This window comes from Eretmochelys imbricata, chromosome 11, assembly GCF_965152235.1.
Source record: "Eretmochelys imbricata isolate rEreImb1 chromosome 11, rEreImb1.hap1, whole genome shotgun sequence".
Lineage (NCBI taxonomy): Eukaryota > Metazoa > Chordata > Testudines > Cheloniidae > Eretmochelys > Eretmochelys imbricata.
In genome coordinates, this window is record NC_135582.1 from 58,702,615 (window position 1) to 58,824,510 (window position 121,896).

At 42.9% G+C, this 121,896-nt stretch overlaps 1 long non-coding RNA gene across 1 annotated transcript; it reads left to right on the top strand.

Annotated features, from left to right (window-relative positions):
- The first annotated feature begins 45,294 nt into the window (after positions 1-45,294).
- On the top strand, positions 45,295-119,026 carry LOC144272485 (uncharacterized). Its single transcript, XR_013347567.1, has 3 exons — positions 45,295-45,397; positions 73,969-74,038; positions 118,965-119,026. It is a non-coding gene; the product is annotated as an uncharacterized LOC144272485 (long non-coding RNA).
- The last annotated feature ends 2,870 nt before the right edge of the window (positions 119,027-121,896 follow it).

A 121,896-nucleotide genomic window follows, 5' to 3' on the forward strand; every position in this document is an offset into this window, starting at 1 on the left:
AGAGGTGTCTCCTTGTGCATCCGTTTTCCCACCACTCTCTAGTTCAGTGGTCCCCAAACTTTTTACCTCATGCCCCCCCTTACTCCTGTCTGCACTCCCACCCCGAGCCAGGGCTGGGAGTGGGGCCATGGCTCCGGGAGGCAGGAATGCGCACAGGGGAAAGGGGGCCAAGGCTGAGGCCACAGCTAGGGGTGGGCACGGAACCATGGGTGTGGAGCCAGCAGTTCAGGACCCTGGGCACAGGGCCAGGAGCAGAGCCGCAGGCACCGGGCTGGCAGTTGGGACCCCAGGAGCGGGGACAGGAGCTGGGGCTGGGAGCAGAACCCTGGGCACAAGGCCGGCAGCCAGGACCCTGGGCTTGGGGCTGGGAGCTGGGGCCAAGAGCAGAGCCCTGGGCACAGGGCCAGCAGCCGGGGCTGGGTGTCGCCATGCCACCAGCAAGGGCTGGACCAGGCCCCAGCCATGCCATCCGAAACATTCCTTGGCGCACCTCACAGATTGGGAACCTGTTCTAGTGTAACCAACCAACACAGAACAGGATTTGGCTCATGGTATATTATAGATCTACCATTATAAATTATAGTTGGATAGTAGATTTGTTTTAAGTGTCTATTTGGGCATGTAAGTGACATGAAATGTTGTTGACTTCAAGGAAAATCAGTAAAAAGTAAATAGGCTTTGCCAAGTAAAGAGGCTCCAAGTTTTCCCTTGACCAGTAGTGTGCCGCCATTACCCTGGAAGTGAAGAGCTACTATTAGTGGTGAGGCAATAATAAACTCATCACTTTTTTCAAAGCCATGAATCATTCAGTCATTGAGTATTATTGTAAAAACATGAATCACCATAAAGTCTGTTCGTATTCATATGGAAATAATATGCAATTCCACAGGAAATACCAAGTGTTCTAAACTATAGTACATAGCAGTTTGAGAAACTCATTTGGGTATCTGAAATCAGAGAAAGAAAATAATTCAAGAAACATGGAGCAATGAGTCATTAGCTCTGTACCCAAAGAATAAGGATTCTCCTTATTCCTCAGTCAAAGTGAATTTTCGCAGCATAAGCAGTGCTGAATCCCTTAGAGCCAGATTCTGCCACCCTTACTCATGATGGATAGTCATTTACTCTGGAAGCAACCCCACTGATTTCACTGAGGCTACTCAGTGAGTATGGCACTACTCAGTGGGAGTAAGGGTGACAGAACTGGGCCATGAGAGACCATATGTCCTATAAGAAAAGGAGTACTTGTGGCACCTTAGAGACTAACCAATTTATTTGAGCATAAGCTTTCGTGAGCTACAGCTCACTTCATCAGATGCTTATGCTCATGCTCAAATAAATTGGTTAGTCTCTAAGGTGCCACAAGTACTCCTTTTCTTTTTGCGAATACAGACTAACACGGCTGCTACTCTGAAACCTGTCATATGTCCTATGACTTCTTCCAAGGCTGATGACCACCTTGCAATTTTTCAATGGAAAAATTGAAAACCGTTTCTAAAGACCCATTACTCCAATCCACAACTACCCTTTAACCATTAATTTTTATTCAACTAACTTTTTAAAAATCTCCTGAGCTAGTCATGTTGATGGAATGATAAATGGCACATACTGTTTTTCATGCTATATTGAAGCAGCAACATGAATGAGACATTCCGAAATTGCAATTCAATAAAAGGCTTGTTTGAAGAAGGGGAGGCAGGTTTACCTGCCACGCCTTCTTGTAAAGATTGCATTAGGAATTTACACCGTTTACTGCCCTGTAAGATCTGCAAAAAGTCACTTCCAGCAGAGGTACATTTAGCCCACCTGGCTCTGCCTCAGCCAGCAAGAGGAAACCTTTTGTCTCAGCAGTTGAGTGGTCCCCTCTGGAATAGACAGGTCCCAGTTTGAGTTTGTGCTGCATTAGCATGCAGGACATGCACACAGTAAATTCAGCTACTGGATGAGGGCTTCTGCCAGATGGCCACAAATGCATTAGGGTGGGATCCACAAAGGTACTGTGACGAAGTTCCTCCTCTGACTTGGTGGGTCCTACGCTTATTGGCGGATTTGCTCACCTCAGAGGTTCACGGTAGCCCACAGTTTGGCCACTTTTGCTAGTGGTTCAAACCTGCCATTCACTCAGCTAACCTCATCACTGGCCAGCATAGGGAAACGGAAGAAGAACAATCCCCACAGTCTCTGCTGGTCCACCTAGTGGGTTGGGGGACACGCCAGGGACCTTCCCCTCTGGTGTGACCCACGGTCCAGGACAACTCCTCCTGTATCCAATAGGGAGTTGGGGGAATGGGGGAAACCCAGGCCCACCCTCTACTCCGGGTTCCAGCCCAGGGCCCTGTGGATCACAGCTGTCCACAGTGTTTCGTGTAACACCTGTGTGACAGCTACAACTCCCTGGGGTACTTCCCCATGGCCTCCTCCTCTTCTGTTTCCTCACCACAGGACCTTCCTCCTGATGCCAGATAGAGTTTGTACTCCTTAGTCCTCCAGCAGCACACCCTCTCACTCTCAGCTCCTTGCGCACCCCTCACTGACTGAAGTGAGGTCCTTTTTAAACCAGGTGCTCTGATTAGCCTGCCTCTCTTAATTGATTCTAGCAGCTTCTTAATTGGATCCAGGTGTTCTAATTAGCCTACCTGCCTTAATTGGTTCCAGCAAGTTCCTGATTGTTCTGGAACCACCCCTGTTACCTTACCCAGGGAAAAAGGACCTGCTTAATCTGGAGCTAATATATCTGCCTTCTATCACTCTCCTGTAGCCATCTGGCCTGACCCTGTCACAGTACGTAGGCACCTAAGTCCCATTTTTGGCCTCCACTGTGATCCACAAGACTCCAGCTCAGCTGCTGCGTAACCCTGGAGGCTCCTTAAATTGCTCAATGCCTAAGTTTTTGCAGGGGCCTGTTTCTGCCTCTGAGCCTGCACCGTGCTGCCTCACTTTAGATGTCCAAGCACCTATCTCCCGTTCAAGCCCCAGAGCAATTCACAAACTGGGGAAGAGAGGTATTCGACCGCCTCAGTCACATGCATGACCTGATCCACTAGGTATGCTCAGAGACCACCTATCAGATTGGGCTGTTCAAGAGAGTTCACCCCAAACAGCTGGAGGAGGAGTCCTCCTTTATAGCCTTTAGCCAAGTTGTTAGGGTACTCCCCCAGAATAATGGCATAGAGAGTACACTTATAAAGTTTGTGGATTATACCAAGTGGAAGGGGTTGCAAGTGCTTTGGAAGATAGGATTAAAATTCAAAATTATCTGGACAAACTGGAGAAATGGTCTGAAGTACATAGAATGAAATTCAATAAGGACAAATGCAAAGTATTCCACTTAGGAGGGAACAATCAGTTGCACACATACAAAATGGGAAATGACTGCCTAGGAAGGAGTACTGGGGGTTAAAGTGGATCACAAACGAAATACGAGGCAACAGTGTAACACTGTTGTAAGAAAAGCAAACCTCATTCTGGGATATGTCAGCAGGAATGTTGAAAGCAAGACACGAGAAGTAATTATTCTACTTTACTCAGCACTGATAAGGCCTCAGTTGGAGTACAGTGTTCAGTTCTGGGCACCACACTTCAGAAAAGATGTGGACAAAGTTGGAGAAAGTCTAGAGGAGAGCAACAAAAATGATACAGGTCTAGAAAATATGGCCTCTGAGGAGAGATTGAAAGAAATGGGTTTGTTTAGTCTGGAGAAGAGAAGACTGAGTGGGGACATGATAACAGTTTTCAAGTACGTAAAAGGTTGTCACAAGGAGGAGAGAGTAAAATTGTTCTCGCTAACCTCTGAGGATAAGACAAGAAGCAAGGGGCTTAAACTGCATCAAGGGAGGTTTAGATTGGACATTTGAAAAAACTTCCTAACTGTACAGGTAGTTAAGCACTGGAGCCAGTTGTGTAGGGAAGTTGTGGAATCTCCGTCATTGGAGGTTTTTAAGAACAGGTTAGACAAACACCTCTGAGGAACAGCCTAGTTTTTACTTAGTCCTGCCTTGAGTGCAGGGGACTGGACTAGGTGACCTACTGAGGTCATTTCGAGTCCTACACTTCTATAATGGGTGAGACACCTAGTTCAAGGCCCTGCTCTGCCTGATGAGGAGAAGGGATTTGAACAGGGCTCTGCCATTTCTCAGTTGAGTGCTCTAACCACTAGTCTATAGTCATTCTAACTTTAGCTCTCGCCCAATTAATATTTAATTAAAACAGAACTTCAATAGGAGAGATTGAGGGAGACCTACGTTTGAAAATTCACAATGCTTGTGCCCTTTTGAAGATTTGGGCCCTAGTATGTCACCACCAGATGGGAGATGCAACAGGCTTAGATCTGCAGGTTTGTCATCCTTTGCCAAAATGGTTCCTATGAAGCCCTGTCCATAACATGCAGCTGCTTCCCCACCTTTTTGTGGAAATCCGTAAGTGGAGGTTGTCAAATACCACTGCCTGCCTTCCCTCGGATGAATCCTTTAGAGGAAGGGGTACACACTGATACAGGGAGATGTAATCAGGTGCCATCAAGAGTTAATTTGACCCTTCATTAATGAACCCCAGTACTGACCCACTGGCACTGAGCATCCCACAAGTAAGTTTTCTGTACTGCCTCCATAATTTTGCCAGGCTCCTGCAATCTTTATTTAGGTAAAGCTCCCATTAAAGCCCATACACGTTCTGCCTCAGCAAGGAGTGCAGGATCAGGCCTGTTAATGTAGGTTCTGTGCCTACAATCCCAGGTGAAATATCATTTTTATTCTAATCACAATTTCCACAATGGAAAATAGAAAGTCATGATGGATGTAACATGATCATCTTAACCACTGAGGCCAGGACAAGAAATTGTGGCCTTAAACTGCAGCAAAAGTGGTTTAGTTAGACATTATAAACAATTTCCTTACTGTCAGGGTAGCTAAGCACCAGAAAAACTACCTAGGAAGGTTGTGGAATCTCCATCATTGGAGGTTTTTAAGAGCAGGTTAGACAAATGCCTGTCAGGGATGGTCTAGATAATTCTTAGTCCTGCCTCAGTGCAGGGGCCTGGACTGGTGCCATGTCTACACTACAAAGTTCAGCTGACTTTATGTAAGTTGGCATCGAGCCTCCGATTTAAGCAAGTCAATCTTGTGTGTCCACACTATGCTCATTGTGTTGGCAGAGTGCACCCTCACTAGCAGGACTTGCATTGACGCACGGAGCACTGCACTGTGGTTAGCTATCCCACAATGCACGTAACCGAGTGGAATTTTGGGTTGGGCTTGCAATGCCTTATGGGACCAAAACACTGGCATGGGTGGCTATTGGAACATGGCTTTAGCCTCCCATGATGCACTTACCTGCTTCCATCCCTGAAATCAACAGCAAACAAACCAAGCCTTTTTCGTGCCTCTTTTCGTAATCCTGGGTTACCCGCGCGGATGTCATAGCACGATAAGCATAGACCCCACTCAACTGTACACTGTGGTTGTGAGCACTATAAACACCTCGCGCCTTATCCTGCAGTACTTACACAGCTGATACAGGAGCCGCTGTGTGGAACAAAGTGATACAAGCACCCCTGCTGGAAGACATAGAGCGGAGCAATTCACAGTTGCTGGCGTCAGTCACACATCACCTTGACACAGTTGAGCGCCAATTCTGGGCCAGGGAAATGAGCACTGACTGGTGGGACTGCATCACTATGCAGCTATGGGATGATGAGCAGTGGCTGCAGAACATTCAGAAGTGTAAGGCCACTTTCCAGGAACTGTGTGAAGAGCTTTCCCTGGCCCTGAAGCTTAGCAATACTAAAAGGAGAGCTGCTCTGACAGTGGAGAAGTGAGCGGCCATAGCTGTGTGGAAGCTTGCAAAGCCAGACTGCTACCGATCAGTGGAGCATCAATTTGGAGAGGGTAAATTTGCCATGGGATCTGTTGTGATCCAAGTTTGCAGGGCCATTAACAGACTTCTGCTAAGAAGTGTAGAGACTCTGGGCAACGTGCAGGACATAGTGGATGGTTTTGCCGCAATGGGGTTCCCTAGCTGCGGTGAGGCGATAGACGGGATGCATATCCCTATCTTGTCACCAGACCACCTTGGCAAAGAGTACATAAACCAAAAGGGGTACTTCTCAATGGTGTTGCAAGCGCTGGTGGATCACAGGGGCTGTTTCACCGACATCAACGTGGGATGGTCAGGAAAGGTGCATGACGCACACATCTTTAGGAACACAGGTATGTTCAGAAAGTTGCAAGAAGGGACTTTCTTTCCAGACTGCAAAATAACCACTGATGATGTTGAAATGCCAATTGTGATCCTGGGAGACCCAGCCTACCCCTTGCTCCCGTGGCTCATGAAGCCATATACCAGCAGCCTGAACAGCAGTAAGAACTGGTTCGATCATAGGCTGAGCAAGTGCAGAATGATGGAGGAATGTGCCTTTGGACATTTAAAAGGTCACTGGTGTTGTTTGCTTATGAGCTTAGATCTCAGTGAAAGCAATATCCCCATTGTTATGGCTGTCTGCTGTGTGCTCCATAATATCTGTGAAACAAAGGGAGAAAAGTTTCACCAGTGTGGGGGATTGAGGCAGATTGCCTGGCAGTCAATTTTGAGCAGCCAGACACCAGGGCAATAAGAAGAGCACAACGAGGGGCTCTGCATCTCAGTGAGGCTTTGAAAACCAGTTTCAGCAATAAGCCAGGGTAATGTGACACTTATCTGTGTTGTTCCTTACCAAACTGTCCCCTCCATTTCATTTTCTCCCCTATAAACTCCACTCCCACCAACCACCATGTGCTGAATGAATAAAGAGCCTTTTCTCATCAATCGGTTAAGTTTGCACACAAACACACAGAGACAGCAAAGAAAAGTAAGATAACCTGGGGCAAAAGGCCTGATAACACTGTGTGTGTGGGGGGGGGGGGCGGGAGGAGAAACAAGGAAAGCTTGCTTACAGATGAACTGCAATAACAATCAAAGGTGTGGGAATGGGCAACTTCTGGTCCTTGTACCCTCCCCTGGTGTTGAGTGCAAGCGATACCGAACTTCCCACGCTTCCCCCCACATAGGACGTTTGGAGGGTGATGATGGCAGCACGTTCATTATAGGCTGAAGAGGTACTCTAGCATCCAGCTGCCTTTCTTGAACCTCAACCAGACGCCTCAACATGTCTGACTGCTCCTTCGTAATCCACAGCATTCCTTCCTGCATGCTTTCCCATCCTCCCTGCTCATGTCCATGTGCTCGGATAACGTAATCTTCTATGCTCTGAGCTCCATCTTATCATTCTTGGAGGTGCGCATTAATTCATTGAACATGTCCTTCCGAATCTTCTTTTCCGCCTTCTAATCTGTGAAAGTCTCTGTCCAAGTGTTGGGGATGCATCAACAGACAAGGTTTCAGCTGCAAGGAATGCAAAGCACAAGGGTAGCATTGACAGTGCATGCCTTGTTTCTGGTGCAAGATTTTTTTTTTTTTTTATAAAAAAACCCCACCCCTCAATACCCTTCCCTGCAAGCCACAACATAATTAAAATCACTGGCTATTGCAAGAGTCTGTTTGCTGCTCCAGCCATGGTGAGTAAGGCCACGAGGCATGAGCGAGAGGTCTTGTGCTGCTGCTTTTATGAAGACATCCTTGGGATCACAGGTTGCAACTTGAGAAAAGCCCCCTTAGCCCTAGCAACCTGGCTGGTGCTTGAGAACAGGCACCAGTGTAAAGACCCCCAATAGTTTGTTTTTTACAAAAGCGGCACCGGGTTGTGGGGGAAGAGAGACAAACAAGAAGCCACCACACACCCCGATTTTTTCAATGCTGGTTGCAATACACGCTGATCCCTTCCAATCACATCCACGGAACGTTTGGGAAAGCATGGTTGTGTGACCCAGCGTGGTTGAATTGTTTGCAGTTTAAGGGCTAGCATTGAAAACTTCCCCCATTTCCCCTACATGACCCTATGCAATATCACTCTCCTGAGGGTAACAGAGGCGGCAAAGGAGCAGATGCTGCAAGCGTCTGGGTACAGACCTGGTCCTTATGCTGCAATGATGCCAGCAGAGTTAATACTGGAGTGGCATGGGAAAGTGTCCTACCATGGTGGACAAAATAAGGCAGCTCTTCCCAGAAATCCTTCTGCAAAGATTTCCAAGAAAACTTCCTAGAGATCTCCATCGAGGATTCCTGGGCCATCCCCAGGTACATAAACAGTCTTTTTCTGAGAGCACCTTCTGCGTAGCTGGAGTGGCCATCAATACCCACTATGCCCACTTTTTTATTCAGATTAAACATAAAAAATAATAGCATGTAACTCCTACAGTTTGATTGGAAATGTGTACTCACCAGAGGTGCTTTCCCCTGCATCACGCTCTGCCACCAACTGGTCCTGTGAAGGGATGGGCTCCAGGGTTAAAAACAGTTCTTGGCTGTCAGGGAGAATGGATCCTCCGCTTGCCTGCCTCACATTCTCCTCCTCCTCCTTCTCTTCCTCGTCAACAATGTCCTCCTCATTGTTGCTCAAGGTTGCCCAGGGCTCCTGAGAGGTATCCATGGAGCAACTTGGGGTAGGGTGGGGTCTCCCGCCGAGAATTGCATGCAGCTCCTCATAAAAGCAGTATGTCTGTGGGGCAGAACCAGAATAACTGTTTGCCTCCCTGGTCTTCTGGTGCACTTGCCAAAGCTCCTTTATTTTCATGCGGCACTGCTGTGTGTCCCTGGTGTAGCCCTTCTACCCCATGTGATCTTGGCATAGATGTCAGAGTTTCTTCTGCAGGATCGGAACTCTGCCTGCACAGACTCTTCTCCCCATACAGAAATAAGATCCACCACTTCCTGTGTACTGCATGCTGGAGCATGTTTGCACTCTTGAATCTCCATGATCAGCTGGCCAGCTCTCCATGCTGATGAAACAGGAAATGAAAATTCAAAAGTTCCTGGGGCTTTAACAGGGGAGCGGTTGTTTCCTGTGTATCTGGCTGATGCGCAGTGGAGTTGAAAGTGCTCTCCAGAGTGGTCACAGCGGAGCACTGTGGGACACTTCCTGGAGGCCAATACATTTGAATTACACAACGCAGTGTCTACACTATCCCCATGTCGACCCGTGGATGTTGAATCAAGTGCTATGCCTCTTGCAGAGGTGGAGTACAGAAGTTGACTTGGTAGTGTAGACACATACATTATTAGATCGACTTAACACAGCTTATGCTGACCTAACTTTATAGTGTAGACCAAGCCTAGATGACTTCTCGAGGTCCCTTCTAGTCCTACGTTTCTATGATTTCTATTATGTGAGTTGTTTGGATGTGAGGAGAAATACTGCCATGTACCCAGTCTATTACAGGTTACAATTAAGAAAGTCTGTCATTTGAATTTTTAAAAAAAATGTTCATTTGATCCCATGCCATAAGATATCACTACAGGCTTATCTGCATATCCTATTATAATTCATAGTTTTCTACTAGGACTGCCTCAAACTAATCAGTACTCTACAAGCTAATCAGCTCACACACTGTCACAAGTGGCATAATGCAACTAATTTTCCTTTAATTCAACTTCTAAACAGGAAGGTGAAAGATCAGCTTGAACAAAAACAGGCTTATCCTGAACTCATGAATTGCTAATCTTGATTAATGGGGAATCACTGTGTAAAAACATGGCTAATTCACTTGCTCATGTCCCTTTCATCAAATGTCGTGGAAAAAACGAGCACACTTACACTTCACAAATAAGGAGTGTCTAGACTGTCTCTCCCCTGAATTTTAAATCTTGAATGAAGTTGTGTACACTAAAGTCTGGAAGTCCTGAAAGCTCTACAGGACAGTGAAAAGGCTTCCAGAAAATAAGTGGCATAAAGAGCTAAAAATAACAGAGAGAAATCAGAGGAACAGGAATTAAATATTAACTATTCAAGTACAAACAAACTATTCAAGTACAAAATGTTCAAGCCCAAGAGAGAGACCTGCAATACACATGAGAAACAATGGATTGCCATCCTGTTTGGGTTACCAACATATAAGGTGGGTAGGGAGCCCTTTGCTACACTGGTTGATCAAATCTTGCATATTTGAGAGCAGAACAGTTTCCTGGAGGAAAGGCTTTTGCTTTCACTGGTGTAGACTTTATTTCTGACTCAACTCTTTCCCAGGCACAACTGAGGACTGGCATGTCAGGAATACTGAAAAGCCTGTGTGCTGGAGAGTGTATCAGGCTGTTTATCATAATGCTAGACTGTCAGAGCGGAGGACTAGGGACTCTTTTTTTACTCTTTATTTTTTACAGCACTTAGTGCCATGGGTCTCTGATCCCTGATTAGGCCTCCGGCTGCTACTTCAGTGTGAATAACAAGTTCTGTGCATGCAGGGTTTGTCAGGTTGGGCCTTTGATTTACTAACAGAAAACAATGGAGAAATCTAAAGCAAGGTGAAATATCTACACGAGGATTGTGAAGGAGGGAGCCCTTTTGAGAGTCCTACAATGGTGGTACAGGATGCCACCCACTATGGCAATATTTGCTCCAACTTTTTCTCATTTTTTCTGCTAATAGGGTGACCTGTCAGCCTCCTTTAGGAGCAGTGGGGCCCAGGGCCAGCCATCCCAGTTCCAAGGCACAGCCCCGCTAAGGATAGGCAATCCAGGGAAGGACCAGCAGACACTTGGCCCCCATTCCCAGCCGGTCTCAGTCAGATGACTAAAGACGCTCATCAGGTAAAGAACAGTGCTGCAGTTAGGATCATTTATGAGGACTAGGAAAGGATGTGGGGGCAGGCGGGGTGGGAAGAACTTTCCTGAGAGGGCCAGGGGACAGGGTGGAATGGCAGAGCTGCCTGGCTAAGAGGGCATTGGGACCCAAAGCTCTTCAGCAAAGGAGAACTGGGACACAAACGTCTCTTTGCAGGAAAAGGTTGAGCCTGGGTTGGTCAAAGCAGCTGTCTGTTAAGAGGCCTGAATAAATTAGGCCCCCAAAAGGGGGAATGTTAATTTTAAACACTCGTGGCGGTGAGTTATTTTATTGGGGAATCTCAGCCAGGACGGAAAGTGAGGCAGGGGGATTGCAGTGCCATGCCACAAGGGGGAGTGTTCTAGGACTGCACCCTACAACTTCCCCTTTTTATAACAGTGACAAGTGGGGTGTGGCTCAACCACCTCTATTCCCACCTGGATTTAAAGCACTAAGTATAGTGTTGCATGTACAGTACAGATAGTGCTGAGGAACTGGAAGTCCCTGTCCTTGGAGGGATCACTTAGCAAATTACCCTGGGGTTTTCCATCCCAAACTAGTAGGAAGAAAGAATTCAACAGCTGGCCCAAGGCCTGGTATATTACTCAATGTTGACTTTGAAAGTAAACAGTGACAGCAGAACAAATCTCCCAGTTGTGTTTTTCAATCAAGTTTTGAAAACCTTTGAAAGTGGATTCAGCACTCATTAAAGGTACAAGGTTGAGAGTGCTGGAAAATGAAGCCCTCTAATTAGCCCCAAGATTGACATACTTTGGACAGAGGCTGTGCAAACTTCGCCACTCTGCCTGACTAATCTGTCTTCATCCTACTTGGGAAGGACCCCATCTCAAAAGGTGAGAGGAGCAAATCATTCAATTCTCAGTCTCTGTGGAGAATGCCAACAAAGGGACCAATTGTGTTGTGGAAGCACACCCCCTGGAATTGGACCAAGACCACCAACACACTTCTAATGAATAATCCCCTTTGGTAAATCCCTTTCCTTTCCATTGAAATCTATCTGGGCCCAAGTCCCTGGGTTCTTTCCTTCAAATCCCTCTTCAACACTCATTTCTTCTAAAATGCTTCTTTACCATTAATCTGCATGTTCTACCTTATATACAGTATTAAAATTCTAAAGAAATAATACACAGCCACATTTTCTGTGAAAAAGAGTAGTTTAGTGGTTAGAACATGGGACCAGGATTCCTGGGTTCTATTCCTGGCTGTACCACTGGCTCGCTATGTGAACTTGAGCAATTCACCTTACTATGCCTCAGTTTTCTCCATCAGTAAAACAGAGATAATGCCTATCTAATGGGCATCTTGCAAGGCCTAGTGAGATTCATAGTGAGATCTATAGAAGTGCAAAGTAGTTTTGCCAAGCAAGCTATTCTTCAGCGGGGTTTTATCACGGAAGAATCTTTTGATTAAGTATGTGTAGCTCTGAAGAATGATTGCACAAACTTTACTCAAATGAGAAGTGCTCTTCTTGTCTACCAATCTACTGTTCTGTGCAGCTGAGAGAGACACACTTGAAAGTAACCGAAACGTTGAAAATCCTCAACCACAAACGGGCACTGTAACACGTATTGTATGTTGGAAGTTACATTGCAAATAAACTTTGTTTTCCTGGAAATATTATCACACCAACCCAGTGTGACCACCTATCCAGAGCCACCTAGCACAGACATGAATCACTCCTACATTGTGTCTATTAGGCTACTTAAATGAAAGCCTGCCAATTAGTGTTCATGTAGAACCCACACTGCTCCAAAATTAGTGTCCAAGGAGTGCAAGAACTAGGGCTTCATCTATTTACTCTTATCCATCCTTAGTGGAAATAATGAAAACTTAACGAAGGCAAGTCAGGCGCTGCTCTTTACCTTACTCTAAATTCAAGAACAAGGAAACATCCAATGCAATAGAAATGCAACAAATTTAAATTGATAAAAGGAAATATGCTTTCACAAATATAACTTGTGGAATTCATTGTCACAAGGTATTAAGGCCAAGAGCAGAGTAGGATTTTAAAATGACTTGATATTTAGATGACTAATGAGGACATCAATGTACATAGTATTTTAAAAATCAGGACATGTATCCCACATTCTTCAGGATATGTGCCATCCACAAACTAAAAGGGTTAAGAAGAAACTTTACTTTTTATCAGCCAGCCAGGGAAAGCAACTGCTCAGATAAACAGCCTAGGAATGGGAGAGTCTGAATCATTCTTTAAAAGTTGGCAACGCATAGTTCTACTGTGAAATACACTCTCCAAAGTACTGTGCAATTGAACACATTCCACCATTTTCTGTATTCAGCTGACAGCTGGAAACCTGCACAGGATGCCAAATGTATGTGACCTACATTAGTAGCTCAAAGGCATTTGCTGGAATGAAATCTAAGATATTGAATCTTTTAGCCTGGATTTCTTTGAGAGTATTATGTACAGGATAATGGTGAAACAGATGCACTACTTTTCAGCTTCCTGGCATTTAAAAGCTTGTTAATCTGTTTCTCACTTCCCTCCCTTCCCCCCAAAAAACAGCACAGCTCTTTTTTGTGCCAAAATATTAACCTGTTAACAGTATAAATATATATTTCTACAATGCTAGCATTAAATAAAACACTCTCAGTCATGTCTGTGTCTTGGTGTAAACATATCCCAATTGGTTCATGTTAAATTACTTTACTTCTTGTACTGCAGTGATGTATACTTGCAGTCAATGAATCAATTTTTATTAGTCTTTCCATGTTTATGGAGTCTCTTAATTTTTTTTATATGGATGATTAATTTCTGCAGCATATATAGAACTGAATCGATCATTGTGGGACACATCTGTTTTGTTTAGTAGTATCAAATGGTTTTATTTTAAGGCTGGGGTGTCCCCCTAAAACTCTGAGGTAGCTACCACACTACGATAAGGGATACTCAGAATGAGTCAAATGAAAACCCTGCCTGGTCCGGGCTGTCCTGCCCTGTGGCGGTGTCCAGGGTCAGGGCTGCTGATCGGCCCTGTGCCAGGGGTCCATTCCTGGTCCCACTCTGGGGAAGGGTCTGTCGGCAGGGGCCGGGGCGTTGGGCATAGGGATCTGTGGGGGCACTGGGGTTCTCAACCTGTGACCTAGGTAAGACATTGTGGGCTCCATAGCGGCCAACAGTGATAAATAGGTTGAGAACCACTGTCCTAGAGAGCCTGTTATGATTTTGTTTAATACGTAACCATTTGTTTCTGATATTCTTACTATCATTTGAACCTCTGTTCTTTGATAATGAACTTATTCTTCTTTTCACTATAAATCTATCTAAGGGCTGTGTGTTATGCAGAGTGGTGATCCTGCATTAAAACTAGCAAGCTGGTGTGTCTTCTTCCTTTGGGAGTAATAAATCTGGCAGTTCTGGGGGGGATGCACAGAGGACTTGGGAGTTGGTGCATGCCTATACTAACCCATACAGACAGAGTGAGGCCTGCAAAGGCCTGAAAGGCAGCGCTTGTTTTGCCAAAGGCTGATGGTTTCAGGGAGTTGATCCACAGCTGGCACAGACGAGACTTCCTCACTTTAAAGGCAAGTGGCAGTCAGGTGATTCACCACCCTGGGTATCCCTGGGAAGCATCACAGTTTCCTATATCACTTATGGGGAAAGGAAGCTCACTGAAGACTTCAAAATATGAGGTTTACAATCTAGGCTAGGCCACTAAAGACATTTTCTAACATTCACAGCCCTTTCTCTTCACTGGAATTGCAACCAGTTCCAGTGGTAGAAGATATGCAGACGATTCATCCTTTGCATGTAGTTGGGGATTTGTCTCAAGCTTTTCTCTTGTGTCTCAGTACCCTCAGACTTTGCATCTGGTTGTGGATCTGAACTTTGCAGCTGGCCCCATAATGGAATGAGAAGATGAGCTAGCCAACTCCTCAAGTCCTCACTCAGATTTTCCTCAGTCCTCACCCTGGCCCCAATTCAGTGAATAACATAATCCCATGCCTAACTCGAAGCATTTATTTTATTTGAACTACTCACCTGCTTAAAGTTAGGCATGTGCTTACGTACTTCACTCTTACCAAAGATAGGAAACTACGTCTGGGCTGCAGGGATGCACATATCCCTGCTTTCGATCCCCAAATGGGAATTCCTCTCTTGGAGTCAGGCAGCTTAGGTGCCTACACTGTTTCCTGCAGGAATAAGTTAGGTGCCTGTCTCCAGCCACACAAAAATGGTTAGAGGAGGAGGAAGAGGTGCCCACCTTATTACGTTTAGCCCAGTGGTTACAGCATTTACCAAAGATGTGAGAGACCTAGTTTCAAAACCACCCTCTCTGCCAGAGAGGGAGAAAGGCATCCAGACGCCTAGAGGGAGGTAGCAATGCGTATCCTCAAGGGCAGAAATGTAGGAGCTGAAGGAACTTTTACCCTGAAAACTTAGGTGCTGAGTGAGTTTAGGCGCCTACAGGGTTCAGCGGGAGTTTGTGAATCACAGTGGAGCCAAAACTGGGACTTACGTACCTAAATTCAGGAGTTGGTTGCCTAAATCTGGGGTTTAGGCACCTAAGTACCTTTGTGGATCCTACCCTAAATACTTAACAGTTAAAAGTAGTTAATGGGGAGGAGTCAAAATTAGTTTTATCATGGAAGCTATTGAGTCACAACAGTGACTCTCTGAAATACAGCTATGTGTGAAAATACTTAGTAACTGCTTTGTTTCTCAAAACTCCATACATAAAGTTGTTTTCCAGCTGTCATAATCATCATCATCATATGATTGCTCTCTATAAATATATCAGAGGGATAAATACCAGAGAGGGAGAGGAATTATTTAAACTCAGTACCAATGTGGACACAAGAACAAATGGATATAAACTGGCCACTAGGAAATTTAGATTAGAAATTAGACGAAGGTTTCTAACCATCAGAGGAGTGAAGTTTTGGAATAGCCTTCCGAGGGAAGTAGTGGGGGCAAAAGATCTATCTTGCTTTAAGATTAAACTCGATAAGTTTATGGAGGAGATGGTATGATGGGATAACATGGTTTTGGTAATTAAATATTCATGGTAAATAGGCCCAATGGCCTGTGATGGGTTTTAGATGGGGTAAGATCCAAGTTACCTGGGAAAGAATTTTCTGTAGTATCTGGCTGATGAATCTTGCCCATATGCTCAGGGTTTAGCTGATCGCCATATTTGGGGTCGGGAAGGAATTTTCCTCCAGGGCAGATTGGAAGAGGCCCTGGAGGTTTTTCGCCTTCCTCTGTAGCATGGGGCACGGGTCACTTGCTGGAGGATTCTCTGCTCCTTGAGGTCTTTAAACTACAATTTGAGGACTTCAATAGCACAGATATAGGTGTGAGGTTTTTTTTTGTAGGAGTGGTGGGTGAAATTCTGTGGCCTGCGTTGTGCAGGAGGTCAGACTAGATGATCATAATGGTCCCTTCTGACCTAAATATCTATGAATCTATGAATCTATGAATCATGAAGAGACATGCACAGTTAAAACTGTTGTTTATTTCTACAGAGCTACAGAAGGTGAATTTGGCCCATTATATATACATTATATTTTACAGAGATAACATTTGCTGCTAGAAGAAAAAAATTATAATTAGAGCTGATAAAAAATGAGACCACATTTCACATAAATATTTGCAAAAATTTTCCTTTTTATTGTCAACATTTTGAGAAAATTTTTCATTGAAAGTTCAAAATTCAGAAAATTTTAATCGGTCCCATAGCTGGTTAAAAAACAAGATGACTCCTTCATAGCATATTTGTACAAAAATCATCCTGTTTTTCCAATCATCTCTCAAAATTTTGATGAAAAATTTCACTGAAAAATCGAAAATTTGGAGAAGTTTGACCAGCTCTAATAATAAAAATACATATTTGGATTTACAAAATGCGCTCCCACCCCATTACATAATTGTGTGAATGATCAAAAATGAATGATCAAAAGCAATCAGCTTCCATTGACTTGATGATGTTTGAGAATTTAGCCAGGGGATTGTTTTCCTTGAGAAGCTGCTACCAGAAAATGAAGCAAGTCAGTTGATTCCAAAATTACTCAAACCAAAACTATTCATGTCATGCCATAGATGTGCAAATCACATTACAGAAAAGATATAGACAGATTTCCTACCCCAAAATGCTTAAAGTCTAAGTGATACAAGTAGAACAGGAAACAGGATGACAGCATCTGGGAGGAGAGTTATGCTGGCAGTGTTGTCACTTCGAAGGCTAACCTTTGCATCTTGATATTACAGTGCAATATCTCCCTTTTCCATTGCCTTAGTTTTATGCCACTGATTAATTTGTGTTCTTTCTTTTTATTTACATGTAAAATAGAGTATAGGATTTTGTGAAAGTTTTGTATAAAACTTGAATTATGAAGTCATTGGAATTAGGGGGTTGTAATAGAAATACTGATAGAAACTGAACTGGAGCGATGTTGATGAACACAACTAACACAGCTCTCTTTTCTTATTAAGTACTAAGGTTATTCTTAATGACAAAGTATTAGCAGGACTATTCTGATTAGTATTCTGTGTAGACTGCCCTATCTCTGTAGTCAATTAAATCTGATTATTGCAATTGTTACAGGTGGAGTAGTAGCAACACTTTTATTAAGGTTGCATTATAATTTCGTTTTTCCTAACTTTTGAGAGCTTGACTTTGCAATGTGGTCGCAAAGTGATTTTAACACAATTGGGTTTTTTGAATGGAAGTTAATACTATTGTCCATTCTTACAATTTTATTGGGATCCTTGCAATATTTGGCATTTTCCTTGAAGTTCCAGCACCTAAACTAGATGAGAAACTCAGTTTTGAGCGATTAAAAAAAAAATCAACTTTCTATTTCTGATGGTTGCAGAGAAAAGCTTGAAAATGTTACCCAAATGTACCTTAAAGACTCACAAATGAGAAGGCAAATTAAAAAGAAACAAGATTGGCTTAAAAATTATGAGTTTTGGGGTTTTTTAATTTTGTGGTTTTGGTGGGCCTTTGGCATTGGCAGTACTGAATACATAGGTCTGAAATGAAGGCGGCATTAAAATATTTTGCTCTACTGTGCCTATGCTTCAGACATGAAAGCTGAGTGACACACAATTTCTCGTTTGCAGTTTTCAGCAGTTTGCAGCAAATGGGAAATATCTTTCGTTTCTGGCAGTTCGTGGTAAAGTAGAGGAAAAGACTGCCAGGGCTGAGATTTTGTAACTGGAAAGAACATTAAACTGATGTGAGTTGCTTTCATTAAAACCTGGGGATAAGGACAAGCTGCTGAAAGCAACTCTTCATTTGATTTAAATAACTTTGATAAATTGGTTAGTCTCTAAGGTGCCACAAGTACTCCTTTTCTTTTTGATTTTTAAAGATATGTTGTTTGTTTCCAGTAAATTCTCTCTTTAAAGGAACTCTTTTTTTCAATGAATACATTTCTAAATGGGCCCAAAAACATTCCTACTATATTGAAGTTGCACTTTATGGTTAGAAAAATGGGGAAATCATATTAGGAAAGTACTTTAAACTCATATTAAGTTATTTGGTTCCTGGGCTCCTAAGGAACAGCCAAACATGATATGTTAGTTTTCCTTCTTAGAACCTGGACTACCCTGCAGTTATAACTCTTTTTATTTGAATACTAGATGCACACAGAGATTAGCATTAGCTTGAAGAGTTGACTTCCTCTCCCCATTATTTATTCTTTTTCAACAGCCAGAATGATTCAGTAGGAAGCTCTGGTCCTCACACTTCTGTATGTCCCTCAACCTGTGTCCCAAGAAACTATGCAAAAGTGGTCACAACTTCTAAGCAGTCAGGAAGCTTTGGACTCTAGAAGTGAAATCCTGCCCTCTTGAAGTCAATGGGAGTTTCACCATTGGTTTCAGTGGGGCCAAGATTTCACCCTAGGAGTCAGGTTATTTCCTTTTTTACAAGCGTGGACACAGATACAATAAATTATCCTCATCTGTTTAATGTACAGTGGGCCAAACCCTGCAGTTCTTACTCAGGAGGTATGATTGCAGCACATGTAGACATGCCTTATTAATCTGAGATCTAGCTAGAGAAAAGCTATCTCAAGTAACAGTAGCAGTGAAGTCAAGGTACCACAGGCTGCAGCTGCTCAAGTATGTATCCATGGTCCTGGACAGGCTGGGGGACTAGAATTTAGCTAGGCCAAAACTAACTTGTGTATGTCTACATGTGCTGCAATCACACCTCCCAATTGCAGTATAAACATTCCCTAAAGTTCATGAGAACTCTGCCTAAATAGAATGAGTAAGATCTCCAGGATTTGGCCCAATATCCATACAGAATATAGCTTTGAACAGAGATGGTTCGTAAAAAGCAAAAACATAGCACAGTTTAGGCTTGTGCATACTCAAACTGTAGCCACCTCACAACAAATACAACACTGCAAAAATTATTCCTGCCTAGTTCCAGTCCCAGCTGTAATTTTTTCCTCACTATTCCAAAAGGTTCTGGCTTAAGAACTTGATCCTTCAAGGTGCTGAGCACTCTGGTCCAGAACCATCAAGGCAATTATCACACGCTTAAAGTTAAACACATACTGAAATGCTTTGCTGGATCAGGGTCAGAATGTCCAGCACTTTGCAGGGCTGATCCCTGTAACATTAAGCACTTGATCCAAGACATCTCCACCAAGCCAGGGACAAAGTTATTTTGGCCATTGATATCAATGGGGCTGGGATTTCACCTTCTTTGTCTTCCTCATGAAAAACTATTTTAGGTAACTTCAAAAAAGAAACCCTGCTGACCTCACAAGCCCTGAACTCAAACATATATACTGTGCTCAAATACACTAGTATGGGTAAAAATTAAAAAGATTCAGAATTCTATATGTGAATTAATATTGGCCTTATTACCATGAATACATTCCCCCACTGCTCAGAACTATTTGCCAGTGTATTTAATGCAGTACCATATGTCTGATGTGATGTGAAAACACATCTCAATAATGTCTCAAACAAAAATGAGCCATAATTTTAGGCATAATTGATATCCTCAGGATATGTGCTTTTCACAGTGGCAATGTCTGCAGCAGTGATCTTTCTAATTATTGTTAAATCCAAACAGTAAAGAACTGACAGGGAATATAGCTACCAGTGAAAGTTTAATGAACCACGTGTTTCTATAAGGAGGTTTTTACAAATAATCTGTCAGATACACAGGTTGGCAGACAAGAAATTGCCCATCTTTAACACAAAACATTATGTTAATTAGAATGATATTTAATTAGGTAAGAGCGTAGGCTATCAGAGAGTATTAAAGGTAATAGATACTTCAAATCATTATTAAGGATGGGCCAAATTCTGAGGTCCTTACTCTGTTTTTATTCAGTCCTCTGCGTCAGTGGGAGTTTGCCTGAATAAACAATGAGTAACAAGCGAGTAAGCACCTCAAGATTTGACCCAATAATACCTTAGTACTATTCAGAGCTCTTTATGTTAAGTGGGTGAAATCCTGAAAACAATGGGATGATGGAAGACAATTAGTTTGATCCATCAATTTCCTCACCCTGATAACACTCACTTTAAGGTTTAAATAACTATACCGGAACAAATCAGTGGAGAACCATGCCCACAGCACTGTTGGATAGAGATCTGACAGATCCAGGGATTTACAATTTGTGCAGAATACCGTTGAGAGTGGATCTAGTAGGGGGCTTATCAAATCCCTGCCCCTGATGGAAAAGTAACTTGTGATGTATTATTCCAATCATGGAAAAAAAACACACAAACATATTCACTAGTCCAGCTGAAGAGGATAAAAACATGATTTATGATAAACTGGGTAGATTTTTCATACCCAAACCATTTGGAAGACTTTTTTTTCTTTCAAGATGCAACCACAATGACACATGTGAAGGGTTCTTACAATGCATCACCATCACTGCAAATGAGAGTGGAGAAATATTAAAGAACTAATTAAAAGCATAATCTGCCAAAGTTGATTAGAATGCAAGCTAGGTATAACTGCATGCAGAATCAATTAATGACAGCCAAAGTTACAGTAGTGAGAGAGACAGTCTGAAGTGTTACTATATTTAGATGATAATAAAGATACAGAAGAGCCAAAAAATCCCACAGAATGAAGATAAAAGGTTAAAAGCATGTAGGAAAGACGAAGGAGACAACGAGATGAACAACATTACAAGATTTCAATAACACTGAAGACTTCAATGGGACAACTTGCCTGAATAAGGAGAACAAGGCTTGAAGCTAGGAAGGATACAGTTCTTTTTAGGTGACCGTAGGTTAGAACCTACTTCCACTGACACAAAAACACCAGGCTGCTTCCCCACTGAGAATCGATGCTGTTGTCCACCAGCATTAACTGTTTAACACCAGTGTAGCTCCATGGGGGCAAGCAATGATAGAATCACTAGTGTAGACGCGGGATAAGTGTTTTCACCTACCACCATGTCAACTTTTGTGGGCAGGGAGTTTCTATTTAACATGTGTTTGTACAGTGTCTAACACACTGATTCCTGGCTGCAGCCCTTCAGCATTACCAGCAAGCAAATAGTAATAATAAAGAACGCAGTGCTTCTGTTAGGTCTATGCTAGACCAACAATGGGAAAATTGTGAGTATCTCAGTGAGGACAAGGCTCCTTTGAATTCAATGGGAGCTGGACTGAGCTTCTATAATGAGATTAGATGAACAGATATCTAAACTACCCTGCATATGTTTTGAGAGTTTAAATCACAAGCAGTAGACCTAAATGTTACTTGAATGTCTCTTATTCAGAAATAAATATCTATCAATGGCCTGTTAATTTCACCTCCTAAACTTTTTATATTATTCCTGTGCTATTGTTGTTTGCACTTACCATGCTGCTACTCTCTTGTCCCAGGGCTTGTCACACACTGGCAGCAGCTTCACATATTCATTTCATAGCACAGTACCCACAGCAAGCTTTGTTGTCACAACTGCTCAGTTACTTGGCTAACTGCAGTTATTGGTTTGATAGATTCCAATCAGGGTTTTGATCTCGGCATAATTCTGGAATAGCATTGCTGAGTGTGACAAATGATATCTTACTAAACCCACACCCTCGGAAATTGTCAGCAGAGTGCAGCTTCTATTCCATTAATCACAACATTTTGATAAGGTGATTGTAGCTAATTGGTGGTATTCTTGGAATAAACCCTAGCATTAAGTTTTACTTGACCTTGAATTACCAACCTAGAATTTGATTTTTATTTTGAATCTAGAGTGTACTCCCTAACAGGGTTAGATAAGAAATCTTAACAGAACTTAAAAATATATGATTTTGGGCTTCTTTCCTTAAGATGCAGCTGATTATTTTACACAGTTTGCTTAAAATTCACAACTGGTTGCCGGCCATTTCATTATAATTCAGTATTCTAGGACTGAAAATCTGATAATTCAGACTGTTGCTTGCAGAAACGCAAGTACACACCAGCATGGCTGCAGAATGTGTACTTCATTCAGTTTACAAATGAAGGGTGTATACAAAGCGTACAGCATGCATACCGTGGCCTTGTAATTCTTATAGGCAAGATGAACACAGAGGAATTCTGATTCAGATTCAAGTACAACTGAACCCACAAAGAGTTCCGGAAATGTGACACTTCCCATTTAACATTTAAACTTCAAGACAGGGTCTTGAGAATACTAATAAAGTCCTCCAGCCTAGCTCTCTGAACTTTGACCCTCATTTCAAGAGCTCCATTAGAAGCAAATTCTTAAAAACAAACAAAAAGAGTAGATGTGGTTTGAGCTGCCAAGTTTAGATCCAGAGCCAAGCTTCCCCAGGCCTCACCTTTAGAGATTATTCTGTTTAAAAAAATAAAAGTTTATTTGCACTATTGCATGATAGTGAAAATAAACTGTAGATGGGTGCAGGGGCAGAAGAGGGAAGACTACTTTCCACCAATATTTAGCAACTATACATAGCATTTACTTGTCCACAACAGATTTTCCTTCCTTTGTTTGAAGATTTTGTTGACACACAAAAGTCAGAAAGAAGGTTCATTATGGCCCCTCCATTCCACGTTTTGACAATAAAGAAACTGATGTGACAATACTTTTTTTAGTCAGTTCAAGCTGGCATATGTGAGTCGCAGTAGTACAGTACACTACGTTACAGGCACAAGTTTGGTAACGATCAGCCGCCTCCCGCTGCCATGCTGTCAGCTGTGTAGCACTACAGCCAACTTGAATTAAACTCAAAATAGATGTTTAAAAAACAAACACACCTTAAGGATTAGTGTGGAGACAGGCTAAACTGTGCAGAACATAATATCACCCAAGTGGTAATAAATAGCAGGCCTGTGTAATTTGCTGGTGGATGTTAGTCACAGGGAACAACATTTCCTAAATGACTTGAGCAATATTTGTTTACTGTCATGACCAGTAAATGATCCCTAACCTAAAACTATCTGTAAGTTCAATGGTGCCACAATGTATGTTAGTGAGTTTACCATGTTTAATAATAAAATACTTAGCAGTTCTCCTCCCCAGCATGTTACAAACATTAAGTGAATCATGTTTTGTCTACTGCAAATCGATAGTAAAATTTGTTAATTTATTTTATTAGGTTGCATGCTAAAGAAGTTCTTTTTGTTTTTTTATTTCTAGATTTAATCATTAATGTTGAACTGGACAAGGTTTTTTTCACTGCAGTTGGCTGCTTTTCAGAGTGTATTGTTTATTGTTACCGAGAAGTGTCATCTTGAAATCTATGCTGTATTTTTTGGTGTTCAAAATAGCTGGTTTTGAGAGAATGGGGTTTCCAAACTTCACTGGGGCCACTGATGGCAATCACATGTACACAGTTTGCCCCGCTCAAGGAGCACATGAGTACATGAACCACAAAAGGTGCTACTCCATTATTATACAGGCCCTTGTGAACCACACAGCCTGATTTATGGACGCCAAAGTGGGCTGCACTGGACAAGTTCATGATGCCAGGGTTTTCCTGCAATTCACTCCCGGTGCTCTGTAGCCTGTCTGTGCCTTTCCATTTGCCATGAACCCTTTTCCCTTTGGTATTGTTTGTTGGCCTTGTCCTGGATGTCCACCATAAGTTCATCATGGAAGCACTTCCTCTTTGATTGCTCCATGACAGTTCGGAATCCCAGGTCCTGCTGGTGTGTGTCTGGGCTGCAGAGGGGGAAGGACCTGAAAGCAGACATCAAATAGTACATTGTTGTCTCAGTACTTTAAAAGAGGTTCAGTGCATCCTCAGAGAAAAGTGCCCGTGGAATCTGATGGTATGATATTTTGCATAATTCAGCTTCATTATATTCTCAGAGGAACACTTCAGTTCCCAGGAGCTCCGTCGACATAGCTGAGTTAAGCAGAGTGAAAAGAGTGCACACACAATGGTAGGTGAAATTTACATACGCTATATGTTTAAAAATTGTAGACCTTTGTAGCCCGAAGGGTGCCATGGTTTACTACTGAAGGTTTCTCAGTCCTTTCAGACATTCCACATTTTGGAGGACATAACAATCCTGGCGGTTCCTGAATGACAAAAGGACATGCTATTCCAAGCTAGCTGTAGCAAGCCAGTCACATATGCCACAGAGGTTTTCAAGCTTATGGTGACTGAGCAACACATCTATGATGCAGTGGGCTGGTGTCCTACAGAGGAAGTCCCAGAAAATATGCCAGGAAGACTCCACAGGGAGGCAAATTTCGGCCAATGCTCGGTCAGTTCCTCCTACCATACCAGGAGCGAATGTGAGCATATCACGCTGAGTTCTCTGTTGCTGCCTCATGAAGCCAAAGTCCTCACAGCCTGGTCAAGGGTCTGAAACTACCTAGAGCTGAGAACCTACCCTCCAAGCTAGTGAGACGAGAGAAGACAAGGATTTCCCACTTCCTATCTTCCAGCAAATTCTCCTGCCTTATACACCTTCCTCCATGACCTGCCCTTGCCTTGTGTCTGCTCCTGATCCATCAGCTAGCTTTCTCACTCAGTGGCTTCCTGCTATCCCTGTTGGGGGCTTCTTCTAGTCCCATAACTTCCCTGCTACATGCTGCTTTCTTCTCCTCCTGTGTCCCCTCTCCTCTCAGTCCCTAGACCCCAGCCTTCCTGATTCCTCACAGTGTCCCCCAATCAGCCTGTCTACCTGAGCACCCCCTACCCTCAGCTACTCATTCCCTCCAAACCTACATGGTCCGAATGCTCCTCTACCTCTACATAGTTGTGTCTGCATAAGCATGTTATGGCCACTGTTTCACACATACAGCTTCTGTAAGTGTGGGTATTAGGGGGATAATTTCATAGGATGTGAGCCCCCAAACATGTTGGTCTGCAAAGGGTGCCCGCTGTAACTGATCCTGATGCCACCAACTCTCACTCAAATCACATAATTCTTCTTTAAATTTACCTCTCTTGGCTCTTTACTCTCCAAACACATCGTACTGAATCTCAAGTGACAGGATGAGCCAGACAATGTAATTCTGATGCCTTAGCAGCCTTCTCCTGTTCATGCTGTGGGGTTCATACTTACTAATATACTAGATATATACACAGCTGTACATCACATGCTGCGCTACACTTTACCATGATGACCACAACTTCTTTTCACTTTGCCATGCCCACCGCTCATTAGACACCAACTTAGGGCAGCAGCAGCCTACATATCCCTGCACTTGTCTGTTGGCAGTGGCAACATAGGACGCTTGGTGGATTTTGTATAACTTTTCTCCAGCAACTGCTTGCCCTAAGTTTTTCTTGATCCTCTATTTGCATGTTGTGCTATAAAGGGCAAAATTAGACCCTTAAAGTGCAATTATCCTCAGAAAATGGCATTCGTGTGTTCCACATTTATTCCTCCCCAGGAGGAAGAGGTGGAGGTTTAAACCAATTTATTTAAACCAGTGCAAATGTGGGTGTAGGTAAGGCTTAACTCTCAACATCACTCCCTTACTAGCTGCTGTGAGGATGGGTCTCATGAGATCCACAATCCATCCCCTGGCTGCGCCAGACTTCCCATGTGACCTGGAGCAAGTTGCTAATACAGTATAGTAATGTTTCTCTACCTCACAAGGGTGTTCTGAGAATAAATGTATGTATGTTTATGAGGCGCTCAGCTACTATAGTGTAGGGGACCATGGGTATCTCTAAATAGATACAAACAAAATGAAGTTTTGTTCAGTACCTAGCAGGACTGGGCCCTGACTAATCTGAACCACATCACTTCCTTATTTGCTGTAATAGTCATTTATTGACCAAACTTTAGTTTAGCAGCATTTCTTTTGTCCTTGCTTTTGGTCCTTTCCTGTTTTTTCTAGTTATTCGTATTATCTAATCTTTGTCATTTCTTTACTCCTTGACCATCTTGTAATGACAATGAAACGCTGGTCATTGTATCCACTGTTTTCCACTTGATAACAGCTTTTTCTGCCTGTCAACCAACCTCTTTTCAAGCACTCTGTCAAAAGCATAACACATCCACTATATCAACAGCATAACCTCAGCTGCCAGATTCCTAATTCCAGGACCCAGATTGCCAGCAAATGTGTCACCTCTGTCTTGAAATATTTATATTGCTTTTCAGACAAGTTTCATGTTAATTTCTAGATTTTCAAAGCAAACTCCAAAACCATGCATAGCTTTGCTATTCTCATTTGCTCCTCATACTCATTTGGCCAGGGTTATTTTACACTCATGATCTTTTCCCTGTAAAGATCAGGTTAGGGTCTGGATGCGAACATAGCTCTCGAGTGCAGTCTCTGATTCAGATGTCCCCTTGCTACATAAGTTTAACTCCCACTAAAGTTAATGAAAGTTAAACTCACATATGCAAAAATTCAAGATGAAAATAGACCACTCAGTGATCAGAATCAATATTCAAGAGAGACTGGATGGCTCAGGTGAGTAGTAATTGATATGGTGTCTTTCACTTCAAGATCCCTAGTTTGACTCCATTGCAGGTCACTGTAAAGTAAATTGCCATCTCTCAACTGATTGCCAGCCAATGTAAACACAGAAACCACTTTTGTAAATGCCAGCTTTGTTAGCAGTTTCAGAAAAAATGACATGGGAAAGACTGAAGCACCACTTTGTTGCTAAAGCATTCTTCCCAGAACAGGTATAAGGCACATGGACAAAACAGTGTGTGGAAGTATTTTTGCTTCCTTTCTGGTATCTGCTCAATGGATACATAAGGAACTTTTTATATAGTTTCCATAAGAGATCAGCCCAAACCACAAAGTTTGGATTTAAATCTGTATTTGAACTTCCCTTGATCTGATTTTTTGGTTTCAGTCCATCTTCCAATGGAGCTATTTGGGCACTAACACTAAATTCACTTTAGAGCACAAAGAAAAACAAGACTTGAAAAAATACTCAAGAATGTAGTGATGAATAAATTAGAGATTTTAACAGAGGTGCAGAAAACTTTCATAACCAACCCTGAAACTCAGGTCAGGTTCACTCAAAAGCTTCCAAGTACCAAAGCCTACTTGGGTTGTGGGATGATGTTGGTCAGAAATAGTTTTGTTGGAGTTGCATAGTTTAAAGGTGAAATGATGTTAGAGACCAAGAAGTCTTTGGATGAATTTTGTTCAGATCTTCATTTGACCACAGCACTCAGAGTAAGATGCAAGAGGTGCACAAATCCAAGCAAAACAAAATGGGGAGAAGTGTGTGCAAGTCCCTCTGTGGCCAAACAACTGAGTCTCACAGAGCCTTACTTACTAACACCAGAAAAGAGTGGTTTATTATGAAGAGGGAGGGTTCTGTTGTGGTTATTGCCCCAATCTTGTACCAGAAAAGTCATTAAGGGCTGAGCCCCCCTTAGAGCACGGAGATGTACCTTCGCAGTGATCGGATGTGTTTTGCCTGTGGTGCAGAAAGAGGAAAAATGCTTCTGAGGTGCTGGGGAAAGCTTGCCTGCAAGTAGTGGCTAAGTAGATTGTGTCCCTATGTAGTGTCTAGTCCAAATTGTAGATAAGAACCTACTACTGCAACCAGCTAATGGAAATACTCCTTCAGCTCACATGGTAGAGCTCTGCTCTTTTGGTGCTAAAGCTCACAGATTAAATCCCTGCTAATGAAGGATGGTGGAGGTTTTATCTCCATTGTGGAAGAGTAGCTTTAAATTACCGTAGCACCAGGTGCCTGGTACTGCTAGACACAATCATAATCTCACCCACTCCCAGACCTGTTTTCGACCAGGTAGCATTGCTGGCAGTGTTAACACTTCCCACACCTTCTTTCTGAAAGAGAGCAAGCAGCTGGCTTTTGGCTGCTCCCTACACAAGAGACACTCCCTGTATCCTTTCCATCCTCACTTTGTATAGCTGTGCAAGAGTCAGGAGAATATGGTTCTGAATGATCTTTTATTTGTATGGAACATTTTACAGACCATTACATTTGCATTTTTCCTGCACTTCTAGCTACTAATGGATTCAGAGGCTGTCTCTCAAAAGACACAACACAGAAGAGGCAGCCCAGAGGGAGGTGCTTTTCCTGCTTTACCTGGGCTGACTATGTGCTCCACTGTAGCTCAGAATCTACATGACTTGAGGGATATATTGGTACCTTAAGTAGATAGACTCTAAAGCAACTGTAGTTCTCCATTATTGTAGTAACTGAGCATCTCACAATACGTATAACACCCTGTGAGATAAGGCAATGCTATTATCCCCATTTTACAGAAGGGCACCAAGGCACACAGAGACTAACTTGTCCAAAGTCACTCAGGAAGTCTGCAGTGAAGCAAGGACTTAACGCAGGCCTCCAGAGTCCTAGGCTAGTACCCTAACCACTGGACTATCTTTTCCACTCATAGACTCCTGATTCTGTCTTTCAACAGAGAGTTTGTAAGTATTGCTGCTTATCACATAGCTTTATAAATGACAGATTTCTGTGGAGGAAACAGAACTATCCCTACGTGGGTCTCCATAAAGTTTATACTTTCACATGTACAGAAGATGAAAACTGGACCCAAAGTAACTGTCTTCCTTTTACGGAAGTCTCTATATGCAGCCTGGGCAAAGAACCAGTCAATATTGATTTCTAAAATTTACTACAAAATAAAAAGGTTAATAGGGTGCTTCTAAAAAACACAAAAGACAGTCAACAAATTTGTGTAGTCTGTGATACATAGTTTAGTGATGAGTTGGTAATTTTTTAAAAAATAAAAGTAAAAACCAAAGATCTCAATTGGCAGATATTTGGACCAGTCCTTGAATGAATGGTTCCTGGTTTCCTGAAGAATGGTTTGGTTTGAAACAGCCATTGCTGGTGCTCCATACAGAATATTTATTGTTCTTTCTACTTTCCTATTCTGTCAGTTGCTGTACATGGCAATTTTTTCACATCAACTTTTATGTACACCTACAGGCTTCCCAAAGCATCCATTCCATTTGTACCTTTTTAACTCTTCAGAGTCTTTAATGTTTGTATCAGTTGTATTTCATAACTAAACAGCTCACCACTAAAACTGTCCAAAGACTCCAGTCCTCACCAAGACCAAAAGATGAAAATAAAATGTGGAGTATCTAGACTAAACAGTTCTGAGCTATAAAAAGCCATAAAAAAGTTAGCAAAATTTTCCAGAAGTGCAAACACCTCATTCTTTGAACTCTCAATTTGCCAAAGAAGGCGTAAAACTTTTTTTCTTGGAAAGTGCATCAAAAGTGGCCAAATGGATTTGTCTGCAACTTTCACAAAAAATGACTTTACAATTAAGATTATGCATTAATAAAATCTTCAAATATCTTTTTCTGTTAGAAAGTTGGAGGCAAATCTAAATAGAGGTTTAGAATTAAGTTCCATCTCAGCCTTTATTTCATTCCTGCATGGCTACGACAAACCTAAAACAGGACTGACTGTATTTTTATTTTTTAAATTGCACTTCATATGCGATCCTTTAAATTAATGGGAAAAAAGAGTGACCTTTGACTGAACGGATAGTTTATGCATGAACTAAACAGCAGGTTCCCGTTTCACTTTCCCACATTCTCTTTCTCTTCACTCTCCGAAATCCAAATATAATTTGTAAAGCCTTTGGAGCCTTTCATCTCACATGTTACCCACTGGGTCCCACAAAGCCAGTACCAAACTCAAGATTTACATGTATTCTCCTCTGCCAGCAGGTGAGCATAATCCTTGTTTTATAAGCATAATGAACTATTCTTTTGTATTTCAAAATTATTTCCAGAATTCCCAGACAAAAATCGCCATAAAGGTATACTTCAGGATGTAAATAAATGTCAGTTAAACTAAAACGGCATTAGTAGAACACTAATGAAAGAAACCAATGTGAATGAAGATCAGAAAATTCATAGTTAAGGTTCTAAAAGCAAAGTAATTGTAACCCATTATTCCTGCCCATTATGCAACATAAAATAACCAAGTACCTAATTTCATGCCATAATTTTTCAAATATGTGGACTCTTCCAATCAGTAGATATTGTACAAGGCAGATGAGACTGATTAGGGGTTTTGATTCATTGAGGAATGGACACTATAATAGGTACTATAAACCAAACTGTTTATGAAGTTGTGGGAGGTTTTCTGGCTCTGAGTGGGTAAATCAACTGTTGGTTAACTTATATCTATAACATTCTGATGTTTTAATTTAATAGATATTTACTCATTATATCTTTAACCCTGTCTTTACAAAAATTTGGACTAAGAATTCCTAACTCAATTTTTTAGAAAGTATTTTAAAATATTTATCCCTGGAAAACTTGCTGTAAATGTTTACATTTCTTTCTGAGAGTTTGCCAAGAATATTCGCAAGAAGATTCATGTAGTAACTGTGACTTGTGTAATTTATCCCATTTTTCTCATTGCAACACTGTTGAATAGGCCAGAGTATTTTTCAATCTTTATTCCATATTTTGAAATTTTTTTTAAATGTCCATGATGTAAACTGTATCAAATAATGATAGGCCAAATAATTTCTTACTGTGATTGGAAGGAGAAATACTAATAGAAGAAAATTATGTATATGCTTAAGAGGGAGGAGAAGGGTTGCAACTGGTAGCAGCTAGAGCTGGTTGAAAAGTGGTAAACGTGTTTGGGGAAATATTTTTTAATTTTTATTTGCTCAAAAATGTTCACAATATTTTTAAAATGTTCTGATTTTTTTCCCAAGAAAACCTGGTGATTTTTTTTTTCATTTGTTGAAACCCAAAATGAAAATGTTTCAGTTTCCCGAATTGGCTTTCCTCTTGCCTCTCCCTTCCTTTTCCCCTTCATCCCTTTACTGCAAAATGGTGTGGGCAGAAGACAAAACAAAACTCTGAAAACATTTTGGTTTTCATTTGTTGTCAAAAAAATCAGGAGGTTTATGTTTTAAAAAGGATTTTTTTCACAAAAATGTTTGTTTTAGAAAAAAATATTGTTCTTCATCAGAAAAACATTTTAAAAATTGTTGATTACCTTTAGTAGCAGCTCAAAAGGGACACAGGTTGTGGCGTGGACCCTGAGGAGAACAACAGATACAACATGATCTCAGTGGAACATCTGCCCTGTGCACAGTGCTGGAGCCCCATATTCCTAGGCAGTTCAGATGATAACATCCTCATTCATCCTGAGCTATAGTGTCTGAGATGCTGTAGCTCCTCTGCACATTCCTACCTACCTATCTGGGAGCAGAATCCATGGATGCTGGCAGACTGTGTCTATCACAGACAGCTGCAGCGGCACAGGAGCCAGCAAACAGAGCTGTAAACAGGGGAGTTTGAGTGGGAGTTCTGTTGGAGGAGAAGGTGGGAAGGATATGACAGATACAGAGGTGGCAGTGGGAGTGACCCATGTAGCAGAAGACACAATGAAGATGACTGGATGTGGAAGCTGTGGTATGTACATGATCCTGGAGGGGGCACCTGGTAAGAGTTTTGTCTGCATGAAGTGCCGTCTGATAGAGCTGATGGAGGAAAAGATCCGAGGTTTGGAGATGCAGGTGGAAAGTCTGGTAGAGTTTAGGAAGGGGTTTGAGCAGATTATGGAGCAAAGACATGAGGTATCCGAAGGGAAAAGCTCAGACTTGCAGATGGAAGCAGGACTAGAGAATTCTGAGGGGAGACTGGGTGAGGAAAGTGGTCAGTGGAAGCATGTGACTAAAAGAACTAGGCAGAGGAAAAGACGGGCTAGTGAAGGAGAAATAGAGCTTAAGAATAGGTTTGCAGAGTTGGAAAATGAGGAAGGGGCTCAGCAGGTAGTCACTGAAGGTGACAGGGCAAGGAAGAAGAGAAGAGAGGTTAGTCCTATAGGAAAAGGGGAGGAGTTAATGGAGATTACACCAAATATGAGCCCCAGGAGGATACAGGATGGGTTAAAAAGGATTACAAGGGAGAATGGGAATGGAAAGAACTTGCAGCCAGAGGGAACAGGGGATAGACTGGAGAATAGCACAGTCACTAGGAAAAGGCAGGTCTATGTGATTGGGGACTCTTTACTGAGAAGAATAGATAGGCCTGTAACCAGAGCTGATCCAGAAAATAGGAGGGTGTGCTGTCTTCCGGGTGCTAAGATACGGGATGTAGACCTGAGGTTGAAAAGGATTCTAAAGGGAGCGGGAAAGAATCCCCTAATTATCCTTCATGTGGGAACAAATGATACGGCTAGATTCTCGCTGGAAAGTATTAAGGGAGACTATGCTAGGCTGGGGAGGACGCTTAAGGAAATTGAGGCTCAGGTGATCTTTAGTGGGATTCTGCCTGTTCCTAGAGAAGGGCAACAAAGGTGTGACAAGATTATGACTATCAATAGATGGCTTAGGCAGTGGTGCTATAAGGAGGGCTTTGGGATGTATGGCCATTGGGAGGCATTCATGGATAGGGGACAGTTCTCTCGGGATGGACTTCATCTGAGTAGGGAAGGAAATAGACTTCTAGGATGGAGGCTGGCACAACTGATTAAGAGAGCTTTAAACTAGGAATTTGGGGGAGATGGTTGGGAGATGTCCAGGTAATCTCCACGCCAGAATTAAGCATAGAGTGGAAAGAAAATGAAGTAAGAGTGGATACAGCTGTAGGTAGGAGGAAGGGCAGTGTAGATACAAGTCTAATAGGTTATACTGGTAGTAAAATAACCGTGCCTAATAGGGTACAGAATGTGAGTGAGGCTAAACAGCAAAAATTAAGATGTTTGTACACTAATGCAAGGAGCCTAGGTAACAAAATGGAGGAACTAGAGTTACTGGTGCAGGAAGTGAAACCAGATATTATAGGTATAACAGAGACCTGGTGGAATAGTAGTCATGACTGGGCTACAGGTATTGAAGGGTATGTGCTGTTTAGGAAAGACCGAAATAAAGGTAAAGGTGGTGGAGTAGCACTGTATATCAATGATGAGATAGAATGTAAAGAAATAAGAAGCGATGAAATGGATATGACTGAGTCTGTCTGGGCAAAAATTAAATTGGGGAAGAAAACTATTAGAGCCTCCCCTGGGATAGTGCTTGGGGTGTGCTATAGACCGCCGGGATCTAATTTGGATATGGATAGAGCCCTTTTTAATGTTTTTAATAAAGTAAATACTAATGGAAACTCTGTGATCATGGGAGACTTTAACTTCCCAGATATAGACTGGAGGACGAGTGCTAGTAATAATAATAGGGCTCAGATTTTCCTAGATGCGATAGCTGATGGATTCCTTCAGCAAGTAGTTGCTGAACCGACTAGAGGGGATGCTATTTTAGATTTGGTCTTGGTGAGTAATGAGGACCTCATAGAGGAAATGGTTGTAGGGGATAATCTTGGCTCAAGTGATCATGAGCTAATTCAGTTCAAACTGAATGGAAGGATTAACAAAAATAAATCTGCAACTAAGGTTTTTGATTTCAAAAGGGCTGTGTCATAAATATAAGGGGAAGGGTAAACCCCTTTGAAATTCCTCCTGGCCAGGGGAAAGCTCCTCTCACCTGTAAAGGGTTAAGAAGCTAAAGGTAACCTCGCTGGCACCTGACCAAAATGACCAATGAGGAGACAAGATACTTTCAAAAGCTGGGAGGAGGGAGAGAAACAAAGGGTCTGTGTCTGTCTGTATGCTGCTTTTGCCAGGGACAGAACAGGAATGGAGTCTTAGAACTTTTAGTAAGTAATCTAGCTAGGTATGTGTTAGATTATGATTTCTTTAAATGGCTGAGAAAAGAATTGTGCTGAATAGAATAACTATTTCTGTCTGTGTATCTTTTTGTAACTTAAGGTTTTGCCTAGAGGGGTTCTCTATGTTTTTGAATCTAATTACCCTGTAAGATATCTACCATCCTGATTTTACAGGGGGGATTTCTTCATTTCTATTTACTTCTATTTTCTATTAAAAGTCTTCTTGTAAAAAACTGAATGTTTTTTCATTGTTCTCAGATCCAAGGGTTTGGGTCTGTGGTCACCTATGCAAATTGGTGAGGCTTTTTATCCAACATTTCCCAGGAAAGGGGGGGGTGCAAGTGTTGGGAGGATTGTTCATTGTTCTTAAGATCCAAGGGTCTGGGTCTGTAGTCACCTAGGCAAATTGGTGAGGCTTTTTACCAAACCTTGTCCAGGAAGTGGGGTGCAGGGTTTTGGGAAGTATTTTGGGGGGAAAGACGCGTCCAAACAGCTCTTCCCCAGTAACCAGTATTAGTTTGGTGGTGGTAGCGGCCATTCCAAGGACCACGGGTGGAATACTTTGTACCTTGGGGAAGTTTTGACCTAAGCTGGTAAAGATAAGCTTAGGAGGTTTTTCATGCAGGTCCCCACATCTGTACCCTAGAGTTCAGAGTGGGGGAGGAACCTTGACATGGTGGCATAGTGGTGGGATTAACCTGAAATCATTTTGAGATCCAGTTGAGATTTTTTGAACTAGAAATACAGATTTTAAAAAGGAATTTTTTTTTCCCTTGGAAAGCAGTTGAAACTGAAAGCAGATTGTTTTTCTCTGCTTTGTGGCCAAGCAGAGACAAAAGGGGATTATCTTGTGAATTGCAGGTTTTCTTTGCCTGGAGGCAGGGTACTTAACTCCTGCAGGGAAATTCACAGTCTTCCAACCCAGAGGTTTTTTTTTTTTTCCTTCCTAAAAGTAAATAGGGGGTGTGTGCTCTACCCATTTGCCTGGAGACAAAAGTGGCAGGGTTTTTTTTTTAGGATTTTAATTTTTTTGTTTTACAAGGAGCACAGGTTTGAAAAGGAATTTTTTTTTCTTTGGGCTGGGTAAGCAGGTTTCCAAGTAGTTGGAGGTTTTTTGCTTTAATTTGGGCCCAGAGCAGAGACAAGGGAATTGTCTTTTTCTGTAGGCTGACAATCACTATCAGAGAATAGGTATTCTATTCCAGCACAGCAAAATTTTACAGCCAAGTTTTGTTTGTTTATTTCTAAACCTCGGGTGTAAAGTTAGTTAAAAACAGAGAGGTTAGAATGACCAAATCCTCAGCTCGACTACAGCTGGAATTAGCCAAATTTCAGGCTGAGGAAAGACAAAGGGAACATGAAAGACAGATAGAACTCATGCGGCTGAAGAAGGAACAAGAAAGGGAGGCAGAACAACACCAAGCGGCTGCTCACAGGAGAGCTATGGAAGCGAGGGACAAAGAACTGGAGGAGAAGGAAAAAGAGAGGAAGTATGTGGAGGAGATGGAGAAGATAAAGGCTCAGCAGAATATCCCAACAAACCCTAGTAATCCTTCTCCAAGTACCACTTCCCATCCCAGAAAGTTCCCCACCTACAAGGCAGGCGATGATACTGAGGCCTTCCTAGAAAACTTCGAAAGGGCCTGCCTTGGATACAACCTCTCTACTGACCAGTACATGGTAGAGCTGAGGCCGCAGCTCAGTGGACCCTTAGCTGAGGTGGCAGCTGAAATGCCTAAAGAACACATGAACAAGTATGAACTGTTTAAATCCAAGGCGAGAGTCAGAATGGGGGTAACACCCGAGCAGTCTCGTCGGAGGTTCAGAGCCCTAAGGTGGAAACCAGACATGTCATTTACCCGACATGCCTACCACATTGTGAAACATTGGGATGCCTGGATATCAGGAGCAAGTGTTGAATCTCCAGTAAATTTGCCCTTCCTAATGCAAATGGAACAGTTCTTAGAGGGTGTTCCTGAGGAAATAGAAAGATACATCCTAGATGGGAAACCCAAAACTGTAATCGAGGCAGGAGAGATTGGAGCCAGATGGGTGGAGGTGGCAGAGAAGAAGAAAACTGGTCGCAGTTGGAGCGGAGACCAGAAGGGACCACCCCAGACCACACCCTATTACCGGGGGCCGCCCAAGGCCCCACCTACCTCCCAAAGAACCCTCCAGACCCCTTATCGTCCTGCCACCCCGTTCTCCAGCAACCCTCCTCGCCCCAGTGACCCGTCAGCTGGACGATGTTTTAAATGTAACGAGCTGGGGCATGTAAAGGCCAACTGCCCCAAGAACCCCAACAGATTACAGTTCATTGCACCGGAATCACACCAGAGGTCCACAGGCCCAGATACTTCCCAGATACCCTTAGAGCGGAGGGAAACTGTGAGTGTGGGCGGGAAGAAGGTCACCGCGTGGAGGGACACCGGAGCACAAGTGTCAGCTATCCATGCTTCCTTAGTGGACCCCAATTTAATCAACCCAGAGATCCAAGTGACGATTCAACCCTTCAAGTCCAACTCTTTCAATTTGCCTACAGCCAAGTTGCCTGTCCAGTACAAGGGCTGGTCAGGAATGTGGACTTTTGCAGTCTATGATGATTATCCCATCCCCATGCTGTTGGGGGAAGACTTGGCCAATCATGTGAAGCAGGCCAAGAGGGTGGGAATGGTCACCCGCAGCCAGGCTAAACAAGCCGTGAGGCCTAGCTCTGTTCCGGAAACTTCTATCAGGACCCAGTCAGAGGTGATGGACCCGGACCCCAGGCCAATGTCTGCAACAGCAGTAGTGGATCCAGTCCCAGAGACCCAGACGGAACCAGTCCCAGAACCGGAACCAGCCGAACAACCAACACCAGACCCCGTGCCAGCACTGAATCCAGTACTTGCAACCTCAACACCAGAGGGCCCCACTGAACCTGAACTGGCAGCAGCCGATAACCCTACACAAGAGGCTCAGCCGGAGCCTGAATCCCAACATAGTGCACCAGCGGAGAGCGGTTCACAGTCAACAGAAACAGCTCCATCCCCTATATTGCTTCCAGAGGGACCAAGCCTAGGTCCACAATCCAATGAGGGACTGATGTCTCCAGCATCAAGGGAACAGTTCCAGACCGAACAGGAAGCAGATGAAAGCCTCCAGAGAGCTTGGACAGCGGCACGGAGCAACCCACCGCCTCTCAGCTCTTCTAATCGATCCAGGTTTGTTGTAGAAAGAGGACTTTTATACAAGGAAACTCTTTCTGGTGGACACCAGGAAGACTGGCATCCTCAGAGACAGTTGGTAGTTCCAACTAAATACCGGGCCAAGCTCTTGAGCTTAGCCCACGATCACCCTAGTGGCCATGCTGGGGTGAACAGGACCAAAGACCGTTTGGGGGGGTCATTCCACTGGGAGGGAATGGGCAAGGATGTTTCTACCTATGTCCAGTCTTGTGAGGTGTGCCAAAGAGTGGGAAAACCCCAAGACCAGGTCAAAGCCCCTCTACAACCACTCCCCATCATTGAAGTTCCATTTCAGCGAGTAGCTGTGGATATTCTGGGTCCTTTTCCGAAAAAGACAGCCAGAGGAAAGCAGTACATACTGACTTTCATGGATTTTGCCACCCGATGGCCGGAAGCAGTAGCTCTAAGCAACACCAGGGCTAAAAGTGTATGCCAGGCACTAGCAGACATTTTTGCCAGGGTAGGTTGGCCCTCCGACATCCTCACAGATGCAGGGACTAATTTCCTGGCAGGAACTATGAAAAACCTTTGGGAAGCTCATGGGGTAAATCACTTGGTTGCCACTCCTTACCACCATCAAACAAATGGCATGGTGGAGAAGTTTAATGGAACTTTGGGGGCCATGATACGTAAATTCGTAAATGAGCACTCCAATGATTGGGACCTAGTGTTGCAGCAGTTGCTCTTTGCCTACAGAGCTGTACCACATCCCAGTTTAGGGTTTTCCCCATTTGAACTTGTATATGGCCGTGAGGTTAAGGGGCCATTGCAGTTGGTGAAGCAGCAATGGGAGGGATTTACACCTTCTCCAGGAACTAACATTCTGGACTTTGTAACCAACCTACAAAACACCCTCCGAACCTCTTTAGCCCTTGCTAAAGAAAACTTACAGGATGCTCAAAAAGAGCAAAAAGCCTGGTATGATAAACATGCCAGAGAGCGTTCCTTCAAAGTAGGAGACCAGGTCATGGTCTTAAGGGCGCTCCAGGCCCATAAAATGGAAGCATCGTGGGAAGGGCCATTCATGGTCCAGGAGCGCCTGGGAGCTGTTAATTATCTCATAGCATTCCCCACCTCCAACCGGAAGCCTAAGGTGTACCATATTAATTCTCTAAAGCCCTTTTATTCCAGAGAATTAAAGGTTTGTCAGTTTACAGCCCAGGGAGAAGATGATGCTGAGTGGCCTGAAGGTGTCTACTACGAAGGGAAATGTGCTGGTGGTGTGGAAGAGGTGAACCTCTCCATGACCCTTGGGCGTATGCAGCGACAGCAGATCCAGGAGCTGTGTACTAGCTACGCGCCAACGTTCTCAGCCACCCCAGGACTGACTGAACGGGCATACCACTCCATTGACACAGGTAATGCTCACCCAATTAGGGTCCAACCTTACCGGGTGTCTCCTCAAGCTAAAACTGCTATAGAACGGGAGATCCAGGATATGTTACAGATGGGTGTAATCCGCCCCTCTGAAAGTGCATGGGCATCTCCAGTGGTTCTAGTTCCCAAACCAGATGGGGAAATACGTTTTTGCGTGGACTACCGTAAGCTAAATGCTGTAACTCGCCCAGACAACTATCCAATGCCACGCACAGATGAACTGTTAGAGAAACTGGGACGGGCCCAGTTCATCTCTACCTTGGACTTAACAAAGGGGTACTGGCAGGTACCGCTAGATGAATCTGCCAAGGAAAGGTCAGCCTTCATCACACATCTCGGGCTGTATGAATTTAATGTACTCCCTTTCGGGCTGCGAAATGCACCCGCCACTTTCCAAAGACTTGTAGATGGTCTCCTAGCGGGATTAGGAGAATATGCAGTCGCCTACCTTGATGATGTGGCCATATTTTCGGATTCCTGGGCAGACCACCTGGAACATCTACAAAAAGTCCTTGAGCGCATAAGGGAGGCAGGACTAACTGTTAAGGCTAAGAAGTGTCAAATAGGCCTAAACAGAGTGACTTACCTTGGACACCAGGTGGGTCAAGGAACTATCAGCCCCCTACAGGCCAAAGTGGATGCTATCCAAAAGTGGCCTGTCCCAAAGTCAAAGAAACAGGTTCAATCCTTCTTAGGCTTGGCCGGTTATTACAGGCGATTTGTACCGCACTACAGCCAAATCGCTGCCCCACTGACAGACCTAACCAAAAAGAAACAGCCAAATGCTGTTCAGTGGACCGGAAAGTGTCAGAAGGCCTTTAACAAGCTTAAAGCGACACTCATGTCTGACCCTGTACTAAGGGCCCCAGACTTTGACAAACCGTTCCTAGTAACCACAGATGCATCCGAGCGTGGTGTGGGAGCAGTTTTAATGCAGAAAGGACCTGATCAAGAATTCCACCCTGTAGTGTTTCTCAGCAAAAAACTGTCTGAGAGGGAAAGCAACTGGTCAGTCACTGAAAAAGAATGTTATGCCATTGTCTACGCTCTGGAAAAGCTACGCCCATATGTTTGGGGACGGCGTTTCCACCTGCAAACCGACCATGCTGCACTGAAGTGGCTTCACACCGTCAAAGAAACTAACAAAAAACTTCTTCGGTGGAGTTTAGCTCTCCAAGATTTTGATTTCGACATCCAACACATCTCAGGAGCTTCTAACAAAGTGGCTGATGCACTCTCCCGTGAAAGTTTCCCAGAATCAACTGGTTAAAATCGTCCTTAAGATGTGGAAAATATTGTTAGTCTTTATGTACTTGGTAGTATATTTAGAGATGCATGTGTCTTATTAACTCTGTTTTTCCTAGAGCTCCAGGAAGAAATCCCAGCCAGTGTTTCACCCTAGCTGAGATTTGGGGGGCGTGTCATAAATATAAGGGGAAGGGTAAACCCCTTTGAAATTCCTCCTGGCCAGGGGAAAGCTCCTCTCACCTGTAAAGGGTTAAGAAGCTAAAGGTAACCTCGCTGGCACCTGACCAAAATGACCAATGAGGAGACAAGATACTTTCAAAAGCTGGGAGGAGGGAGAGAAACAAAGGGTCTGTGTCTGTCTGTATGCTGCTTTTGCCAGGGACAGAACAGGAATGGAGTCTTAGAACTTTTAGTAAGTAATCTAGCTAGGTATGTGTTAGATTATGATTTCTTTAAATGGCTGAGAAAAGAATTGTGCTGAATAGAATAACTATTTCTGTCTGTGTATCTTTTTGTAACTTAAGGTTTTGCCTAGAGGGGTTCTCTATGTTTTTGAATCTAATTACCCTGTAAGATATCTACCATCCTGATTTTACAGGGGGGATTTCTTCATTTCTATTTACTTCTATTTTCTATTAAAAGTCTTCTTGTAAAAAACTGAATGTTTTTTCATTGTTCTCAGATCCAAGGGTTTGGGTCTGTGGTCACCTATGCAAATTGGTGAGGCTTTTTATCCAACATTTCCCAGGAAAGGGGGGGGTGCAAGTGTTGGGAGGATTGTTCATTGTTCTTAAGATCCAAGGGTCTGGGTCTGTAGTCACCTAGGCAAATTGGTGAGGCTTTTTACCAAACCTTGTCCAGGAAGTGGGGTGCAGGGTTTTGGGAAGTATTTTGGGGGGAAAGACGCGTCCAAACAGCTCTTCCCCAGTAACCAGTATTAGTTTGGTGGTGGTAGCGGCCATTCCAAGGACCACGGGTGGAATACTTTGTACCTTGGGGAAGTTTTGACCTAAGCTGGTAAAGATAAGCTTAGGAGGTTTTTCATGCAGGTCCCCACATCTGTACCCTAGAGTTCAGAGTGGGGGAGGAACCTTGACAGGCTGACTTTCAAAAATTAAGGAAATTAGTTAGGGAAGTGGATTGGACTGAAGAATTTATGGGTTTAAAGGTAGAGGAGGCCTGGGATTATTTTAAATTAAAGCTGCAGAAGCTATCGGAAGCCTGCATCCCAAGAAAGGGGAAAAAATTCATAGGCAGGAGTTGTAGACCAAGCTGGATGAGCAAGCATCTTAGAGAGGTAATTAAGAAAAAGCAGAAAGCATATAGGGAGTGGAAGAAGGGAGGGATCAGTAAGGCAAGCTACCTTATTGAGGTCAGAATATGTAGGGATAAAGTGAGACAGGCTAAAAGTCAAGTAGAGTTGGACCTTGCAAAGGGAATTAAAACCAATAGTAAAAGGTTCTATAGTCATATAAATAGGAAGAAAACAAAGAAAGAAGAAGTGGGACCGCTAAAAACTGAGGATGGAGTGGAGGTCAAGGATAATCTAGGCATGGCCCAATATCTAAACAAATACTTTGCCTCAGTCTTTAATAAGACTAAAGAGGATCTTAGGGATAATGGTAGCATGATAAATGGGAATGAGGATATGGAGGTAGACATCACCATATCTGAGGTAGAAGCGAAACTCAAACAGCTTAATGGGACTAAATCGGGGGGCCCAGATAATCTTCATCCAAGAATATTAAAAGAATTGGCACAAGAAATTGCAAGCCCATTAGCAAGAATTTTTAATGAATCTGTAAACTCAGGGGTTGTACCGTATGATTGGAGGATTGCTAACATAGTTCCTATTTTTAAGAAAGGGAAAAAAAGTGATCCAAGTAATTATAGGCCTGTTAGTTTGACATCTGTAGTATGCAAGGTCTTGGAAAAAATTTTGAAGGAGAAGGTAGTTAAGGACATTGAAGTCAATGGTAATTGGGACAAAATACAACATGGTTTTACAAAAGGTAGATCGTGCCAAACCAACCTGATCTCCTTCTTTGAGAAAGTAACAGATTTTTTAGATAAAGGAAACGCAGTGGATCTAATTTACTTAGATTTTAGTAAGGCGTTTGATACGGTGCCACATGGGGAATTATTAGTTAAATTGGATAAGATGGGCATCAATAGGAATATTGAAAGGTGGATAGGGAATTGGTTAAAGGGGAGACTACAACGGGTCCTACTGAAAGGTGAACTGTCAAGTTGGAGGGAGGTTACCAGTGGAGTTCCTCAGGGATCGGTTTTGGGACCAATCTTATTTAATCTTTTTATTACTGACCTGGGCACAAAAAGTGGGAGTGTGCTAATAAAGTTTGCAGATGATACAAAGCTGGGAGGTATTGCTAATTTAGAGAAGGACAGGGATACCCTACAGGAGGATCTGGATGACCTTGTAAACTGGAGTAATAGGAATAGGATGAAATTTAATAGTGAGAAGTGTAAGGTCATGCATTTAGGGATTAATAACAAGAATTTTAGTTATAAGCTAGGGACGCATCAACTAGAAGTAACGGAGGAGGAAAAGGACCTTGGAGTATTGGTTGATCATAGGATGACTATGAGCTGCCAATGTGATATGGCTGTGAAAAAAGCTAATGTCGTCTTGGGATGCATCAGGAGAGGTATTTCCAGTAGGGATAAGGAGGTTTTAGTACCGTTATATAAGGCACTGGTGAGACCTCACCTGGAGTACTGTGTGCAGTTCTGGTCTCCCATGTTTAAGAAGGATGAATTCAAACTGGAACAGGTACAGAGAAGGGCTACTAGGATGATCCGAGGAATGGAAAACTTGTCTTATGAAAGGAGACTCAGGGAGCTTGGCTTGTTTAGCCTAACTAAAAGAAGGCTGAGGGGAGATATGATTGCTCTCTATAAATATATCAGAGGGATAAATACCAGAGAGGGAGAGGAATTATTTAAACTCAGTACCAATGTGGACACAAGAACAAATGGATATAAACTGGCCACTAGGAAATTTAGATTAGAAATTAGACGAAGGTTTCTAACCATCAGAGGAGTGAAGTTTTGGAATAGCCTTCCGAGGGAAGTAGTGGGGGCAAAAGATCTATCTTGCTTTAAGATTAAACTCGATAAGTTTATGGAGGAGATGGTATGATGGGATAACATGGTTTTGGTAATTAAATATTCATGGTAAATAGGCCCAATGGCCTGTGATGGGTTTTAGATGGGGTAAGGTCCAAGTTACCTGGGAAAGAATTTTCTGTAGTATCTGGCTGATGAATCTTGCCCATATGCTCAGGGTTTAGCTGATCGCCATATTTGGGGTCGGGAAGGAATTTTCCTCCAGGGCAGATTGGAAGAGGCCCTGGAGGTTTTTCGCCTTCCTCTGTAGCATGGGGCACGGGTCACTTGCTGGAGGATTCTCTGCTCCTTGAGGTCTTTAAACTACAATTTGAGGACTTCAATAGCACAGATATAGGTGTGAGGTTTTTTTTGTAAGAGTGGTGGGTGAAATTCTGTGGCCTGCGTTGTGCAGGAGGTCAGACTAGATGATCATAATGGTCCCTTCTGACCTAAATATCTATGAATCTATGAATCTATGAATCTATCTGTCTGTTTGTACAGCCCTTAACAGGATAGGACCCAATACTGCTGGAGCTCGTAGGCACTGCTGCAATGCAAATGAAAATAAGTAACGACAAACCAAGTACAGGAGATTCTTTGGCTTGGAGGGAAAGTACTACAGCATGTAGAATTCCCAGACTCACTTCACCTCTTTACTGTGCTTTTCTCCCCCCTGTGCCACGCAATGGAAGGGTTTCATTTGGCCTAATATGTCTCAAAACAAAATGTTTTTGGCAATTAAGTAGCTACATCACACTTGAGACATGAAAACAGTTTTTGCAGTTCATAGTATAAAAAGAGCCTTAACCTTAAAGAACTTTGGGCCAGATTGTGACACCGTTATTCACTATAAGTATAGTACCTTATTCTTCAGGGGGATTCACTAAAAAAATTGAGAGTAAGGCACTCTTCAACCTCAAAATACCACAATCTAGCCCAGGTGTGGACAAACTTTTTGGCCTGAGGGCCACATTGGAGAATAGAAATTGTGTGGCGGGCCATGAATGCTCACAAAATTGGGGTTGGGATGCAGGAGGGGGTGAGGGGTCTGGTTGGGTGTGGACTCTGGGGTGGGGATGGGGATGAGAGATTTGGGGTGCAGGAGAGTGCTCTGTGCTGTGATCGAGGGGTTTAGAGTGGGGGAGGGGGATTAGGGATGGGACAGGGGGTTGGGGCATGGGGAGAGGTTCAGGGGCACAGGGTCTGAGCAGCGCTTACCTCAAGCAGCTCCCGGAAGCAGTGGCATGTCCCTTCTCCGGCTCCTACGCGTGGAGTGGCCCCCGACCCTTGGAGTGGGGCCATGCCGCAGCTGCTGGGAGCTACATGGTGTGACCCCCGACCTGGTGCCCCGGCTGGAGCGCCAGAGCCGGGTTGAGCCGTGTGGTGCAGCCCCCAACCTGGCGCCCTGGCTGGAGTGCAGGTGCGGCCCCTGACCCAGTGCCCCAGCAGGAGCTCGCGGGCCACCTTAAAACAGCTCCGGCCTGCGGGCCGTAGTTTGCCGACCCCTGATCTAGCCCTTTATGAGTAGGGTTACAGTGTTATCCTTACACTTTCAGGAATTTATGTGTCCATGGTTACAAGGGCATACATAAATCATGAAAATACTGGAAAATTAAGCAATCTAACCCCATGGGCTTGTTTCATATCCAAAATAATCCTTATTCCCCCCCCATGATTATGGCAACTCACAAAATCATGGCCTGTGCTATGCTAATACAAGTGTGCTGAACCTGGAGTTGCCATATGGGAGCCATCCCTGGCAAACCTAACTTGTTTCCCTATTATTTCTAAATGTCTTTAATTTACAAGGGGCCTTGGGAGAGAGCCTCATTCCCTGTTGGGAACTGAAAGGGCTGTCCCGTGAGAGTCGCCTGGTCTGATCCTTTGCGCAATTAGCAGGCTTAACTACTGACCCCCCTGCCCTCTCTTGCTTCCCTTTAGCCACCCAGGCAGCTCTCCCACAACCGCCCAGCCAAAAAATCCCCAGGGCTTAAAAATCATGGACATTTTAAAATCAGCTGGGAGGCAGGCATGGGTCCCCGAGCCAGCCTTCCCGCGAAGCAGGCTTCAGTGGCCAAGGGAAGGTGCAGCAGAGAAGAGACCGTGGCGGGGTCCTGCTCCGGGGGGGCTTCCTTTGTACGCCTCTCCAAATCCGGGCTGCCTCAGTCACGCACCGACTCTGCGGGCGGGGCCCCGCTGACGGCTCTGTCACAGGCACCCCCCTCAGCCCGGGGGGGAGCGGACCGGACCTCCAGCTCTCATGGGGACCATCCCCCGTTAGGGGCTTTGTCTTGTACCCAACTATGAATCCCAACCGGATTTTTCACACTGGCTCTCGGGCGACCCGGCTCAGCTCCCACCTCGGCCAGCCCCTGGCCAGGGAGCGCCACCAGCCCGCCTGCGGGGAGACACCCCCGGTCCCCTCAGTGGGCGCGGGAAGCAGGGGGCAGCAGCGGGCCGGCGGGGAGGGGTTTGCCGCCGCCGCCGCCGCCGCCGCTCCCGGCCCGGAGGGAGGAGGGGAAGGGCGCGCGCGGCGAGTGTAGGAATCCAGGCGGGGGCAGGGCCAGGCGCGGATGTGCCGCTCGCTGGGGGAGAGCGGAGCTGGGCACCAGCGGGAAGCCGCCTTGCGCTGCCCGGGCCCCGCGGGGAGCAGACCGTTGGCTGAGCGGTAAGGGACCCGGTGGGGCGCCACGCCGCCACCGCCCCCCTCTCCCCGCGCTCTGCCGCGCCTAGCAGCGCGGGGTGGGGGCGCCTCTCTTGGGGGCTGGGGGCTTTCGGGCCATTGCATGTGCCATTTCCAGATTGCAGGCTGCCGGGGGGGGGGGGGGAGGGTGATGGACTTGTCCTCTTGCAGTCCCTGGAGTTTCCTGCGGGAGGATCGGTCCTGGTTCAAAGCGGACAACCCCCCCTCCGCCCCGCGTTGTCCTAATGCCACGAGCCCAGGAGCCGAATTGCAGCTTCTTTCACCCCTTTCGAGAGGTGTCTCTGATAGCCGCCAGGTGTGCAACGTCGACAGCGGTGGGGCCCGATCTGATCCTCCTGGCCCGCCCCGAGCTGCCCTCAGCGGGTGCCCCAGGAAGGCAGGATCGGGCCCCTCCTGCTAGCTAGGCAGCCGCGGCTGAGCCCGTTGTGCTGGCGGTGGCCGATATTCCCCCGCCAAAGCCAGCGTTCGCCTGGTCCGGAGCTCTGCAAACACGAGCAGGGGGAATGCGATTGTCACAGCCCGCATCGCTCGCCCCCCCGCTGCACCCCGGGTGGTTAGAGCCCTGAAGTTGCCTGGCCCTGTACAGCTCTGTCCAGTAACAGCCCTGGTCACAAATGAGCAGCAGGAGACCAAAAAAAAAAAAAAAATGATAAAGCCAGATCATTTCCAACCTGCAGCTGTGTGTCGACATCTACCAGGGCAGCAAAATATGCTGAGCGAGCCCTAAATTTTTCATGAAATGTTGCATTACAGTGTGGGTGAACTGTGAAAGATTACACTGTGATTACCAGGCAGGCTAATGTTCTGAAGTTGCGGTTTCCACATAAATTCAGAGATTTGAGGAATGATTTCACCTGTACCGAGAACGAAGCAACAAGGTGGTTTACATTCAGTGTTTTTCTTATAGTGCATGAAAAATTGAAATAATTGGGTTTATTTTGAGATCCTCTGATATACAATTACAGCTGGCAATAGTCTTGTATTCTTTATCATACTTCCTTTGTGGAGGAGCTGCGCATTAATAGTGAAAGACTTTTTTTCTCCCCCCCCACCCCCCAGCTGTTGATTGCTTGTGCTACTGGATTTCTTTTCTTTTAGTGGTCTAAGATCTCACAGAAAACACAGCACCCTCATTTTAGGTCACACTTCCCTGGGTTTGTTTGGGTGATAAATATTTTGATTTTGAAAATGTGTAGAAGTGTTATTCAACTTCAAAAAACCTAACAATCTTTCTTGGGAAGTTCCTCCCCCAAATTACCAGTTATGTTATAAAGTGCTATTTTCCTTTTTTCTGAGGGGCTCTTATCTCAGAATAACTGAAGCATCCATGAAATATTCAGCAAAGGTGATTATCAAGGGAAGGCTCCTAAACAAAAATAGACAAGAACGCACCATACCAACTATCAATCTTATCAGATTAAAGTGTGCACCAGGCATGGAACCTGAACACATGGAACGGTAGTTAATACCCCTAACAAAGGTCTCACTTTTGCAGTGAGCCCTGTGTGGGCAGATATCTGTGCCTATGCCCCTCTGACTTCTCAGGTGAGTTGTCCGATTAAAGGGAATGTGGGACTAGTCACATTAATAGGGACAACAATCATTCATGTGTGAATGATTTTTACAATACCTGGAAAAGGCTGCATCCTGTAAGGTGCTCAATGCTTCCTGGCGTATTGTAGGCTCAAGTCCCTGAGAAATGCCAGTATCTGTTTTAATAAGAGACCCAAAGATACTAATCAGAATGAGGGCCCTATTGTGCGAAACACTGTACAGATACATATGAAGACATGGTCTCTGCCCTGAGGAGTTTACTCTCAAAGAGGTCAAGTGACAATGGCATGTAGCTGATCTGTGACTGCTAGCAACAAATATCTCCAACAACCAGTGGTGGGACACTAAATGGGGAAGGCTCTTCGTTACTACAGGAAATTCTTTCCCAGGTGTCTGGCTGATGGGTCTTGCCCACATGCTCGGGGTTTAACTGGTTGCCATGTTTGGCGGTCAGGAGGGAGTTTTCCCCCAGGTCGGATTAGCAGGGACCCTGGGGTTTTTCACCTTCCTCTGCAGAATGGGATATGGGTCACTTGCAGGTTTAAACTAGTGTAAATGGTGGATTCTCTGTAACTTGAAGTCTTTAAATCATAATTTGAGGACTTCAGTAACTCAGCCAGAGGTTATGGGTCAATTATAGTAGTGGGTGGGTGAGGTTCTGTGGCCTGCAGTGTGCAGGAGGTCAAACTAGATGGTCATGATGGTCCCTTCTGTCCTTAAGTTCTATGAGACATATAAAGGGTGAGGGAAAGGATTACAATTCACAGTCTATTATGGTTAACCTTATTTGTGGAGGCAGGTCTTGAGTCCTTATCCCTCTGAAATGCCCTCTGAAATCCATGGGGCCCTTAGAAGAAACACATGCCTAAGGGTTATTGTTTTACTCAATGAGCCGAGAGATGACCCCAACCAAACCTCCACATATTCAAACACTGAATTTTGAGAGAAGTTTCAGTCTGGATCCAAACTTCTTACCTGGACCTTATCTCTAAAAGGGGTTGAAGCAAAATACTAGATCCAAACACTCACTCTGAACTTTAGGAAACATCACATCCAGAACTGGTATTTGTGGTTTGGGCCTGTCTTTAAAAGAAAGTACAACAAGATTCCTTGTGGCAGGAAATGTGTGTTACATTGTTTCAACAAGTTCTTTTCTTTTCAGTGCTGGAAATACAAAGGCCAGTTAATTTATGTCCCTGTTTAGTATTAATTTGCAAGATTATGTTGTGTTCAGGTTTATACACATTCATTGCCACTGTTTTCATTCTGAGGACTGTCTCTCACTATTTAGTTGTACAGTTCCTAACACAAAGGGATCCTGATCTTGGTTGTGGCCTCTTGGGTACTACTGTAATACAAAATACATACACAAATAATATGCATGCAGAATTAAAAAATAGCCAACATCTTTTGCAGAACAACCCAGTCTAATCCCCTAAATAATCATGTGTTATCTGGGACAGAGGTGTCAAACTCATTTGGAGAAAAGGGCTGAATTCCACTTCTAGTTATGGCCTGTTGGCCAGAGGATAAATTTAGGACCCTGTACAACCCCTTCCATCCAGAGGAGAATGCCCACTGTCAATGGGAGGTTTGCACAAAGATGAAGGAAAAAATCTGGCGTTTATGTAGAAACATGTGGTTACTATTATTTATTAAGGGCTTTATTGTCAGTATCAGTGGGAAAATATGCTCCCTCCCTTTGAGCCATGGGTATTTCTTCCCTTTGATTTTCTTCCTTCCCCATCCTGTTTTCTCTGAATCTCTTATTTGTCCTTGTGTCTCTCTGTTCTTCCTTTTGCATTTCCTTCCCTGCACAGAAATTCTCAGTTACCACCCAGATGGGCTTCCACGTGCAGCTTCCCATTCCATCAGCTAAAATGATCAGATGTCCAGTAGTTAATGTTGACATTAAAATGTGATCATTTTAGGTAACACTTAAATGACATTAAAAGGGGACAGAGGAGTTTACACCTTTCTGAGACATTGGGCTGGCTGCAGTCTCAGAGGACAACGTGGCATTGGTTTATCTTTACTTTGCATTTGGAAGCTTTTCTTCACAGCCATGAAGTCTAGAAACTCACTTTTTTAAATGAAAGTTGAGATTCTGCACAATTTGAATATGTCAGATGGGACACAGGGAGGCCAGACCTAGCACACAGACCAGATGTTTGGCTCGGCTGGTGAAGGACTTCCATCTCTAGTACATGTTTGAAAGCAACATTTTGTAGCAATTTTTTGTCAAAGAATTTGGCCCTGATATGTATCTTGTGTAATACTCTAAGAGCCAGAGCCTTGACTGGAATGAATTGACATAGCAGTCAATGGAGCTATGTTGATTTGCGCTGGCTGAGGATCTGGCCTCTTGATTATACACCAAAACTTCCAGGAGGACTTTTGGGAGAACAAGGAATGCAGGATCTGTATGCTGTAGAAGCAATAGAGTATAAATTGATGTTTTTGGACTGTTTTGGTTAACAGCATGTGAGAGAAACAGAGGGGTGAGGAGGGCAAGTCAGACAGCAGTAACTTTACTTTGAGAAGGAAAGTGCAGTGATTCCCAGTAATTCCTAGATATGGATTAGGATAAATCAGTTAGTGCTTAAGAGTCTGCACTGGCTTTTTTTTCTGGAAGTTCTGCAATGCAAAGCTTGTTCAGAATCTCTGATGAACTATTCTGTACAACTCCCAGTTTATTTTGTAGTCTGAGAACCAAAAGTATAATTGGGAAAATAAATAAAAAAAATAAGACATTTTCCTGTTTATCAACAGAAAATATCAGCCAGCATAAATTGGCCCTTTTTGAGACAGACTTTGAAAACAGAGACTTTAAGATTTGTTCAGGATCACACACTGATTATTCAATATGAAATTTGACTTTCTGATGAAGGAGACACCTTATGTTATGTGGATGAAGGCAATTGCACAGAATTACTAAAGTGATTACTAGGCACCAGTTGCAATGTTTAAGTTATCATTCATATGTAACTGTGCTTTTCTTGGGTTTTGAACTGGGAAAAATCCTCTAATGATTTTTTTCTTAGACAAGGCAAATAGTGCTGCAGTCCCTAATTAGCATTTTGGAATAAAATCAAGACTCTCATCATTTGTTTTAATCTCTTCTGTAGAAGAACAACAATAATAGAAAATGTCAATCAATCCTTTTTCAAGTACAAAAAGACTAATCTAAAAATACATAGTCTGGATGTAAGGAGCTGGGTTGTGGTATAATGTTGACAATGTCCTTTCTTTTACAAGTCTTCTTTTAAATAAAACTAAAGATTTTCTTCAAAAACTATGATTTACAAATGTATGTTGAATATTGTAGACTCCATGTCCCCTTATTCTTTTATGACAGCTTCAGGAAATAGTCCTTTTCAGTCTAGTGTTGTATGGTCACTGATTTTCAAGTGGTCATTCAAGGAATGAGTATTGATTGGTCTTTTTGGTAGGTCTTCCAGTACTCACTCTGTCTAATTTCTGACTGAAAAAAAGGCCTATGTCTGCATACTGTATTTAGTGTTTAAATTACTGATGATTCTCATCTTTCAAGTATTGAAAGGATAACAGTTCAAATGGTAAAGCAGTTCTATATGCTCTGAAATGCCATCTCTCTGCAGTGGAACAGAAAGGGCTGGATTCTCAGCCAGTGTAAACTAGCATAGCTTCATTGAAGTCAATTAACACTGGCTGAAGATCTGGCTCTAAGAAAGCTTTTTACATTTGGGTTAGACATGATGTTACTGGCATATTGCAGGATAATGCTCAGAGAAAATGGCTGATGAATCTCACTATTCTAGAACATGTGGAACAGGATCAGACAATATTATCTGTTTTATACTTAGCATATACTCAGCTCACTCACCAATGGGTTACACTGAACTGAGGCAAGCTTCCTTAGTATGCTGAATTGTGGTGATCCATGCCCACAGAAGCCACCTGTTCAACCTTTTAAAGATGAGACTTGTCTTGCTCAGAATCCTGTGCAGTGGCTGGAATTCAGTCATATTGGTCTCAGAATGCTTCTTTTCAAGTCAGCTTTTGAAGAGATTTTAGTTTTAGTTGCATGGTAATACTTGTATTGCACCTTTTGTCCAAGGGCCTTGAAGCATTTTACAAACACTGAGACTCATCTCACCACTGAGACAGAGTTTTATATATGGATAAACTGATGAGCAAAGAAGTTAAGTGATGTGCAAATGTCACAGAGCAAGTTATTATTTATCAAGAACCAAGAGAATGAATCAAGGTGTCCTGATTCAGTCCCATGGTCTAGCCAGTATAAAATACTCCCACTACAGTTGCTGCTGAAAACATCAGGTTGTACGCTTAACATGATTAAATATAGGTTTATACCTTATGGTAGCTTAACTCAGTGTATGTTTGTGTGTGTTTGCGCGCCCACGCATTCACACACCTTGGTCAAATTTACTAAGAATTCAATGAAACCTGAATATCATAAGTGTCATAATAACCAACAAAAGCTAGGAAAAATATGGTAGATGTTTTGTCCTTAAATGACAGGTTTGCATTAAACTAAAACAGAGTATTCTTATGGAGTGTGTTATATATACACACTGATACACTGGAATGACTTCTTAGCTCCTCAGAGTATACCATTGTAGTATACAGTTGTTTCCAAGTTATTTATACAATCTATGGTACCTCTTATGGTATCTAATATGGATGGTACCTCAAGGGAGTGGTATAGTCTAGTTATACGAATGTAAGATTGGCAGTCAGAAAGTCCCAAATTCTAATGCTGGCTCAGTGTTGACTTACTTTGAGTACTTGAGGCTAAGTGATTATGTGTCTCATCCAGTGTCAATCTCTTTAAAATGGGAATACCTCACAGTGGTGTCATGAGGATTAATTAATTTCTATAGACTCTGGAGGATGAAAATGCTAATTATTTATTTGGCCCCAGTAAAAGAACTGTGAAGCAACGTTCTGCAGGGAGGGTACCTCTGAATTGCATTTATGAATCATTATATCTGTGTCTACTCCAAGTTCCTAATAGTTGTTAGAAATACCATGGTGGAGTATTCTCTCAGTAGAATATTTTGACCTCCTCACCTGCCACTCAAAAGGAAATATATAAACTTTAGGCTCAGACCTGAAAAACCTAATTATAAGTAGGAATCATCCTCACCATTAATCCGCTGCCAGCTATTAGGCCTGCTAGGTTTGCTGCTCAGCAGTAAATAGGACACAATTCTGCAATGGCCTCTGTGGGATTAAGTGGATGACCTCACAGGTCATTTGTAGCTCTAATATCTATGATTGTATAATTATTTAACTATATAGGCAAATTATAATTCTGCTCATACTTTAGACCACCGCATCAGCAAGAGAAGTGTTATACATATTGTAAATTCTTTCTGCTTCTCCAGCCATGCCACAAAGTTGTTAAGCACTCTTATATCACTCCTCACATAATGAATCTAAACCCAAAGCATTTACATTATTGATATGTAATTTTTGTTAACTGAATATCTTCTTCTCTTAAAAAGTTTATACATAAAAAAAATCTGCATAACTTTCCTAAACACATTAGGCCATAGCTATATTTAATATGTGTCTTAAATTTTCATGCTGCATTTAAGTCAGCCTAGTTTAATATGTAGATTCCAATAGCGTGTGAAAATGTCAGCAGAGTTCAAAATGCTAAATGCTGTTACACACCATGAATGTGATGCTCTCTTGACTGAAAGTCTGTGGTTTATACTCACTATTGGGGAAACCTACAAGTACCAACATTGTATCACTATTTGGACTCTTCTTTACAATATTTATGGGGAATAACTCTGCTATGTTGTAATGCTGCCCTGTGTTATATTTAAGGTGTAGTTATCTCTGGGACTACAGAGAAGGTGTTGGGAATTGGGGGAGGGCCTGTTGCCTGTTTGAGGCAATGTTGAAACGGGATGTAAAATTGCATGCGGATGGTGGAAGTGAGTGCTAGGGATGTTCCACAGGTCTGGACTGTTGGTTAAGAATCCGATTTGAACCAATGAATCTTTAGCAGGTCACTTGTTGCTGATTTAGAGCCCATAGAGCTTCATTGGCTTACACCTGCTGGGGCCAGCGGGGTCCAGAGTTATGGAAGCAAGCACAGAATTTAGCCCAGTATCTTCTTTTTCCCCATCACTGCACAAATTGTCATCTCCTGATTGTGTGTTACTAAACCTATGAAAGGTCTTCGTAACATCCATCTTTATACACATAATTGATCTTGATGGACACGCTCATTTAATAGTGTCATTCTTAACAAAACTGTAGGTGTATCAGAAGGTTTTATAAAAGCAAGACAAAAAATGGTTTTGTTTGGAAGAAGAGTAAATCTCAATAGGAGCACTGACTTCTCTGCATATGGTAGTGACTGCTAAATCATAAAAAGGGTAATTGTCCAAATACAATATGGTATAGTGGTCATGTGTTGATCTGACAGTGTCTGTTGCAGCACAAGGGTGCTGGCATATAACATTGCTCTATTTGCCTAAAAGGGAGTAGAAAATGGGGTCCTGGTTCATGATTGGAGAGGATAGGTGCTACAATAATGCAACTAATAAGTTATTATAATAATTATGGTGATGAACTGTAATTTCTTTGGGCCTGATTCTCCTCTCACACTGGTATAAAACAGAAGTGAGTCCATTGACATCAGTGGAGTTACCTTGGTCTGAAATTGGTGCAAGATCATTAGCTGACTCTGTGACTTTTTTAATGTTTGTGATAAAGCATGGCTTTTGGTTTTAACTACTGTAAATTCTCATGCGAGATTTGATTGACTTCTTGAAACTTCCAAATGGCTTGTAGTACTTTGTATCGGGTTTGCAGTACTGTACACTTCCTGCAGGTTTGATTCATGTCAGGATAGACTCAGCCCCTGTTATGTCCAAAGTAGGTGAAACCACATGCATCCGACGAAGTGAGCTGTAGCTCACGAAAGCTTATGCTCAAATAAATTTGTTAGTCTCTAAGGTGCCACAAGTACTCCTTTTCTTTTCACTGCATGAGGTACTTTGGAAGAGACCTGTCAAACTGAGGTCCTCTCAGTGTCCTGTATATATTAGAGATCTCATGGCACGGTTCATAAAAAGGGATTTGTCTCATTGCCCTTAGCTAAGAATACCATCCCACAGACACAGCTATGCAGCATAAAGCATACTGTATATTGTATGCTGCCTATGTTTATGTAGTGTTCAGTGCTGCTTTTTTTGACAGAGGTGGCAGTTTTGCCATTGGGCCAATAATCTGTAAAGTGCTTTGAGATGGAAGATGCTATAATGCTATATCAATGCTATATATATATGGAAAATAAAGCTGCAAAAGCAAGGAAATGCTGAATTAAGGCAGTTTCAGCATTCTGAATTCACACTGCTATTGCCTACTTTGGCAACCCATGGTACTGTATGCAAATTCATCCATTGATCTTCCACCTTGTGAGAGAGACTGATGTGTTACCATTCTTTACCCTAACGGGGTGAGCTAAGATTCTCTTAACTCATGACTCTCTTGCTTCTTTAGGTTACACTGTATCTGACCCTTAGCGTTGTTTTGATTCTCTTCATTCATTTCCTTGTAGGCAGCCTCTACTTGCCCTTCAGATGCCTGGTTTTCAGAGCTGCTGAACACCCACAATTCTAACTGAAGTTAATTGGAACTGCGTGTGCTCAGCTCCTCTGAAACTCAGGTCCAGCCAAATGGTGGTACTTCCCAAAGTATTTTAATGAGACTTGCCAAAGATCAAAACCAGATTTGTAAGCCATAGCAATGGGTTTGTTATATTGAACAAGGATCATTATGCAGTTGCGAAGGTGTGTTAAACCCTAACAAGGTTAGTTTTTCTGCTATTGCTTCTTATTAAAAAAGAAAGAAATCAATGAAAACTCAACAGTTAATCAGACTCAATAGCACGTTTTTTAGCCTGAACATTTTAGAACTTTCATTTTCAAAATAATACTAGAAGGGGGCAGCTTGGTTCATGTTAAATACTCATTCACTGTGAATTCTATCAAAATAAAGCGAAGGTTACTGTAGAGTATGGCAAAAAAGGAACATCTAATGCCATGGTATAGGCCTCAGTCCTGGAATGAACTGCATCCAGACGGACCTCAGTGCCTGTGTAGAGCTCACTGCAGCATCAGGGCCCATTTTGGCTGCTGACGTCTTCAGAAATGGCTTAACAGATAAAAAATCATCTTGTGGCTTGATGGTAAGTGTGGCCTAGTAGATAGCGCACTGGACTGGGACACAGGAGATCTAGCTTCTAGTCCCAGCTCTGCCACTGGCCTGTGGATTACTTTGAGCTAGTCATGTCACCGTCCTCTGCCTCAGTTTCTCTATCTGTAAAATGGTGGAAATGATACTGACCTTCCTCCATAAAGCACTTTCTGACCTAATGTTAGCTATTATCATTATTATTATTCACTATCATGCAAAGAGACCAGGGTTAGGGTGCAGTCGTGGTCTCTTGCACTGTAAATCAGGAACGCTGTGGAGAGAATACACTGGGCAAGCACAGGTGAGAGAGCCTTGCTGAGCTGCATCCCTTCTGGATGGACTATAAAGAGAGTCGTGTCCAGCCCTCTTCAGACACTAGGATTGGCACCAGCAATGATTTGCCCGAATGTTCTGTGAGCATTGGAAGGGGGAGCTCTCATAAATTGCATTAAAAGGTAAGTGATAGGAAGAGTGGGACATGGAGGAGTCAACCGGGGTGTGTGTATGTGACAAGCTCCCAAAATATTAAAATACAACGTTGGGGATTTTAGTGGAGATGGAGAAATGGATATTTGCTGCTGTAATAAAAAAAAAAAAATACTGGGCATTACCGTGTGTAAGAGATGGCCATGAACCCAAAGAAGTGAGGACGTTTGGAATCATATCAGCTACAGGAACCCTAAACAAGCTTTTTTATACTTCCCAGTTACAGCACATGCGGTACACAGGAGGTCAAAGAGCTGTGTATGCCATATATGCTGTAAGGCAGGGATACTGCGTGGCTGAGAAAGTTGTGCGTTTCTCAGTGCTGACTTGCTGTGCTTTCTGTGTCTGTCAGAATTTCAGTGCTATTTTAACAGAGCTTTTGTGTGTAGGTTTCTTCTGTTGTCTACAGTATAGTGACAGTACATATCAAATATGTGTTCTTAGGACTTGATTCTGCATTGACATAAATGAGAGCAGAATCTGGACCATAATTTTGGCTCTTTCCAACTATATTCCCCCAGAATCCAAACAAGGCTTTGGCTATATTAAGGATTATCTGCCTTCACCTAGAATTTAGCAAATCAAATGGAAAAAAATCATATCCCCTTTAACCTCAAAATGGCTAAATCAATCTATACAATTTTAAAAAAAGCATCCAGGCTAATAACTTGTATGCCAAGCTTCAGCCTGATGTGAATGATCTATAGCAACTCCTTGAAAATAGAACTCATCAAGAGAAATGCTGACAAATCCTAACTGTTGCATGTTAGAAGCAAGACTATAATATTAGTGTGATTACTGACAGATGTGAGCATTCCTCAGTGGGCAACATAAAGAATTTCAGTATATTGAACTCTCAAAGATTTATTCACCCAAATAACGGGCTTTCAGAATAGAATCACTCATACCCAGAACACTCCTTTCAGCAATTCTTGTAAATAACCTCTTCAATGTGCCATTCCATTTTGTATGCAAAATACATAGAATAAAATATTAAGGCCAAGATAGGTGCTTCGTGACTGAAAACTTGCATGTATTTCTGGTAAGTCTAGTGTACTTTACAGTAACTTTTTCACATCATTAAATTTGTGGAAATTCCACTCTGTTGTATAGGAACTGATTTCCCAGTTCATAGGTTTCATTCTCTTGTGTAAATCACGAAAGATTACTTGGCTGAGCAGCTCTCCATTGTAATGGATCTGACCAGCACTGTTTAGACAACCAAGTCTACTTTTTCCCCCTTTAGGTCTTAGGCTTTATCTTGGTATTCAGGCTTTTGAATTCTTATTAAGAAAAATGTGCGTTATCTTTCAACCTTCCATGAGTATGATACCATAGTAGCAACATTTAGATCAAAGTGGCAGCATAAGGAGAAGATGCACCTTTTCCAGAGTCTTGGTTTCTCACAAATACCAGATTTATGAGAGACTTTGGGGTCTCTGGATATCAGCTAATGGCATTTTTAGAAATCCATTGGACTTTCTGCTTTGGCAGAATGCCATTTTCTGTCTTGGCTCCGCTTCAAATGTCCAGACATAATTAAAATTTTAAGGCTTTCCTTAAATTTATCTGAACCCTATGCTTAACTGTTTGTTAACCCACAGGCTATCTTAGCTGGTGAAAGGCTTAGCTGCAGCTTCCCTTTTGTGAATCTTTTGCTGCTATTTTCCTCCACTGATAGTGACTGTAGACCACAATTCTCTTTGCTCCGTATTAGTGCTCTCCTAAGTTTCTTTCAAGTGGTTTAGACAGTTCTGTTGTGACATGAGATACCCCTGTTCCTTAGGACCTTCCCATTCCTTCTCTGTTACTGGAAATTCTAACAAAGGTCATGTTTGTTTGCTTGCTTGCTTTCCTGTAGTGCTTCTTCACACACATTGAAAAAACATACCTTTAAAAAAAATCTGTACTTTTCATCCCCCAAAATAGTTTTTTTATTTTTCCCTTTTGACAAAACTGAAAAATGTAGTAATTTAGTCTTATTTGTAGAGGGGTTCCTTTTTGGTTGATCATTCCCCCTCCCCTTACTTTCTCTTCCTCCCCCTGCCCTGTCAGTGGCAGAAAAGGGGGATTTGGAAGACAGAAAAAATGAAGCATTTACTGAAAAATTTCAAATACCCGAAAAATCGTTTTTTCCAAACCTGTGAAAGAAAAACGACTTTGACATTTTCAAAATTTTTCCTGTTTAAATTTTTCCATTTGTGACCAGTTCTCTAATCCGGGAGTTGCACCCCCCCGGGGATTCACAAACAGCTTTCAGGGAGTCATGACAACCCTCCCTTTCTTTATAGCTAGATGGGAATGGGGATTGCAAAACTTTTTTCTGTTGTAACACGGGGCCATGGCATGGAAAAGGTTGAGAACCACTCCTCACAAGTTTCTTTCTAGATTAATTTTTATTGTCTTAAACAACAGATAAAATATACTCTGTAAGGATGAAATACAATACAATTATAAACTAAATTTATATGAATATGTAACAGTATTTTTGTTTTATGCAAATCAGATAGAAACCTTAAACTATAAACACTCTAAAAATACAATCTTGCAAAATTCCACTCAGGATTTTTGTTGTTGCTGTTGTGTTGTTTTTGTGGAGGATGAATGATGATGATGGATGGGAGAATAGTTTTTGTGAATGGAGTAGTGAAGTTTTATGGCAGTTTTGGAAGGATGAATATAAAACGCAATATTTTTACAATTGAGGTTGTATCAAATGTAACCTTTAATAGACTGTAATATTTCAATGCCTCCTATACCTTCATATATTGAAAGTTTGCACAAAAGGTCTGTCAAACTCAGGCCTAGTGTGGTCTAGTGGAGAGGGCTGCACTGGGAGTCAGGAGACCCAAGTTATTTCCCCAGCTTTGCCAATGAGCTGCTGCATGATGTAGGACAAGTCACTTCACCTTCTTGTGTGGCCATGTCTACACTACAAAAGTACTCCGATTTTAGAGAAGTCTATTTTTGGGCACAGATGGTATAAAGTTGACTGCATGCGCCCACGCTAAGCACATTAACTCGGCAGTGTGCATCCACAGTACCGTGGCAAGCGTTGACATTCTGAGCGGTGCACTGTGGGTGGCTATCCCACAGTTCCCACAGTCCCCGCTGCCCATTGGAATTCTGGGCTGAGCTCCCAATGCCTGATGGGGCCAAAAATTTGTTGCGGGTGGTTATGGGTAAATGTCGTCAGTCAACCCTCCCTCCCTCCGTGAAAGCAACAGCGGACAATCATTTCACGCCCTTTTCCATGGATTGCCTGAGCAGATGTCATAGTACGGCAAGCATGGAGCCCATTTAGCTCACCGCAGCAGTTATGACCATTGTAAACACCTCGCGCATTATCCTGCAGTTTATGCAAAACCCGCACCTGAAAAACCAGGCGAGGAGGCAATGGCAGCACGTTGATGAGGACATGAACACAGATTTCTCTAAAACTGCGGTCCCCAGCAATTTGGAGATCATGGTGTTACTGGGGCAGGCTCATGCCGTGGAACGCTGATTCTGGGTCCAAGAAACAAGCACAGAGTGGTGGGACCACATAGCGTTGCAGGTTCGGGATGATTTCCAGTGGCTCCGAAACTTTCGCATGCGTAAGGGCACTTTCATGGAACTTTGTGACTTGCTTTCCCCTGCCCTGAAGCACAAGAATACCAAAATGAGAAGAACTCACAGTTCACAGTTCACAAGCGAGTGGCAATAGCCTTGTGGAAGCTTGCAATGCCAGACAGCTACTGGTCAGTCAGTAATCGATTTGGAGTGGGCAAATCTACTGTGGGGGTTGCTGTGATGCAAGTAGCCAGCGCAATCATTGAGCTGCTGCTATCAAGGTTAGTGACTCTAGGAAATGTGCATGTCATAGTAGATGGCTTTGCTGCAACGGGATTCCCTAACTGTGGTTGGGCTATAGACAGAACGCATATCCCTGTCTTGGGACTGGACCACCAGGGCAGCCAGTACACAAACCACAAGGGGTACTTTTCAATGGTGCTGCAAGCACTGGTGGATCACAAGGGACGTTTCACCAACATCAACGTGGGATGGCCGGGAAAGGTTCATGGCGCTCGCATCTTCAGGACCTCTGGTCTGTTTAAATGGCTGCAGGAAGGGATTTACTTCCCAGACCAGAAAATACCTGTTGGAGATGTTGAAATGCCCATAGTTGTCCTTGGGGACCCAGCCTACCCCTTAATGCCCTGGCTCATGAAGCCGTATACAGGCACCCTAGACAGTAGTCAGGAGCTGTTCAACTATAGGCTGAGCAAGTGCAGAATGGTGGTAGAGCGTGCATTTGGATGTTTAAAGGGTTGCTGGCGCAGTTTACTGACTCGCTCAGACCTCAGCGAAACCAATATTCCCATTGTTATTACTGCTTGCTGTGCACTCCACAATCTCTGTGAGAGCAAGGGGGAGACATTTATGGTGGGGTGGGAGGTTGAGGCAAATCGCCTGGCCACTGAATACGTGCAGCCAGACACCAGGGCGGTTAGAAGAGCACAGCAGGAAGTGCTGCACATCAGAAAAGCTTTGAAAACCAGTTTCATGACTGGCCAGGGTACTGTGTGACACTTCTGTTTGTTTCTCCTTGATGAAAACCTGCCCCCTTGGTTGCCTCTAAATTCCCTGTAAGCCACCCGCCCTCCCCACTTCGATCACAGCTTGCTTGGAAAGGAAGTAAAGTCACTATCATTTAAAAAACATGTATTCTTTATTAATTGATTATAAAAATAGGGAGATAACTCACAAGGTAGCCCGGGTGGGGTGTGGGAGGAGAATAGGAGGGAAGAAAAAGGCCACTTCAAAACTTGTTGAATGACAGCCTTCTGTTGCTTGGGCTGTCCACTGGGGTGGAGTGGTTGGGTGCCCGGAGCCTACCCCCCACACACACACACGTTCTTGGGCATCTGGGTGAGGCGGCTATGGAACTTGGGGAGGAGGGAGGGTGGTTAAGCAGGGGCTGCAGCGGCAGTCTGTGATCCTGCTGCCATTCATGAACCTCCACCAGACGCCGGAGCATGTCCATTTGATCCCGCAGTAGCCCCAGCATGTCCTCATGCCTCCTCTAATCTTCCTGCTGCCACCTCTCCTCACATTCATTGGCCACTTTCCTGTACTCTGCTGTTGTGTCCCTCCATGCATTCGGCTGAGCTCTGTCAGTGCCAGACGACTGCATGAGCTCAGAGAACATTTCATCGCACGTGCGTTTTTTCGCCGCCTTATCTGAGATTGCCTTTGGGACGGAGGAGGGAGGCTTAAAACATTTGCCGCTGCTGGAGTTAAAAAAGGGAGTGAAGTATTTTAAGAGAGACATTTTACAGAACAATGGCTATACTCTTTCACGGTGAACAACATTATTCACATTACACAGCACATGTGATTTTGGTACAAGGTCGCATTTTGCATCTTATATTGAGTGCCTGCGGCTTTGGTGTGAGAGATCCCACACGCCGGGCCGGGCAACAGAATTCGGCTTGTGGCGGCCATGGTGAGCCCTAGTCTTTCGGCTTCTGCAACCTTCATAACAGCAGCCCCCTCCTCTCCCATACCAAGCAAAACACGTTGATTTGGCCATTTAGTGCTGCGGTTTTCCTGTTAACGTGCCGCAGCAGAAACCAAAGTAAGCCCCCCCATCCAATTCTCTGGGATGATCGCTTTACCCCTCACCCCACCATGTGGCTGGTATCAGGGAAGATCCCTTCTAGCCAAACGCGAACAGCTCAGCGCCAATGGCTCCCCCACTCCCACTGCGTGGCTAACTGTGGGGAGGATTTCTTTTCAGCCACAGGCAAACAGCCCAGTAGGAATGGCCACCTCTGAATGTCCCCTTAATTAAATTCCCCTATTTCAACCAGGTTACCATGAACGATATCACTCTCCTGAGGATAACGCAGAGAGATAAAGAACGGATATTGCTTGAATGCCAGCAAACACCAGGACCATACGCTGCCAGGTTTTGTCATGCAGTGATACCAGATTACTTGCTACTAGCATGATGTGGTAAAGTGTCCTACCATGGAGGATGCTCTCTCCAGAAACCTTCTGCAAAGGCTTTTAGAGTACCTCCAGGAGAACTGTCCCTGGAGGATTTCCATTCCATCGCCAGACACGTTAACAGACTTTTCCAGTAGCCATACTGGCCACGAATGAATCCCAAGTCCTCAGGGCTACTTAATCATTAAAAAACGCTTGCTTTTATAACATGTAGTATATTTAAAAAGGTACTCTCACCAGAGGTCCCTTCTTCGGCTTGGTTGGGTTGGGAGGATATTTCAGTCAGGGTGATAAAAAGATCCTGGCTGTCAGGGAGAGAGGTGTGCTGTGTGCTCTCCTCAAGCTCCTCCTCCTCCTCCTCATCTTCCCTGTCCGCAAAATCCTCAGGCATGGTGGAGAGTACCCATCATTGGAGTCCACGGACAGGGGTGGGGTAGTGGTGGTGGCCCCCCCTAGAATTGCATGCAGCTCGTCGTAGAAGCAGCATGTCTGGGGCTCTGTCCCAGAGCATCTGTTTGATTCTTTGGTTTTCTGGTACTCTTGTCTGAGCTCAAGTTTCACGTGGCACTGTGTTGCGTCCCTGCTGTAGCCTCTGTCCCTCATGGCCTTGGAGATTTTTTTAAATGTTTTGGCATTTCGTCTTTTGGAACGTAGTTCTGATAGCACGGATTCCTCTCCTCATACAACGATCAGATCCAGTACCTCCCATTCGGTCCATGCTGAAGCTCTTTTGCGATTCCGAGACTGCATGGTCACCTGTACTGATGAGCTCTGCATGGTCACCTGTGCTGATGAGCTTGCCTGGCCAAACAGGAAATGAGATTCAAAAGTTCCCGGGGCTTTTCCTGTACACCTGGCCAGTGCATCCGAGTTCAGAGTGCTGCCCAGAGTAGTCACAATGGTGCACTGTGGGATAGCTCCCGGAGGCCAATACCTTCGAATTGCATCCACACTAACCCTAATTCGAAACGGCGATGTTGATATCAGTGCTAATCCCCTCGTTGGGGAGGAGTACAAAAATCAGTTTTAAGAGCCCTTTATGTAGAAAAAAATGGTTTCGTTGTGTGGATGGCTTAATTTGATTTAACGGTGCTAAATCCGACATAAACTCGTAGTGTAGACCAGGCCTGTATGTTTGTAGATCAGGATCGCACTAAGGAACTGTTAGTGCATGGCAGCATGGTCCACAAAAACACTTAGAACATAAGAATGTCAATATTTGATCAGACCAATGGTCCATCTATCCCAGTATCCTGTCTTCCGACAGTGGCCAATGCAGGTGCTTCAGAGGGAATGAACACAATATGGTAATCATCAAGTGATCCATCCCCTGTCCACTTACTGCACAGCAGCTAGTGCAGGGTAGATTTACTTCCCAGCTTGTTGTGAATTAAGTGGACAAGTGGAATTTGTGTGGACAAGTCCCAGATAATAACTGTATAACCTAGAAACTTTATAGGGGAAAAGATCTTGATAAAGATGGATCTGCTGTACCTCTCTCTGTATACTGAGCCATAGTTATTAGTTAGATTACTGCACCAGAGGTACCTAAAGAGATCTGGCCAGCTGGACATCTTTACACTGTGAAGTGTACATTTTTATTCTGTCAAGGTTTTGGTATGTCACTTGGTTCTCAGCCTTGCTGTTCAGCTAGTTCCCTGCCAGAATTCAACCTGATGCTCATTGCCAATCATTCTATGTAGATGATCATGAATGAGGCTCTGGTTTAGGTCAGCTCTTTTAGTACAACCTTGACAGTAGGTCTGTATTTAAGTTCTCTGTATTATTACGCTGGAGGATAAAACCTGCCCTCTGCAACCTACATGCCAGGCTATGCTTGTGTCAAGGTTCCTTCCCCACTCTGAACTCTAGGGTACAGATGTAGGGACCTGCATGAAAAACGCCCTAAGCTTATTTTTACCAGCTTAGGTTAAAACTTCCCCAAGGTACAAACTATTTTACCTTTTTCCCTTGGACTTTATTGCTGCGACCACCAAGCATCTAACAAATATATAACAGGGAAAGAGCCCGCTTGGAAACGTCTTTCACCCCAAAATCCTCCCAAACCCCACAACCCCTTTCCTGGGGAAGGCTTGATAAAAATCCTCACCAGTTTGCGTAGGTGAACACAGAGCCAAACCCTTGGATCTTAAGAACAATGAAAAAGCAATCAGGTTCTTAAAAGAAGAATTTTAATTGAAGAAAAAGTAAAAGAATCACCTCTGTAAAATCAGGATGGTAAATACCTTACAGGGTGATCAGATTCAAAACATAGAGAATCCCTCTAGGCAAAATCTTAAGTTACAAAAGGACACAAAAACAGGAATATACATACCATTCAGCACAACTTATTTTATCAGCCATTTAAACAAAACAGAATCTAACGCATATCTAACTAGATTGCTTATTAGCCCTTTACAGGAGTTCTGACCTGTATTCCTGCTCTGGTCCTGGCAAAAGCAACACACAGACAGAGAGAACCCTTTGTTTCCCCTTCCGCCCCTCCCCCCCCCCAGGTTGTCTGTAAGGTTTATCTGCAGTATCTGTATTGTGGAGAATTTTCTGAAATGACGTTTCTCTCTTTCAAAACAGCCTGTTGTTGCTTCATCATCTCGGCTGAAGGCTTGATTTTGTCAGGTGCTGAGCACTCTTGACTGCCTGATAAATTTAAGATCAATCCCTCAGTTGGTATAGCATCATATTACCCAGCGCCTCTATGTCATGGATTTTTTTTCCCCTGCACTTCTCGTAAGAAGTTCCACTGTAAAGAGATTTAGCAAGATATTTATCACTGGATTCTGGTGTGTCAGCCCTTTGCCAGAAATGGATATTACCGTACTGCCTTTATATGTTTACCTTGGCAAAGAACAGATCTTTGTCTTGTGATGCAGATTTATTGCTGAATACATCCCAGTCACAGCAACAATATATTTCATGTGTAAAGTTTGTTTTATATCATTGTATTTTAGCTCCAAAAATTTAGTTTGTTTTTTTAATAGAAAATTTCAGATTTTCTGAAAGAGGAAGAGTATTCTGAATCAGCACTGCAATGAAAGAGAAAGCTAATAACTGTCACCCATTTGCTACAGACATTTCTTCTGCTGAATGTCTACCAAAAATAAAGAAAAAAATAATTTAAAAAAATACTTTGGCCATTGCCCAGTTATGCCTCTTGAGCCCAATCCTGCAACCCTTACTTATGGGAGTAATACTTACTACTGTAAAGAGTCCCATAGAAGTCAGTGGTATTGCTCACATGAATAAAGACTGTTTGTTTAAGGTGTGTAGGATCGGGCCCTTTACTTATAAATATAAGTAAAGTCAATGGGACTGAAAAGCATATTGACCTAATGGTTGATCCTTGTTTGGACATCTCAGGGATGGTCTTTTCATAATGCACAGTGGAATCCTGATGTTATAAAGACTGATTTGGGCAACTCCCATTGGGATTATTGTACCCAAATAATTACTACATCCGGCTCCATGACCAAACTCAGATACACCATACTTGTTGGCTCTGAGCACCTGGTAATATGCACTTAATGTACTGCCTTTTTATTTGAGGATCTTAGGTTACGTCTACAGTGCAGATGGGAACCTGCCTCCGAGCCCAGGTAGACAGACTTGTGTTAGTTCTGCTTGAGCTAGCACTGAATAGCAGTGTGCACATAGCAGCAAAGGCGGCAGCTCGGGCTAACCACTGGAGCTCAGACTTAGGGGGTCAGATGGGGTTGGAATTAGGCAGCGAGTCTTAGCCGCCAACTCTGCTGCAATATCCCTATTTTTAGTGCACTAGCTCAAGCTAGCGTTAGTCTGTTTACGCAGACTACATCATCTGTGCCCTGCCCCCAGCTAGTCCTTCACACCCATGCTCCCACTTTGGGAAACACTTCTGTAGATTTATATCATGTGATGCTTCCTCACCTTTTTTCCATGTTTAATGAGCAATTAAATAGTTAACAATGGTGATATTTAAGGTATCACCATTGGCATCTGAGTTAGCATAAAAAGGAATAGGACAGTCCATACCTCAGAATGTGTTTCAGGCTCTGCAAATTCAGGTAGATGTCTTTGCTTCAGTTACATTCAGGTCACGTTTTGAAGGTTTCCTTCACAACAGTAATAGGTAGAGGCTTACTCTTTTTAAAAAATGAAATATCAGACTCTGGAGAATAATTGATAAGTCTGGTTGTGCCCTCCCAGCGGGGCATGTCTCCCATTTTGGGAAACACTTCAGTAGGGCAAACCACGTAGGAAACAACTCAGCCTAGTATATGAACCTATTTAGTGCTGAATAGACACTAAGAGCTGCTTTACTTTATGTCAGGGACTGCCCCTCTAGCTGACTGGCCCCATTGGCCATGCGAAAACTAGGAAAAAATGTGTGTTTTAATTTTAGTGAACATGTGTTAAAATCCTAGTGTAGACAAGCAAGTTGTAGTTTTAACAAGTGTCAACTGGTCAAGGTGAAGTACACCTAGGATTTCAGCCAGGATTTTATATGGGTTTATTACCATGTTAAAAACATACCTTTTCCTAGTGAAGGCAAAGCCCACCTCAGGACGGTCATGCAGATTGCTTAATACTGACTGAAATGAGCACAGCTCATATGCAGAGCAGAATCCAAGCTAAAAACATACCTTTTCCTAGTGAAGGCAAAGCCCACCTCAGGACGGTCATGCAGATTGCTTAATACTGACTGAAATGAGCACAGCTCATATGCAGAGCAGAATCCAAGCTATAAGTCACACATTAGTTAAAATAACATGTAGAGTCCTCTATTGAAGCCTGTAGAGTTATAAGCAGTGCAGGCTGATTACAGCCAGATTTATTTTTTATCCTCTTCCCCTTTTTTCTTAAAAACAAACAAACAGAACCACTAGGAAATTAAATTAAAAATAAATAACATAAATGTAGTGTTGAGCTTGCAGGATTAAATTTGCAGAAGTCAGGAAATTCCGAAAGGCAAGGTTGCATTGGCAATGGCAACTCAGGCACGTCGCATACATGTAGCATTTTCCATTCAGCTTTCCCTTGTTAACTGTAACATAACTTTTTTTTAGCATACCAAAAAATATGCAGAATATGTCATGTGAGTAAGTGCACATTGCTGGATCAAAGACACTCAGAGCAGAAGTGCCAAGTCATATGTCGGTTGCTGGGGCACAGCGGTAAATATACATGTGTTCCTAAAAAAAGTAAATAAATGCTTAAATCCTGAATAAATTACCAGTGTAAAAGGTACTGGTCTGCAGACCCTGGGCCAAATTTAGATCTCCTTTAGACTGGGATAAATGTGATTTCATTGGAATAACTCCAGATTTACAGCAAAGTAGATGAGAGCAGAATTTAGCTCAATGTCATCCAAACTCACTATTTTAAAAAAGAATTTATTTTCCCATGCTGTTTCCCTTCCAAATACATATGTTGTCCAACCAATGCCATCTGTGGAAGAGTGAAACCAGTGATTCTATTTATTCCCAGGAAAAAAATGCTTGAAGAACATCAAAAGAAATTATAAATTCCAAAGTTAAAGTTTGCTCCCAACTTTTTTATTTGTTTATAATTCCCATGAAATTGCTGCTTTGATGCACAAATTATTATTTCACAGAGCCTTCTTTCTTTGGCTTTGACAGCTATGTGTGACTCCTTTTGTGATGTGAAATACTGACCACATGGGAATGCGTTTTCTCATTACACTCATGATTAAGTCCACTGAAGGTCTCACTGGTAATTTTGCTCCTACTCTATATGACAAACATCAGTCTAATACTATCATTACATGTGTAAATTGAATTCAGTATTCATTTCTCTGTACAAATCTGTACAAACATCACGTAGTTCCATTACAACCCCGTTCTTAGAATTTGTATGCAAGAATGAGAGTTTTTCTGTCTTCTAAATGGAGTGTTTAATAAAGACCAGTGTGCTCAGGGCTTTATATCAGAGGGAAAATTTGTAACCCAGAGAACTTCATGATGTAAAACCCAAGCACAGAAACAAACTGTACAGAAAAAAATACAGTGAGTCAGACCGTAATCTGCCTTTGCATGAATGCATGGGACCGGAAGGTGTGCAAGGGAAGATCACAACAGCAGTCTCTGAGAATGCTCAGTCCTGCCTCCTTCCAGAGAACGCATCACCCAGATAGGGGTGGGAGGAGGTGGGGCCATGCCTCATTTCCCACTACACTGGCCCATGGACCCAAGCTGATGCACTGTTGGGAGTAATATGCACCACTCCTGTGGATGGTGTAGAGCGATCATTTCCCTCCCCCTGCACACCAAGTAGCCTTGGGAGAGATCATCCCATTAAGTGATTGTCCATTAAGCTCCATTAAGCTTTGTGCCTGATTATGCAATTGTATATATATAGGAGAACTTAGTCCAGTCGGAAGGTGCTGACTTGATGTCCATGGGGCCTGAAGTCTCCCCTTGACCAACAGAACAAGCACAGCAAAGGCAGCCACAGTACAAATCCCCCAAACCGCCCTGTCCGTGCGTTTCAGTGTGACACGGAAGGACCGCTGCTGCTAGCGGTGACTTTTGTGTTAATACAGTCTTCGGCTTTTATCAGGACCCTGCAAAAACAGTATTGACTGTGCGGATAATTTTCAGTATGTGGCTACTTGTCCGTTGGGGACTGTATTGAACAGTATGATTTTTTGTCCCTACAGACTTGGCCTGGATTTAAAATGGTGACCAGGAAAGCCAAAGCTGTGAATTGGATTGCCAGTCCCTTCAGCTATCCAGTACTCACTATATCTGTAATATTTTCTATATCTTCCAGGGTTTTTTAACAACATATATATGCCCATTACATTTAGCCACTGTAATTCCCTCTGCTAAAGTGCACCACAATCTCAGTATATAAGGTGTTAGTGTCTTTTACATCACACATTATTTGTTGTATGTGTGATATACACTTTGCTTTGTCTCCTAAAATTCCAGCTCATGCTTAGTTAAAGCACTTTATATATTCAGACCTACGTTTTCTGTTTAGCATTTGTTTTGATTAGTAATTCATTTTATCTTTAAAAAAAAAAGGAAAAGCACTGTCTATAAGTCTATAAAGTCATATCCTGACATCAGAGGATCTTCTGAATGTGCCTGCCATACTGTTTCAAGGTACAGTGGAGTGATTTAAAAACGAACAAACAAAAAAGCCTATTGGAATAATTATTAAGGAAATCTCTAGTTTGTTGTTTGGGCAGCTGAAAAAGTCAGTGTGTGACTTCTGGTAGCCCTTCCCGACCAACAAAGTGGGGGCACAACTAGTTTCACTTGGGAAAGATATGAAATATTCAGAAACTCATGTTATTCCGTTGGGAGGCCAGGGACAGATTAAGTGGAGGACTTTCCCGTTGAAAATAGTTGTTAACCGTGAATCAGATAACTCCAGTTGTTAATCATAGTAGATGTAGAATGCTTAATTATGCTGGCTTGCTAGAGATGGATAGGGTGATCATTTGTGCCCAGAATAATGCCACTGTGGGGATTTGTTGGAACACACTTTAATTTTTTTTTGATGAACCTTTCTTAAAAATAATTTTAAATAATTATTAGATTACGTTCAAGGATTTTCTGATTACACTGTGGAACGTTTTTTAACATAGGTCATAGAAATCCATTTTAACTGTGAACCTTGACACTTCTTTGGACATTTATCTGGCCACACTTGACATATCGGGATTTAAACCAGACCTATAGATTAAAAGAATTAGGGCCTGATCCTGAAAGGTGCTGTGCACCCTCAGCTCCCAATGAAGTAAGTAAGAATTGGGGGCACACTGCACCTCTCAGCATTGAGCACTAGGTGGCTAATATGGGTACCCAAGGGTTGTCTTAACTAGCTCTCCCAGGCTCTGTGGTGTTGCTTGATTACAGTCAATCCCACAACTTTCAAATAAAGTAAAGCAAATGTAAATACTGGTTTCTATTTATAGGCTGAGCTACTGTACAGATCCAAATAAAACAAAACGATTCATTCTCTGCAGCTTCCGTAATGGCCTTCTCTTTTTGCCTCAAGCACTGCACTGGGGTAGTAAGATACGCTTTCTTTTAAGAGATGTTTTCCAGTATATTGTATTATCTGTGTGCAGAAGCAGTTTCTAGTCCTCTTTGCAGCTTGCTAGGCTCCTCTGCTGACACACCCTGAATTCAGGTATTGGAATCCTACATAAAGATACAAACTCTGCTGGTTCATGCTGGGAGGTGGCTCTAGTTACCTCCCAAACAGCATGTAAAAAGAGTGGAGTGTCTTTCTGAGGCAGCCACAGCTTGGAGACAGAAGCTTAAAATGAGCTTTGCTTTGTTATTTTAGTTACTGATAAAGCCACACCCCTGGAAGTGGGTATATGTATATACTCTTTTTGGAGCGGGAAGGGAAATGTATATGCTTAAACTGCTGTGGATGTGCTCTGGCATATCTGGGATGGTAACAGTAATTATTAACGATACTATGCAATTTTATGTAACCTCCACCTGAGCATCTCAAAGCACTTTACAAATATTAAGAAATGTAACTTCACAGTAATAGAGGGAACCATCCAGAAGTGTGGTCTCCTGTATTCTTTGCAGAAATTCTCACCTTGGATCAAGTTAGCAGATCTTGATTCAGCCATATGGTACGTAGGCATCACCAAGATGAACACAGTGTAGACATCTACCTAGGGCTTGTCTATACAGTGCCATAGTCTACATTAAAGGGGTGTAAATTCTAGTGCAGGCAAGTGTGTTGTACACTAACTGGCCCACGTGGACCCTGCTGGCATGCACTAAAAGTTCCATAGTACAAGTTAATGTAGCCCTGTTGCAAACAGTACTCTGCAAGTAGGCTGCAAGAGGTAACTGCTCCAAGATATGTGCATCCATTGATACGATTTATACATGGTTTTATTTTTAAAAATTCCCCAAAGAATGCTGCTGCTCTGGAAGCTCAATGCATGACCAGATTTCTTGGTGAGGAGAAAAAGAGTGATTTCATGCATCTGGGAGAGATGGGGAATTAGTCTGTCCCATCAGGATTATTAATAATACACCGGTAATGGATGCCAAAAAAAACCCGGACTGTATTTTCTTCAACAAACAAATGAACAAACAAATAGAAAACAGGCTAAGCTGCCTTTAGATAGCAAGTAAACATCACAGTCATGAACAAATTTACTCCTGGGTGTTGGAAGTATGATACTGTAGGAGCTTGTGAAGTAGGTAGAATTTGTTTTATCTAACACCAATTTTCTGAGGCCTTGTGCTACAGCAGAACCTACAATTCATCCTTTAAACTATCTTTGAGCTTCCAGTGGTTCCAGTATTTTACAGTGGAGTTATAAGAATGATTTACTGTTAGATACTAACAGGGGTGAAAGTAACTTAAAGGACTTACCAGTATGCCAGAGTCCTGAGCAGGGGACAGGGCCTCAACATTGAGATTTAAATCCCCAGGCCCTTTACACTGAGATTTAAAAGGCCTGGGGCTCCCGGCCGCCGTCTCCGGCAGCAGGGCTCTGGCGACGATTTAAAGAGCCAGGGGCTCCACTGCAGTAGCGGCGGCCAGGAGCCCTGGGCCCTTTAAATCGCTGCCAGAGCCCCGGGGGCTGCCGGATGGCACTGCTATTCTGGAGCTCCAGAAGCAGGGCTCTGGCAGCGATTTAAAAGGCCCGGAGCTCTGGCCACTGCTACCGCAGGGAGAAAACTTTTGCAATATCCATAAAACTTTCCTTTTGTGCAAACTTTAAAAATGGTATCTAGCTGTTTTGTTTAAAATCACGTTCACCATTTTAAAGCTATGAGAGTCCAGAAGATAAGGAGATTCAAGACTTCAAATTATTTTTGTACTATTCCTCTAATTTAAAAATAGCCCACTTCCATGAGAAACCTCAAGGCACAAGAGTTGAAATTCTGATTTGAATCACTTCATGAATGTGATCCTGTGCACTCATGAGTGCTCCTTGAGAACAAGCACATGAGACTATTTGTAATTTTCTAACCCAAACCAATCCTGAAATACAATAGGACAAAAACAGCAAAAACAATTGGGTGAAAGACAGACCCATTCATTCTTCTAAGTCAAGGAACTTGTTTGATGGCTTGTTGGATTTATTTTGAATTTTCCACAAACGTTCTCCTGACCTTAGAATAAGCAATACCTAGACTGAGAGGAGCCTTCCCTTCCCCCCACCCTTACAGATTTAGGATTGGGAGGGAGAGGGAATCAAGATTGGGGCTTAGAATATAAAGTGTCTTACAACCATGATTACAGAACCATTGATATGACTCTGGGGCTATGTCTATATTGGACACCACTGGTGGTGGCATGTAGGGTACATGTAGCTACTCGCTGCAGTGACCAACAATACTATGGTGTGTAGCTACAAGTGGCTGTGAAAGGCTCTGACAGGGAGAAAGCAATAGGGAAAGGCTGGGCAGCAGGGAGCTGCCAGAGCTTTTCCCCGCTGCCTCCCCCTGCTTGAGCCTTTCCCCGCTACCAAAGTCTGTCGTGCGGTAGGAAAGACTCCAGCAGTGGGACGCTGCACTGCTAAAAATAGCAGTATAAACGGGGGAGGCACTGCTTGGGCACATTGAGTGCCATGTAGGGTATATACCCTGGGGTTCAGGTGCGTCTGTACACACCTAAGCAATGCCTCACTTTCTGCACTGCTATTTATACCTATGCTAGGGGGCGCACAGTGTATGTACTGTATGCTCGCTGAAAGGAGTGTGCAGTGTAGACATACCCTAATCCTCCAACGTGCAATGACTGTAATTGTGCACTGTTCCCCTCTGTGTAAGACAAGAGTGCTAAAATAACCAGCACAGTACATGCCAATCTATAGAATGGCAAAGAGAAGTTACATATGCTGACTTTGAATCTCTAGTAAATCTTTAGGTGAGTCTGTTTGGGCTCAGATTGTGCCAGGCCTCCATTCAGGCGTACAAATGAGGCAGAGGACACGATGAGCCTTCTCCATTCTCCCCATCCCACCCATGTTCCCTGGGCAGAGGCCCGGAATATTCCCTCCCAGCACCAAAGTGGCAGAGGGGAAGTGGGGCCGTAGCATTTGCCCCCTCTCATGCACCTCCCAGAGCTTTCTGGAGGCACAAAGTGGAGCATTCTGCACCGTTCTCAGGGCTACAGAAATGGGCATACTGCCCTTGTGGGCCGGGGGTCTCTGTGTGGCTCCCCTAAGACTCAAGCCAATGCCTACCATGCACAATCTGACCCCTGAAGAGCTTTATTACACTGTAACAAGCTTAACGACTTTCGTATTTCCTCAGTGAAGCATCAGACTCTGAAGCATTCCACTCCTCCACTAGATTTCGAATGTAATTGTGATCTAAGATTCAGCAAGCCATGCAAAGTATGTGTTTAGATTGTAAAGGACCCTTCCAATCTAACCTGCAAAAACCCTTTGCAGGGGCAGTTACTCAGTGAGAACCATGCTATTTTGTATGCTGGAGAAATTAACTTTGCATCCTGCTTTGAAAGAAAAGCTGTGGCTCAGGTGGGACTCATGTCATACAGGGCTCTCTGGGACCTTTGTGAAAAATGTATTGTTTCCCTGTGTATAAAAAGGGTGAAATATGAGAACAGTCGTATATTCCCATTCTGTAATAAAGAGTGAGTATTTCGTATTATCAAAGGAAAAATGAGTCCAGGAAGACAAAGCAAACCAGCTAGATTTGTCAAAGGCTGTCTGCTCTTCAGGAAGTTCAAGAATTAAGGGCTAGTTAAGATGCCAGTGAGCAGAACTTGCTATCTCTGCTGAAATGGCTGTTCCAGAGCAAGTCATGACAAGGGTCTGAGTGTCTGACTAAAGTGGTGATCGGACCAGTATAATCACAGTACAACCAAAGGTGTCCGGAGTGTGGGCAATGAAGTCCCAAACTGTGGCCCAGGACTGCCCTCCTGCTCTAACTGCAGGGGAAGGACGAAACTGATGAAGTACAGGTTTTCATTGCCAGTGCAGGAAATCAGTTTCAATTTATCTGTGAATAGGCATACAAGTACAGGCAAATTGTGGTTGTGTACATTTGATTTTGAGAAACTTCTTGTGTACATTTATATGCAAATTGGCAAGAGCTGTGGGCTCTTGGCAAACTGCCAATTTGGCTCCCAACATATCAAAATTTAGGCACTGTGTTTGTCTGCATAAGGGATTGGATGGCAACTGCAATCAGGTTTTGAGATTTGCTCAAGAAAAGCTCACTCATGACAAGAGAGCCAGAACAATAAGCAGAAATGGTGTAACTAATAATTCTTCTTGTAATTTCCAGCTATTACAGAAGATACAGGCAACTGGATTATCTAGAAAACGAGGGAGAGAAACTGGAGCCATTCGGTTTGGTGAGACATCTAATTTTTTTCTCACTAACCACCTTACAGTTTACATAGTGTTATAGATCACTGGTCTCTGAGACTCTTGACTCCACATTCATGTCATCCTCTCCTGCTAATTACTTATTGTCATTTGTTTTTTACAAAGCTATCCATTTAGAGATTGATTTTCAGTCATGCTGAACATCTACTATGTCTGCTGACTTCTGTTGTAGATGGTGCTCAGCACATCCGATAATAAGAACTCGGGGTATGTCTATGCTGGGAAAGTCCATCCTGTTAGAAAACACGTTAGTTAACACAATGTTGAACATGACATAGCCCATAGTGTGGACAAGGACAATCATGTTTAAGAATGTTAGCTGGTCTTGGTTAACCATAAGTGTGGTTGGTTGTGGGGGGACCCTAACGTTTACCAAGGCCAGTTGACATGTTTTAAAATACAATTATCCTTGTCCACACTAAGGGCGAAGCATAAAATTTTCAAAAGCGTCTAAATTCTGTATTCAAAAGTGACCCATGGCACCTAATTGCCTCAAGTCACCGTTGAGAATGGCACTTAGGCTCCTAAATCACTTTTGAAATTTGTACCTTAAGTCACATTTAAAATCAAGTCAATTAACAAGTGTTCTAACATGATGTATTTTCCCAGTGTAGACATATCCTTAGTGTGCACACACAGCCTGAATTTGCATGCACAAGTGAATAGGATGATTGCTGGTCTAATTATCCCATTAAGTCCTACAAACGAGAGATGTAGGAATGTTGTATGGCCCTTGATATATCAATGTGATAAACAAGTAGCCCAATGATAGAGAAATCTGCTAATAATAATAATTCCTTTATTATTATCTCTATCCCATTGCCATGCCATTTATTTTTCATTTTACTGCCCTGTTAGACCATCAGTGTTCTCCTGATGTTTTCCAACATCAAATGCCCACATCTTGAATACTCTGTACAGATGTGGTCGCCCCATCTCAAAAAAGATATATTGGAATTAGAAAAGGTTCAGAAAAGGGCAACAAAAATGACAAGGGGTATGGAACAGCTTCCATATGAGGCGAGACTAATAAGACTGGGACTTTTCAGCTTGGAAAAGAGATGACTAAGGGGGGATATGAGAGAGGTCTATAAAATCATGACTGGTGTGGAGAAAGTAAATAAGGAAGTGTTATTTACTCCTTCTCCTAACACAAGAACAAGGGGTCACCAAATGAAATTAATAGGCAGCCAGTTTAAAACAAACAACAGAAAGTATTTCTTCACACAACACGCAGCCAATGTGTGGAACTCTTTGCCAGAGGATGTTGTGAAGGCCAAGACTATAACAGGGTTTAAAAAAAGAACTAGATAAATTAATGGAGGATAGGTCCATTAATGGCTATTAGCCAGGATTGGCAGGGATGGTGTCCCTAGCCTCTCTTTGCCAGAAGCTGGGAATGGAGAAAGGGGATGGATCACTCGATGATTACCTGTTCTGTTTGTTCCCTCTGGGGCGTCTAACATGGGCCACTGTCAGAAGACAGGATACTGGGTTAGATGGACCTTTGGTGTGACCCAATATGGCCGTTCTTATATGATGATCTACCACAAGTGCTGTTGCTGACAGTGAAAAATCCATTAATGCAGCCCCCAGTCATTGGGGGCAGATGCAGGAAATTTAAATGTCTGCTCCAAGCTTTTCTACACAAAGGGCAAAATGGCAACATTAAACCCAATCCCTGAACTGAGGGTGTTGTGCCTGCTCACTACCCTACCAGGAGCTCCAGGAAGCATTGTGTCTTCTGGAGCTCTCAAGGGTCAAAGTCACTGTATCACCCTGAAACAGGGTGCAGTGTGTACTTCCCCACAGCTGTATCCCTGCGTCCTCTCTGCTCCTTTGGCAGTGCTAATGCTGGCAGCCCTGAGCTATCTCTGCACTTTTGTAATAGCTGGTAGACGCTTCATAGGCTAACGTGGAGAGGCTCTTTGATCCCTTTCCACCTTGTGTGCTCATGTAAGGACTGGCCACAATCTGGCCCTAAGCTTTTAAATCCTAAGAGACATGTTCTATAAGAAGTCCCTTTTTCCTTTTTTTAGTGGGGTGTGGAGGAGACTACCAGCTTAAACAGTTCCAGTCACTTTACAAACCACAACTCCACCAGGAAAAATCAACTTTTAATACTGCTGATTTCTGTCGGACTCGGCAAAATGATCAGTCTTGGCCCTCTCCCCATTGTAAATGTGCAACAGCAGGAGATAGTGCTAGAATCAGTTTTACATCTGTTTAGCTTAGGCATTTTGTGATATGTCCATTGCCACAACAAGTTAAGTACACTTGATGGGACACATTATTTTGCTACAGATATGTACTCTCTATGCCATTATCTAAATCACTAATGAAGATATTGAACAGAACCAGACCCAGGACCAATTATTGCGGCACCCCTTTGATATGCTCTTCCAGCTTGACAGTGAACCACTGATAACTACTCTCTGGGAACAGTTTTCCAACCAGTTTTGCATCCACCTTAAAGTAGCTCCATCTAGGTTGTATTTCCCTAATTTGTTTATGAAAAGGTCATGCAAGACAGTATCAAAACCCTTACTAAAGTTAAGATATACCACATCTACCACTTCCCCCCTATCCACGGGGTTTGTTACCCTGTCAAAGAAAGCTATTAGATTAGTTTGACAAGGTTTTTTCTTGATAAATCCATGCTGTTACTTATCACTTTATTATCTTCTAGGTGTTTGCAAACTGATTGCTTGATTATTTGCTCCAAATCTTCCTCCTTCCCAGGCACAGCCAACCTCAGCCAACCACAAGTGCTGTCTCTGTCCTCAGGAGAGTATAGGGTCAGCTGCTTGCTAATGCATGGTGATCCAAAGAGGGTGGGGAGGAGGTGAGACGACGGCTATTCCACCTTTATACACACTAGCTGGACAGCCTCTCTGAGGGGAGTCTGCTAATTTCATGAGAGCGCACTACCTCTGGAGGTCTAGGAGACATCCACTATAAAAACTACAAGTCAAAACTAGAATAGTTGCATAAATCCTGCGAACTAAACCATGTACTTTCACACATTGTTCCATGGGTAAGACCTTTGGTCTGGAATTCCAGCCAGCTGGATTCTAACAAGGAGATTCCTGTAGTGGGTTGTGTGCTCTGGTACACTGCCATCCAGAGCTGGGCAGACAATCCATTTCACAAATTTAGATCCTTCACAGATTATCCATGGACAAACATTGTTTTTACAAAGATGCAAGTTATGGTTCTTATTTGGAAGACCAACTATAGCAGGAAGTCAATAACCTCTTAACGGAATTGTGAAAAGTTAGCAGTACTCAACTGAGAAATTCTTGTGTTATACCATTTCCTAAGAGGGATGGAGATGTGCCGCACAATATCCTGCACTACAGACAGGCCATCGTTTCTGACAACTCAAAGCTTGGTCAGAAACTGACTTGATCATTCACTCAACTCTAGTGGGTAGAGCTAATAGCTAGACAAGTAATTATTTACCATATACTTGGCCATACTCCTGGGTTGCAAATGTATGAGAACAGAATTTGTCTATAGAAGGCTTTGCTTCACACCACCATGTTTTGTTTGTTTTTGCTTTCCTCTGTGACAGCTACAGTTTATGGCCACTGGGTTTTAAATTGTTAAATAATGGGTGTACGTGTCTACGATACCACCTTCTCTAAACATTCAGCTGTACATGGCTTTGTAGTTTTGCCATGTAACAACTCTCTGTTTAAGCCTGTTGCACATTTTCAAAGAAAAATTACTTTGCAAAGCACAGTAGGTTAATTCTATTGGAGGCTCCTTTATAAAATTAGTAAAATTTGGTAGCCTAGTTGACTATAGTATAAAAAAGAGTTGATATGTTGGTAAATACAGCAGGAAAAAAGCAAAAACTGGATTTATAACTCATTCAACACGAGGAATCTAGGTATTTGTTCTACAGATCTTGACAAGAGCTGAATATGTACTGGAAGAGCACACGGGGGTGTGTTTGCACAAATGTTTGAGAAAGAAGGTCTCCTATGGACCTCAGCACCATAGTATCTGAGCGCCTCACAAATATTTCTCCTGTGAGGGATGGCAGTACTATTTTCCCCATTTTACAGAGCAAAAACTGAGGCACAGGGAGATTATAAGTGAATTACCCAAGGTTACACACAAAGTCTGTGACAGAGAGGGGACGTGCACCCAGACGCACTGATTTCCAAGTCAATGTATCAGCCTTGAAGACTATTGTTAAATTATTTAATTTTCACCTCTGTGACCTTGAAAATATTAAAAACCTATAAACCCCATTGGAATCATGTACTCACAGTTAGTCCAGTTTGCTACAGATTTCAGCTCACATTCTCATACATACAGAACAGAAATGGACCTGCTGGTTTCAGATACTGATTAGCAGAACGAAATCCTTGATATGTTTAAACAAATATATTCTTGAAAGAGAGAAAAATACTGGCTTCTGGTCACCTTTGAATTTTTGTGGTTACAAAAATGAACCTTTACTGCATTTTACTTTATAGCTTGATCAAATTCATTTTCTCTCCCTCTAAGTAGCTGCCCTTTTCTATCTTCCTCAAAGGATCATCTTGCACAAAGTACTGGATGAGCTCAGAATATAAATTCAGCATGTCGTTCAGCTGCAAACCGTGATAGACCTTCACAGAAACTCAAACACGTAGGAAAAAATGGATGGGGCGAGGAGTGAGGCAATATAATATGAGCTAATTATTTCTGATATCATCGTAAGGCAATGTGTAAGGAGCTAACAACTCAGATAAACAGAAATGAAACCAAGTGGGAAAGAATCCATACAATCAACAAAACACAAATCAATTTAGTTTCAAAATTGTTCCTACTAGCTGCTGTGCTGTGGCCTGCCCAGGCCTAGGTTTCACAGTGCTGTAATCTGCAGATAAGTGAAATGCCTTGTCACTCCAATTTCTATCCTATATGCACATAAAATATAGAAAAGGACAAGATTTTCCATGCAGCTTCACCATGACAGCTTAACAAACCCACCATAAGCCGAAGGTTGTTTCACATTAAACAGAACACTGTGATGAAATGACAAGATACGTACCACTGCCTCCACTGGATGGAATCGGAACTGCGCGACTGATGATACATCTACACAGCGGCTGGGAGGTGCGATTCCGATCTTGCTACATGTATAGGCGCTGGCTCTGCTCAAGCTAGCTCCTAAAACAGCAGTGTGTCTTGGATGGCACAGGTGGCGGTTTGGGCTAGCCACCAAAGTACATTCCGGGGGGCGGGGGCGGGGTGTCGGACAGGATTGTACTCAGGAGGTTAGCCTGAGCCGCTGCTCATGTTACCATGGCAACACTGCTATTTTTAGACACTAGCTCCAGCAGCGCTAGCCCATGTATGACTCCCCAAGCTGGGCATTACACCTCTCAGCTCCTTTGTAGATGTTCCCTGAGCATCACAAGCCCTGTATGGCTTACAATTAATGGAGATCATCCCTTAGCTCAAGCAGCATGGACCTGTGCTTTTGGAGAAGGAAGATCTGTGTCCTATCCCTGCTGCAGCAGTGAAATGCTAAGTGATTGTGACGTGCATCATGGTGACAACTGTGAATCATATCTGTAGCAAAATAATATGTCCCATCAAGTGTACTTAACTTAACCAGAACTCTACTACTTAATAAGAATTCTGGATCATATCACAGACTTGTGCCACTCCTCTGAAGAAAATAGCATACATAACAGACAGATGGAGATTAAGGTCATTTTGGATGGAACTGCTGCTTTCTAATTTGTGTACAAGGCACATAGCAGTTGTGGCAACGGGCATATCACAAAATGCCTAAGCTAAACAGATGTAAAGCTGATTCTAGCACTGTCTCCTGCTGTTGCACATGAAGAGCAGGATAGACAAACACCTGTCAGGGATGGTCTAGATAATACTGCTTTGAGTGCAGGGTACTTGATTAGATGAGGTCCCTTCCAGTCCTATGATTCTATGATTTCTTCAGCACTCAGCCTCCACCCTGGACGCCTATGGGCCTTAGAAGTTTCCCCTAGCTTCTGCACCTTGTGGGTGCTGAAAATAGACCAAGGATATGTCTACATTGCAACTGGAATGTGATTCCCAGCATAAGTAGATAGACTTGCTCTAGCTCTGTTCGAGCTAGCATGCTAAAAATAGCAATATGAACGTTGTAGCACCAGCAGCAGCTTGATCTGACCACCTGAGCTTAGACCCAGAGGGTTAAGCAGCCTTTGACTCTGGCAGCTAGCCTGAGCCTCTATTCATGCAGCATCAGCCACAATGCTATTTTTAGCATGCTAGCTGGAGCAGTACTAGTGGGAGTCTGTCTGTCTGCTCTGGAAATCACACCACCTAGCAGACATACCCTGAAAGGCCCACATGAGTTTACATGAACTTCTGCATTATGAAAGCTGGGCAGGTCTTTTAATGACTCTCACTTCATGAGCAATGTTGTGCTCTCAGCTCTCAAATGGGAGATTTAGACACACATTTTCTACTTCAGTCTCTGGGCATTTTCTACCCCATGGAAGGGATGACATCCCTCATTGTGTTAATCAAACCACCATCCTTCATCTCATCCAGATCCATCCTGAACATCCACTCCTTCCACAATCCGCACAAGAAGATCTTATAATGTCTTCAGTAAAATCAAAACTACTTTTATTTCCGAGTCTGGGCTCCCCAGTGCTTCCTGTCTTAGAATCATGGAAGTGTAGGGCTGGAAGGGATCTCAAGAGGTCATTTAGTGCATCCCCCACACTGAGGCAGGATTAATGTGTCTGTTTTGTAGAATGCAAGACTTCTTGGCAGGGACTGGCTTTGTGTTTGTGTTACATGGCTGAGGCTGAGAAATGGGCAGAAGAGCAGTCTTGTGGCTAAGGCCTTAGCCTTAGCCACAAGTTTGCAACACAGACAAAAACCCACTGAACTGAGACTCTGAAGCTCTGGGTTCAGTTCCTGGCTTTGCCTCCCTGTAGACTTTGTGGAGCAGGTCCTCATCTGGTAGAAATAAGTGTAGCTCCACTGAAATCAATGGATTCTGTCAATATATGACTTTGGACAAATCACTTAAACCAAGATTTTAAAAAGTGAGTAGTGGTTTTGGATGCCCACACCTTATAAGCATTTATTTTCACAGGGTGGATGCTCAGCACTTTCTGAAAATCAGATCTTTTCCAAAAACATTAGTCTGAAAATCTTGGATATAATCTCTCTGTACCTCAGTTCCCCATTGGTACAATGAGAATAAGAATACTTCTCTACCTCACAGGGTTCCTGTGAGGATATGTTCTATAATTATAGGATGCTACGGTGCTGGGGGCCATATAAGTAGGTAGATAAATAATAGGAAGTAGGGAACAGTGAATATTGGAGGCAAGCTCTACCACACATATTTAAGATGAGCGTATTGCTTTATTTCAGAATGGTTTTGGGGTGATTTTTTAGTTGAATGTCACTCTAAAAAAGAATCTTAAGTAGGTAAAAATTCTGCTCTCGGATCTTCGTCGTGGCAATTTCTTGGCTACGGTGTTCTCCCTCCGTGTGAGATTCTCATTAGTACCACTGTGAGTTTTGCACACAGTTCAGAAAAGCACTAATGCGCATGCGTGAATTAATCCCTATGTGGAAAATTACTTAAGCATTTATTTACATCCCACAGAATTCAGTTGAACTTCAGCATGGGTTTAAGCAATTTGCTGTCTTGGAGACATAGAGAGAAGATCATGTCAGAGTTCCACCATGTGGATTTGGGAGCAGAAGTCTGAACTAAAGGTGGCCATTTGGCCTGAATAAGAAAAGTATGTGTAATTCTGTGACCACTTATAAACATGCAGCTATTGTTGGCTGATCTCTTGTGCAGTTTTCCACATTAATAGTGTGGAACTACTCTAGTTTTGAAACACAAAAGTCTGTGTTTATCAGAATGCCAGATAAAGTCCTTCCAAAACTAACATACGTTAAAAATTAAAGTTGTGCGATTACCTCAGGAAATGAAATATCAAAAAAAATCTGAAGCAGGGTGAAAAACTGAGTTCAGCTTTGTGGAGAACTTCGATGAGTCACTTCCTTATCAGTATCTCTGTTCTTCCTGGCAACGTTTTATTTTTGACTCTAAATGCTTCATTAAATGAAAAATTACACTTGGGGTTGTGTGACACAAGAAACACAATAAGCACTTCTCCTGTCGGATTTAACTGATCACACTTACATCAAAATAGGAACTTGAACTGGGGTTTCACAAACACTTTATTAGGAAGTCACAAAGGTTAATGAAGTTCTTAGTTCTTTAAGATGAGCTTTATATTTAGAATGTACACTGAGAATTTGCTCCATCGTTATTCATGGCCCCTCTTATTTTCTTTCTATGAACAGTAGTATGGATGAGTTTTTGTTCTTGGCAACAGAAAGTGTCACCAATGGCTTTGTGAATGTATTGTTGCCCAAGAATTTGCACCATAAGTGCTCAATTTGGGCATTTTAAAGCTCTTAGTGCGTCTATTGTTGTAAGATAATCCAGTTGGGGAATAAAAACAATGCCATGTGACACAGATAACCAATTCACACAGTGCAAACATCAAATCGTGAATATCAAATGTGTTCACATATACTCGCATTGAAAAATTTGCAAGCAATCTATAGGTTGAAACACGGCTTTGCAGAAAAGATTCATTGAAAAATTGTGATGAGTGGACCTATTTGTAGAAATACAGCAAGTCAAACTGCCAGACTGGGAGCTGCACCTCTCCTCTAGGGGAGCTCTCAGAGGGGTTGTGATTTAGGAGGCCCAGTCCTTCCTTGCCATGTAGAGGGAGCTGGCATGCTGTACCATTCCTTTGGATTGTGCCACTTGTTCATCCCAGTGCACCAAGCCAGCTGTGCAGGACAATGCAAAGGGGGTATAGCCATAGGGGCAGTAGGAAGGAGCGATTCCGAGGGTGCCTGGACTGTGATTTGTCCCTTGACCCAATGCAGGCTGCACAAGGGGTTAGTGGGAGGAAACATTCCTTGCACCTTCCCTCCAGCAAGCTCATTGTGCTTGCACACAGTTTGACAACAGGGAGATGGAATGAACAGACAAGTCATTGTTCACTCAGCTCTGGATGTGAGGGAGGAGGCTAAAGTTTGGTCCCCAATAGCAAGGAAAACCCCTAACAAACTACCATGGACGCAGTTCTGCTCTCAGATCCGCTGTCCCACATTCCTCTCCCACTTTTTCATGATTGAGATCTCTGCCCATCTAAGGAGAGCAGCAACCAGTCAAGAGCTGCTGTGTGGCTATAGGAGCAGAATCGTATCCCAAATAAATTTCTTTGTGTGTGTATGTCTTGTTTTTTCAAGTGTGTTAGTGGGAGAAAGTCCACATACGGAGTAACCACAGAGAGATGTTTCTGTTCAGCCAAAATTGTTGGGTCCATTGAAGCAAGCAACACAGCTCTGTTCTGTTCTGAATCTAACCACAGATCTCGTCTGATGCCTACCTGATGCCAGGGCTGCACAACTCAGAAGTGGCTAAACCATAGATACAAACTCATGGCAGGGCTGACAAAGTGGTTTTACTACATGCTGAAGCCTGTTGTCCTGTCTGCCAGGACAGTTAGTTGTGAATGAAGACTTTAATACTACAAACTGCTTAGAATATTGTCACAGTTCAAAAATAGTACTTGCTGGGTGTCGTGTGTAGGAGGAATCTATGTGTATTGAGGGTCACAGCAGCAGTTTGAGCAATAGTACTTGCTGGGTGTTGTATGTAGGAAGAATCTATGTGTATTGAGGGTCACAGCAGCAGTTTGAGCCAAGTGAGAAAGCGTGAAGTATTGGTACAGGTCCGCACTTGAAGGTGGGGAGCCTGGGCTGCTGCCAAGACTCTACAGAGCATTGGAACTGCATTCTTCTGGTTGGTGAAATTCACCCATCCCCACATACTCTCTGAGTTATTTGGGGATTAAGTGGGAGGTGAGGGTCTAAAGTTCCACCTCCTCCCACCCTCACATACCTCCTTAGGGCTGCAGTGCAGCCCTTCTTTAGCTTTTATTACAGTGTAAGGCCATGGATCAGAGCTCACTGAAGTCCATGAGAGTCTTTCCATTGAATTCAGTGGGCATTGGATCCCTAGCTTGAAGTAGCAGCTGCTGCCCTTCTGCACCTCTTTTTGTGGGCCTCTGATGGATCCTTAGCCCTTACTCTGTCCTGCTCCAAACTGCCCCCTCCAAGGTTTGCAGGGGGTGCAAAAATTCCCTAGTATAGCCTGCCTGTCTGTCCCCTTCCCCTGCGGAAAAATGTACAGCTGAAATACAGAGAAATCTCATTTGCAACTGGGGAAGCAAAACCACAGTAAATTGAGGTTGCTTTGCATGAAGCTTTGTCACAACAATAATAATAATTAGCCTTTATACAGTGCTTTGCATCCATAGATCTCAAAACCTTTTACAAAGAAATCAGTATCATTTATCCTCCATTTTACAAATGGGGGAAACTGAGGCACCAAGAAGGAAGTGACTTTCACAGGACCACCCAGCAAAGCAGTGGCAGAGCCAAGCATTGAGCCTTGGTCTCATGAGTCTCCATCCAGTGCCCTGTCCAGGGAGCTCTTGATATGGCCTAGGGCACAGATTGTATTTGAAATGGTGTAGCCCTTGTTTTGTTGTTGCCAGTTGCTTTCTTGCAATTTTGAGTATAGTTCTAGGGACAGAACAAAGTGATCAGCACCCATAATTGGGGCCAGATTTTCAAAAGAGTTCAGCTCCTACCAAAGCATCTACAATGAAGAGGCCAGATTTCCCCAAAGTACTCCGCAACCAACAGCTCCCATATGGCCTGAGCACTGTTGCAAATCTGGCCTATTTGGATTTATCAGCTCTTTGGGGTAGGGACTGTTATTTCCACATGCTCCGTGTACACACAGTAAACAAGGCCCTGATCGCAGCCTGGACTTGTAGACACTACAGCATTGGTAAATGGGAGCTCTTGGACGCTGAGCACTTCTGAAAATCTGGCTCCTAAATCGCCATGATACTTATATTGACCCTGTAATTTATTTTAAAAAAATACTAGGGCTGTTAATTAATCGCAGTTAACACAAAAAAATTAATCCTGATTAAAAAAATTAATCGCGATTAGTCGGAGTTTTAATCGCACTGTTAAACAATAGAATACCAATTGAAAATTATTAAATATCTAAATTTTCAAATATCTCTATTTCAATTACAATACCAAATACAAAGTGTACAATGCTCACTTTATATTATTATTTTTATTACAAATATTTGCACTGTAAAAATGATAAACAAAGAAATAATATTTTTCAGTTCACCTCATACAAGTACTGTAGTGCAATCTCTTTATCATGAATGTGTAATTTACAAATGTAGATTTATTTTTTTTGGTTATGTAACTGCACTCAAAAACAAAACAATGTAAAACTTTAGAGCCTACAAGTCCACTCAGTCCTACTTCTTGTTCAGCCAATTGCTAAGACAAACAAGTTTGTTTACATTTACGGGAGATAATGCTACCGGCTTCTTATTTACAATGTCACCTGAAAGTGAGAACAGGCATTCGCATGGCACTTTTGTAGCTGGCATTGCAAGGTATTTACATGCCAGATATGCTAACCATTCCTATGCCCCTTTGTGCTTTGGCCACCATTCCAGAACACATGCTTCCATGCTGATGACTCTCATTAAAAAAATAATGCGATAATTAAATTTGTGACTGAATTCCTTGGGGGAGAATAGTATGTCTCCTACTCTGTTTTACCCCCATTCTTCCATATATTTCACGTTATAGCAGTCTCGGATGATGACCCAGCACGTTGTTCATTTTAAGAACATTTTCACTGCAGATCTGACAAAACGCAATGAAGGTACCAATGTGAGATTTCTAAAGATAGCTACAGCAGTGGTTCTCAACCAGAGGTCCGGGGCCCCCTAGAGCGTCGCGAGCAGGTTTCATGGAGTCCGTGAAGCATGGCTGGTGTTAGACTTGCTAGGACCCAGGGCAGAAAGCCAAAGCCCCGTTGGGCAGAACTGCAACCCAGGGCCCGAAGCCCCACCACCTGGGGCTAAAGCCAAAGCCTGAGCAACTTAGCTTTACGATGCCCCCTGTGGTGTGGGGCCCCGGGCAGTTGCCCTGCTTGCTACCCCCTAATGCCGGCCCTGGCTTTTATATGCAGGAAAAACAGTTGTTGTGGCACAGCTGGACCGTGGAGTTTCTATAGCATGTTGGGAGGGCCTCAGAAAGAAAGAGGTTGAGAACCCCGAGCTACAGCACTCGACCCCAGGTTTAAGAATCTGAAGTGCCTTCCAAAATCTGAGAGGAACGAGGTGTGGAGCATGCTTTCAGAAGTCTTAAAAGAGTGACATTCTGATGCAAAAACTACAGAACCCGAACCACCAAAAAAGAAAATCAACCTTCTGCTGCTGGCATCTGACTCAGATGATGAAAGTGAACCTGCGTCGGTCTGCACTGCTTTGGATCGTTATCTACCAGAACCCATCATTAGCATGGATGCATGTCCTCCAGAATGGTGGTTGAAGCACGAAGGTATGTATGGATTTTAAATGCATCTGGCACGTAAATATCTTGTGACGCCGGCTACAACAGTGCCATGTGAACACCTGTTCTCACTTGCAGGTGACATTGTAAACAAGAAGTCGCCAGCGTTATCTCCTGCAAATGCAAACAGACTTGTTTGTCTGAGTGACTGACTGAACAAGAAATAGGACTGAGTGGACTTGTAGGCTCTAAAGTTTTACATTGTTTTATTTTTGAATGCAGTTATTTTTTGTACATAATTCTACATTTATAAGTTCAGCTTTCATGGTAAAGAGATTGTATTGCAGTACTTGTATGAGGTGAATTGAAAAATACTATTTCTCTTGTTTTTTAAGCACAAATATTTGTAATCGAAAATAAATATAAAGTGAGCACTGTACACTTTGTGTTGTGTTGTAATTGAAACCAATATATTTGAAAATGTAGAAAACATCCAAAATATTTAAATAAGTGGTATTCTATTATTGTTTAACAGTAGGAGTAGGAGACATACTGATTAATCACACGATTAATCGCGATTAATGTTTTTAAGCACTTGACAGCCCTAAAAAATACGACTGTGATTAAAAGAAAAAGGTATCCTGCTAGTTCAGGCATTAGTATTCAGACATGCCGCAGTCCATGTAGCAGTACAAATTTGGGCAGCAGCAGAAATAAATTGATCTACAGTTTGTGCTAAGCTAAAATCAGAGACAGTGTAAATTATTTTGAATGACTCAAATACCTGGCTAGAATGACTAGTAGATAATATACAGTTTGTGGAAATTGGAAGTTAACTCTGGTTTTACAGTGGAAAAAATTGTTAGAGGGAGTGTGTAGTTTTTGCAGAGAGGATTTTTATATTTCACTGCTCTTTATCACCATGTTTCGCAAGACTCTTCCAGACACTTAGTGAAGAGTGAGATTCAAATGTTTATTTTGGCAAACTCTGCTATGGAAAGTGAATTTTCTTTCAAAGCTGGTTCTTTCTAAAATGCTGGGAGAAATCCTCTTCACACTGCATATGAGAGAGGACTGTTTTATCTACTCTGAGTAGCTGAATCCAGCCACTAGTTGTACACAGTTATATTAGTGAGAGTTGCATATTAATCCTAGGACTCGAGACACATCCAGTTCATGCTGAATAATATACAGTGAGTCAGATTCACTCATAGAGCGGAAGCCAGGAGAACCCATACTTCAAACCCTAGTGACAAAAGGTTCATCATCAATGCAAGCTGCTCACAACTCTTGGTCTGCTACAGGGCCCAGAGCTGGCTGGCACAGTCCCTACAGTGGATGGGCCTTCCCTGGTAGAGGGAAAGGGTTTGGTAAACCAAGGGATGATTGATTCATCTCAGGTAGCCTCTGTCAGTAGGGATGTCATTGGAGTAGTGCAGGAATTTAAAGCTGCTCTTCCCTGCAAGAACCCCAGGGAAGAGGTAGGGGCAATGGTTATATCATCACCAGCCCCTTCTTTACTGGTTCTAGGATATTATCTTGAAGAGATCTTGGGAGAACAGGATATAACTCATCACATTTTGGCACCTGCTAGTGACTGACTATGAAGTAGTGTTGCATTTTCATTGGAGACTGCTCGTTTCCTTAGATGAAAGGCATTGCACAAGAGCTGTGGAAGAGAATGAATGGATCAGGTGGTCCATGAGGAAAAAGAATAGTCTACAGTGAAGGGGTGGTTGAAAGCACTGACACCTCAGTTTAAACCAACTAAATCTACACTCTAGTCCAGGGGTGGGCAAACTTTTTGGCTCAAGGGCCACATCGGGGTGCAAAACTGTATGGAAGGCCGGGTAGGGAAGGCTGTGCCTCCCCAAACAGCCTGGCCCCCGCCCCCTATTCACCCCCTCCCACTTCCCATCCCCTGACTGCCCCCTCCTGGGACCCCCAGGCCCAAACCGCCCCGCCGGGATCCCACCCCCTATTCAACCCTCCCTGCTGCCTGACTGCCCGGACCTATCCACATCCCCACCCTCTGACAGGCCCCCCGGGACTCCCATGCCCTACCCAACCCACCCTGTTCCCCAACTGCCCCAGAACCTCCACCCCATCCAACTGCCTCCTGCTCCCTGTCCCCTGACTGCCCCCCAGGACCCACTACCCAACCTGTTCACCACCGCATGCACGCCACCGCCGCCCCCTTACCATGCATTCAGAGTGGCAGGAGCTCGCAACCCTGCTGCCCACATGGCAGTGTGGGAGGGGGAATAGCGGGGGTAGGGCCAGGGGCGAGCCTCCCAGGCCAGGAGCTCAGGGGCCAGGCAGGACGGTCCCGCAGGCCGTAGTTTGTCCATCTCTGCTCTAGTCACTGCCCGGGAGTCTTCCCAGGCACATTTGGATGGCTGTTGGAGGCAAGCAGAAATCCATGATCATATACCTTGAAAGTGGATACAAAACCAAAGTAAAAATGAGGCTTAAATATGGTACAGTGTGATTTAAATAATACAGAAATAAGAGAAGATCTCACTCTGTGCATCAGTTTCCTACAACTGAGGTTTTGCATACTGCTCTGAACAGGACGTTTCTGTGTAACCTTTCCTGTCTGGGATGAATGGAGATGTGAAACTCTCTTAAAAGTCAGGATGAGAAACAGAACAGGAGGGATTTTCAGAAGAGCCTATGTGACTTGGGAGCACAAGTCCTGTTGATGCTCATGAGTCACTTAGGCTCAGTTCTTCAAAGCTATTTAGGCACCTAACTCCCATAAATTTCAGTGAGACTTAGGCACCTAAAAGACCTTTGAGGATCTGGCTTTAGGTGGTTTTCAGACTCTTACCTAGTGTTACCTAATGAAAGAACGGTTCCAAAAATCTTGTAGTGTTCTTATGTTCCCTGTTCCCATTACTTGCTCAGAAAGCATAATAGCATTGTATGCTTTCTTAATGACTGATGGATAAAATATTGGGGTTTTTAAAGGAATCATTTCTACTCCTTTTTCAACCCAAATAGAGCGTGACAGAGTTTCTACCAATCATGCTCTGCCTAAACTGACTCTAATATGGTTTCTTAAAACATTTAGTGTGTGAACTAAATGTTAGGTGTGTCCCTTCTTTAACAAATGCTTGATTAATTTTTCTATAATAAAATATTTTATAAGTGTATAAAGATTGAACTTCTCCATATTTTATAGATGTATTTTTGAAAAAGGACAGGGAGTGAGAGAGATTGATTACCACATTTTTAATGATACCATAAATGGTCAGTTTTTAATGTTTACAATATCATTAGAACCCCCTCAGTTGAATTTTAATTTTATTTCTAGTCTCTTGCCTTCCATTCATCTAGATATCATTATATGGGGTACAAGATAAAATGCAGCTTGATGAATTTTATGTTTACCTTCAATACAGTTTTTACCTTTTATCTGTTATTTTGCCCTGTCTGCTGTATATTTTTTTCACAAAAGTTATCTTAACTGTGACTTTGGTCACTGGAGCAGAACACTGAGAATGACAGGGGCAGATTAACTTGACCTGCTGATCAATTCTAAGCATTCTGCCTGGTACTAACAGACTTTTTTATGCTTTAACCCACGGGTAGGCAACCTATGGCACGCGTGCCAAAGGCGGCATGCAAGCTGATTTTCAGTGGCACTCACACTGCCCGGGTCCTGGCCAGCAGTCCTGAGCACTCCGCTGTTGCCTGGGGTACTGGCTGCTGGCCCCCTGCTAGCTGGGGTTCCATCTGCCGGCCCCGCTTAGCCCGCTGCCAGCCCCAGGTCCCGGCCACTGGTCCGGGGGGCTCTGCTGATGGCCTGGGGTCCCGGCTGCTGGCCCAGAGCTCTGCAGCCACCCCCAGCTGTGGCCCACTGGCCCCAGCCTGGGGCAGTGAGGGGTGCAGACAGGGGCAAGAGGGGCACAGCTCAGCACCCCCACCTTAAAATTTGTTCCAGCACCACTGTGCTGGGATATTTTTAAGTCCTAATTTGTTGCTTACATCACTAATCACGCCACGTGAAACAGCGCACTGCGTTTGATGTTGAGATTAGAATGTACATGCAAGAACTGGAATCAGAATTTTCTGACAGATTTCAAGATTTCCAGCGATTTGGCCCAAGGCTTTCTTTTCTAATTAAACCTAAAAAGTTCAACGACAGCGACTTGGATTTGTCTGTATTTCAATAGATGGGTGTTGAAGATTTCGAAATGCAGATCATTCAGTTAAAAAGCTCAGAATTGTGGGCATCAAAGTTTGGAGATCTGCGGAGTGCACTTGAACCTACTGAGAGAGATCATGGGGCCTCTACTCTGACCTGCTGGACGTCCTTGCCAGTGAAATTTAACTGTTTGAAGAAAACTGCGTTTGCAATGTTTTCAGCATTTGGATCCACATACCTGTGTGAACAGGTATTTTCACACATGAAATCTGTCCTCTCTCCCTCTCGGAGCCGGTTAACAACTGATTACTCAGAAGCCAGTGTGCAGCTTAAAGTATCCTAATACGTGCCAGACGTTGGAAAACTCAGCAAGGAAAAGCAAGGGCAAGGATCACACTAAACTGATAAGATCTGCAATTTAATTTAATTTTAAATGAAGCTTCTTAAACATTTTAAAAACCTTATTTACATACAACAATAGTTTAGTTATATATTATAGACTTATAGAAAGAGACCTTCTAAAAACGTTAAAATGTATTACTGGCATGCGAATCCTTAAATGAGAGTGAATAAATGAAGACTCGGCCCACCACTTCTGAAAGGTTGCCGACCCCTGCTTTAACCTGTTGCACATACTTCAGATTCCACTAATGACTGCATGGTGGCGGGGGTGTTTTGTTATTTATATCCAAGCAGCACTCAAACCCCGACATCAGGATCAGGGCCCCATAATGCTAGAGCCTGTACAAACACACAAGTAGACAAGTTCCCTACCTAAACCCTTTACAGTTTAACTTCCAGCAAGATGTAACAAGAGAGAGCAACAAGCAATAGGAAAGATGAGGGTAACAGTAATGAGATTCACATAACATAAGTGTTGTGTATAATTTTATACAAACAAAATATCTGAGTGTGTGTGTATAATGCATCTATGTGTGTGTGTTTATAAATATGTACTTGCAGTATTCTAAATTGTATAGGGAAACGTGTACTTTTATTATATTGTGTGCCAACTTCTGCATTCAAGTAAATGGTTGCAAATGACTGCAGGATCTGGCCTTGTGCCTGTGCTGTGTTTCAGGTTTCTTGTACCATAGTTTAAAAAAAAATAAATACAAATATGACAAGAATAATGGCCAAAATTCTGCCCTAAAAGAGCCTGAAAGGTTGCAGAGACATAAGGGTGAGAATTTGAACTGAAGTATTTACAATTAAATGTGAAAAGAGAAGTAATTTCTAATTCCAGGTATTCGTAAAAATAATAAATACATAAGCCACCTTTTTTTTGTGCCAATTGCACAAGTGCAAGATGAAAAATGACTATGTGTTGCCATTTGTTACCTTTGTTTTTTATTATTGCAAATGCAAACGTATATTTTGCATCCTCCTGAGGTTGGCTGTTCTCATGAGACTTCTGCCCTAGTGAGATAAAAGCTCATGAGAATGATTTTTATTGATTTATTATAGCAGAGCATGAGCTCTGATATTTTTAAGGTCGAGCAGTGCTTTCTGTTTAAAGGTTGAATCTTCTGAGTGCTCTGAAATTCACATGCTTACTTGGATTGTCTTGAAAATGTATGTGCCTCACAGGAGTAGTAGGTAGCGTTAGTGGTCCAAATTTGGGGTCATTTGAAAAATGGATTCCTGAGATACAGCAGCTTTTTCTACTGTTGTTTTTTGTGCAGACCAGGGCCACAAAGCATGGCTCTAATTCTTCCCCAATGGAAGACATTTATCTCAGCTAGTGTAGGGTACCCACTGGCCCATTGTGGAAGTAATGCTGAAAAAATTATTAAAGAAAGAGTTTAGCTCTCCAAAGAGTTTGAAATGTGCATGTGTAGCAAGACTAGATAAGAGGGTTTGCAAACAGCCTATTGTAGCAATAAGTATACACTGCAGTCAAAGGTGTAATTGCAGTTCAGTTAGACCCTGTACCCTCGCTAGCTTTAATCTAGTTAGCACAGCTAAAAATAGCAGGGAATACGCTTGGCCTAGGCTTCAATGTGGGCAGTACTAGCCTCTGATTATGTACTCGTGTTGCTAACCTGCCCTGGAGCTCTCACTATTAGCTGTGCTAGACAGATTAAAGCTATGGCAGGTATGCCTACCCCTGCTGCTGTCACACCCTCCATTGCACTGGAGACATACGTAGTAACTGGATAGCTCGAGGGGACAGGGTGTGGTCATGGAACCTGAGCTACCTCCATGTATTGTAAATTTGAACCCTACCCTTGGCAGAAATCTGCACGTGAGCTCCAGGTCTATTGGTACTATCCTCTAGTAAGGGCGTATATAGGTATTTTTTTACTTGTGGGAAATGTGCCCTGCTAATTGGTACAGCCAATTTATTAGGGGCCTGAACTATTTTCTGAAAGGTGATAAATTACACATGCTCTGCACAGATATGTGAGGAGGGTGGATTTGATTTAAATCATGATTTAAATCACTAGTCAGGAAGACTCGTTTTAATCATGGATTTCTCCATAAAAGTGCATTCCTGTTGGTTGTTATAACCTTAATACATATTCTTCACAACTCAGAGATAGATGTAGGTTTCATTTTTAGAAGGTACACACTATACATTTTTAAAGTGATTTAATCTGAAAACTTTTCAGATAGTTTTACAGCTATGTCAGAAAATGAATAAATGTTTGGTTATTTCATTTACCAAAGATAACTGAAGCAGATATTTATGAAGTCATTGGGAGGTGAACTATCTCCAGTTCAACAGGTTAATCATTAATATTTGGAGGATTTTCTTGCCATGCTGTATTAGGAGGAGAACATCACCAGACAGACATTTAAATTGTTTTATTTAACTAAAACAACAAGGTTATGTATTCTGGATTATTTTCTTCAACAGCAAACATATAATATTTTCACAAAACAAGCATATGAATTTTTGAATTTAGTTAAACATTAAAGTTTTTTAAAATCAGGTTTGTTTTTGTTTAAATTGTTTTTAACTAAAATAGATGAAATATTTTTAAAAAACAAAACAAAAATTAAATCGACTATGTCAGCCAGGTCAACATGAGAATTTTAAAATATTGGCTTCTGCAGCTAGCTCAGTCGTCTTCACCTTCATTTTCCTGTTTGTTCATAATCTGGAAAAGAAAAACAAGCTTTCCTGCTTTTTCAGGTCCCAAACAATTTCTCAATTTGGAATGAATTAGTCCAAAGGAAGATAATATTCTTTCTGCACAAGCAGAAAAAGCTATTGCTGTTAATAGTGAGATTATCACTTCAACAGTCTCTGAATCCAAGTGTATAAGTGACTTCCACCAGTTCACTGGTGTGACTCTCTTTAAAACATCATCAGCAAACATATATTTCTTGAATGGTTCACCCTTAGCTCTGAAGTTTATTATAGTTGGCATTATGGAGGGATAATTGCTGGATGTCCATGTCATAGCCAACTCCTCTTCTTCAGCAGTTAAGGTTTGACTCTTGTACCGAGTATTGAAAATATTTGCAAGAAAATGAGCTGGAGATAGTGCTTGTCCCATTCGTTTTTTTAATACTTGTAATTTATCTCTGTCATTGCATATTTCTCTTTTTAAGATCTCACTCAGTTCCTTTCAAATTGCAACAGCATCAGCAATAATACAGCTGTTTCCCTGCATTTTGTTCAAGGCTACAGAAATAGGCTTCAGAGTATTCAGCATGTGTTCAACATTTCTCTTAAGCCCAATGTTGAGAACTTTAGCTGTGACAGTGCTATCTATTTTTTCACGATTTTGTTCACAAACTGTCATCAGATTAGGCCAGTTCTTGATATAGTGCTCAAAACAGTCCACTACTGAGTTCCATCGCACATCTTGTGGCAGAGTTAGCTTGGTTCTTCCCACTTTTTTCAGAGCAGCTGCTGCAAAGTGGTTGTAACGGAAGTATTTTGCAATTTCAGCATTAGCCTTTATTTCTGGAACACTGAAGTCTTTGGCTAGGAGGTGCATCAAATGAGCACTGCAACCATATGTTATTAGGTTGGGACTCTCTTCTAAATAATTTCTTCTCATCTTGGATACATTTGCAGCATTATCTGTGACCAAGCTTCATACTAGACATTTGAATTTTTTTTCAGTTTGTTATAGCTTTTACTGCTATTTCTTGTAAGTATTCTGCTTTGTGTGCATTTCCTGATGTGTCAATTGTTTCTGTAAGGAAGACATTCCCTTCTTCTTTTGTCACACAGGCACATACAACAGGATCATTGTGGACATTGCTCCACCCATCAAGACTCAAGTTAACAATTTTACCCTCTAGACCTTTTGCACACTGCTCAATTTCTCTTTCATACACTTCATCCAGCAGTTTGCCTGCGACATCTGCTCTGTTGGGTGGATAGTATCCTAGTCTTAATGACTGAACCATGTTAATGAAGTGTGGGTTCTCAATCATACAGAAAGGAGAGTTTGTTGCATAAACAAACTGGGCAATTTTTTCATCAATTACCTCTTTTTGTAATCTGCTGGTTCTTATCACAAACTTGTCTACCACACACCACATAACAGAACCACTAACCCAGGAACCTATCCTTGCAGCAAAGCCCGTTGCTGACTGTGTCCACGTATCTATTCAGGGGACACCATCATAGGGCCTAATCACATCAGCCACACTATCAGAGGCTCGTTCACCTGCACATCTAACAATGTGATATATGCCATCATGTGCCAGCAATGCCCCTCTGCCATGTACATTGGCCAAACTGGACAGTCTCTACATAAAAGAATAAATGGACACAAATCACACGTCAAGAATTATAACATTCAAAAACCAGTTGGAGAAAACTTCAATCTCTTTGGTCACTCGATTACAGATCTAAAAGTGGCAATTCTTCAACAAAAAAACTTCAAAAACAGACTCCAACGAGAGACTGCTGAATTGGAATTAATTTGCAAACTGGATACAATTAACTTAGGCTTGAATAAAGACTGCGAGTGGATGGGTCATTACACAAAGTAAAACTATTTCCCCAGTTTATTTCCCCCCCCCCCCCCGCTGTTCCTCACATGTTCTTGTCAACTGCTGGAAATAACCCACCTTGATTATCGCTATAAAAGGTTTTTCCCCCCCGCTCTCCTGCTGGTAATAGCTCACCTTACCTGATCACTCTCGTTACAGTGTGTATGGTAACACCCATTGTTTCGTGTTCTCTGTGTATATAAATCTCCCCACTGTATTTTTCACGGAATGCATCTGATGAAGTGAGCTGTAGCTCATGAAAGCTTATGCTCAAATAAATTTGTTAGTCTCTAAGATGCCACAAGTCCTCCTTTTCTTTTTGCAGATACAGACTAACATGGTTGCTACTCTGAAACTTGTCTGTGATTGTTTCTGGATGATGGAGATTTTTTTTTCTTTTTGCTACTGTGGCTTTGTGACATACAGGATGTGACTGAAACACTATCATTGGCAGATAACTCTGAAACTGTAGAAAACGATGGTGATCTTGAAGGTGGATAGTCTTCAGAATCCTGTTTGTTGAGGATGGATTCTCCTAAACAAAATAAGTCAATGCCGTTATTTAATTATTATTACCATACTGCTCATTTCGTAGTATTCACTGCATTCACTGACTAAAGTATTACTTTAAAGGTGAAATTGTAAAAGGAAGATCTGCCTATTTCAGCTGTTTATTTTTTATCACCCCGGCATTTAAAATGACAGTACCATTGAGTAACAACTATATTTTTTGCTCAAACATGAGAATTCAAGAACAGTCACACACAGGTCAGCATTTAGATCTGGACATGGAGGGATAATTTTGTTTAAGTTATTTAAACAAAATAGAAGTGGGGAACTGAGCAGTGATCCCCTGTATCATTTTGAAATAGCAGGTGCATTTGGCTGCATTTTATAAGATTTTTGACAGATTTCTAAACAAAGATTGTATACAAGAAAATGCACCGAAGGCCCACGTTCATATTTATCTGGAATTCTGTACCAGTTTGGCAGATACCTCTCAAAGGTAATGTCTACGGAAATTATGCATGTGAATTGAAGGACTTACGTCTCCAACTCTGCTGCCTTTTGTTATTACCTAAAACATATGGTAGACTACAGAGAAGACAGTGTAATACAATACACCTGGGATAGATAGCAAACTCATTTAAAAAGGGGATCTAATTTTGTAGAGGAAGTAGCATGCAGAAGAAGAGAGCACAGTTCAGGCCACTGCAATCTCATTAGATGCTTGGTACATTGTGTCTTGTATTTTGACGTGGGCTCTGAAACTGTGATTACTCTGTTTTCCTGTACATTGTGTGCCAGCAGGGGGATTTTGACTGAGTAACTTGGAAATGATTAAATGACCCTTAGTGAAAATACACTACAGTCCTTCCTTGATGTACTACATGAGCACATTCTGAATAATAAAACTGCAAAGACTGCACTCTGCAGTGAATGGTGAAAATCTGCACAAGCAACTGCTCTGACTTTCAGAGGTTGTACTGTCCCATTTGCTAGGACTGAAGAATGGATTTATTGCGCCGCTGCTGATAAACGTGTTACCTCCTGCCAGTTGTCTTTATAAGAGATACTGCAGTAACAGGTGATCAGACTTTTAAAAGGGAAAACTAGGGCAGCAGTCTGATATTGTTATTGAAGGACCAGGGATGGCAGCGAGGAAGTTATCCTGGGTGGCACCCAGGAATGGGAGATGCTTGGTCACAGGGCGTGCAGAAGAAATTAGCCGGAAGAAAGAGGGGTTAGGCTAACGCACAGTGCAGCAGGTGTCCGAGAGCTCGTCTAGATTCAGGCACTTAGGAGAGGCAAAGCAAATCGAACCACGTTTGAAATCAGGGCACATAAATTCATAGATTCCAGGGCAAGAAGGGACCACTGTGACTAGTCTGATCGCCTGTATAACACGGGCCATAGAACTTCCCCACAATAATTCTTAGAGCACATTTTAAAACATCTAATCTTGATTTACAAATTGTCAGTGATGGAGATTCCACCACAACCTTTTTGTAAATTGTTCCATTGGTTAATTACTTTCATCGTTAAAACTATATGCCTAATTTCCAGTCTGACTTTGTCTAGCTTCAGCTTCCAGCCATTGAATCATGTTATACCTTTCTCTGTTGGACTGAAGAGCCCATTAGTAAATATTTGTTTCCCACGTAGATACTTATAGACTGTAATCAGGTCATCCCTTAACCTCTTTGTTAAGCTGAATAGCTTGATCTCTTTGAGTCTATCTCTGTAAGGCAAGTTTTCTAATCTTTTAATCATTCTCATGGCTCTTATCTGAACTCTCTCCAAATTATCAGCATGCTTCTTGAATTCTGGACACCAGAACTGGACACAGTATTCCAGCAGTGGTTGCACCTGTGTCAAATTCAGAGGTAAAATAACCTCTCTGCTACTACTCAAGATTCCCCTATTTATTCATCTCAGGATCGCATTAGCTGATTTTTCACTGCCAAATTCAAGCATGCTAAACACCCACCTTGATGCTTTCATTCAGGAGTAAAGTGGCCTTAGTTAACTGTAATTTAGAATTAAGTTACAGCAAACAAATGCTGCTTTACTCCTAAATGAGAGCGAGCATCCAGAAGGTGGTTTGTGACAAACTGCTGCAGATACCCAGAGCTATGAGCCACTGTGTGTTACCCCTCTCTGCCTCAGCAAGTGGGAGCTTTGCTGCTGCTAAGATGTGTGAAAACTCCCTGATACACCAGCTTGTCTGCCTTGCCAGCAAACTCCTCAGCGCTCTTCCAGCCCAAACCTTATAGGGACACTTGACCTCCAGCAGCTTCCCTGTATCTGCTTCTCTGACAATTCCGTCTGGGCTGGCTGCGAGCCACTGCTTGCCTTGGTGAATAAAGAGGCCACACACCTCCACCTTCACAGGCCTACCATTCCTCCTGGACTGGAGCTCCTTATATGCCTGCACTGCCTTTTTCTCATTTCGGGTGCCCCAGGATATGGCTGGTGTCTGCACTTTGGAACCAGAGCTCACCACAGCCTTGAGGTAAGACTGGGGCACCTCTGAGCTCTTGCCATTGACAAACTTGCTGTTAGCGATCCTGGGTGTGACTGAGGCCGTGATGCGGTTTTCCTGCCACTCATACCACTTGGGATTGTCCCTCTGGCCCCGGGTTTCCCTCTCCACTTTCACCACATCTTCTATTGTCAGCAGGGAGGGAAATTTGCTTGCTTTGCCCTGGCCAGTGGTATTGGCCCGAGAGTGGCTGGATTGACTCCCACTCCGGCAGGGGTCGGCACCGGCAGGTGTTTTAGTTGCTGTGGAGCAAGGTTTCCCTCCACTAGTCACTGAGGGGTTCTTAGCTGTCACTCTGTAGCTTATCTTGGTGTCTCCTTGATCACTGCCATGTGCTTGCAGTGGCCCTTGATTGGGAAGAGCTTTGCCCAGCTCTTCTGGAGGTGGTGCTGCTAGTTGGTTTGTCTGTCTGTGCCCTGCTGGTGCCTGAACTCCCAGCAGCCTGAGCACTCTTTGGTTGGCTGGCTGTGGGTGTTGTCTTGGCCTGGGTAGAGGAGGCAGAGGAACGGGGTGCTGCTGGGGTGGCTTTGGGCACAGTTGCAGCCTGACGAGGTGAGGCTGTGCTGTCAGGGTTTTTCCTGGGTCTCCCCATTGTTCAGTGTCAGGGGTCACGCTTCACCTGAAGAAGTGAGGTTTTTACCCATGAAAGCTTATGCTCAAATAAATATGTTAGTCTTTAAGGTGCCACCGGACTCCTTGTTGTTCTTGCCTACCAGGTAACAGTCAGTGAACTCCAGCCACGAGTTCCTCAGAGATGTCTCTCTGCAATGCACAGCTCCTCTCACCATACATTCACAAAAGCTAGTATGTTTACTCTCCTTTAAAGAGACAGAAACAGCAGTTTCTGGAGTTAATCAGTTCAATCAAAGCACTGGGTTGGTTTAGATAAGAAGTAAAACAAGTTTATTTAACCAATGAGAGAGATTTTATGCGAGTTCAAGTGTAAGGCATGAAGATAGATAGGGATAAAGGATTCCAAATAAACAAATAAAATAAAACACAAGTAAAATATGCTTTATAATAGCTAAGACTTAAAAAGCTACAGTCTTTGTTCCAGGTAGGTTCCTCACCAATCTTTTTTTTCCAGCAATGGCTGACTAGCTCTTAGCCAGGATCCTCACAGAGACCAAGACGCTGATTATCCTTGTCTCCTCAGGCAAAGGATTACTTAGGAGCTTGATCCCCTTCTCTTTATATTGCAGTAAATCTTTGAAATGTATTCTTCTGAAATGCATCCCATATCAAGTTCCTTTTTCCTTGTGGGTATTGACATCATTCTGTCTGGTGTAGATTCCATGCTGTCTTCTCCCATGCTGGTGATTTTTACGATGCAAATGATTTCTTCCTGCAATTTCCGATACAAATGAATAGTGCATTGAATATAGCCACACCTGGTTTGAGGTATTGGCCTCTTTCCTTTGTCTGGAGAAAACTTGTTCATCAATTCCCCCAGCATGCCTGGTTTAAACACATTTTAACTATAATTTCAGCATATCCGTATAATTCTTTGCGGGTTGACCATATGTGACAGGGCGTACCTACCCTGCACCAGCCCTGAGAGGAGTAACTCTGCTTGCAGGCTGAAGAAGCCCCGCCCCTCCGCCCCTGCTAGGCATGCTCAGCCTGGAGGCAGCACATAAAAGGTAGCAGCCTAGCTCAGGCTGGGCAAGCTGCTGGAGAGGAAGGATGCAAGCTGTCTCCTGGGTGTTGCTACAGGCCCCGAGTGCAGGACCACAGCTCGCAGAGTGCCAGACAGACTTCAGGCTGCCCAACGAGCCCCGAGAAGGGGCCGCACTGGTGAGAGCCTAGCCGTCTGAGTGCCTCAGAGGAATCGGGGAACTCCAACAAGGGGGAAAGGGTAAGACGCAGCCCAGGGGACTGAAACTTTTTGACGGTGAGTGAACCAGGGAACCAGTCAGTATGTTTTGGGAAGATCCCTGCTGACTCAGTGGTGAGCACCCCCACCAGCGATAGGGCCCTGGGCTGGGACTCAGAGGAGCAAGGAGGGCCTGAGTCCCCCTGAGTGGTGTCCCACTCCCCCAGTGGGCCAACAGGCCATGCAATCCCACAGAGGTGGGCTACTATGCTGACTCTGGCCATTGAGCCACACTGCCCTGGGTAGAAGGGCTGTTTACTGACTCTGGCCACTGGGCCACATTGCCCCATGTAGAAGGGCTGTTTGCTGGCTCTGGCCCTTGGGCCACACTACACTGAGTGGAAGGGTCACCTTATTGATGCCAGCCACTAGGCAAAGCTACCGCGGCCATAGTAAAGGTCATTAGTATAAGAACTAGCTGGCTGCGGTACAGCCTGTTCCCTTCTTTTGGACCACATGTGATCTGATACCCCGTGGCAGGGTGTACTTACCCTGCAACACCATACGTACATCACACGAGAATATTATTGATCAGTGAGTTATTTGTTTTTCAGTGACATATTACATGTTGCCTTTTAGCTACAGATTACAACAATAGTGAGTTTGGATACACTGAGCTGATCAGGCCAGCTGAAACTTACTGTTAGATACCAGCGAGTCCCTTGCCTTCTGGCATAGGGATGCTTTTAGGGTCACAGGGTTTAATACATTTTAATTTCTGTGCATTTACTTCACACCTTTAATTGAGTCATCTTAACTCTCCTGAGTGCCCCAGGGTAGAAATGCCCTCAGAGAGGGAGTGGGATTAGTGGTGTGGATATGGAAGGGTTTGACAATTGGAGAAGGGATTTAGACAAGGAACTCTTGTCATTCAGGAAGTAAAGGGGGTTCTGCATGCTGGAAAAGAGGCCTGTTCGGGGACATGTGTCAATGGGCAGAAAGGGAAGTGTGTTTGTGGGAGCTTGTTTTAGAATCACAAAACTAGAAATGGGAAAACCTGCAATATTAGATCGTTGTGTCCATTGTATTTTCAGCTGCATAGTCTAGTTTTAAATGACCCAACCAGTGGGGCATCCGCCACATCCCTTTGGAAGATATCCACACTCTAATCGCACTCGTTGTCAGGATGTTTTTGAAATTCTCTCAGCTAAAACAATCATGTGTGTCTGACAAGATTCATTCTTTATAAACTCCTGCAGCTTATTGATCATAGTTCCTTTGCCCTCAAGGGATGTTTGCATTTTTCTTTTCTTTTATGATTAGCGCTGGGACTGAAGTTTCAGTTTACTAGACAGTAATTGCCAAGTTTTTACAGCGGAGGTGACATACTGTAGGGGCTTCTCATTCTCCCAGAGATGCAGGCAGCCATCACAGAACTGCCCAATGCGGAAATGTCACACACAATGCATGATGTTTGGTAGCTTTACCCTAGACCTGCCCAGTTGGAGTGCTCTATGATTTGGAAAGCCCCAAAAGGCATTACACCTGCACAGTTTAATTAGAAGGCCAGCAGGCACATGGTGCACCACTGAGGCTGAGCACAGGACAGTCTGGCCTGAGTTCCTTAAAGACAGAGAGAGGAAATGGCTACAAGGACAGGACGAGCCGTCAGCCAATGATAATGAAGCTGGGTGGAAAAACTGTTTCAATATAATTGGCCATGCCAATGGGACCGCTGCAGTGGGGCAGAAGTGGGCTGATTCTGTTTACTGGGATGTCTGGCCAGCATATGCAGTAGCTGTGCATTAAGTTTTAGAGAGAAAACCAAACATATAAGTAACCACTTTTGTTCCTATCTGAACAATACTTTTTTTTTTTAATTTTTCAAAATGAAAACCTTTCAGTTTAAGAGAAAAATGTTTGAAGTAACAGAAACCCCAAAGCTACAAAACACAAAAGAAGAATGAGAACATTGGTGTGTGGAAATAGGCCCATATAGAAAAATCATTCCAAATTAAATAACAGAATTGAACAAAAATTAATTCTATTGAGGTTTTCCTTTTTTGCATTTCTTGTATTGGCCAGGGTCTGTTTATATTGGTTTTAGCTATAGTATACATTTTCTTTCGTTGGTGTTTAATTCCACTATACTGATAGGCTGAAGGGGGTTCAGAATGTTTTGTCAAAACAATGTTCCGTAATCCATAAATCTTTACTACTACTCAAATGCAGAACTATGCCTTCCATGAGATTTGCTTTGTACTGGGATTTACTTTGTGTGTCTATATGTATTTAATAAAGATAAGTTCCTCTCCTATCTATTTCTCTTAGAGTTTTATCCTGCTGCCCATCGCCACAGAATCTGAACTCTTTCCATGTGAAATAGATGGGCAGTAATTAAAGTCCCTAGCGGATGTTACAAAGGCTCTTACTTTTCTCCATTTAGGGATTACAGAAGACTCTAGCTGGTGTGAAGTCGTTTGTTTTTGTTTCATAGGGGACGGAAGAAATGAAGGGCATGGCTTTGAATGCCATTCTGGTTAGTGCCGGAAAAGCTTTATCAAATATGAAGGCTTTGGAGCATTTCCTGAAGTGTCTCCTAAAGTTGCCCTTTTCATTCTGTGACTGTTGTATTAAAATGCTCCATTTTACAAGGCTAGAATTTGCTGTCTCATTTGAAAGTGTGCAACAGGTATAGAAATACTATAGCCACCTGCCATCTTACTCCATATGTTTAAGGGCACGATATAATGAGTGACTGAGAGCATTTTTCTATTTCAGGAAATATGTTTTGAAACCAATATTGGAAGGTAATGACCTGTTTAAATAAGAGATTTTTTTCTTTCTTTCTTAGAGGTATGGCTAGATATGCAATGACATTTCAGAATCAGAAATATAAGTGAGAGATGCTGTGAAAAGGCAAAGTATTTACACTGACATTCAGGCTGAAAAGCTTTTCCATCACACTTTTCATACTGTATTTTTAGTGCATTTAATATTCAGTGCTTGTGTTAACTCAAACAATATACTTTTTTACTGCAGAAAAATCTTTACTAAAGGTCTTGCTGCAACTGTGTTTCTTTTGTGCTGTCACTGGTAATTAAAGCAACACTCTCAACTAGTTTTAGCCCCCAAATTTAGGGCCAGTTCTGCTGCCCTTACTATACAAGAAGCAGCCCTGGGATCACTGAGATCCTTGTATAGTATGGTGCTTTTTGATAATAGGGTATCAGAATCTAGCCTTTGGAATTTAAACCTGATCCTGCAGCCCCTATGCAGGCAAAATCCTCTTTGCATTCAGTGGAAACTTTTATTTCAAGAGGACTGACTCCTCCCCCCCCTTCCCCCCCCCATGCAAAGGGTTTAGAGAATCTTATGGACCTAATTCTGAGCCTGCAAGAAAAGCCAAAGTACAAAAGTTTTGCCTATAGGAACTATGAGAGAGTTGGGGTAAATGGAATCTTCTCCCTAGCCTGCAGATACCTTGGCCACATGCATAGCTAGCAGGCCACACAGCTATAGCTGAAAGCAATGAGCAGCAGCAAACATGGTACAGTTCTCCTAGCATATGCAAGTTTGTGGCCAAGTGGATCAGTGCTGCATTGTCTTGTCCAGATGTCTGGCACACTGTATTTCCTCCTTCTGTGGTGAGCTATGGAATTTGCAGCAAAGAGATCCATGGAGGTGAAATCTTCCAAAATAAGTTTGAAGGGTGTGTCTTTTGCTCCTTCTGTACCCTGTACCTTGCCTCTTTTTCATTACTTTTGGCCTTTCCACAGCCACCTGGCATAGCTCAATTTTTGGCCCAATATAAATAAAATTTGCTTATGCAGTGGTGCAATTCTCATGCTCTTTTATTACTGTCCCAGCTACTGAAGTCATGTGATTATATCTGGCCTTACTCTTTTTTTTTTTTTTTTTTTTTTTAGTGAAAGTTACTAGCTCTCTGGGTTGTGGAGAAAAGCTTGAAAATGTGAATCCTAAAGGCCCCAACCCCAAGAGGCAAATAAAAAGATTCCCATTTTTAAAAAAACCTCATGATTTTTAAACCCATGTCATAATTTTGGGGGGCCCAACTCATGATATTTGAATGCTTGGAGTTGGAAACACTGCTTGAAAAAAAAAAATTAAGGTGTTATTTTAATGTAAACATTGTCTTGCAAAGTTGTAAACTCACTGTTGTAATATCCCTGGAGTAGGGCTTGAGATCCAGAAAATGAAACTGACTAAAGTAAAGTGAAACCGACCTGTCTGTCTCAATTGTCTGAGTTGAGTGAAATGCAAAAATAAATGAAAGGCACAAATATGGAAACATAAATTAGATTTTTTTCAACTTCTTACAGCCTTAGGCCCCAATCCTGAAAAGAATACACTTGTGCTTAACTTTAAGTGTACAAGTAATGGGGATTACTCCCATGTTTACAGTTAAGTATGTGTACAAGTGTTTGAAGGATCAGGCCCCTACTAATCTGTTTTTCCAATTCAGTTTTATTAGTCCTTTGAAAAAATTACAAACAAGGACCCCAAGGATCCTGCAGAGTCTAAGTGTGTGTGTAAATTTACATATGCGAGAAGTCTCATTAATTTCAGTAGGCCCATTCACAAGCATAAAGTTACTTGTCTTTTCTTACAGAATTGGGACTGTAGCAATTTTTCAATGTCTGCAATCACAAAGTCATCACATACAAAAATATCTTTCAGTTAAATAAATCAACCCATGCTACAGAAAGAAGTTTTACTATCGTAAGTTGCTATTAATAACATGAATAAAGAATATTTTTTAAAACTCCATGAATTTTATAGTATATTTTCCCTTTAAAATATATCATTCATATTTCACTTATTTAACAAGTAATACTAGATGGACAAGTCTCTTATACATGTTATTTCAGCTATTTGTCTCTGGAGAGAGTGAATGAAAAATACTTCAAACTCAATTTTAGTATCTTCATTTTGACAGCTGTACCATGCATATTAATGAAGAGTCTAAAGTGCAAAAGAATGATTCCACTTGTAAAAGTCAGTATCATAATAGTTAATGATTTGTTTGTTTTTTTTTAAATCCTCTTTTCAGGGCACGTTAGTTTTATATGGCTTGCCATGCCTTTCTGAAGTAACTTGCAATTGCAAAATAGCTGAATCAACATCACATCTGTCAGTGGACATTGATCGTCATAGTAATACATGAAACACACAGCAAAGGGGACAAAGGGGGAACTAGCTGGGTGCTGTATTAAGTTTTCTTAACTAGTTTAAAATTGAATCAGGACATTGCTACAAAGAACAAATACTGGGTATGTATTTTAGCAAATTGAATCGGCTGATTTAATTCCTTTAAATTTAAAAACATTGTTTACCTTACATCTTTGAAGCAGTATAAACAAAAAGAGGTGTTTAAAGAGAAAATAAATAAAAGAACTAAAACTGTCAAGCGATTAAAAAAATTAATTGTGATTAATTATGTGATTAATCACACTGTTAAACAATAATAGAATACCATTTATTTAAATAGTTTTGGGTGTTTTCTACATTTTCAAATATGTTGATTTCAATTATAACAGGATACAAAGTGTACAGTGCTCACTTTATATTTTTTATTACAAATATTTCCACTGTAAAAAACAAAAGAAATAGTATTTTTCAATTCACTTAATACAAGTACTGTAGTGCAATCTCTTTATCATGAAAGTTGAACTTACAAATGTAGAATTAAAGTTTTACATTGTTTTATTTTGAATGCAGTAATTTTTTTGTACATAGACCCTACAAGTACTCAGTCCTATTTCTTGTTCAGCCAATCGCTCAGATAAACAAGTTTGTTACATTTTGCAGGAGATAATGCTGCCCACTTCTTGTTCACAACGTCATCTGAAAGTGAGAACAGGCATTCGCATGGCACTGTTGTAGCTGGCGTCGCAAGGTATTTATATGCCAGATGCGCTAAAGATTCATATGTCCCTTCATGCGTCAGCCACCATTCCAGAGGACATGCATCCATGCTGAGACGGGTTCTACCCAATAACAATCCAAAGCAGAGCGGACCGACGCATGTTCATTTTCATCATCTGAGTCAGATGCCACCAGCAGAAGGTTGATTTTCTTTTTTGGTGGTTTGGGTTCTGTAGTTTCCGCATTGTAGTGTTGCTCTTTTAAGACTTCTGAAAGTATGCTCCACATCTCATCCTTCTCAGATTTTGGACGGCACTTCAGATTCTTAAACCTTGGGTCGAGTGCTGTAGCTATCTCTAGAAATCTCACATTGGTACCTTCTTTGCGTTTTGTCAAATCTGCAGTGAAAGTGTTCTTAGAACGAACAACATGTGCTGAGTTGAATCATCATCCGAGACTACTATAACACAAAATGTATGGCAGAATGGGGGTAAAACAGAGCTGGAAACCTACAATTCTCCCCCCGAGGAGTTCAGTCACAAATTTAAATAACACATTTTTTTAATGAAAGTCATCAGCATGGAAGCATGTCCTCTGGAAAGGTGGCCGAAGCACGAAGGGACATATGAATGTTTAGCATATCTAGCATGTAAATACTTTGCAATGCCGGCTACAAAAGTCCCGTGTGAACACCTGTTCTCACTTTATGGTGACATTGTAAAGAAGAAACGGGCAACATTATCTCCTGTAAATGTAAACGAACTTGTTTGTCTTAGCGATTGGCTGAACAAGTAGGACTGAGTGGACTTGTAGGCTCTAAAGTTGTACATTGTTTTGTTTTTGAGTGCAGTTATGTAACCAAAAAAAATCTACATTTGTAAGTTGCACTTTCACAATCAAGAGATTGCACTACGGTACTTGTATGAGGTGAATTGGAAATACTATTTCTTTTGTTTATCATTTTTACAGTGCAAATATTTGTAATAAAAATAATATAAAGTGAGCACTGTACACTTTGTATTCTGTGTTGTAATTGAAATCAATGTATTTGAAAATGTGGAAAAACATCCAAAGATATTTAATAAATTTCAGTTGGTATTCTATTGTTTAACAGTGCAATTAAAACTGCGATTAATCACAATTTTTTAAATTGCATTTAATGTTTTTTGAGTTAATCACATGAGTTAACTGCGATTAATCGACAGCCCTTAAAAGAACTCTGATTCATTTGCTTGGCAACAGGTTGCAGTTTTAATGGCCACAGTAGGGTTGCCAACCTTCTAGGATTGTTCTGGAGTCTCCGGGAACTAAAGATGGTCATGTGATAAAACCCAGGAATACATCCAACCAAAATTGGCAACCCTTGGTCATAGTCATAATGGTATGGTACTAGCAACAGTTTAGTAAGCTGCATTTTGAAAAGATTTTGTTTATGCTTAATTCTCAAAATTTAAGACGACAAAAGAGTTTTTCCCTTCATTTGATTTTTCATGGATTTGTAGTTTTTTAGCCCAGAAGGGACTATCTGACCTCCTGAATAGCACAATAAAAACACCTGGTTTTACTCCACATGGTGTGTGATCTCTGCAGTATATGTCGGTACAATTCCCTCAAACAGTGGGGTTTTTTTTAAAGGAATATATCAGCTTTAGCATATATACATTTAAAACAAGATACAAGAGAAGTTTTCTGTCCAGTAAACTTATAAATAATTATCAAACTTTGTAGGCAAAGTAGAGAACAGTGAATTGCTCATTATCATCAAAGGCACACACTCTACTCAGGGCTGTTGCACCAGCCAAAGTGGCTCTTTAGGTATTGATTATTTGTATGATATACCATAAAAATGTAAGTGAAATCAAAACTACTGTGTGCTTTGTTATTGGTAAGCAAATGATTTAGAGTTTAAAAAAAGAAATTTTGAAAAGCAACAGGACTGGGTATTTTTATTGGCTATAAAATAATTTTGGACATGGGTTGTCCAAAGCATGCTTTGATTGGCTGCTTGGGAAGTCTTAGTGATATCATATGTCTTTAAATTCCCCACAACTGAAGGGGAAAGGTTTTTGTATATTTCATCCAACATGGGCATGAGATACAGAAAATAGCTCATGGCAAAAAGTGAAAGAAAACATGGTGGAAGTGCAATAAAATTATTTCCCAGCATTTTGCTGTAATTGTTTTAATTTGTTCAATATTCAAAATGGAGTTGCCCAAAGCCTGTCTAGATTTGTCTTCTTCCTTCTCCAGTTGTTCCCAAGCCTTTCAGACCTCTCCATCCACCAGTAGACTTTAGGATACTCTGGCAGACAGGCCATTCTGAACCCTCCATCATCACTTTAAAACAACTGACTCTTGATCTGAGCTGTCTTCAGTAGGCAATGGAGTGTTCAAAATGGCCTGGTAGCTGGAGAAGAATCTCAAGAACAGCAGCTGGGCTATGGCTCTGGGTTTGGTGGAGGATTGTGGAAGGGGAATTTCTAATGCAAAATAAGTTGCGGTGGAGGGAGAGAGTGGATTTTGTTATGTTGTGCATTATGGTATGTTGAAACGGTAGCATACGTGGCCGTTCCTCCCTGTCAGTCTCTGAGGGAGGCCACGCCTCCTCGCTGTCATGTACCAGTAAAGGTGAGCTCAAAGTGGGGAGTTAGCTACACCTAGTGCCCTAGCTGGGCAGAACAGTATGGTAATCTATGAGTCCCGTGCCCTCGGGCAGGGCAGCAAACAGTTAGTAGGCTCAGACCAGCAATCAGGACAGAGCGATTAAGTAATCCTTGAGCCCCAGGCCCTCAGCCAGAGTGGAGTAGCAAAGTAGTCAGTAGGCTCTGGCCAGCAATCAGGGCAGAGCAGGTCTATGAACCCCAGGTCCCAGTCAGAGCAGGGCAGCAAAGCAATGAGTAGACTCTGGCCTGCAATCAGGGAAGAGTGGCTAAGCAATCTATGAGCCCCAGGTAAGGGTGAGCACCAAGCACAGTCAATGGGGCTCAGGTAAGGGTGCCTGAGGAACACAGGCCTTCTGGCCTAAGGAGGGGGAGTACAGAATGGAGTGGCAGGGGGAACACGGGCCCGCCAAACTCCACTGTGTCCCAGCCCAGGGCCCTAATAGTGGAGGATCTGCCCGCAACCTTCTGTCAGCCCAGCCCCAACCAGACTGTTGCCTGGTTCCCTGGGCTGCTTCCTACTCTCCCCCTGGGGTGTACCTGTGTCTGTCATCTTAGGGAGGTCTGGCCAGTCCGCAGGCAGCAGCCCCAGCAGCTCCTCGGCGTCTTGCTCAACCGGCAGCCCAGGGAGATCCATCCAGTCCTCAGGCAGCAGCCCTGGCAACACCTCAGCGTCTTGGTCGGCCAGTGGTCTTGGGAGCTCTGGCCGGTACTCAGGAGGCAACCCCACCAGCTCCTCTGCAGGCTCCAGCAGCCGGCAGGATGTGTCTGTCTCCTGTGGTGGTTCCAGCCAAACTGAGCTGCAGGGCTCACCTTTTATACTTACCCGTCCTGTCCCACCCTTCTGCTTCCGACGGGGCAGACTTGGCTCTCCTGTTTCAGCTCACCAGAGGGCATGTTGTGGTCCCTCCCTGTCACTCTCTGAGGGAGGCCACGCCTCCTCGCTACAAGTCTTCCCAAAAGGAGTTGTAGGGACAAAAACGTAATTAGTCTTACGAAAGAGCTGGACAAACTTATGAGTGGAATTGTATGATGGCGTTGCTTGTGATGCTAGGGGGCGGGGACAAGTAGGAGCCAATTCGCTTGTGTCCTCATTTTGAGCCATGTTGTTATAATTAGGATTGGAAAGCGTTAACTCTTTTTGCCCTGGGACTCTGGGACTGTTTCCAGACAATTTCTAACACTAATCCCTAATCTCTAACCCAGCATTCCCTCTTTGTTAGATGAGGAACTCAAGAGTTAATTCACTTTTCGTCCTGTTACCTTCCTTCTCTCAGCATATGTACCACCCAAATCCATGCTATTTTTGAAAACATGTTTCCATAAATCTCATCCTTTTAATTAGGACACAGATGCACACAAAACGCCGCAACAATCAGCCGATATTATAGTGGAGGCACTTAGTTTCTGGAGTTCACACTCCAGTGAAGTGTTGTGCTTCAGAGCAGGAGTTTATAGATGATTGTTTGCATTTCACAGTGGTGAGAGTGATTTAGGGCTTGGCTACACTTGCGAGGTACAGCTCAATAAAGGAGTCCTGGGCACCTTAGCTCACTCCCCATCCACACTGGCAAGGCACATAGAGCTCTCTGTCTCAGCAGCTACAGCACTGCTGGTCCTCCACCTCGGCGAGTGGAATAATGTTCGGTGCGCCCGCGCTGGAGTGCCGAGGCACCAGTGTGGACGCCCTGGTCTGTTAGTGCGCTCTGATCGGCCTCCAGAAATATCCCACAATGCCTGTTATTGCTACTCTGGTCATCACTTTGAACTCTACTGCCCTGCCCTCAGGTGACCAGGTGAAAACGAAGTAAGAGAGGATACAGCCGTGGGTAGGAGGAAGGGCAGTGTAGATACCAGTCTAATAGGTTATACTGGCTGTAGAATGACCGTGCCTAATAGGGTACAGAATGTGAGTGAGGCCAAACAGCAAAAATTAAGATGTTTGTACACCAATGTGAGGAGCCTAGGTAACAAAATGGAGGAACTAGAGCTACTGGTGCAGGAAGTGAAACCAGATATTATAAGGATAACAGAAACAGGGTGGAATAGTAGTCATGACTGGACTACAGGTATTGAAGGGTATGTGCTTGTTAGGAAAGACCGAAATAAAGGTAAAGGTGGTGGAGTAGCATTGTATATCAATGATGAGGTAGAATGTAAAGAAATAAGAAGCGATGGAATGGATAAGACTGAGTCCGTCTGGGCAAAAATTACATTGGGGAAGAAAACTGTTAGAGTCTCCCCTGGGGTAGTGCTTGGGGTGTGCTATAGACCGCCGGGATCTAATTTGGATATGGATAGAGCCCTTTTTAATGTTTTTAATAAAGTAAATACTAATGGAAACTGTGTGATCATGGGAGACTTTAACTTCCCAGATATAGACTGGAGGACGAGTGCTGGTAATAATAATAGGGCTCAGATTTTCCTAGATGCGATAGCTGATGGATTCTTTCATCAAGTAGTTGCTGAACCGACTAGAGGGGATGCCATTTTAGATTTGGTTTTGTTGAGTAGTGAGGACCTCATAGAAGAAATGGTTGTAGGGAATAATCTTGGCTCAAGTGATCATGAGCTAATTCAGTTCAAACTGAAAGGAAGGATTAACAAAAATAAATCTGCAACTAGGGTTTTTGATTTCAAAAGGGCTGACTTTCAAAAATTAAGGAAATTAGTTAGGGAAGTGGATTGGACTGAAGAATTTATGGATCTAAAAGTAGAGGAGGCCTGAGATTATTTTAAATCAAAGCTGCAGAAGCTATCGGAAGCCTGCATCCCAAGAAAGGGGAAAAAATTCATAGGCAGGAGTTGTAGACAAAGCTGGATGAGCAAGCATCTCAGAGAGGTGATTAAGAAAAGGCAGAAAGCATATAGGGAGTGGAAAAAGGTAGGGATCAGCAAGGAAAGCTACCTTATTGAGGTCAGAACATGTAGGGATAAAGTGAGACAGGCTAAAAGTCAAGTAGAGTTGGACCTTGCAAAGGGAATTAAAAACAATAGTAAAAGGTTCTATAACCATATAAATAATAAGAAAACAAAGAAAGAAGAAGTGGGACCGCTAAACACTGAGGATGGAGTGGAGGTCAAGGATAATCTAGGCATGGCCCAATATCTAAACAAATACTTTTCCTCAGTCTTTAATAAGACTAAAGAGGATCTTAGGGATAATGGTAGCATGACAAATGGGAATGAGGATATGGAAGTAGACATTACCATATTTGAGGTAGAAGCGAAACTCAAACAGCTTAATGGGACTAAATCGGGGGGCCCAGATAATCTTCATCCAAGAATATTAACGGAATTGGCACATGAAATTGCAAGCCCATTAGCAAGAATTTTTAATGAATCTGTAAACTCAGGGGTTGTACCGTATGATTGGAGAATTGCTAACATAGTTCCTATTTTTAAGAAAGGGAAAAAAAGTGATCCGGGTAATTACAGGCCTGTTAGTTTGACATCTGTAGTATGCAAGGTCTTGGAAAAAATTTTGAAGGAGAAGATAGTTAAGGACATTGAAGTCAATAGTAAATGGGACAAAATACAACATGGTTTTACAAAAGGTAGATTGTGCCAAACCAACCTGATCTCCTTCTTTGAGAAAGTAACAGACTTTTTAGACAAAGGAAACGCAGTGGATCTAATTTACCTAGATTTCAGTAAGGCATTTGATACCGTGCCACATGGGGAATTATTAGTTAAATTGGATAAGATGGGGATCAATAGGAAAATTGAAAGGTGGATAAGGAATTGGTTAAAGGGGAGACTACAACGGGTCCTACTGAAAGGTGAACTGTCAGGCTGGAGGGAGGTTACCAGTGGAGTTCCTCAAGGATCGGTTTTGGGACCAATCTTATTTAATCTTTTTATTACTGACCTCGGCACAAAAAGTGGGAGTGTGCTAATAAAGTTTGCGGATGATACAAAGCTGGGAGGTATTGCCAATTTAGAGAAGGACAGGGATATCCTACAGGAGGATCTGGATGACCTCGTAAACTGGAGTAGTAGTAATAGGATGAAATTGAATAGTGAGAAGTGTAAGGTCATGCATTTAGGGATTAATAACAAGAATTTTAGTTATAAGCTAGGGACTCATCAATTAGAAGTAACAGAGGAGGAAAAGGACGTTGGAGTATTGGTTCATCATAGGATGACTATGAGCCGCCAATGTGATATTGCCGTGAAAAAAGCTAATGCGGTCTTGAGATGCATCAAGTGAGGTATTTTCAGTAGAGATAAGGAGGTTTTAGTACCGTTATACAAGGCACTGGTGAGACCTCACCTGGAATACTGTGTGCAGTTCTGGTCTCCCATGTTTAAGAAGGATGAATTCAAACTGGAACAGGTACAGAGAAGGGCTACTAGGATGATCCAAGGAACAGAAAACCTGTCTTATGAAAGGACTCAAGAAGCTTGGCTTGTTTAGCCTAACCAAAAGAAGGCTGAGGGGAGATATGATTGCTCTCTATAAATATATCAGAGGGATAAATACCGGAGAGGGAGAGGAATTATTTAAGCTCAGTACCAATGTGGACACAAGAACAAATGGATATGAACTAGCCACCAGGAAATTTAGACTAGAAATTAGACGAAGGTTTCTAACCATCAGAGGAGTGAAGTTTTGGAATAGCCCTCCAAGGGAAGCAGTGGGGGCAAAAGATCTATCTGGCTTTAAGATTAAACTCGATAAGTTTATGGAGGAGATGGTATGATGGGATAATATGGTTTTGGTAATTAAATATTCATGGTAAATAGGCCCAATGGCCTGTGATCGGATATTAGATGGTGTGGGATCTGAGTTACCCAGGAAAGAATTTTCTGTAGTATCTGGCTGATGAATCTTGCCCATATGCTCAGGGTTTAGCTGATCGCCATATTTGGGGTCGGGAAGGAATTTTCCTCGAGGGCAGATTGGAAAAGGCCCTGGAGGTTTTTCGCCTTCCTCTGTAGCATGGGGCACGGGTCACTTGCTGGAGGATTCTCTGCTCCTTGAAGTCTTTAAACTACGATTTGAGGACTTCAATAGCACAGATATAGGTGAGAGGTTTATCGCAGGAGTGGGTGGGTGAAATTCTGTGGCCTGCGTTGTGCAGGAGGTCAGACTAGATGATCATAATGGTCCCTTCTGACCTAAATATCTATGACCAACCATCAGACCCGCCCTTTAAATTCTCTGGGAATTTTGAAAATCCCCTTCCTGTTTGCTCAGCCAGGCATGAAGTGCTCTTAGCGAATCTTTCCAGGTGACCATGCCTCCATGCGCCAGGCGACGCCTAGTATGGAGCAATGGCGAGGTGCTGGACCTCATCAGTGTTTGGGGGGAGGAAGCTGTCCAGTCCCAGCTGCGCTCCAGCCACAGGAATTACGATCTCTTTGGGCAGATATCAAGGGCATGATGGAAAGGGGCCATGACCAGGACGCACTGTAGTGCAGGGTTAAAGTGAAGGAGCTGCGGAATGCCTACTGCAAAGCCCGAGAGGCAAACAGCCACTCCAGTGCTGCCCCCGCAACCTGCTGTTTTTACAAAGAGCTGGATGTGATATGTGGGGGCGACCCCCACCTCCATGCTGAGGACCACCGTGGACACCTCAGAGGCCAATACAACAAGGCAGGAGGAGGAGGAGGAGGAGCCGCAAAGCGGGAGCAAGGGTACTCTGGCAGAGGAAGACACCCCGGAATCCCTAGATGCATGCAGCCAGGAGCTGTTCTCAAGCCAGGAGGAAGGTAGCCAGTCGCAGCGGCCAGTGCTTGGGGAAGGACAAATACCAGAGGAGGTTCCCGGTAAGCGGCTTTTATTTTGGGAAGGAAGTTATTCGGTGCGGGCTCTTGGGGCGAGGAGGGTTAGGGCTGCATGCATGCCTAGATGCGGAACAGGGCATTGATGTGCTCTCTCACATCACGGTATTTGGCCTCAGTGATCTCTTCAAAGGTCTCATGCAGAAGCTGGGCAATGCGCTTGCGCAGGTTTTTCAGGAGAGCCACTGTGGTCCTTGTTCCAGTCAGGATAATTTGTCCGCGCCACTGTGCCGTGAGGGGTGGGGGAAGCTGCATATGGGCCAGGGCGGAAGCCGCATTGCAGTAGAAGACCCTCCCTTGCTTCCCAGGTCACCTTCAGCAGCGAGATATCTTTCAGGACGAACTCCTTCAGAAAATGTGGGGACAGTGTTCAGTATGGGGGCCCCCTGCCGCTGTTTTCTCTCCCCAAGGCACAGAAACCCAGAGGACAGTACAGCTGTGAAACAATCAGTCACGCTTGACCCTGTGCTCACTCACCATTTTGGGGCTCCCATGGGTTATGTGCGCTTGCTGTGGGATGGGCAAATTATGCTCTTGTGTACACTGTGCTTGCCCTTGAGTATGGGGGAATCATTGATCTGTCTGGTGTGAACAATGCTGCCTCTGTTAAGTGTTGCATTTTGCCTTTACAGATGCAATCTTGAGATCTCAGCCGTCCATGATATCAATGGTTGAGAGGCTGCAAAGAATCAGGAAGAGGCCACGTAGAAGCAAAGAGGACATGTTGCATGAAGTCATGCAGCATTCAAGTAATGAAAATAAAAAGGTGCAGGAGTGGCGGGGGAGTGAAAGGAGGGTCCGCCAGCAGAATGCGGATCGCCGGCACCACAGCACGGAGCGGCTGACAAGCATCATGGAGCACCAAGCGGACTTGATCCAGGCGCTCGTAGCCATGCAGGCAGAGCACTACCACGCCCGCCCCACCCTGTGCAGCCCTCGTCCCAAAACTCTTTCCCTTGTGCCATCATGTCACCGCCAAGCCACTTTCCCCAACATCTGGGTTCTTACCACCACCCATTGCCTCCAACACCTGTAGCTTCACCACCCAGCCCTGAAAACTACGAGCCTTACCCACTGCGCTCAACCCCCATCACCATGCAGTATAGCCATCCTGAAGGGCAGCACGCATTGCACAGCACTCCAGACAGGACATATGCAAATCTGTGATTGTACCATTCCCCACCCCACCCCACCTCCTTGCCCTTTGTGTTTCTTTTCAATAAATTGATTTTTTGGCTTTGAAAACATTCTTTATTATTGCATAACGTAAAAGAAACCTTAGCCCAGGAAAGCAATAGGCACCGCTCGTCAGTGTATCATACGTAGCAAACACAGATTCCTATTGCACTTCACTCCCGTGCAGGGCACCACACCAGACGTTACTGTTGGCTTTCAGCCTCAAATTGCTCCCTCAAGGCATCCCTAATCCTTGCAGCCCTGTGCTGGGCCCCTCTAATAGCCCTGCTCCCTGGCTGTTCAAATTCAGCCTCCAAGTGTTGAACCTCCAAGTTCCATGCCTGAGTGAATCTTTCACCCTTCCCTTCACAAATGTTATGGCGGGTACAGCTTCCTGAACAGGACTGTGTTACGAAAGATGCGTGCATCATGCACCTTTCTGGGCCAGCCTGCGTTAATGTCAGTGAAACGCCCACAGTGATCCACAAGCGCCTGGAGAACCATAGAGAAATACCCCTTCCGATTAACGTGCTCGGAGGCTAGGTGGGCTGGTGCCAGAATTGGAATATGTGTCCCATCTATTGCCCCTCCGCAGTTAGGGAAACCCATTTGTGCAAAACCAGCCACAATGTCATGCACGTTACCCGGAGTCACAGTTCTTCTGAGCAGGATGTGATTAATGGCCCTGCAAACTTGCATCAACACGATTCCAACGGTCGACTTCCCCACTCCAAACTGGTTAGCAACTGATCAGTAGCTGTCTGGAGTTGCCAGCTTCCAGATTGCAATAGCCACCTGCTTCTCCGCTGTCAGGGCAGCTCTCAATCTCGTGTCCTTGCGCTGCAGAGTGGGGGCGAGCTCCTCACACAGTCCCATGAAAGTGGCTTTTCTCATCTGAAAGTTCTGCAGCCACTGCTCGTCATCCCAGACTTGCATGATGATGTGATCCCACCCCTCAGTGCTTGTTTCCCGAGCCCAAAAGCGGCGTTCCACAGTGGTGAACATGTCCGTGAATGCCACAAGCAAACTCATGTCATTTTGCGTTACTCGAGTCAATATCATCGTCGGAGTCTTCACTGTCACTTTGGATCTTAAGGAATAACTCAACTGCCAAACGTGACATGCTGACAAGACTCGTCAGCATACTCCTCAGCAGTTCGGGCTCCATTCCCGCAGACCGAAAAGGAAGACAAGAGCACACAGTACAAAAACCGTTGAAAGATGGCGCCAAATGTGGACGGAAGCACAGGGAATACTGGGATGTGAACCGATGCATCACGGGGCGTTGGGACAGGACCCAGAATGCCCCGCACTCCCCGCCCCCTTCCCACAAGCCACAGCGCCAGGAAGGGAAGAGGTGCTCTGTGGGATAGCTGCCCATAATGCACCACTCCCAATGCTGCTGCAAGTGCCGCAAATGTGGCCCCACCAGTGCACTTGCAGCTGTCAGTGTGAACAGACTGCAGCGCTTTCCCTACTGCGCTCTCCGAAGGCGGGTTTAACTCACAGCGCTCTACATCTGCAAGTGTAGCCATGCCCTTAGTAAAATTATGGGAAATCTGAGGTGCCAAACAAAGGGCTGGAACAGGAAGAAAGGGAGGTAGGGGGAAGGGAATGTTACTGCTTGAAAGACTGGAAAATGGAAAATGCTTCCTTCCCATTTGTTTTCTTATAAATGTATAATACAGTCTGGAATAGGGATTTTGTGAGTGATCAAGCTCTTATTCCCTATGGCCAAGCCCTTGTTATAATTAAATTCTCCTCTACCAAAACACTTATTTGTATGTATATATGTATTTTGTAGGACTTGTTTTGAAATGTAAAGTCCAGTTCTGTCCCCTACTGAAATCAGAGGCAAATGACTGCAGTGGAAGCAGGATTAGACCATTAGGACTGGTCTACACTGAAAATTTACATCAGCACAGCTGCGTCTCAAGTTAGTTAAACTGACCTAACTCCTGGTATAGACTGTGCTAAGTGGATGAAAGAATTCTTCTGTCGACCTAGCTACTGTCTCTCAGGGAGGTGAATTACCTACAATGATGGGAGAACCCCTCCTGTCGCTGTAGTGAGTGTCTACACTGAAGCTCTACAGCGGCCCTGCCTGTAGCGTTTGAAATGTAGACATAGCCTTCAAACTCCCATTCCTCTTTCAGTCCTGTGTTGTGTGTGTGCAATTATGGTCTGTTTTAATTAAGTGGATGTGTAAATGAAAGAGCACCACTGGCGTCTGTAAGCACAGGCATATTCCATTCCTAGGCTGAGATTTTCAAAGCAGATTTGGAGATTTAGCCACACAGCCACCATTAATTTTAATGGGAGTTATATGGCTAAATCCCCTCACTGGCTTTGGAGAGCTCAGCCATGGAGTACTTTTCAGCTGTGCCTCCGAGCACTTCCAAGATGCATCAGCTTGTTAAGACTGGATTTTGTAGACTATGGAACCCTATTTTGGCAAAAACAAAGACCACTGCTGACCAACAAAATATGAGCAATTGAATATGCCCTAGATATACCCTGTGTTTAAAGCTTTGAAGATGCATGGCAACAATTAATTTGATGCAAAAGATGGAGATTGGGGATCATTCTTCCATCTGTCTATATCCATACTGGCCATTCTTAGGGTATTAAACAGCAGATGTAGGTCATCAAATGATCTATAGAATATATTGTAGCACATTTTTAAAGCTAATTTGGGTGATGCGCAGCAGAAGTTGTTGGTGAGAGTGTGTGTGAGATCATTCAGGAAGCCTTAAATCCAACCCAGTTTCCCATCCTGCCCGCGGGATGTCATCGAGACTGTTCACCTGCTTAAAGTTATGCTCATGTGTAAGTCTTTGCAGGTTCTGCCCTCTAGTGAGAAGTCATCACTAAACCTGTAAATTAATCTTTTTCTTAATGTTTCTCCTCTTCACAGAGACTATTCTCATCTGAATAGAGATGGCAGAAATCAGTTCTCCTGCAAATATCAAGGAAAAGGTAGGCTCGAATAATTAGTACAGTGCAATCTGTATAATCCTAAACTATATTTACATATTTATTGCTCCCCTGATCCTGCACATATCTATTCAACATGCTTAACTTTACCATAAATTGACTTCATACATAAAGTTAAGCACAGACACAAGTGTTTGTAGGGTCAGGTCTTAATGTTGGCTGAAGAAAAATATCTTTATTTTTCTGTGAGAAAGCAATATTTGTGATTTAGATTTCTGTTATTCCCATACATGACATCACACCCTCGGAAACTCCCTTACTGCCATATGAAGGGATACCATTCCCTTGAAAATCATGTTTCTGTTTTAAAGTGATGTTCCTACTATAGTTACAGCCAATGTCTAAAGTTATGATGATTAAGAAGTTAGCAAAAAATTTTTTTTCCTGTTTATCAGTTTGTACATTTGACAGTGCTGTGTATGTATAAGTCAATTTCACTGTTTCTCCTGCTTAGTGGTAGATCCTCACTAGTCCTGCACCCCTTTGTAAGGGACCAAGGACCATAAGGTACATCAGGTTTCAGAGTAACAGCCGTGTTAGTCTGTATTTGCAAAAAGAAAAGGAGTACTTGTGGCCCTTAGAGACTAACCAATTTATTTAAGCATCAGCTTTCGTGAGCTACAGCTCACTTCATCGGCTGCATACTGTGGAAAGTACAGAAGACGTTTTTATACACACAAACCATGAAAAAATGGGTGATTATCACTACAAAAGGTTTTCTCTCCCCCCATGCCACTCTCCTGCTGGTAATAGCTTATGTAAAGTGATCACTCTCCTTACAATGTGTATGATAATCAAGATGGGCCATTTCCAGCACAAATCCAGGTTTTCTCCCTCCCCCCCAACACCCCCCCCCCAAAAAAACCACTCTCCTGTTGGTAATAGCTTATCTAAAGTGATCACTCTCCTTACAATGTGTATGATAATTGGGGGGGGGGTAATTGTACATTTAGTCTGTTACACATCTTATTGTATAACATTTTTTCCTGAGAGATTTGCGTAAGCATTGGCCTGCAAAGCCAGGCAGCCTAATGAAAATTTGCATAGCTAGTGAAGACTGCTGCAGTTGTGCTATTCCAAAGCTGTTCTGATTTAATTAATCACATTTGGGGCAAACTGGGCCAAAATCAGCTCTGTCTCATTGCTTTAACTCCATATTAATTCCTTAGTGGAGAATTATTATACTCACACTCACACTAAAGCAAAGTGCACTGCCAATGAACCCCTCTTGAAGAAACAGACGCTCGGTTTCTGGGGTGATGGAGCCCCCTGAGCAGGAAGGAATGAGAAAAGAACATGCTTAACTCTGAGCATGTATTTAAGTCTATACAACAAAGCACTTAAACCAACAGGACTTAAACACTTGCTTACAGTTAAGCATGCGGTTAAGTGCTTTGCTGAATCAGGGTCTTAAATGGGACTGTGTATGGATCCAGGGGTCTGTCTGTGTGCATTCACTTGTAGGACTCGGGGTTTGTATTTTATGTTTTGATTGTTTTTAGGGGAGTGGTTTAAACTGAAACACAGAGTAGTTAGCTCTTGCAGCATAATCTCAAGGTGCGTAAACTCAGGCTCCTTCAAACCAATGTGGAAACCTGCTCTGTGTCTAGGCCCCAAATGTACAAATGTAGCTACTGTCAGCGAGAGCATCCCAGCTGATCTCATCTGCCAAGATGGAACATGTTAATTGTCAATGGTTCAGCAAGTTTGTTAACTAACCCTTTAATGCCCTAGACTGCCTGTTCTGCAACCACACGATGACATGGAATCATTAAAAATATTTGAAGTCCTTACATCTAGACCAGATAAAGACAGATGATTATGAAATTAAAGACTGCTGAATAGTGCATAAGCACAAAGGTGCCAAATTAAGATAGCAGGGTCGACTGTAAATTTGGCATTTCCTAACTTATGAGTGCTTTACTTTGCAACCTGAATAATGTTCTTGTAGTGCAGTGGTTTTGTTCGGTATGTTAAGGACCATTATAAAGAGGATAGTGATCAATTGTTTTCCATGTCCACTGCAGATAGGACAATAAGTAATAGGCTTAATCTACAGCCAGAGAGATTTAGGTTAGGTGTTAGGAAAAACTTTCTAATTATAAAGATATTTAAGGACTGGAACAGGCCTCCAAGGAAGGTTGTGGAACCCCTGTCATTGGAGTTTTTACAAACAGGTTAGACAAACACCTGTCAGAGATTGTCTAGGTTTACATGGTCCTGCATGAGCATGGACTGTATGAGCAAGGTCCATTCCAGCTCTACATATCTATGATTCTGTGGTGATTCATGGAGTCATTACAAATATTTGACTTTCTGTTAGTCTTACTTTTAATATTTTTTCATCTTATGGTTGGGTTCTGTTGAATAGGAAAATATTCTGAGTTCTCTCAAATAAAACAAGGACGTACCAGCATTAATATAGACTAACTGTAAATGTTTGTTTTTGCAGACTCTCAGGTATTAATGCTATTTCAGTGCTTATGAAACAAACTATTTCCAATTTCTTGTACCAATTTTTATCCTGTGTTTCAGTGACAAGTATAATAAAATTAATTTACTATGCTTATTCATGTGAAATCATATAAAAAATAGTTTCAAACTATTCTGTCCCTTGCTACACATGTATGTCATAGGACAAGATCCCAGCGCCAGGCATAAAAGTGTTTTGTTTCAATTTAAAACTCTTGAGTTGACCCAGTCTATTATAATCCAATGAGAATGTGGTCACACTTGAGACACATCTGCTTGCTGACAGAAAACAGATCGTAAAAATGACAACTAAATTATGGAATGTCAGTGGTGCAAGAGTATTAGACTGCGAAGAGCATTTCTTTCCCCCAAAAAATTCA